Source organism: Lepidochelys olivacea, assembly GCF_965140295.1.
Source record: "Lepidochelys olivacea isolate rLepOli2 genome assembly, chromosome: 3".
NCBI lineage: Eukaryota > Metazoa > Chordata > Testudines > Cheloniidae > Lepidochelys > Lepidochelys olivacea.
Window position 1 is genome coordinate 30,577,272 of NC_140413.1, and position 144,179 is coordinate 30,721,450.

The 144,179-nt window shown below is 42.2% G+C and overlaps 2 protein-coding genes across 4 annotated transcripts; one reads left to right on the plus strand and one right to left on the minus strand.

The window, feature by feature from the left end:
• Positions 1–11,192: 11,192 nt before the first annotated feature.
• On the minus strand, positions 11,193–116,852 carry HPCAL1 (hippocalcin like 1). 3 transcript variants are annotated; one of them, XM_084623153.1, is made up of 5 exons: positions 116,393–116,852; positions 93,068–93,113; positions 18,300–18,702; positions 16,797–16,902; positions 11,193–11,881 (listed from the first exon to the last, which is right to left on the minus strand). In XM_084623153.1, the coding sequence occupies exons 3-5, from the start codon at positions 18,675–18,677 to the stop codon at positions 11,784–11,786; spliced, it is 582 nt and encodes a 193-aa protein (XP_084479279.1). In that variant the 5' UTR covers positions 18,678–18,702; positions 93,068–93,113; positions 116,393–116,852; the 3' UTR covers positions 11,193–11,783. The 3 variants fall into 3 exon arrangements, with proteins under 3 accessions (XP_084479279.1, XP_084479280.1, XP_084479278.1); XM_084623154.1 differs by lacking the exons at positions 93,068–93,113; positions 116,393–116,852 and adding an exon at positions 115,832–115,945; XM_084623152.1 differs by lacking the exon at positions 93,068–93,113 and having other exon boundaries at positions 11,194–11,881; positions 116,393–116,850.
• On the plus strand, positions 46,936–49,643 carry ZBED5 (zinc finger BED-type containing 5; the record flags this gene model as incomplete). Its single annotated transcript, XM_084624267.1, has 2 exons — positions 46,936–46,977; positions 48,285–49,643. The coding sequence occupies 2 exons, from the start codon at positions 46,936–46,938 to the stop codon at positions 49,641–49,643; spliced, it is 1,401 nt and encodes a 466-aa protein (XP_084480393.1).
• Positions 116,853–144,179: the final 27,327 nt, after the last annotated feature.

Here is a 144,179-nt window from a genome sequence, read left to right on the forward strand (position 1 = left end):
GTAGATGAACAATGGAAGCCTCCTGGTGAGATCTGCAAGTTTACTATTCATTGTCTCTTATTCATGGACAATTTAAGCTGCAAGTAATCATGCAGAAACAATATTGCCTGGCAGGATTGTGGATCTCCTAGAGCCAGCCTACATGAGGCTGGTGCATTGAAATTGCTGCCAGATGGTGAGATATCAAGAGTTGGAAAGAGTTAAAAGCAATAGCAAACTAAAAGTATCTAAATGATTTGGCACTATTGCAATAGTTTGCAAAGTTGTCTGACATTGAAGAAATTAAAGATCAGGAATGAAGCTGGAAATGCAAAGGAAAAGAACAAAACAGAGGCCTGGTGGAGCATTATTTTAATGCCAGGTTTAAGATTCAGATACCAGAATAAGTTAGCTAATCTAACATTAAAACAAACAAACAAAAAAAAACTAGGACCATATTGGACTGTGTCTTGCATCATCCATGTGTTACAGGATCCAAAATGGGAGACTCTAAAATGTATCACCCTCTGTCATAAATATAAAGGGAAGGGTAACCACTTTTCTGTATACTGTGCTATAAAATCCCTCCTGGCCAGAGGCAAGACCCTTTTTTACCTGTAAAGGATTAAGAAGCTCAGGTAACCTGGCTGGCACCTGACCCAAAATGACCAATGAGGAGACAAGATATTTTCAAATCTGAAGGGGGGAAAAAGATTTTGTCTGTCTGTGTGATACCTTTGCCGGGAACAGATCAAGGATGCAAGCCCTCCAACCTCTGTAAATTTAGTAAGTAATGTAGCTAGAAAATGTTTTGAATCTGTCTGCCTGTAAGATTATCTTCCATTCTGATCTTACAGAGTTGTTCTCTTATCTTTTTTTGTTCTTCTAATAAAGTTCTGTTTTTTAAGAATCTGACTGGTTTTTTTTGGTCTTAAAAATCCAAGGCTGGTTTGTGCTCATCTTGTTTATTCTCAAGCCTCCCCAGGAAAGGGGGTGTAAGGGCTTGGGGCGGGGGGGGGGATATTTTGCAGAAATAGGAACGCCAAGTGGTCTTTTCCCTGATTGTTTGTTAAATCACTTGGTGGTGGCAGCGTTTACCTAATCCAAGGGCAAAGACTTCGTGCCTTGGGGAAGTTTTAACCTAAGCTGGTAGAAATAAGCTTAGGGGGTCTTTCATGCAGGTCCCCACATCTGTACCCTAGAGTTCAGAGTGGGGAAGGAACCCTGACACCCCCCACCCCCCAGTAATGTGGGAGTGATTTTTGCAGCAACTTGATGCAGTGTAGCAAGGTGATGAAAGAGAAAACAAATCTGTATAAATGCTAACAAAACGAATGCTAACCCTTACATAGTGCTTTGCATCTTCAGAACACTGCACAGGTATGAGTGTTGAAGCTGGTTTCCTGCATACGTTTTGCTGCGGGGACACTGGTTTGTGTGGTGCTCCTTAATTGTGCTATGGCAATGCTATTTTTTGTCTTATTGCCCTTGTAGTCCTAAAGCAAAGAACGAATTAGTTATAAGGGAGATGAGAGTAATATTGCAGCCTGGGAACCAACTGAACAGGAGAAACTGAGAAAGTATCAAATAGAGAGAGATTCCAATTGTTGGAGCTGCTTGAGCGGCACTAATTCGGGTGGGCTAATCGGGTGTTTATTAAACTAGGAGCTGCCTTTTGAGTTCCTAAGTGCCATAGGAAAGAAACTCCCAAGATCTTCAGGAGCTTAAATATAACCATTAGGTGTTCCACAGAGTGAAACCTGTGAACTCCCTCATAGCTCATTTAAAGCTTGTGTGCTGGGGAGATAGGAGTATGTCAGACAGTAAGATTTCAGGATTCTGTGGTACTCCCTAGTCCTATAGGCTGTAAATCCAAAACCACTTCACCTCATCCCATCACATGGTGCATATTACTATTTATTAAGACTGTGTAGCATCAAGAGGCCCCAGGATAAACAGGGAGTACAAGATTAACTATATTAGTTATAGTTACTATTTATATAGCTAGGCACTTTACCAGACAAATATAAAGACACAGGGCCAGATTCTCAGCTGGTGCAATGAAGCTAGGCTGGTTTATACCAGCTGAGAGCCTGGCTCACAGCCTCTTCCCCGAAGAGCCTACAGTTGTATGTGCATGACAGAGGGTAATGATCCATACTCTGGGTGGGGGAGGGATGACAATGATCTGAGCAATACGATCAGGCAGTTACTCAGTGTACATCTCTTGGCAGCTGAACAGCCACTCTGGCTGCTCCTTTATGTAGAAAAATCTTGCGGGAGATGGGAGCAGCCATATTTTCCCTCTCTGTCCCCCTTGCTATATTATTACCTATTATGCGTTTTTTCTCCGTCACAGAAACCTGCTTAAACCTCAGTGGCAGCCCCATGTGGGGAAGCCTTGCTTATTTGCTGGTCTTCAGTCCTGTGGCTGACTGTGTGCAATACAGAGATTTAACCTTCAGCACATATAAAAAACACTGGGATGGGCCAGGGCCAGAGGTCTGTCTGCAGACCACGCTGCGGGAGTGTGCAGCTGTTAACATCTGTACCGGCAGCTCCCGAGAGCCCCATGGAGTTCAATAGAACTGTGCCCAGGAACTGCCTCCATCCAATGCTGGTGCAGGATCAAGGCCAAAGGCCCTTTTCTTGACTAACCTTCTCCTATAGTCTGTGCATTTCACACAAGTACTGCAAGCCTCTGTAGCTCCTCCAAGGCAAAGTACTCAAAAGCAGTTGACATACTATCACCTTGTCCTAGCTATTAGCCAGGATGGGCAGGAATGGTGTCCCTAGCCTCTGTTTGCCAGAAGCTGGGAATGGGCAACGGGGTGGATCACTTGACAATTACCTGTTCTATTCATTCCCTATGAAGCACCTGGCATTGGTCACTGTTGGAAGACAGGATACAGGGCTAGATGGACCTTTGGTCTGACCCAGTATGGCTGTTCTCTAAGGGAAACTCTTTGCCTTCCCCAGCTCCTCCATTAAAAAAGCTACGTGTGTTTGTACATACGAGCTTTTCTCCCTCTCATCTGCTCTTCGTCACAAGGGGAAATACCACTAGCTCACGTTCAGTCCTGTTCACATTTCATCGAGCATGATATTTTGAAGCCAAGTGGTCACATGGACCAATGTGTGTCCCAAAATTTCATAGAAAAGCAAAACATTGGGGGTGTGAAATTATCTGAAATGGAATGGGGATATTTTTCAAGCAAGTTTTTATTGGGGGGGGAGGCAGGGAGGGAAAGAGGAGAATCCTTATTTTTACACAGCTCCTGTCGAGAGACTTCCATACCAGCATACCCCTTCCCCCTCTTCTCCTGTCTGTACAATAGGGCCTAGATTCTTGGGTGATAAGCGCATCAGGAGTGTGTAGTGTAGATAAGACCCACTGCTACTAATGTCTCTTTTCATGAGCATCCACACACTGATCACGAGAACACAGTTTGTCTTGATTTCAGCTCACTTACCCTCAGCAGTATTAACAACGATCCAGGGGATGGGCTAGCAAGTGCATTGATTAATTACTACACTACATGTTTCTTTGACATGCTCTACTTCAAATGTATACTGAAGGAAGAATGCAGCTGCTTTAAAAATAGCAATCTTCACCATCTTGTTCTGGTGCAGCAAACACCCTCTTAGGTTTTATCTTCAATGCCAAAAATGGTGTGTTTTTACAGCGGTGTAACTAAGGTAATTTAGCGAAAACCCTGCTGTAAAACCCTCGTGGAGATAAGGCACTGTAGTTTTACTTGGAGTAGCTAGGCCAGGTCAGCACTTTACTCCCACCCAGGGGTTGACTTCGCTTAGCTACCTCATAGTAAAACTACAGTGCCTTATCTCCACTAGGATTTTATAGCAAGCGAACAACTCCCCTCTGTGCCACCACCGTCCCCTCCCCCCTCTTTTTAGCAGTTAAGCCAAAGGCACAGACACAACTAGAGAAAGCAGGAGCTGACCTTTTAGCCTGATTTTTTGCACCAGCCTTTGGCGAATCACGCAAACTCAGGCTCTGATTCGGATACAATTAAAGAGCAACTCAACTGAAGCTAACAGAATTTAAATGTAGTGGGAGTGAGATGAGAATCTGGCCCTTGGTCTTTAGGATTCCAGTCTACCCATGGTGCATTTAAATAGATTCCTAAAACATTTGCAAATGAATCACACTGTTTAACAACAGGCTGTCTGGGGACTGGTTTGCTCATCTGTAAAACCATGATCTTGTGGCAAAGAAAAATCCATTTTTGCAGGAAACTGCCTAATGTAATAGCCCTACAACTGTTCCATATACTGTACTATGTGGCTGTAAATGTGAAGTCTGTTTACTGTAGGCTTTTCAAATATTAAAAATTCAGAAGCTATGTATTCCTCACAGAAATAACCTTGGGGGACACACTATTTTAAAGCAGTCTACACGAAATGAGGATTAAATCAGTCAGAATCTTTTGTTTCCAACAAAGGAGAATGCATTTAATATTTGTACTGAATTCATGCTTATTAATTACTAATATTAAATACATTAATTATGTTTAGATTTTCAGGACCCGAAGAAGAGCTCTGTGTAACTCAAAAGCGTGTCTCTTTCCCCAAAAGAAGTTGGTCCAATAAAAGATATTATCTCACCCACCTTGTCTCACTGATTTTTTTAGACAGTATGTTTTGTCTTCCTATTAGAAATTTACTGTGATTTGCTAATAATCTTATATAATTATTTTCTTTTTGATTACAAACTTGCATTTAGCAATATGGAAGCCCTTTTTTTCTCAGAGAAAGCTGAAAGCCCTTTATAAAATTATGCTCTGCACACAGCTCTCGTCATTCAGCGCTGAAATGAAGCCACCTTTGCAGTGAACAGCATTCGTTGGTGAATTGTGAGCCGCAACACCACACAACAGTTTGGCACAGCCGGAGAATACCTTCGGATACGTATTTCTCAGGCACATGTAGCTAAACATTCTACTCCGGTTGAAATTTAGTTGGGCAGAATGCGATTATCCAAACTAGAATCTGGTGATACCAGAATTAAACACACATCCTCTTACAAAACGAGCCTTTGAATCGTGTGACAATAAATGGTCAGGCCTTCAATTTTACACCGTATTTGAAAAACAGCACCTGCAACAGTGTAATACCACAATATAACCTCTGAGGAAGTGTCACTTACTGAATTGCTAACACCACTTTCTGCAGAAGCCAGGTTCTCAACTGTCCTAGCTTCCCCTCAGTAGCTTCACCAAATTCACATACCCAACCACCCTGGTTAAAAATATACCCCTCTAAAGAATGAAAGGGTGGGGGGGGGGGAGGGAGGAAAGGAGGAGGTAGAGATCTTCATGTATTAATACACAATACATTTGTGAGGCACTGATGCATGAACAGGTGTAGTGATCTATAGATCTGCATCTGATTTCTCAGTCCTCCATAGTGGCTTCATAGGAACAGTTAGCAGTTATTCCGGTCCAATCTCTCCTCTCTCCCAGTTCCACGCCTTCTGGGAAATGATTTTACACCAGGCGCAAAAAAAGGGGATTTGGTATTTTGTATCATATTTTCCCCATGCCCAAGAAGAGATTCCTGAGGGAGCCTTCCCTTTGTGAACAACTTGAGGTGTTTTGACATAACACATGGCCATACTCAAGGTGATCTCCAGCCCTGTTACCTCACACAGTACATTCTGCAGCCCTTTTTCCAATTAAACTTCTTTTCTCCAGAGGAGAGAATGACAGAGTTATCCGCAATCTCAGACTTCACCAAGGCTTGTAGTCCTCAAAATGTCAGTCTTGTATTGGAAGAAGGTCTCTACAAACCTAAATGGAGTTTATTCTGCCCATCGGATCATTCAACTAGCTGACTATTCTTAACCTTTTAGATATGAATAAAGGGCACCTTGCATGATGGAATGAGGCCATACAGACTATTACACTGTCAGGGAAAAGCCGAGAGACAGAGTGTAATATATACATACAGACTCCCCCAACTTACGCAATCATTCGGTTCCGGAAAGCCTTGCGTAACTCAAAAATTTTGCATACGTCGGAAACGTATACCTGTACATTACGCAAAAATTTCTGCAACTCAATCCTATTTCTGGCTTATGGAACTTTTCCCATAAGTGCGAATTTGCATAAGTTGGGTGTTGCATAACCCGGGGAGCATCTCTGTAAGCATTTCTTTTCCTCTTCAGCTTTATAAGAAAAGTTGCCCCCACTCAAAGGCTAGTTCCATACGTACATTGCAAGAGGCATTATCTAAAACAAACTTTGCTTAGGCATAATCAAACAAGAGAGAAAAATGGACTGGTTCAAAGAATCTCCATTCTTCTGGCTTCCGCTAGAGCAGAGGTGGGCAAACTATGGCCCACAGGACCCTCCTGCCCCGGGAAGCTAGACCCCAGCCCCTCCCCTGCTGTTCCCACTCCAGGCAGTGCGGTAAGGTGGTGGGGGGGTGGGGTTGGCTAGAGGGCAGGGGAGTTCAGAGGGGTGGTCGGGGCAGTCAGAAAGCAGGGAACAGGGGGGCTGAATGGGGGCAGTCGTCCCAGGGGGGCAGTCAGGAAAGGGAGGAGGGGTTAGATAGGGTGGCAGGGGGGCAGTCGGTGGTCTGGGGGCGGTCGGATGGGGTAGGAGTCCCGGGAGGGCCATCAGGGGCGAGAAGCGGGGGGCTTGGATAGAGGTCAGGGGCCGGACCACGCCTGGCTGTTTGGGGAGGCACAGCCTCCCCCAAATGGCCCTCCATACAATTTTGGAAACCCAATGTGGCCCTCAGGCCAAAAAGTTTGCCTGCCCCTCGGCTAGAGCCTTGAATAGGCTACTTCACTTGCAGACTGAACCACAGAGACACTAACAATTTGAGATTTAATGGCTTAACTTTATATTTGTGTAATAGGCATTGCATTGTATAGAAAAAAGTCTGATCATCTATACTAATTAGCCACAGCTTTTAGAGTTGCACTGATACCCTGGTGGTGGGACTTTACATCATCAGCTGCCGAGAGAACAATTAGACAGGCTGTTACGGTTAGGTGAGACTAGACCGGTCAGTTAACCTTTTCACTAAAATGCCAGCCTAATGATAATAATATAGCTAAAGGATAAAATTCCAAAAGCACTTTAGACTCAGGTCCTCAAAGGTACTTAGGACCCAGATTTTTAAAGGTATTTAGGTGCTGCTGTGCTCAGTGATGCAGTGCTTAATTGATTTAGGGGCCTAAATCTCATTTCAAAAGGGATTTAGGTACTTAGGCGTCTGAATCCCATTGACTGTTGATGGAATTTACATGCCTAAGTGGCTGAATCCCTTTTGAAAATAAAATTTAGGTTTCTAAATCAGCTAGGCATTGCAATGCTGTGTGCAACACCTAAACACTTTTAAAAGGCTGGGTCCGAAATACTATTGAGGATCTGGACTTAAGCAATTTAGGAGCCTAAGTCCCACTGGCTTTCAATAGGACTCAGGTGCTTTTGGAAATTTTACCCCAAAGTGATAGGTATCTGTAGTGAACTTCTGGCTCTTATGAGAGCTTTTCATTGACCTCAGTAGGGCCAAGATTTCATCCCTGGTTTAGAATGTCATCTGGAAAAATGACAATGAAGCACATTTTGGGGGACCAGTCTAGTATAGGCACTGCTTTCCCTCATCCCCCACTGTGTGTCAGGATAGCAGCTCATCCCTTTGAAAGCCTCCTTAGAGACCATGGCCAAGATTTTCAAAAGTGACTAACGGCCAATTTTTTAGTGCCGAACTTGAGACCTGAAGGGTACTTGATTTTCAGAGGGCTGGGGCGTAGAACTTTCAGAATTTCAGGCGTCTCCATGTAGTGTTTTAAAGAACTAATGTCTGCACTTCCCCATCGCAAGATATTTTTCTCATTTGTTTTTTTACAGCACAAAAATATGGAGAACCCTAGCAAGATCACGTAATTCCAATTTGCTCAGAAAACAGTATTGACCTATTTTGTCCTGAATGTAATAAAAATAATGATAAAAGACATGCAAAACCTACTCCTTTCTTTAATTTAATGTTTCATCAACAACCGTCAGCACTGCAGAGTTAAGGTTGAATGAGAGAATGGTCTCATATTGCATGTTGTATCATTTGCCAAATAATTTAGTAGCTCTCAGGGTTTTCTACGGGTCACAGTATCCAAAACCCTGGAATTTCTTACACAACCATACCTAGGTACAGTGCAGTAATACCGTATAATAGAGTCTGCATCTGAGCTGATGAATTGTCACACTAATTATTAATAACGGGATGAGTGGACTAGGTAGCACAAGACTGGGAAGCTCTGGGATTTTGAACTCCTCATAATACATTGTACTATAGTAGCTAGTGCATACAAATCAGGAAACTAGTGAAAGGGGACACACAGGACCTACAGAGGTGATGGGTGGAGGGGACTAAAAAAAGCATCAGGATGATGCAAGAAGGGGAGAAAATGATGTCGGGAAGGAGAGGGAAGGTACTTCAGGGAGAGCTAGAAGGGAACAGAGAGCATGCTCAGGCAGCCAGTAAAATCTGGGAATGGGACAAAATCCCAGTTTGAATGTAGCTGGGCAGAATCCCAGCAAGCTGCAGCAATCTTGCAGAACTTGCAGAGGGAAATAGAATTTTCATCCCGTGGGCTAGGCTGACATTTTGGAATGAGTTCTGAACCAAGACGGAAAGTTGAAAGATTGAAAAATTTCACTGAATGAAAAATTCTGAAAAGTATTGAAATGAAAAATGTTTTATTTCAAAAAGTCCCCCCAAATTTTCATTTTTCCAACTGAAAAATTTTTTGTGGAGATGAACATTTTCCATGGGAAAGATTACTAGGCAGAAATTTTTTGACTCTCTCTATGAAGGTTTATCTTTGATGATCTCTAAGGTCTGATTGTCCTTACAGAGAACGAGAAATCTGGGAACAGAAAGGGAAGGAAATGCGCAATGGCAGAACAAAGAAAACGACAACAAGAGGAAAGAATGGATGGGACACACATCAGTCTGACATTTATCAGATCCTAATAATTTTGCTTACCTGATCCTTACAAAATTTTGTGATTTTTGACTAAACACATAACCAAAATATTTTAAAAATCATACAAAGCAGACAGGGAATTCAAAAATAGTCCTCTTCACTGGCATAATTCTGCTTAGTTACGCACTATAGATTTTAAATGTGTGCAATTTGCCTGAGCTATGGCTGCTGTGAGAACTTTAACTTTGTGTCTCTCAATGTTAAGCTACAATTACATGCAAAAATGTCATTAATGCAACAGTGTTTTACAATTCAAATGCTGCAGCATTCTAGGCATGAGAACTTGACCATGAAATAGACTAGAAACAGACTATAAAAGTAGTATGAAACTGTTTAGTTATTTGTTTTTTCACTTGACTTGGACACTTATCGCAGAGTGAAAATTACCGATAATAAACCCAATCTAAGGTGCCATTTGTAACATCGGTGAGGATGTTTTTTGTTTGTTAAATGATTTTAAAAAGAGAAAAATGTTAATTAAAAAACCCTAGTTCTTTCCTCTCTTACAATCTTCACTTATTAAAACTGGAAGAATCGAAAACATCATTTTGTTTGTTACTGTTCATGTGGTTTACTTTAAGCATTTCTTCCAGGGTGACCAAGGAAAAGGCAGGCAGATCGGTTTTAGTTAGTTTTTTCTTTCAGGGTGACAGGGGAATGTTTGTTTTTCTAAGAGGTTCAAACTGAAATTCTTAAAAAAAAATAAGATCATGGAAACATTTCTCAGGCTAAGGTTTGGTAAAAGGTCACGTTACGCCAAATTTCATCCAGCAGTATCTCTGATCGGGCATTGTAAGTGGCCCTCTTTCCCAATTCATTTTTTACAGTGAAGGTGCATACAAACACCCAATTGCTGCTATCTTGTATCCTGATTCCACAGACTTTGTCTATTCAACTAAACACTTAAGCACGTGTTTAACTTTAGGCACACGCTGAAGTCCCATTGACTTTAATTGACTTAAACAGATGCTTAAGCACTTTGCTGTACTTCAGCATGTGCTTTATAAACATGGGTCTAGGAAAGCTTTGCATATTATGTCATTGATGCCAGATATTGTTTCAGTGGCACATACCTCACTGAAATGTACTTCTGGCTGCACAGATCCTCTGTATACTGGAAAGGAACTTTGGTCCATTTTTCTTTTAATAAAAAAGGCTGCATTTGTTAGCCGCAGGTTTGTTGGGGGACTGCGCACACGTAATAGGACATAGAGCCTCACACCATTATGTTAATGAGCAATATTAGTAATACTGAGCACTGATACAGTGCTTCTTAGGTACAGAGAGAAGAAGCAGGAACTCACACAGCGAGTCAATGGCAGAAGCCAGGGACAGAACCTATGTTTCCTGACTTCCAGTACCTGATGCTTTATCTACCAGCCAACTCTAAATCCAGCCTAGGCCAGTGGTGACTTGGAGCTATCAGATCTTCAGTGGACTGTGTGAAATCAGTGTCATAGTCTTAGTCCGGTTTCCTTTGGGGAAGGGTTTCCAAGGACCATCAACATAGTGGGCACTAAAATACTCGTTTGTTGGCTAACCTCAGCAGAGACGCCAACCATGGAAGGACAGCGGGGAATAGGTCGCCTCCCCTCCCCTAGATGAGGGGATGTAAGGGAGGGAAGGGCAGGAAAGCTTTCAGTATTCTTGTCCTGACTATATTCATCACATGCACAACTATGGAACAGTAACTTGTACACTGGTTAAAATAAGACAGTTATTGACCAGAAAAGTAGTCTTTTATTTCAATTAATATTTCTTGGCATTAGGCAGTTATTAAATAACACTGGATTGCACAAGACTATTAACATATTGACAGCAAAAGAATGGAGAGCATAGCAAGGTTTAGAATAGCAATGTGAGTCACATCACCTCATGTCACTCAAAAGCCAGTTAATGCTGCAACAACCACTAAGTGGGACTCCACTGAGAAATACAAAATGAGGATTTATTCCTTTTATTCTTTTGTTAATACAGTAAACGCTGGAACGATAAACAATAAAAATGAACAAATATTTGCATTCAGTAATGAAACAGAATGAAATAGCTATAAATTGCTAGTCATGCATTTTCTTTAACAGCAATTTGCTAATGCATAAATATCTCAAAAACAATCTTCGAGATTTGAATAAATCACAAACAAGAAGAAATTAAGCTTGAATTCTACTTTATGCATTAAATACCTGACCTACATATTAAATTTTACTTCACCATATATATATATAATTTATATATATATTAAAAGAAAGTAGACAATTAGATAAGTGCAAGCAATTTTCCTCAAAAGCACAGACAATTTGGAACCATGCCCAGAAAAGCTTTTTTCTTCTTCTTTCTACTCCATTCAGTTCACATTTTGCTTCAAAAGTGATGACCTACCATCTGCTATGTTGGATAAAAATTCTATCTAGTATCTTCTTGCGGCTACTAGAATGTCATCATTCTTACTGACTAAAAGATGGGATATCTCACCAGAAATTTGAACTCTTCGTATCTGCATGTAAACATACCTTTCAATTACATTAACCGTGTAGAGTGAGTGGTAACATTGGAGGGGATGAAGGGGGAGAAAAACAGAACTGCAAAAGGAATGTTGCACTTGTGTTAGTGAGAGGAGTGAAGCAGTCCTCACTCTGATACACGCACGCGTGAGCGCACACACAAAATCTGGCAATGGAATCTTATCCACTAGCAAGTTGAGGAATGATTGAGAAGGCATCCATTTGCGAGCAAAGCTTGAACGACAAGCCAGCAGTTTCTTTGCAAACTGTCCAGAGTTTAATTAGAACTGACTTGCACTGCTTGGATCACATTGTAACAATCGCACAATAGAGGGATCACTCTTGGCACCTTTAATAAACTCTTCGAGGGACAGTTTACCTTGAAGGGAGAAAACAGAAACGTCACTTGCATTGCAAGATCAAACAGAGCTTAAAAATAAAACTTTCACAGAAAGCTTAAACACATATCCTACAACAAGTGGATTTAGGGTGAAATTGGCTACAGTGCAGGGGAACCACGCACTCCCTTCCTCCTCAAACCTGGATGCAGTATTTTTTCAAGTAAACAAATCTAATATTTTACTTTACATTTGACATTAAACAGGGACATTATCAAGTTAAAACAACTGTACTAATAATGCCACCTTAGGGCAACAATTTAAGCAGAGAACTGGCTTAATACAAAACTGGAGTACAAACATTCATTAAAGATACACAGAAACTAGTCTATAAATGGTGCTTCAATCAAGGGCGACATTTTAAACCACACTGGACCCAGGATATTTGCACCATATGCACTGATAGGTGATCATGTAACAGTGTCCCAACACTGGGCAACGTGATGTAGTTTCTTCTACATGTGTGAATTATTGCGATGGTCAGTTGTGCTGTGGTGAAAGAAACAGGCCTTGAGGGATGCTGAAGTGATGCCCTGTTTGCTGAGCTGGCAAAACCTTTGCAATCAGACCCCTATGAATTAGTTTTTGTTTGTTACAAACCTGAAACTTGGGCCAACTTCACCAATTTGGGCTGATTTATGGGGTTAGGGTTGAAAACCATAGACAAATTTGTGGCTATAAATGGCTTCTAAAACCTGAAACTCACAAAGGTGTGAATGTCCATTAATCAAAACGACCAAAGTTTGCACCGCTTGTAATTATTTGTTAGCCACCATTGCTGAAAAGTCTAGCACTGTTCTCTTACGACAGTTTCACTCTGGGACCACACCTACAAGCCCTGGGATGGCGGAACTCCACTGAGCTCAGTGAAAGTGCTGCCAACAGAGGCTTTCAGGATCGCCTTCATTAACTGTAATTTGAACAACAGTATTGAAATATTATATTTTTCTGATCAATACCTTGCGTCTGATGCATGTGCAATGGTATTCTCTTGTATAGTATGTTACACATCCACTGATGGAGACAAATAAGCAACAAAACAACATTTATGAGAAATGAAATGGATCTTTCTAGGATGATTTCACTGGGCTTGATGATTCCCCCCTTGAGTCAATGTAACCTCCCCAGCAGACTGAAGTGTGCTGAATTCCTGAAATGCCCTCTGGCTTTTATAATCTCAAGGCTTGTTACAAGCTGGCAAAGTTTAGAACAGTCCTGAATTCAATGAACCTACTTACACGTCTAAAGTTGTAGATCTGGAATAGTTATTAGTAGATGCTAATGACCCAAATACTCTATAAAAGAAGTTTCTTATATGTGTAATTTGTTTAATCAGCAGGTTTTTATACTTTTTAATAAAAATATTTGCTACTGGGATTGTCTATTACACAAAATATTCTCGCAGTCATGTCCATTTACATTACATCTGATTGAAATACAATATTTCATATAATAATTATATACCACAACATTCCAAGACAATTCTTACCCAATTTAAATTGCCCCCATTACAGAAATAACCACCACATAATTTCCTCTTAGCAAAATAGAAATAACTCTTTGCAGAACAGCGTGGCACATTTTGCATAATCTTATGTGATCACTTATACCGAAGCCCCAATCACACTGCACATGTATTAGGAAGTAGAATTTTAGCTTAGATCCTCAGCTGAGACTTCAAACACACGTACAATGAACATACTCAAACAGAAACATTCCACTGTGAGAACCACTTCATTACATTTCAGTTCCACCCCTTAGGTTATACTCTCTAACATTTAGCACTACTTTTGGCTCATACTGCTTTTTTTTGTTTTTAATTGCTCCCTGCATGTGTTTAGTTACGTACTCCAGAGTACGGTATTAATTTACACATTTTCTTCCTACAACACTCATTCCCAGAGTATCAGAGTGTCTCAATGAATTATAGATGTATCTGTTCTTACACACTATTTTTACTGTGGGATTGTTGTTTTTTTAGATTAACATACCTTTTATTGTTCCAAATGGAAGCTTCCTACCACAGATTCAGATTTGCACTTGACTTTTGCTTGTTATCCCTTTTGGCTACAAGTGTAAGGCCCTGGGAGGGAGCAGATGTGTAACATTTGTTTTTATTAAAAATATTAGAGAAAATGCATATAGAGATGGCCTCAGCCTATTGTGGGGACAAGGGCTGGATTCAGTGGTCAAGTACCAGTATTAGCTCACCTGACCAAGGTATGTCATGTGCCAGGAAAGCAGAGATATGCAAGGGCCCAAAGCAAGACAAGGCACTTATATTCTGGGTGAACTGTTTTTTTGTTAAAACACTGGCATGTCTGAGAAGAATTTTTGCTAGTCTGAAAGTTTTCACAAAACTCTGCACAAGTTGATTTTGTTTGTTTGTTTGTGTGCAACACTCCAGAACAAAGCACAGTACAAAGCAAAATCTGGCAGCATTGCCCCACTGCACAACAGACAATGAGAAGCCATTCAAGTCCTAACAATGAAGCACACACACAAGGTGCTATTCTCCTCTCTCTTGTTTGGAAATGCAGGAGGGACAGTTAGAGGGGTTGAAATGTAAGCACTGCTCCATTACACCTCTCAGCATGTACACTGTATTACTTAGCAATACATTACGTACAGGAGTAACATTTTGCTAGTTATGCAATTGCCAGGTTTTGCCACATTGCCTTATGTATCTCTGCATGCCACACATGTCACAGAAGGACTACTTTACATGTTTTAGTTTTGTATCCCTCCACACGTAGAGCCAAAGAGTGAAATCCTGGCCCCATTGAAGTCAATGGCAAAACTCTGTGGACCTCAGCAAAGCCAGGATTTTACCCCAGGGCTCTAGCTACTGTCAGTTCAACAGAACATGACTCAGAGGGAGCCATACAAATCTATAAGACAGAACAGCTTTTCTGCACCCAAGGGTCATAACTTTAAAAGTCAGATCTCTCAGGCCTTTTCAGGGCTAGAAGCAACTGCTGGGTGGGCCCCACAGAGAAACTGAACACCTCTCCTTTTCCAATAGGCAAAAGCTCCTGTTTCTACCCCTGTTGCACCCTGAAATATCAGATTTTAAACTCTTGAAGGGCATGTCTGCACAGCAAAAGCCACAAGTGAGTGAGCCTACACGAGCAAACGTGAGTCCAGCTCACACAAGTAACAAGAGCAATGAAAACAGTGCAGTGTGGGCTTCAGCCTGGGTAGCACAAGCCTGGTGGCACAGGCCCTGTATGTACTTTGCTTGCCAGCTTGCTCCAAAGACAGCACTGTGCTGTCTTCACTGCTATTGTTAGCCATCCTAGCTGGATTCAAGCTAGCTTGGGCAGGCTAGCCTGTGTACTACCTTTGCTATGCAGACATACCCTAAGAGCTGTCGCAGACCCAAGACTGAAGACTGCCCATCTTGGGCCTCTAACCAAGGTAGTTTACAGGGAAAATTTCACAACTGATGGGACAAGGTGGAACCATTTCTTTGGCAGTGTGATGCGGGGAAAACGATTGATTCTATTCCCACATTTTAGTCTGGGGAGTTAGTGGGTAGAAGGAGTGGCTAAAGGTGCCTGGTAAATTAATTCATCACATCGTTACACAAACTGCAATATTGGTATTGCCTCCACTGATATTGGTATACGTTGTAATAAAGCGATCTCTTGATGTAACGAAAACAAACCTGCAGCCTGAAGCAGCTTTTGGGGAGCATGTCAGGACCACAGAGGCAAAGGTTTCAAGTTTGATAACTCTCTGCGTTAGACACATCATCCCAACAGCATCCCCCACAGCTCCCTACTCTCATGGCCCACTGTTGTATTCCTGGGCCATCAAAGCTTTTCTATGCAAACCATAGATCTAAGTGCTGGGTTTGGACAATGCGGCATTAGAGAGTGCAGTTCAGGGCCAGATTTTCAGAGGCACAATTTTGCAAGCACAAACCCCTGCCTTTCAAAAAAATCTGGCCCTACATAATCACTTCTACAGCTGAATGGAGCTAGAAAAATCTAAAGCTGCATAAAGCAGGAATATAAAACTGCAGGGCTGAGAGAAGAATGGAGGTACAAATTTGAGGCCAAATCTTGCTGTCCTCATGCGTGCGAGTAGCCTCACAGGAGGGAATTGTAAGGAGAGCCAGACTTTGTCCTTGTTCTATTTTCCTCTGCTCACTTTCTCCCTTGCTCATTCTACAATCTAGCTCCTCCCTGCCTCTGTTACCATTTTGCCATCACTCGGCCCCACTCACAGTCTGTCTTTTCTTTTGCGCTCCAGAGCAAGGCTCCCCTTTGCCTTTCCTGTGCCATACCACAATTTGTTACCCACCGACGGTGCAAAGGCAATGTAGAGAAGCAAGACTGCCCTCACAGTGTTCTACAGACCGGTGGCCATGCAGCTGAGCTGCCTGGAGTCCAACAGGGTGCCTAATTCCATGGGTGGAGGGCAGATACGGTTTGAGAAAAGATTTCCCACGCAGGTGTGTATGGAGAAAGAGATCAGAGGGCAGGGCAGTATAGTAACAAACAGCAGACCAAGCCTGGGGACGGGCCTTACTTCAGATGCACACGCACTTAGCCTACTGCTAATTTCACTAGCTTGGTTTGTCAGCAGATTGTGGGTCTGAAAGGGTGAGTGTCGCAAATAAAGGGCACACTTTTTTGCAAAAAAGATCAGTACAAGTCAGGAAAATAGGGACCTTGTTGGTTTCTACAAACACAAAGGCTCATGCGCCTTTATTTTATTCAGACAGATGTTACTGTGACTGACACCACTATAAGATGACAGACAGAACTGAAGCCTCCCTGGAAGCAACTTTTTCTTTTAATTAAAAGCTAAGTGTTATCAGTATGGTATCAGAAAATGCATGTTTATTTTTAAGAACTAAGTAAGGTCTTCTGGTGGAAATCATACCATCATTGTTTGTGTCCATCTGTCTGAAGATTTTGTCTGTTCGTTTCTCCGGAGTGGACTCGTCTTCTGGCATTTTCATTACAGATGACACCATTTTGTAGATTGCCTAAATACATATAAAAAAAAATAATGAAAAGCTATAAAGCATCAGGACTGAGGAAAGGAACTTAAGCCTTCAGCAATAAACAAAGGCAGACGACCTTGGCAGACAACTGAAAACCCCTATAAACCAAAACAAATAAAAGGAATTACAAACTTGATCTGTTTTTTCCAGCATTTATTTCTGATTTAGAAAAGCAACACAACTACGTTAGTCAATCTAGTAGCCAAGTCAGTCCTTAAGTTAACACACTAAAATGCAAGAGCTAAAATATATATGAAAAAAGTTCCCACGTGTAATTTTCCTTCCTTCCATTTGAGTCTGGGGAATGGTTTCATTGCTTCAGGATGGCTTTTAACGCACCCGCACAGGCGCTTACGACTTTTCAGTAATTATTTGTGTGCAATGGGCTGGGAGGTAGCGACATTTCCATGCTTTGGAAAGGTGATGGACTTACTAGAGTGAAGACCTGTTATCCACTGAACTCATGAGGTACAGCATGGGCAAGGCAAATTCCCCTGCCAATTTAATTTCTCCCCAGCCTGTTCTAGAGGAAGCATTTCTTGGGGGAGAAAAGAGTTGTTCACTCTCCAGCTAAATTCTGTTCCTGGCAACACTGGCTGAAGCACTCAGAGAGGTCAGCTATGATGGCGGCTTTTGTGGTTTGAATACCTGTCCAGTAGGAACCGGCCTGAGAGCACCAAATAACGTCAGAGGCTGATCATCAGCTGGTCTGTGTTTTCTGTCACTACCAATCACAACTGGGATTTGAATTGGTGATCTAGGGGGGAAAGGCTCTTTCTGACATTACCAATCCTCGGAAGCTTCTTACACAGCTGGGGGGTGAAAGGAGCTATACAGCACCTTCCCCTGTACTGCAGTGAGGTGAAAGGAGTTTAAGGCCTTTCACTTTAAAAGCAGAGTAGGGCTCAAACCACAGAATTTGAACTTCAGAATATATGGCATTCATATCTGGAATTATGGTTCAATTCATTATAATCCCTGGGGCTGTTTCCAAAATTTGGATCCAGATCTGGTACCAATTTTGAACACCTCAAACGGGGGGGAGGGGACAGAGGTTTGGAGGTGATAGGAGGCAGACAAGGTGACTGGGGTTTTGGTTCAGGCCCATTTCTCCTCAGAGCCTCTGCACATTTGTAGTTTGTGGGTAGAATTATTTTCTGCAGTGCCATTTGGAATGACAGTGGGAAGAACTGCTCCAGGACCTATGCACTGGCTGCAACTCCTTTGAAGTACCAGCAGCGAGAAAAATTGCTGTTAGGGTGCGCCTCTACCTAGACCTGAAGTCTCTTGCTCAGCGGGCAAGTGGTTCCAGCAATATTAATTGAAATGGTAATTTTTTCAAAAGGTAAGTTTTACAAAAGAATGAGACCACTCCTCACCTGCACGATTTCAAGCATTTCGCCACGACTGATATATCCATTGCCATCAAGATCATACATGCTAAATGCCCATTTCAGCTTCTGTTCGAGCTTTCCCCGAGAAGTGACGCTCAGCGCAATGATAAATTCCCTAAAGTCAATCGTCCCATCGCCGTTGGTATCAAAAGTGCGGAACACGTGCTCTGCAAACTTCGACGCATCACCATAGGGGAAAAAATTTGCATATATCTTTTTGAATTCCTCAACGGTCAAATGACCCGTGGGGCAATCTTTTAGGAAGCCTTTGTACCACTCCTGAAGCTCATGGTCTGTGAATTCGGTGTTCTCCCGGAGATCCTGGAGTACCTCAGGTCGCAGCTTACTGTTCTGCTTCCCCATTCTGTTCTCGGTTAGGATCTAACAACTGTAAAACAAAAGAGCAAGCTCGTCACCTTCTGTGCCACGACTGAACTCCAAGTGATACACTTCGCTCATGGACTGTAAACAAGTAATGCAGTGGAAAGACTGGTATCGATATGTGGGTGTCCAAGAAGTACAAACATGTCAACTGATGAAGCCACCCCAGAGAGAATACTGCTCCACTGCAGAGAGCACGGGGCTGTTAAATATAAGCATCTACATACAGCTTTAAACAAGAAAGTGCTTATCTATTTTATTAAACTTCTCTGTCAAAGAAATATCTGATTTCACTCTCTCCTCCCCTTTTTCCAAGCTCTCCCAGTTGCTGATGCTGCCCTGGGGGAAGGGGGTGAGGTGCGATGGAGAAGAGAAGAAATGGGTGGTTTTGGGTGACCCTGTGCATACCTCCTTGCTCAGTCATGTTCCTCCCCTACAGCTCTACCCCAGTTTACCCTGCGACACAGCTTGGGATGCTTCAGTCCAGCTTGCAATGTGCTTTTCCAGCCTTTGACCACAAGGCCCTGCACAGCCTGACATGCTGCTATTACTGGGTTGGGCCAGGGTCCAGCACAGGAAGCAATGGGGAGAAAACGCTTGAAAAATGTCCATATTTAAAGACTGAAAATCTTCCTCTTAGAAATCAAAGGCACAAAGGGCAGTTAGGCACTGAACGCTCACTGTAAGTCAATAGGAGTTGAGTGCCTGTCTCCCCCTAGTGCCTTTGAAAATCCCTTCCTAAAGCAGTACTTTCCCCCTCTACTGCTACCATCAATCAATATCAAAGGCTCCAGTCCTGGATCTGCAGCAGATACATGCAGCAGAGCTGGAGCCAAGTCAAGGTCCTTCGGAATGCTTTGCATTGCTTGAGCCCAGCGTTCAAACAGCATAAGCAGGATGGAATAACAGAGGGGGGTGGGAAGGGACAAAGGACAGAAGTTCTGCAGGGAGGTCTGGGCTGAAAGCAGGCCCCACATTTAACAGGATCAACCCAGAAGACCTTTTCCTCCCTCCCCCCAAAAGAGTGGCAGCAGCATGAGCAGTTGGGTCACCTAAGGAGAAGGAAAGGCATAAGTGATTCAGCTCTTTTAAACACATTTTAATTCATAATGTTCCTAGGAATGTATACAATGAAATTTTAAAAACAAATAAGTTCTTGGTTTGCAATCTGGCTGAAGTGATTGCACAGGCCTGACATATGCATATGATGGGAGAATTACAAGGGTCTGGCTCCCTGTTGAGTCAATCAGATTGCAGCTATTATACAAGCTTATTCAACGATAGTGTGCAGTACTTCAGAATGTAACATTCTCAACCTGGGTGAAAAGGCATCTCAAAAATCTCATGGTTTAATCAGGTGTTCAAGAAGGGTCTGAGTGCAACAGACATCCTCGGCCCCTTAGACAGGAGGGAGCCTTAGTGCTATGATGGCTTTGGTCTCTTGTTTATTTCAGTGCTTTGTAGACATTTGGAGCAAGCTGAAGGTGTTCACCCATTCCAGACAAGAGCCCTTGATGACATTAATGATCTGGATGATGGGATGGATTGCACCCTCAGCAAGTTTGTGGATGCCACTAAGCTGGGGGGAGAGGTAGATACGCTGGAGGGTAGGGATTTGTGGAGGAAGGGATAGCTCAATGGTTTGAGCATTGGCCTGCTAAACCCAGGGTTGTGAGTTCAATCCTTGAGGGGGCCATTTAGGGATCTGGGGCAAAAATTGAGGATTGGTCCTGCTTTGAGCAGGGGGTTGGACAAGATGATCTCCTGAGGTCCCTTCCAACTCTGCTATTCTATGATAGGGTCCAGAGTGACCTAGACCAGAGGTTCTCAAACTGTGGTCTGCGGATTGTTCCCTCTAAGGTGTGCACCTGGGCGGCCACACACAAGAAAATGAAGGGCCACCCTGGAGAAGACGCACATGTAAGGTGAGGTGGTGGCCTCGGGGGGAATAAGGAGTAGGTGGGAGGGGGCAGTGGGGTGAGAAGGGTGGGGCGGGGGGGGATTTGGGACATGCAGGGCTGCAGTGGTCAGAGAAAGAGGCAATTTTCCCCAGCTCCAGTGCTGCAGCTGCTGGGGAGAGACCCCCCCCCCTTCCCAGCCCCAGCTCAGAGGCTGCAACGGCAGTGGAAAGAGGACAAATCTATCGCATTAGAAAGGTAAGACTACTGGTATTAAAATATGAGTTGTGTGCTTTTATTTGTAGAACAAAAAAAGCTCATTATTACGTTTTTTTAATATAGCGCTTCTATCGAAAGTGCTTTACAACAGTGAGCTAACAGTACAAACAACATTTGGAAAGATCATTAAGTGGCCCGCCGAGACCCTCAGCAATTTTCAAGTGGTCCGTGAAAAAAAAAAAGTTTGAAAACCACCGACCTAGTCAAATTGGAGGATTGGGCTAAAATAAATCTGATGAGGTTCACCGAGAAAAGTGCAGAGTCCTGCACTTAGGACAGAAGAATCCCATGCACCGCTACAGGCTGGGGACCGACTGGCTAAGCGGCAGTTCTGCAGAAAAGAACCTGGAAATTACAGTGGACAAGAAGCTGGATATGAGTCAACAGTGGGCCTTTGTAGCCAAGAAGGCTAACGGAATATTGGGCTGCATTAGTAGGAACTCTGCCAGCAGATCAAGGGAAGTGATTATTCCCCTCTATTTGGCACTGGTGAGGCCACACCTGGAGTACTGTGTCCAGTTTTGGTCCCCCCACTACAGAAGGGATGTGGACAAATTGGACAGAGTCCAGCAGAGGGCAGCGCTGTAGCGCATCTGGTGAAGACGCTCTGTGCCGACCGTCTATGCTGCAAGAGGCAGTAGCTATGTCGGCAGGAGAAGCTCTCCTGCCAACAGCGCTGTCCACACCGGCGCTTAGGCCGGTGTAACTTACATCGCTCAGGGGTGTGGCTTATTCACACCCCTGAGCGACATATGTTATACCGACGTAATCTGTACTTTAGACAAGCCTTAATACTGCCAGCTCTTTAGTATCACAAAGGAGGTTCTTCATTTGCAGCAACATCAGCTTTTGCAAATCGAAGTTCTGTGCAATGTTATGCCTCTCATTTGTATAGACATTAGTAAGCGTTCAAGAACATGCACTAACGTGCAAAAGTCTACGAGAATCTCTTACACTGCTATATTAAAAAGGTTTGTACACGCTTAAATCAATTTACTCATAGCTTAAATTAAGGACCTAATTCTACATGGCTTTGTATAGTCATTTACACCACTAAGTGAGTGCAATGTGCATGTGGTGACTACGAGCAGACCAGATAAGGCATTGTGTGTGCACAGTACTGTGCCCTACCTACATTGAGAAACAAGACGAGCAGAACACCAAGACGTGACATGACAAATGCAGTGAGATAAGACATCTGATAACGAGTAAGCACTTTGCAGAAAGCAAAAGCTCACTTCATGCACCAAAACCTAAAAAATGTGAAGGGTCACCAAAAATAACTGCAATACTTCAGAGGATCATCAATAACTGAATTCAACTGCATTTTATTTGTATTCCATTTACCCTCCACACAGCGTAAGCAATAAAAAAAATCCACATCCTGCTCTGCGGCTTACTGCTTCGAAACAAAAACCAACCAGCTGCTCATTAATAAAACACACCAGGTTCAACGGAAAACTCTGCTGATATCATTAGCTGCTTCTGTTTTGTCGGAAACCACAAACATTCCAGCAACTAGCTTTTTTTCTAGTCACTCAGTCACAAAGTTTGCTCTGTTCCTTTGACACATCCCCAACTTGCTTCCAAAATGCTGAAACGAAACTGGCGGACACTAAAGCAGCAGCCATTTAGACAGCATAGAGCAGCTCTCTAGCTAACTGCAAATTTGCAGCTATCAGTACTTCCTCTCGATCTGTATTTCAAACCCACTCTGCTCCACATATTCATACTCAAACGGAGTCTGTATACACAGGGCAGGGAACACAATCCATACTGCTGCATATTCTGCTGTATTTTAAGAGGTAGTCAAGCCTCTGCAGAGAACGGTGGGTTAGAGTGAACAAAATCAGTCCAGTTTAGGAAGCAAATTATTTTAATGCCATGCTTCTGGCCCGGTATGAACCTTCCCTCTCCTTTTTCCCTTCTAGAGACCTCATCACCTGCTAAGAGTTACTATCTCACAGCCAAAAGCTACTGAAGTCTGTGGGAGCCTTTCCATTGAGTTCAACAGACTCTGAATCAGATCACAGGGCGACAGCAGCAGCATCTGGGACAGCAGCAGAGGCTGTTTAAGGGCAGAAACCAGGAATAGCCTCAGATACATGGGGGAAACGTAGGCATGATCACCACTTCTTCACTCCCCACCTCAAAAACTGGTGGCTCAAGGAGGTGGTTGGATAGGCAGGCCTCAGCATTTTCCCCTTCCTCCTGCATCCCCATCAACTTCGAGAGTGACAGGCAGCTGGCCATGGGAGGGGAGGGAAAGAAAAGGAGATCTCATAGCCTGGGAGGCCGGGGACCATCCCCCGCAGTGAATGGAATGTTGGCCACAAGGGCTGGGGAAGGGGAGACAGGAGATCTGTGTGGGAGCTCAGATAGGCCATAGCATAGCACAATGAGAACCTTCATTTCTCTAGAGGCCCCCCAAACTTCTTGACAACTGTTAAAACGTGGCATTCCCACGGTCTTCCAAAGGCTGTCCAATCTTACTCTCTTCCCAGGGTTTCTTTCATTGTTAACTTAAACAGTGATTGTAAACCTCAGCCTCAGCTTGGCTCTTTTCCTAATGTTTTTCTCCCTGTAGATTCTCTGTGGCCTACCCCTCATTCTCATCCATGCTACAGAGATTCCAAACCTCTGTATACACTATGGTTGGAACTTACATGACACACCTGCTCCGGCTGCCCAAGTGAGTCAGCAGCACAACTCTCCACCTTTATGCAGGTGTCAAGCACCTGACACCCTGTGTTCAGAGGTAAGTGATGTTCACCAAATTAGGGTGGCTCTACACCATGGCATCTCCTGGGTAACATGGAAGGGACCGAAACGGTGAGAAACCTGTGGAGAGTGGTATTGGCAGGAAGAGGAAAGGGCAATGGTAGCATTCTCCCACCATTGACACTGTAGTTGTTTCTCACCCTTCTGTGGTGAACTCTGTGCAGTGTGGATATGGATGTGTGACTAGCTTTAGGAGAGAGTTGACTGGGATCAGCCGCTGCTATGTGAAGAATCCTCCACCTGAAATTGACTGATCTTTGGACACAAATTTCTTCACACATTCTGTGGAGATGAACAAAATCACTCACTGTGATTTTTATACCCCAAGGAGCAGTGAGGCAGGGAGGCTGTGGAATCAGGATCCAGGCATGCAAATAACCAGAGATTTATGACTGGCCTGTGGTAATTAGAAACTCCAAAGTTATCCTCACAAGGTGACCACAAACACACTATTAGTAGGGGGATCAATTTAAGAGCTCTTGGGGCAGGGACTGTAAATTTACTATATGTTTGTACTTTTACATGTTGCCTAGTGCAAGGGGTCTTGACCTGGTGGATGCATATAGGTGCTACTGCAATATAAATGTTAAACTAACAATAAAGGGTGTGTTGATTCCATTTCTTGGAATATCACTATTTCTTTATGAGAGGAGGAAATAGTTTTATTGCTATTAGAATGGAATTCATTTGATATTAACTTCAAAAGCTCTATCAACAAATTATAGGTTCGCTTAGGTGACTTCAACTCCATCTTTTGGTTCAGATTTTAGAAAAGTAACATGCAATGCATTAAAATGCAATTATTCTTTAGTGTCTGATCTTTTCAAATGGATTCTTAATGTGCCAAACCCAAATATAAACCTGCAGTTGTGTAACCAATTTGTTAACAGTAATTAAGTAAGTGACATTAACGTTAATTTATTAAAGCACATCCAAAGAAATAGCTCTTAAATAAGACTTGTGTTTCAGGTAGCTCAGGCAAAATGAAATGCCCAAATATCTCATTAATCATGACAAGAAACCCTGCTGCTGGCATCCAACTGACATTTCATTCGATTGCTCTAAAACTCTTTCATCAAATCAGTTTCCCGGGGCTCACTAGCTGTTTTAGCCAGAGAAACACTTGGGAGAATAGTCAGTAATGGAAATCACAGGCAGTGGGCTCTCAAACAGGGAAGTTTCTGTCAGTCTTATGATCAGTCTCACTTTCTTTTGCCACATGATTTATACATTTCAGATAATTTACTGGATAATATACACAAGCATTGGCTAAAACACATTGCTGGTGGAAATTCTTCCAGGTTCGAGAAAGGTGACAGCGATATGAGGAAGAAGATTAAAGACTCCTGGAACCCTTCACCCACCTATGAGCACTGGTTTTATCTTGCTATGCTTCACAGGACATTGTACTGCTGTTCCAGTTGATTCACCCACAATTTGGGGAATCTTACTTAAAAGGCATTTAGCTCTTAGCATTTGCATGTACAATGTGTTAAAAGAGGTAGATTTAGACTGCCCACAGATCCTTTGCTGGCAGATCAGTTCAGAAACCACCAGTCTGTCCCTCAAAATAGATTTCTTTGCCACCTCCAAACTAACCAACCACTGAGAAGGTGGCCAACCTTCCTTCCTGGCATGGTGTAGGAGAAAAGCTACTGGTTTAGTAACAAATGTACTATTGAAAAGAGATAGCAAGCCAAAGCAATACTCTAAAGAAATTAAAGGAGGCTTTAAAAATTTCATCAAGGGATTTGTAATGTAGAGCAAATGAAAAATGAAACTCAGCTTTCGATAGAGATTTAAATCAGAGGTACAGGAAAGTAAACAGGCAGCTCCATAATGGATTTTGCATTTTCCTGGGGGAGTGAACAGGCTTGGAGATTCAACGACCTTCCCCTAATTTCTCACTCTATATCAGGGATGAGACATAAAGGTGCTGTAATGGAAGACAGCAGGCATCATAACCAGTCCTATGCCTATTTTGCTTGAAAAACAGAGAACTTAGTTTTCAGGATGATCACCTGCAATTTTCATGAACATGGAATTCCTGACAGTAACAAAAGAAGAGAAAAGTAAAAAGGAATGTTTTAAGGATGCTTAGACAAGAACTTGAAGATGTAACAGACCCTTAGGCTTTGGAATGTATAGTTCACCAGAAAAACAAAATGTTATAGCAGATGATTCACTGTGTAGGGCCCAGGAAGGGAAAAAACAATGAAAAAGGATTTTTGTTCAAGTCTCGTGCCTGGAGTTTTGGTAAATGTTAGCTGTATATTTAATCATCCTCCTTCTACCCCCTAAAACAACACCCCTGCTGTAATGAGGTCTAAAAGTTTAGCCAAATTAGAAGTTAAGATGCAGAGAATAAATGGATTAAGTTGTTCTAAGTTTCCTTCTCATTTTGAATCACCAGAATGTAGTCAATGATCATACAACAAAATCCTAAGAATGAGTGAATCTGGATTTTTAACCACCTAAGATGAAGACTCACAAGAAAGTAAGTGCAGGATACAATAGCGAATAACCATATTCACACATTTCAAATGGCTTGAAGTATCTAGCCAGTAATACCAGTTATTGCTAAATTAGCAGACTGGGTGTTGGCATCACTAGAAAAATTTCAGGTACTAATGACAAAGTTCCATTCACTTTTAGGTTTTCAACTCTAAATTGAGCATTGACTATTGCATGTAAAATCTCTCTGCACATGCAGAACCCAGAAGCCAGGAGACTGACTACTTTCACTTCAGCCCTTTGGAAAATAAACTCTTTGAACTGAATTCCTGGTAAGATGAGTTAGTGAATCAGTTAAAAAAGCCTGGGGAAGACAAACTCCTTAGAGGGATATACCTCCTTGTGGTATTTCCTTGCCTCCTTGAGTGTTGATTTAGTGTTCATAAAAAGAGGAAAATGTATGAAGTACCTCTGTGTATGTGTGTGTCTACAGTATTCTTCAACAGGGAAGGACTGCACACAGAGAGATGTAACAAATAATCTTTGTATCTGAGAGCATTAGTTTTGCAGGGGGAAAAAAATCTAGCATCATTCCAATCTCACTGAGCTACAAAGAGAGTAAAATCATGTATAGAGACCATTGAAATAGGTTGCATTGTCTTGAAATAGGTTGCATTGTGCCTTTGGGATCTCTGCAATGCTCAGCAAATGGACAACACGAGCCAGGCATATTGTTATATGAGATTTTGGAAGGCAAGAGCTGCTCCTACGTCAATACTTACCTTCTTAGAAGCAGTTAAAATATCAGTCCAAGCATCTGATGCACTTCTCTTGAAACTGCAATGGTATTTTAGGTGGGCACAGGCCCACCATCAGCAATCCCAGACCCCAGGGCAGAACCGTCAATGGACCCCCTAGAAAGGGATGGCTGAGGTTTATGACTCTACTTTTTATCCTATTGATAACACATTAGAACCCACTATGTGTAAGTTGTGGCATGGTTTGATCTAGTTAACGTTTTTTCCCCCAGTTACAGCACCAGTATTAAACAAATTGTGAGCCTACATAGAAGAGGTAGAATTGGTTATTTTGAATTATATATTTAAATTAAATAAATACATTATGGAATGAAATTAATATACAAAAAATTTAAAGAAGCACAAAGTAAGAGAACACCTCAAGTATCAAGTAGGCTAATTAAACACCTAATCGTGATTAACGAGTAATCGAAAGACAAGGAAAAAACGGATATACAAGATGTAACTGAATATTACCAACAAAGTTAAAATATACAATACTTGCGCTGCTGGTGCTGTGGGACACCAACCCCCAGAGCAATGAGGAGACAGCAGGCCTGGCGTGCAACATCTGCCGGGAAATCTCCGAGGCGGCAGCGACTAAGGGCGAAGGCAGAGGGAAAACCCGCGTCTCATTCCCTGGCTGAGCGGTGGAGGCGGACCCCTATCCTGCGCTCATGATAGCGGCTTACCAGCCAGTGCTAGCAGCAGCGAATGGAGGGGCTAGTCCCAGCTGCCTCTCAGCAAATTTAGGGCGGCTCAATTGGGCGGCTGAACTTGCTGGCAAGGAACTGCAGCCCTGGGGGAGGAAAGCGCAGAGGGAGCGCGTTCCTTTTTAAAGTCGCCCTGTCCTCAGCCCTGCAGCTGGAGAACCAACACGGCAGGCACCGTGGCTTCCGAGCAGACAGAGGAGGCAGCAAGTTCCACGGTTCCCAGGCTGCTGTTACTGATGCTCTGCCACACCAGCAGGGTCCAGCAGCGCTCCGGCAAACCGTTACAGTAACAATGAGGAACAGCGCTCTGGACAGAGCAACAGCAGCAGGAAACCGGATTTCTATCTATCCCATCCGCCCAGGCCCTTTTAAATCGCTGGGCCCCTGGGCAATTGACCCCTTTGCCCCCCCATCAGCGGGCCTGGTCGGGGAAGAGACAAGAGGATTTGACCTGCTGTGGCCTTGTGGACAGCACAGAAAGGCTGTGGTCGGGAGTAGTCTCAGGATTGCTGATCCTAAGGCTGGCAGAAGATGGGAGCAGCAGCAAGCTTATGATCTCTGCCTTCACAGCATGCTTTGTTGACCCCTGGGTGGGAAACCTTTGCAATACCCCTGTGCATTTGTGAAGAGAATGAATCTAGGTAATAAGAGAAAGAGAATCTCGGGCAAAATTTTACCGTCTGCATGAGAGGCTGCCACTGCATTACAATCCAGGCATGAGCAGGGACCAGCACAACTCCTTCCTACCATGTTCCTGCTGGGAAGTCTTGCTATGAGAGCACAAGACATGTCACCTCCAAGTGAAAAAAGCCTGGCTATTTATTTCAGGCCAACAAGAGGCACCAAATACATGAAAAGTTCTATTTTCTATAGTTTGTTCTTTTATTTAATCCCTTATGTAAGAACTGTCCTTCGGCGAGTAACTGCTAAGAAAAAAATGGCTTTCAGCTGATAAGTATCTGCACTGTCAGGTATTTGTAAGACGTCCACAGGAAAACACACATCTGTTTTGTACTTTTTATACCAGAATTAATAGAAAATTTCTTCCCCCTAAAACACAAACAAACAAAGTTTTGTGCAATAAATCAGTGGCCTACTACACACATATCACAGCTGCCAGCTGGAACAGAGCCTTGGTTCTTTAGCACTAACCATCATCACTTATCCTCAAGGACTACCTTATCCGTCAATAGATGACAGTCTCTATGAACCAGCAGCTAGAGAGAGACCGGATTACACTTACTTTATCCAGCATACTCCATTTGTAAACCATACAAATTAACAAATACACAAATATATACTAGTCTAAGGAGACCAAGCCGTGTCTCATTCTAGGCATCATTAGCAGCTTGCCAGGACCCATTGCTTGAAATGGAGTAGAATACCGTCAATACAAAAATGCAGCTCAGATCTTGGCCTCCTATGATTTAATCAGGGCAGCCTTGCACTCTTCAGAAGAGGAGCAATGCAGTCTGGGACCTATGGTCTCCGCAGGCCTGCACCTGTGTAAAGGGAAGGTTGACTGCAGGAAGCCTGGCAGAATTCAATAGGCTGCATTTTGATCTTTAGACCAATAGCATTGCTGCATGATTGTAACATGCTGAACAGCTTCAGTGAGCCAAAGCCATTAACATCAAGTAGCAAACACACCTGCAAACTGGGATTACAATGACAAGTATATGAACCACACCCCACTTTCTTTGCCCAAAGAGAGTCAGTGAGCGGGCCTACTTGTGAGAGTAAGGCAAATGAAATGTGAAAGTATATGGGTATCTGACAATAACTCTCAGGTAAAGAGCTCTTTTTGTTGTCTGTTTACTGCCAGTATCCTAAGCAACAGCCTGAAATAGGTAGGCTACAGGACATATACAAACATGTTGCAGTAGAAATCTGGTCCTTCTTGGTAAGATCATGTAAACCTCTTTGTAACTTTGCTGCAGAAGCAGCTATTTAACAGGACGTTGTCAATTTAACTTTGACCCCAAATTTAAATCTGGTAGCAACCAAGTTTCATAAAAGTTCAGCCCGGAGCCTCAGCCCTGTTGCTCATGGTCTGACAGCCCCGAGACTCAGCCCTGCCACCTGGGTCTGACATCCTTCTTGGTTTCTTGTTATAATTTTGCACAACTCTGTTAATGAACTTCTTGAATGCAATGCATTCATCTTTGGTGGCTTCTCGTGTGTCCGGTACTTCCATTCCTTCAGTTGATATGCTCATTAGTTCATTCACATGATCAGGCAGAAGGCGACTTCTTTCAGAACACAAAATTCTATTCAGTGATGAAAAGAACGCTCAACTGTAGCTGTTGTGACTGGGAGTAGCAAGAGATGAATTCCTACTTCTTTCATCCCAGGAAACATAGCACAAAGATTGGGTCGAGCCACTAGCGATGATAAAAAAAGTTGAAGTCAAATCTTCATTCATTCGTCGTATGATATTCCACTCTGTGTTCAAATTCTCTGTTCTGTCCTGAGCACATGGCAGCCCCATTGCTGGTAGTGCCTCACTCCACTCAACTGTTGGTGTTTTATAGGACAGGCATCTGTAAAAGCTACGTAGAGGTTGAGTAGAATCTAGAAGTTGCTGTTGTAGATTTTTAAGAATCAAGTCTGTGTACTTTTTCAGTTGTCTTAACACACACTTCTTGTCCTCTTCACTTAAGGATTCAATATAAAAGGCCTTCATTAGTCAACTTCTGGACTGAAGTCTTTGCTTCTTCCAGTACTTTTTCAGTGGATAGCTCTCTGATTGATCCAAATGTAGCTTCTATTGCTGGACAAAGATCTACTACTGTTGTAGCAGATGCCTTGTTTAATGACCCAAGTGGTTTCAACAGTAGACTTGCAAGAGAGAGAATGGCAATAATCTTCTCTGAACGTAGTAGCAAAAGTAATCCACCAGCCTCACTACTTAGATCCATCCCATCTTGGTAGATACTTTCCAAAGCCAGTAATAGTGGCTGGAGTAATTTTAAGACAACAGCCAAGGATCGCTCATGAGAAAGCCAGAGGGTTTTCCCAGGTTGACTAATTTGAACTTCAGTCCCAGTGTATCTTCTATATTTTCCAAGATATTCAGTCTTTTTGGCCTCTTACTGAAAAAAGAATATAATGAAGACATTAAATGTATAGCTTTTATAATGTCTTTTGAAGAGTCTGCAGCTCGTACTAGCACTAGTTGGAGTAGATGGCCTCTGCAGTGTGTATAGGAGAGATTACGGTTACACTTTTCTCTGAGCAAAGCTTGTACTCCACCATGTCTTCTAGAAAAGTTTGCAGCTCCATCAAATGCACAAGCAACCATCTGTTTGGGGTCCAACTGACAAGCATTTAACTCTTCTAAGATGTGGGCTGTCACAGATGCAGCCAATGTGTCTTCTATAACTTGAACATCTAGAAATGCACCTACTGGCCTACCACTGACATCAAGATAACGTACAACACAATGACTTAATACTTGATGCCCATTTGCATCAGTGCTTCATCAGCCATGTATGCAATTTTTTTGAATGTGGTGAGAGTTCTTCACTTTTTCAACTGTTCAGTCTTTCACTATTGCGCCGCATGCTTGTAGCCAGCCAGTTAAGTTTCTTGCAGAAAGATAGCGAGCATTTGCTGGTCTTGTTCGGAACCAGTGTTCAACTTCAGGATGAACAAGTGACAATGCACTTAACATTGGCCTCCAGTTTGTAGTGTGTGGTATCTCTTGCTTAAATAGAAAGTAGGATGCTACAGCCATGTTTGTTCGCATGAACTGTGTTGTGTCTCCAGCATTCTTAACAGTCTCATTAAGTACTTCTAAAATTGGCTTTGAAAGTGGGCTTATAAGGCTTTCTGCATGTTGATGCAGTCCAGAGGCCTGATGTTTTGCTGCCTTTTCACGTAGTTTGTCAGCATTGGCTTTGCTGATCGGTCTGACAAACCAAGCTCCTCCACTTTTACCGATTATAGCATTGGAAAGCTTTCCTTCTTCGTAAGCTTTTTTGCAAGAGGTGCACTAGTAGCCATCTTCTGTAACTTCAATAAATGGGAACACTGACTGACGAACATCGGGAACTGCCTTTAGGTTTTGGAGACACTGTTTCTTCAGTAGGTAGCTGTATTTGTGTTTCGGGCTGGTCGGATGTAGATACACCACTTTAACCTTCAGATGACATGTTGATATATTCTTGGTTCTCGATGGGTTCTTCACCTTGGTTAGTTTTTGAGGCCTTGCAGTGGAAAAATTGTTGTATTGTTTTTTGTCTTTTCATTTTCACTTTGACCTGCAACATATAGAAAGAGATATGAATAAATTAAATGTTTTGTTAAGATAATGCAAATTTAACATAAGGATAATGCAAAAAACACCAAAACACATAACAGGTCTAGATTTCTAAAAAAATATAAATTAAAAAAAAAGTATTTAATTTAAATTGACTTTTGAAAAGTATGCCATCATGGGATAAGAGGGAAGTCCTCTCATGGATCAGTAACTGGTTGAAAGATGGGAAACAAAGGGTAGGGATAAATCATCAGTTTTCAGAATGGAGATAAATAGTGGTATCCCTGAGGGGTCGGTACTGGGACCATTACTATTCAACATATTCATAAATGATCTGGAAAAATGGGTAAACACTAAGGTGGCAAAATTTGCAGATGATACAAAACTTTTCAAGATCGTTAAGTCCAAAGCAGACTGCGAAGAGTTACAAAGGGATCTCACAAAACTGGGTGACTGGGCAACAAAATGGCAGATGAAATTCAATGTTGATAAATGCAAAGTAATGCACGCTGGAAAACAATCTCAACTATACATACAAAACGATGGAGTCTAAATTAGCTGTAAACACTCAAGAAAGATGTTGGAGTCATTGTGGATGGTTCTCTGAAAATATCCACTCAATGTGCAGCGGCAGTCAACAAAGCAAACAGAATGTTGGGAATCATTAAGAAAGGGATAGATAATAAGACATAAAATATATTGTCTCTATATAAATCCATGGTACGTGCATACCTTGAATACTGTGTGCAGATCTGGTCACTCCACCCCAAAAAAGATGTATTGGAATTGGAAAAGGTATAGAGATGGGCAACTAAAATGATTAGGGGTATGAAACAGGAGGAGAGATTAAAATGAATGGGAATTTTCATTGTAGAAAAGAGACTACTAAAGGGGGATATAATAGAGGTCTATAAAATCTTGACTGGTGTGAAGAAAGTGAATAAGGAAATATTATTTAATCCTTCACATAACACAAGAACTAGCAGTCACCCAATGAATTTAATAGGCAGCAGGTTTTAAAAAAACAAAAGGAAGTACTTCTTCATACAACATAAAGTCAACCCGTGGAACTCTTTGCCAGGGGATGCTGTGAAGACCAAAACTGTAACAGGATTTAAAAAAGAACTAGATAAATTCCTGGAGAATAGGCTCATCAGTGGCTATTAGCCAGGACGGGGAGGGATGCAACACCATGCTCTGAGTGTCCCTAGCCCGTTTGCCAGAAGTTGGGAATGGACGACAGGGGATGGATCACTTGATGATTACCTATTCTGTTCATTCCCCCTGAAGCACCTGGCCTTGACCACTGTTGGAAGACAGGATACTGGGCTATATGGACCACTGGTCTGACCTAGTATGAGCAGTCTTATATAAAAATTAATTATAATAATAAAAATGTTTAGTACAGAAACTCCCCAACATAATGACCTCTCAAGATAGCAACGATGAGAGATAACAACCTTGGCAAATAATGCATTTTAAAAATCTTGGCCTACTAGGAAACATATGTATATAAGTTTCCATTCCCAGCCACAAATCTAGCATTCTGAGCAAAGTCACTAAAATATAGACCAACAAACAAATGTTTATTTAACGTGCCCCTCACTTTTCCCTCCACCTCACCCCACTCACCGGCGTTGTCCTTGCTCAGTGGAAATTCAGAGTTCAGAGGTGCTTTCACATGAGTTCACCTCCCAGGTGGGGGGCAATAAGGCACCTTGGTCCTTCCTCCAGCTGCTCACTGTTCGCTCTGGCCACTGTTGTTCGTTGTGCCACCGTTCACTCCATTGCTCTGTTGCCAATGGCCCTGCGCAGTCACCTTCTGCTGCCACCGTGACATCTGTGAGTTGGTCTCTTGAGGTTTCACCGGCTCTCAGTGATTTCAGCTGAGATCTCAGTGGGGGAACCTTGCTGCTAATGCAGGCTGGGCCCTCTCTTCCACAGAAACACTGTCTCCACAGCAGGACTGAACACTTAGACCTAATATCAGTGATTTCAGCTGTAGTGGTCACTTAACAAAACAAAAGACTATCTATGGAGCCTAATCAGCTCTGTCTTTAAACAGTGGAGAGGGGCAGGTCAAATTGTACTTGTGATTCAGACAGACAATCAAGAAAAACACCTGTCCCCACCCTCTCTCTTGATGCCCTAAATCAACACAGGCTAAGTACAGTTCTACTGCGCTTTACTCATACAATAAGAACAACAACATTTCATTCCCCCTCCCACTCATCACTAGCTGTCAGGGAGAGCTCATTTAGAATTTGCTTACAAATCATAATTTGAAATTATTAGGTTGGCCAACATCACCAAAATGAATGCACTGACATTGCCATAAAAAACAACAGCTGTATAAGTAAGCTAGTCTATGTTCATACTTTTCAAATCTATTAAACTTTTTCAGATACACATATTTTATATACATTGTATATGCTTTTCAAGTGTGTATTAATGTTTCAATTTCAACTCAAATTTCCAAACAGTCACTAAATTGGCATGTAACTAGTTCACAAAACTGGAGGGGGAGAGGTGTAGGGAAATCACTGCTGTAGTAAACAATACAACAGAATTAATGACAAATCAATTGTACTGTTAATTTTTTCCACTTTTAATAATCTATACTATCATTAATATAAAAGTGAAGAAATGCTGACCTATAACATAATTTTTAAGTTGGCAGTGTCCTTTTGAAAAGGTTATTTTTAAAAAAATGAAAGTGAAGTTAGTGAACCCCTCTCCCCCAACACACAGAATGTTTAGGGCAGAATTTTCAAAAGAGCTCAGTCTCCTTGTAGGCACTAAAATAAGTAGCAACATGTTTTGTAAACAAACCTTAGCATGTTGGGTGCAGGTCAGGTGCTGAACTGTTCTGAAAAACTGGCCATGAGCATCACAATGGGTGCTGAGCGCTTATAAGGGCAATCTGAGCACCTCCAAGCTCTCTTGAAAATCTGCATTTATGGACGAAGGCCTGGACCCTGCATATGACTGCATGCGGAGAGTACCCTTGCGTCTGCACAGAGCCCCTTTGATCTGATTGAGACAACTGCAGTTGGAACTTAAGAAATTCACGTATGAGCCTTCCCATTGCTGGGGTGGGGCATCCTGGTCCTATTGAAGGCAGTTGGAGCTTTGCCATTGATTTCAATAGGGGAAGGAGTTCACTTCTGATTTACTGAGCAAATTTAGCAGTGGATGGCACCCACCAGCACTGTATTCATCTGAGAACAACCTCACTTTCAAATAATCTTGCTACAGGACAGAGAGAAAGCATTGACAGAATATCATCATTACTATAATATTTTCATACACATTGTGGTAATACCCTGTACAACCACCACCTACTTCAGTGTGAAACCAAATTCCATCACCTAGACAGAAGTTCATGACTGAGCGTTCGGTGACAAATTAATCACTGTACCAAAAAACACTACTCCAAAAAAACAAAGACAAAATCCCACTCATCCTTGGCTTGCTGCTAAGTAAGTTCTCTCTCAGTTTTCTCCATGACCCCTCATCCCCTCTGTCATTTGGGTTACGGAACCAGAAGTTACACACACAAGTCTATATAATGCTTTGCAATTCAGAGAGAAGGTACTATAAGTGCAAGAGGCAAAACACTCCCAATGCAATGAAAAATAAAACCAATATTCCAAGGAAGGCAGGAAGATGTGTTCATTTGGGTGGGAACAGATTAGGCAGGGGTGTAGGTTATTACCCCCCCCAAAACCTAAGGGGTCTCCCCCCCTTTTTTTTAAATGGAGTTGAGAGAAAGACAGCTAACTTTTATTCTGTCCTCCTTTAGCAGATGTGTGAAACTAACAAGGCTTAAAAATGAAGTTAGTTTATATGTTATTTCATGACAAGGGAAACTTCTCAACATAATGTTTTTAAATGTAAGGTCATTTTACAAGGTGGTTGGGCTGAACAAGAAAAAATCATGTGGGATGAGGAGTTCTCTAAATGCCTTTCACATTATATAAATTTAAGATGTTAATATAATTAAAGCTTTAAAATAAATTTTCATGGCAAGTGAGCATACAGGATGGCAAATGATACCCAATATAGACTGGAAAATAAACGGGAGAGAGCATTTAATCCTCATTTCCCTTTGGAAATTATCAAACAGCCAAAAATCAGAGCAGAACAGAAATAACCGTACAATAAAAAAAAAAAGAAAAAGAAAAAGAATGAATGTATTTTAATTTGACTTTTTAAAATATGTAACATGAGTTATTAAATTTAGATCATAACCATCTTTATATCCTGTCCATGCCAGATGTCCTTTAGCTGTCAGCCCAAAGCCTCTTTAGGGCTTAGCATTTTGTGTACAGGGTCAATGAAAGAATTCTGCTCACAGTGTAAACAGCATCTAGGAGATGCCAGCAAAACAACAAATACATTGTGTATCAATAAGAGTTTTTTTATGCTGTATTACTGAGTACTCTAAAGCACTGAGAGAGAGAAAACAGTCTTTTTTCCCTTTTGGTTTATCAGACTTGTAATATGTTTATAACTTTCAATTGTGTGTTCTACTCTGACAAATGATTATGTAAGAATGATAATTTCTTACTTATCAGATCTACTCCCAATGCACTGTGGAGTCATATCTGCTGACTTCAGTGACAAATATGGTTTGGGGTTTTCTTTTTGTTTTGTGTTTTTGCCTTTTATACTTCGGTCAGCCCTACAGATGATCACAGCTAAAGGAGAAAAAAAGAGGGGCATTCAACTCTTCAACTCCTTCATGTACATCAACAGTATAGGTTACTAAATCTCAGGAACAGGACCAATCAACTGCACCTGTGCAAACCAACGGATGGCAGTAAAATTGGCATAAGAGTAAGGGAGAGACAATGGGATTACAAAGTTAATGACCAGATTATATCAAGCCCTAAAATTTGGTCTGTAGAATCTTTATGGCTGGTGATGCTGCACAGGAGGAAAGAAATGCAGTCTGACTGCCAAATCGAGGCTGAGTTGGGTGGGCTGAGACATTTTTGTTACTAAAACTGGTTGATATTTTTTAATTTCACAAAATGTTTTGAAGTTACTTCTGTATCATATGGTTTGAAATGGACCCAAGCTTTTGTTTAAAAAAAAAAAATCAGATTGTGATATTTGAATACAGAAACATATAGTGAAAAGACCATCAAAAACATTAAGATTTTTGATTACCGACACAGCCAAGTTTTCAAATTTCAATAACAATGTAGCTTTTATTTAAAAATGCAGTAAACATTGATAAGAAATGCTGAAAAAGCTTCAACAACAAAAAAAAGAGAAAATCAAGTTTTTCTACTAAAGTTTTCATTCTCCCCAAGGTTTTGTTTGTTTTAAATAAAAACAAAACAAAAAATCTTTTCATTTGAAAAATTCTCAGTTTTATTTTAAACTTTTTGACTGGGCACATCCAATACAAAAACAGTAAACTGGAAGCCCCATAAATGCAGTGCTACTTTTCACATACCAACTCAGTTTCAATAGCACAAAACCACTAAACATTTGACATTTCTACCTGCCCCCCAAAATATCCTTTAAATTAGAGCCTCAAAATTTTCTGGCTAACCCTAAAATAACTAAACAAGTAGTTTCAAACCTTTCCCTCCTATTTGGGCAAAATCCCCAAAACAAAATGAAAACCATAACCTACCACAATTGCTCTAGTATTGAAATCTACATGTCTAGAGCTTGCCACAAGCTTTTACAGCACAAATCGTAGTTTCAGCAAGCATAGCAGCTCACTAGAAAAAAGCCAGGGTGAAATCCTGGCCCCACTGAAGCCATTGGGAATTTTGTTATTCATTTCAATGTGGCCAAAATTTTACTCCTGGCATTCCTAGCTGTGCCGATCTGAGCCACTGAGACTAAAGGTTAGTCGGCACCATTATAGAGGGAGACAGGCAGTAGGGAGAGGTAGCAAATCATGAGGCCAGATCCTCTGCTATTGTAAATTTAGATAACTCCACACCAGCTGAGGTTCTGGGCCGAAGGTCTTGATACAGATGAGTGTGCCAGCCACAAATGAATGTTTCAACCTGTATATAATTGATATAAGCTCCCTTTATCCTGGAGATGATACCATCAAAAATTTAGTGGTTATTATCTACCACCTGCTGGCACAGAAGATCTTTTTCTAGCACAGGGCTCAAAAGATTTACCAAAGACCTCAGACAAGCATCAATGTAAGAAACTATAGTACCATGTTGCAGTCACAACATACTTACCATACAATGCAAGTGTAGAGCTCCCACTCAGATGGCATTAGAGCCACCATGAACCTCTCTGCCTTCAAAGCAAAACATGAAACCCATCTGACTGATCCACAACAAAACAAAAAGTGGTGGCGGGAGGTGGGGATTCAGATACACATGCTGTGCCTGAGCCCTGATCAGAGAGCTCCAGTTTTCCTATCACCACCACCAAGCTGCTAAAAGGTTATAAAAGGCAGGCTATATTTGGTTTCTTTGTTTTTTTAACAGTGCATTCTAACAGGCCATGCGTAAGCTTGGTGATCTGAATAATAAGCCCATTTCATAGCAAAATCTATATTAAACAATGGAAAAATTCCTTCAGGAAGCAAACAAAACAGGGTTGTTTTAAAATGCAGTTCAGCAGAGTGGGACAAAGGAGGGCACTATGCCATACTGAACTGTCAGTTCTTGCACTTGCTGAAATGCTTTGTATTCAATTCCTAAAGAAATCAGAGTATAGCATTTAGGCCCTTATCCTGCAAAGACTTGTGCCCACACTTAGCTTTATATGCAATGAATAGGTCCCATTAACTTCCTGGCACTGAGCCCTTGACCACAGTGCGTGAGAGCCACAGGACCCAAAAATCTGAATAGACCAACAACTTGATGCGTTCGTATGGTTCACCATAAATATATGCACAAGGACAATAAGGCACCAACTGTACCTGTAGAGGAGAAAGGGAGCAATTCCTACAAGAGGTCTATTGCAAGGTCACAGTGACATTTTCCAGTGGAGGAACAGCTAAAAAAACCCTTTTCTTTGCTGGCATTTGTATACGATACTCTGAGCCCTTAATCTGAAAGGAAAGTCATCTCTGAAAGAAACACAAAAGAGCAGTCAAGACAACACTAATTTCATTGAAGTATACTGATGAACTCAGCTCCATGATCCAGGCTGTATAAACAGAAATATAATACAGAATATATTTTCCCAAAACTCCATGGCCTGGTATGTCTGGAATGAACTCTCTAGGTGTGGTGATGGGTGGGAAGGTTGAGTCAAATTCAACTACTTTAGTTTTGCATTAAAAAAATCTGAGTTATCAGTGAAGCCCAGGTTCTGGTGTATTTTCCTTTTTGAAGGAGGAAATAAAAAAAAGTTTGATCTTTCTTTTAGAAAGAGGTTTGATTTGGAACAAGTACTCAGACTTTCATCAAATATGAAGTGCTAACCTATACCTGCTACCACACCAACAAAGAGCAAACATAGCATACTTTCTATATCCTGTGTCAGTCCTTTTCTAAATGCAAAACAAATGCAGAGTTCAAATGGAAAAATAAAATCTGAGCTCTGAAGCACCACCCATAACAATTTTTAAGCAAAAACTATGCTTCAGCCATTCATGATGCCAAAATGCAATGTCACTTGCAGTAGACTGTTAATCCCTATGGCTTTGTTTTCATTAGAAAAAAAGGTGTACTTTTAAACATGTTAAAATCCTAGTGTAGACAAGGCAAACTAGTTTTAACATGTGTTATTTGATCAGTGTGTTAAAACTACAACTTGTCTACACCATGATGTTAACATAGGTTAGCTAACACATGCTAAAAATACACCTTTTTCCCCAGGAGGGACATGACTTTTAATGCAAGTCCTTTCCTGAATGTTTTGTTAATGAGTGCATTCCTCATCTGTGCTGACATTTAAATGATCACTATAAATCAGAATCATCAATCCAAGGTGGATAAAAAACAATTTTTAAATAAATAAATAAAAGATTTGATTTAAATTAGATTTTTCTATGATGTTATTTACATTATAGAGTTTTCTTTTTAAAAGTAACCTCTTTAAAATGAAAGCTGAATTTAATACAAAATAGGCTAAGGCCTAAACTAATAATCTCTTAAAACATTTTAATATAATAATTATTCACGAGCCTCTATCTAAAAACTGAGTTAAAGACTGCTTTTCTATATAAAGAAAGAATCATGGGGGTGGGGGGGGAATCTACCTTTTGAGGTCAAGCTTTATAAATATGGTACAATAGGTCATATACTGTATTAAGGGCTTGTTTTGTTTAATAACAATCAATTTTATATGCTGTTTTGTGTGTTTAATTAAATTCCAGTTACATCCTAATGCAGCTTGACACAAGTCATAAGCAAAAAATTAATTACCAATAAATAAGCAGTAAGCTACAACACTGCAAATAATATATCATTCGCCACTTTCTAACATACTAAAATGTAAATTAATCACTAAGAATCTGAAAATATTAACTATATAATTGTTTAAATATATATGTATATAGTTACTGTGTACCCTTCTAGGTAGCAAAAAGATGGATCCAATCTAATGTAAAGGCTCTATTTAGTTGTAAATCAACATGTTTTAATGGTTACATCAGCCAATGAGAATGCACCTTTCTTTAGAAAATAACTGAAGTCTAAATGGAAAAATTGATTAAAACCAATTATTTAAATTGAGGCTTTCCGCTTGGTAATTTAAATCATGATTTAAATTGCCTTGATGTAAAATCAATCCACTCTGCAACCCACTGAAATGGGTGGGGGCAGTTCACACTTCCTTCAGATCGGTTGTTTCTGGTGGTGTTGCCAGACATTACCACACTGCTTTATATTTAACAAATTCCCTTTACAACCATAAAGTCTATAGATATTTAAAAAAATATCACTTAACTTCTGGAATAAGAAATAGTACTTTTCTGTGGTGGCTGCCTTACATAAGTATGTCTTCAGCATGGGCTAGCTGTCCTAGTATAAGCCTGCTGAGGACCCTGGGTACGTACCCAGCTTGCTAGCCTGTGCCAGGATCCTCCCACACCACACACACAGTAATTACGTGTGGACTTTGAGTAAATACCCCTAAAGAAACCCAACCAGAAATGATTGAGAGTGAAACTATTAGCGTCCATTAAAGATGTGTAGCACCTCCCCACATACATTACACTGTGGTGTCCACAGATTCTAGGCCTTGTCCTCTGGACAGTCAAGTTTGGTGGAGAACGAAGTTTCTTCACACTGCATCACGAACAAAGTGGCCATATTTTGGGAGGGTGCTAGGAAGTCTGGGATATGGGTGGTTGGACTTGGGCCCATATAATACAATGTAGAAGCTGGAGCCCCGGGGCTCAACAATTCCTAACATGGGGTTACAAATAAGTGTAGACACTCAAGCCCTAGGTTAACAAACCCAGAATCTCCTAACTCGAATTCTACTCACCCTGGGTTTACAGAGCAGTGTAGACATGCCCTGATTTATGCCCACTTCCCCATACCTTGGCATTTTCAAAGGTCCTGTCTATGCTGGGAGAATGCATCACATTAACACTGTTTGTAACATGTTTCAATAAGTACAATCTTAAACGTGATTTTCTCCTTAGTGCGGACCTGGACAGTTGTGCTTTTAAAATGCATTTGCATGTTGTGATTAACCCGTAGGGGCAAAGCCATGTTTAATACCATACCATTAACACATTTTCTAAGGTGACACATTCTCTCTGCACAGACAGGGCAGTGTTTTTCTTTGGGCACGCAATCGGGTAGGTGCCTCTCTTACCTTGAGCCTTGTTTATTACATTTTGTTTGTAGTAAATTAAGAATCAAGAGATAGGGAATATATTACTGTGACCCAGTGGGTTATAAGACCTGGAATTAGCATCAATATTTGGAACTTTACGGGCTTCAAGGTTGAGTGCCAACACTGAGGGCTCCTACAGATTGGTGGAAAGGAACCTTCATGTCCTCAATTCCAAGGAGTCAGAAGCAGTATAGATCTTGGGAGGGGCATTGCTCAGGGCTGGAATTTTCCATATTCATCTTCTCTTTCTTCCTCTCGCTAACTCTGTAAATGCTGGCCAACTTACTCTCGCCTCCTTTCTGACAAACAGTCTAGATAGGAATATTACCATCACTTTCACTCCACCTTCTGAACAGAACAGACAGCACCTTAAAGGATCTGAGGTATTTTTATTCTCCTGATCTGTTCAGCTGTTTAAATTTTGCATTTAAACTTTAAATGTTATCATTGCAGCACAAGAGTTTAACAAAATCACTCCTTGGTCTTACAGATGGATTCACGGCTTCTGGACTATTCCCTCCAGTGAAAATAGGTTACCATTAGCACAGACTATTTCACGATTAAAAGATTAAAAATTGAACAAAGTATCAGAAAATGTGATTCATGTTCTCAATGGAAACAACTCCTGCATTTCCTTTCCTCACTGGCAAGGCTCCAAAACATAAGAAATGGGAGAAGGGACAGAGAATCAGACACTTATTCAAATAGGTCATTCCAAGACCTTACACACCATCTGACTTTTCATTTAGGAAACATTCTATTTTAGAAAGGAATGGATACATGTCTAAGGATGAACCATTTAAACAATTCCAAAGCAGACTCTAGATATGATTTTGGAGCAGCTCCAAATTGGGGTGGGGTTGCAGAGAAACACACAAAAGCGCCACTCGAATTTGGACAGAGATCTACTGGGAGGAAGCACTTCCTACTTCCTCATCTCTTCTATGGAACACAGAGCTTTAAATAAACCTCCTCGAGTGCTGGTGAAAACCAAGTTGTATTGATTGAAAATGAGAGGTAGTTTTTTTGCCATGCTACATCGGATTTCTCTGCTCTGGTAGAGGCTTACCCAATAAATATATATATATTTAAAGTGTAATTACCTCACCAATGGAAACAGAAAAGTTTCATACGATTCCAATACAGCTAGTGTTTTACAGATCACAACTCACCAGATATATGAAGAGTCACAGTCAGCTCTCTGGATTCCCCTTAAGGAGACGTGCACTACTGCATTAATCAGTCCCTATGTTAACCAACAATCAAAGGAAGATATATAAATAAGAGATCTACGATGTACACTTACCTGAATACACCATGACCCAACAAAAGAACCAACATGTTCACATCACATGTGAGGAGTGTTCCTTTTCCCACCACATCCACTTTTAAGCCCACTGTGCTTTGATGTAGCCATCCACGTGGCTTCCTTCCCCCGCCCCCCTGTGCTCTATGGATAGAATGCTGATCTGCCAAGCCACTAACCTTACTCCATTCAAATCACCTCTAGAAGACTCACTTTTCCCGTGGCCTCCACAAGAAGTGAGTCAATTATTAGAATACAAACTTTTATATTTAAATGTGTGCATTTCATATTGCTACACACATGCATATTTTCTAGTGATTCCCTCCCCACTGGGGCTCCCAATACATCCTGTCTGCTTTGTATTGTGACCAAGTGCCTCCTCTGCCTTGGTGGGTCCTGCGCTTATTGGCGGATTTGCTCACCTCAGAGATTCACTGCAGCCCTCAGTTTGGCCACTTTCGTGGCTCAAATCTGCTGTTCACTCAGTTACCCTTATCACTGGCTAGCATGGGGAAAAGGAAGAACAACAATCCTCACAGTCTCTGCTGATCCACCTAGTGGATCTGGGAACAGGCCCCTCTGGTGGAACCCACAGTCCAGGTCAACTCCTCTGGTATCAAGCAGGGAGGTGGGGGGGATGGAGGGAACCCAGGCCCACCCTCTATTCCGGGTTCCAGCCCAGGGCCCTGTGGATTGCAAATGACTACAGTGGCTCCTGTAACAGCTGCGTGACAGCTACAACTCCCCCGGCTACTTACCAATGGCCTCCTCCCAACACCTTCTTTATTCTCACCACAGGACCTTCCTCCTGATGTCTGATAATATTTGAACTTCTCAGACTTCCAGTAGTACACCTTCTCACTCTAAGCTTCTTGCGCCTCTTGATCCCAGCTCCTCGCATGCATGCCACAAACTGAAGTGAGCTCCTTTTTAGACCCAGGTTCCCTGATTAGCCTGCCTGTCTTAATTGATTCTAGCAGCTTCTTGGTTGGCTGCAGGTGTTCTAATCAGCCTGTCTGCCTTAATTGTTTCCAGAAAGTTCCTGATTGTTCTGGAACCTTCCCTGTTACCTTACCCAGGAAAAAGGGACCTACTTAACCTGGGGCTAATATATCTGCTTTCTATCACTCTCCTGTAGCCATCTAGCCTGACCTTGTCACAGTATCTACATCATTTAGATGATAAAACTCTGTGGAGTAGGGGCTGTTTGTGTTTTGTGTCTTGGAACAGCACTGAGCACAATGTCAATGCTTAGTAACAGAGGCTGATCACAGCAAGATCCCTGTGGAAGTCAATAAAAGTGTTTAGTCTGCGAAGGGACAACAGGAACAGGCTCTCCAACTTTAGGGCTAGGCATTATAACAAATGAAGATTTATATTAATGGGAAAACAACACAAGACCATTCAGTTCTACTTGCTACACAGAATCACTGCCATTTTTTTAGTCAACTTACATTTGACGAAGCTTCTCTTGTCCAACAATTTATTCTGCAATTTCATTATACCTCTTTTACCGAACCTATTCACATTCCCAGAGCAGGCGCAGGGAAATGAAGGCATTTGTAGTCTCTTTGCCAATCCATTCTCCGTGTGTGTGTGGAGGGCACAAACTGCCACATAAAACACGAAAATAATGCATGCTCAAGGTGTCTAAATTTGCATCCCTGAGAACTTCAGTAGGATGGAAGATGTAATAAGGGAAAATGATGGAGGGTAGGAAAGAAATCACAGGTTTGGAAAAATCATGCCAGACAGAGTAAGTAGCCATGTGAAAAAAGAGTAACAATAATAATAATAGACGACGACACTGGGGGAAAAGCACTGACCACTGAATATACACGCACACACACATTTACCAGGGTCACTGCTTTGAAATTCAAAACATACAAAGCCTTAAAAAAAAAAAAAAAAGGCAGCTTCCTGGAGGAAAAAATTAGTTCATGAACAGCTCAGCACAAAGCAATTATCTACTAGTTTGGAGCAGACATCTGTTGCGTTGACCTATTGAGATAATCATACAACTGTGCAAGCTCCAAAAATGGAAAAGACAATTTGCACCCCCCCAGGCCCCAGTCTTACTGGTCCCAGAGTAACAAATTGCCATCACAACAGCCTGCCTGGTTCTAGTAACATTCAGTGAATGACTAAATGCTAAAAATAAAGGCAATACTGCTATTTTCATAAGATTTCTAAATTACTACTATTTGTCATTTATATTACTGTAGTATTTAGAGGTTTTAACTGAGATCAAGGTTCCATTGCACATTGGTGATATACAAAGACAGTGAGAGACATTCCCTGCCATGAAGAGTTTATAACCTAAATAGACCTCAGAGGAAGGGAGAAACAGGCAGAGAGAGACAGAGTGATTTTCCCAAGGTCACACAGGTGTACAGTGGCAGAGCAATGACTAGACCACAGGTCTCCTGATTCCTAGTCAAGGGTCTCAGGCACTAGACCATGTAGTCTCCCAGCTAATGTTTGTACAGGCATTGAAAAGGTTAATCATTTACTATGTGAGATAGAACAGAACAGGACAAAACAAGGGAGCACCCATAAAACATCACTGAGATTTTACGGGGTGGCGCCTCTCAGCACTACCCTACCTACCATTAGCCTTTTAAGCAGCAATTAGTTTAAATGACTAAAAGACAGTGTTGTAGCTGTGCTGGTCCAAGATATCAGAGAGACAGGGTGGGTGAGATAATATCTTTTGTTAGAGAGAGACAAGCTTTTGAGCTTAGACAGAGCTCTAGACCCGTGTAGCTTGGAAGCTTGTCTCTCACATCAACAGAGTTGGTCCAACAAAAGATATTAATTACCTCACCCACCTTGTTTCTCTAACAGACTGAAAACATGGCAACTCCTAGCTCTATGGCAACTACAGCTAATACTGGGGGGAAAAACCCTAGTTCTCATCATACAATGGCTTTGAATGTCATGTGTGAGTAACCACACTTTCCTTGGTGTGCACCTGTCAGCCAATGTATGGGCATCCTGAGTGGCCCTCATGCCCTACTGGCTTATGGATAGCCTAGATTAGAGGTGTCAAACTCATTCTATGGATGATACTTAGGGTGACCGTATGTCCCGTTTTGGCCTGGACAATCACTTTTTAAGCCCTGTCCCAGCTGTCCCGACTTTACTGGCGAAAGTCGGCATTTGTCAAATTGATCAGCTGGCAAGAGAATGGAACAAATCAAATGCCCACTTTTGTCAAAAAAATGGGGGTGCAGAGGAATCTGCGGGGGGGACCACTGATGCCAGCCCCACACGGGGGAGGGGGGAGGTGGCAGGGGCAGAGATAGGGGGGCAGGGAGGCAGTGCTCAGGTGAGCAGCGACGCCAGCCTTGGAGAGAGAGAGAGAGAGAGAGGGGGGAGCTCGGGCAAGTGGCTCAGGCCACCCCTCGGGGCGGGGGAGGGGAGAAGAGAGGGAAGATGGCGCTCTGGCTAGCCTCACACGGTGTCCTGTTTTCCCTTTGGGTCACCCTAATGATACTGCAGGGGCTACAAAGTGAGGTCCAAACATTATCCTTGATCTACAGTGGCTTTCCACTGGATAACATTGAGGGATTTGCAGAAAAACAGTGGCCAGAATACAGTCCTTAGATAGCTACTAAAATTATGGTTAGTTCTGCTGCATCCAGCACTATTCTGAGTGAAAGGGATTCAGGGAACTTTTAAGCACCACTGCTATTTCTGCCCTTTGTCCACGTGCACATGCAGTTCCCTGACTTGTGCATACAGTTGCTATACTCAACCCGCCCTGTTTCAGAATGTGGTCCTAACTAATAGGGTAACGTCTCTACAGCTGTATAAACTAGAATGGTCACACAGAAAAAAAACAAAAAAACAAAGGCTCTGCTATGTGAACTTTTTATACCACTAACATGAGAAAAGTATGGCAGCCTCTGAAAGACTTAACTACAAAAGGGTGAGGCACAGAGGTCAATATGCAGGATATTTTAAAAATAAAAAGTGACGCTAATAAACTAGTAAGTGGGGTCAATTCTGAGAAATTACAGATCAGATAACTATTTTAGGTCATTTTTATCTCACACCTTGCGGGCTCAGGATTGTTTTAATTTCCTAGAAGACTTGTCCAACTTAGTCATGTGTGATTACATTGATGACTTCAGGGATGAATTTGTCAAAATTAGGTTGACCAGATGTCCCAATATTTGGGACTTTATCTTATATAGGTGCCTATTATCCCCCGCCCCCATCCCGATTTTTCACACTTGTTGTCTGGTCACTCTAGTCTCAATACATTTATATTCTCAAATATTAATATCGATTCAATCCAGACAAAAATATTTTGCTTCCTCCCAGAATCATCACATTTAGAACTTTAGGGGGACACAAATTTGGTGCCAAAATTTAGATTTTGAAAAAGCAAGCATTTGAGATTTCAGACTAGTCAAGTGTTTCCATAATTGCCTATTAAAGTCAAATAAAAAGAGGGTTTAAAGCACATAGATATTTCCCTGCCGTGCTTGGAATCCAAACACTGCACACTCAGAACCTGAAAGTGAAACAGACCGTAGACAAGAATGAAACTGACTTCACAGATTTTCATTGTTCAAGCTCAGACACATGCCAGAAATACAGTCTAGGTCAGCGTTTCCCAAACTGTGTTCCACAGAACACTGGTGTTCCGCACGACGTGAATAGGTGTTCCGTGAATATCATGGCATAAAGAGAATGCAGCACGCAAGCTTGTTGACTATCTACCCAGGGGCGAAAGAAAGTAGAGTGACTGGGAACGCCAGGCCCTTTAAATTGCCCCCTGGGGAAGCCAGGCTGCCCCAGTACAGTGCACGGGTGTACCGGCTTACTTTCACCTCTGTGTCTACCCCTTTTGGGCACATTTCAGTTAGTGACGTCGTACCCCTTCCGCTCGAGGTTGTGCAAACTGCAGTGGTATGCACATACCATTCTCTTTACGCCATGTTGAATAAAACATTCACTCAGCACGTTCAAATCGGTGGGTCGTTACCGTGTGTGTGATAAGCACAACTAAACTAGCTTCACTCGAAACAATATAAATATCTGTGACGAACAAAATTTGACAAAAATCAGTATTTCTAAATATTGTTACTAAACCTAATCACCATGGATTTGTGGCTAAAAGAAGGAATTTTGAAATGAAAAGCAAGTTTTTCTGGTACTCCAACTGTGGCCAATATAAACAAGCAAAATATTGTGACACTTCGAAGTGAGGATGAACAATCGCAGTCTTTTGTTGCTGAAAAATCTGTTCATACTAGTGAGTTATCCACGGTGAAAATTTCCACTGAAGTATATCAAAAAACAAGAAGAAGCAGGTGTTAAAAGACCGAAACAAAAGTATGATGAAAGTTATTTGTCTTTTGGTTTTACGTGTGTTGGAAATAAAGAAGTTCCTGATGCGCAGTACGTCGTGTGCAACAAAATACTAGCAAACAGTTCATTGGCTCCTGCTAAACTTCGTAGGCATTTGGAAACCAAGCATGCTGAGTACAAAGACAAAGATATAAGTTTTTTCAAGAGGCAGCGTGACTCACTTGGAAACTGTAAACTTTTGATGATTAAAATGGCTAAAACAGACAACGAAAGTGCAACAGAGGCACCTTATCGAGTAAGTTACCATATAGCGCTTGCCGGAGAAGCTCACAGTATTGGAGAAAAGTTTATCAAGCCTTGCGCAAAAGATATTGTAACGTGCATGTTGAGCGAGCAGTCTGGTAAAAAAATTGATGCTGTACAGTTGTCAAATCATACTGCTGCACGCTGTATTAAACATCTTGCCAATGACATAGAAAAAGAGCTAGTTTGCCGACTGAAAATTTGCCACGAGTATTCATTGCAGCTAGATGAGCCCACTGACTTTTCAGGACTTGCTGTGCTACTAGTATTTGTCCGATATAGATTTAATAATATTACTGAAGAGGACCTGCTCTTATGTGAATCTCTGCAAAGCTACACGACTGGAGAAGAAATATTCAACTGCATCAACAATTTTATCAGAAAGCATGAAATTAGTTGGGGAAAATGTATTGATGTATGTTCTGACAATGCTCGGGCAATGATCGGGAAGATTAAGGGAGTTGTAATGCACATCATAAGTGTGGCACCAGAAAGCACTAAGAGCCATTGTGTTCTACACAGACAAGCACTTGCAGTTAAAGAAATACCAGCAGATCTAAAAATTGTGCTCGATGAAGCAGTACAAATGATCAGTTTTGTCAAATCTAGACCACTTCAACCCAGATTATTTAAAATTTTGTGTGAGGAAATGGGTAGTCAGCACAAAACGCTTCTTTTACATACGGAAGTGAGGTGGCTATCCAGAGGAAAAGTGCTTGTGAAGCTTTTTCAACTTCATAGTGAACTACTGGTATTCTTCACTTCAGAAAATTCAGGACGAAAATTTAATGACTGTCTGAAAAATTCCTTGTGGCTAATGAGACTTGCGTATCTTGCAGATATTTTTGCAAAATTAAACAAAATTAATCTGTCGCTTCAAGGAAAGAATGTGACCATTTTTACTACAATGGATAAAATTTTGTTGTTAAAAAAGAAACTGGAATTCTGGGCATCTTCTGTAGAACAGAATAACTTTGACTGCTTCCCTACAGTACATGAACTTCTGATTGAAATAAATTCTACAGTCCACTAAGAAGTTTCCACCACCATTTTACAGCACTTACGTGACTCTATTAGAATATTTTCCTATAACTACTGATGATGATGCTTGGGTTCGAAATCAGTTTGTAATTACAGCCAAACCAGTCAGCTTTACTGCGCACGATTACAAAAGCCTAACTGACTTAATTTCTGATGGGAAACAAAAGGATCTTCTGCTGAATAATTTTTGGAGCAGCCTAATAGAAGAGTACCCTAATGTGGCTAAACATGTAGTTCGAGTGCTCCTTCCTTTTGCTACAACTTATTTGTGTGAGATGGGATTTTCGTATTATATTGCAACAAAAACCAAATATAGGAATAGACTTGATGCTGCACCTGACATGAGGCTTCAACTTTCCAGCATTATTCCTAATATTAAGTGAATATGTGATAGAAAAACGCAGAAACACCAATCCCATTAAATCCAAATTTATATTTCTGTTTATAAAAATAGACTTTCCTAGTAAAAATCTAATTTGTTTGGTGTTTGTGTATATATAAAAACAGTTTTTTTAAAGTAGAACACTATTTTAAATTTTGACTCTTGCACCTGATTTTTGTACTACTTTATACGTGCTTTCCAGTTAGAAATTGTTAGTTCAAGTTATTTTAAAATTTGTATTTTTGCTTTGTTTTATAAAATAAAATATATTTGAGCATAAATAACACAATTTTCTATTTGAAAACCAAATGACTACAAAATAATAATATAAGTGTTCCGTAATAGGCTGAAAAGCGTTTCATGGCCAAAAAAGTTTGGGAAACACTGGTCTAGGTGATAGGGCGCTGGACTGGGAGTCAAGAACCTGCGTTCTATTTCCAGCACTATCCTCAGCCTGCTGTGTGACCTTGGGCAAGTCATTTCACCTTTCTGTGCCTGTTTCCTCAGCATCTTGTCTATTCAGACTGTAAGCTCTTTGGAATAGGGATTGTCTCACTATGTGTGTGTACAGTGCCCAGCACAATGGGACCCTGATTCCAACTGGGGCATCTCGGAACTGCTGTAATATAATAAATAAAAACAATAATGAAGAGCAGTGAAAACAACATTGGATTTTTAAAATTCTTCTGGTTGTAATAAGCTAAGTTATTATTTTTTGTAATATACAGACACATGCTTGCTTATAAGATATGGTCTCTGTATTTTGAAAGCAGTAATGTGAAAGCCACCAGAGGACCGTCTGTAGGAATTCTAAGTTTGGCAGGAGCCCCTGCACAATACCCATCTTGGGGTCTGATCCAACCAGATCCCCCCTCTCCATTCTCGTGGTCAGAACCCTTCCCACTGCACATCCACTTTAGCATGCTTGTAAATGTCTTCATCAGGCTGCACGCACAGTTTTTGCAAAGTACACACGAGACACTGCAATCTTTCTGGAGGTTCTAAACTTTGGAACACCTAATGTTTTTTAAAAAAGTAACTACCTAGTCTTTCCAAAAATACTCGGAGGCATTAGTTCTTACTGGGAAAGGCAGAACCAACCAAGGCTCTAATCATACGTTGAGAACTGGGTGAAGGTATGTTTTGGAGCAGTTCTCTAGGGCAGTGGTTTTTAATCAGAGTTCCGGGGTCCCCTGGGGTAGTGAGCAGGTTTCAGGGGGTCCACCAAGCAGGGTTGGCATTAGACTTGCTGGGGCCCAGGGCAGAAAGCCGAAGCCTCATCTAACGGGGCTGAAGCCTAGGGCCCCGAGCCCTGCCACCCCAGGCTGAAGCTGAAGCCTGAGCAACTTAGCTTCATGGGGGGGGCCCTGTGGTGTGGGGCCCCGGGCAGTTGTCCGGCTTGCTTCCCCCAACACTGGTCCTGGCTTTTATATGCAGAAAAACAGTTGCTGTGGCACAAGTGGGCCATGGAGTTTTATAGCACATTGGGGTGGGGGGCCTCAGAAAGAAAAAGGTTGAGAACTCCTATTCTATCCGAGCAGAGGGCCTACATACAAAGCTTCTAAGCTGAGCTATTGGAGAGAACACCTTCTAAAAATGTGCTAGAACAATTGTGCTAATGTAATCCACACAACTCCTGGGTGTAGTGTTCTGTCCCATCTAGCAGCACCAAGACCACTTAGGCCATGTCTATACTACCCGCCGGATCAGCGGGTAGTGATTGATCTATCGGGGATCAGTTTATCGTGTCTAGTGTAAACGTGATAAATCGATTCCCGATCGCTCTGCCGTCGACTCCGGAACTCCACAACAGCGAGAGGCGGAAGCGGAGTTGACGGGGGAGCAGCGGCCGTCGATCCCGCGCTGCGAAATAAGTGATTCTAAGTCGATCTAAGATACGTCAACTTCAGCTACGCTATTCTCGCAGCTGAAGTTGTGTATCTTAGATCGATCCCACCCCATACTAGTGTAGACCAGGCCTTAGAGAGAAAGATAAAATGAGTCCGCTTTACAGCCTTAGCTAACAGCCAGTTGGCTTTTAGCTCATGCGGTAGAGGCTCATGCATTAAGCTCCAGAGGTCCCAGATTCAATCCCGCCCGTCAATGACTGGGGTCTGTCAGTGTTACACTAACAAAAAACCTTTTGTATTTCAAACTCCGATCTCACAAATGCATTTGCCCAATAATCCTCAAACTTCCTTTTCTCCAACCCAAACAGTCCTCTGACAGAGGACCACACGTCTCCACTTCACTGCTGTTGGACAAATTGGGGGTAATGTAGTGTGGGTTATATAATCAAAACGCTCAGGCTTAAAGCAGAAAACTAACCACAACCTGACCTATGGAGAGACCAGAGTCACTCTAATATGCAAGTCCTACTGAAGGGCCAGTTATAACAGAGTTACAGCAAGAGTAGATCCTTGTGTGTGTACATTTACATTATACATATTTTAAAGCCTCTGTTCTGCTGTTTTTCTAAAGAGGAGAAGATCAGAGACTTGGCAGTACTGAAGGAACAGCTGCAACAAAAAGGAAGGGCCATCTGGAGTCAACTAAGAAAATGGCAACCTCCAAAGCAATCAAGAAAAGGATTATGAACAATGTCATTAAAAAAAAAAAAAAAAAGGTAATACATGGCTCTCTAAGAATGCAACAGTGCCACAGATCACCTTTCCTGGATGTAGAATTCAGCGAGTAGCATACACACATTATACCTCTTCGGAATGGGTGAGCTGGGGTTGAGAAAAGAGCACACGCATAGTTGGGTTTTTCTTGAGGGAGAGCGGGGGGGGGGGGCTTACTGACATTCCCCTCTCCGAGCATCAACCTGCCCTATCCCCTATAGCGTGACTGAAACAGCTCTGCTGGACCTCACAACTGCATCTCTGCACTCACCTGGCTGCTCTGTCCAAAACCGAGGGTGTTCTACAGCTTCTCTGGGTCAGAGGGGCCCTCACCACAATTGACTGAAGCTGCTCAGAAGAGACACAAACCTGCCTGGACCTTATGATGAGTATATCACTATGAGATAGAGCTATATGTGAGTGTGGAGATGTGCAGGGGGGAAAGAGAGAAGAAAAGAGATAAAAGATCCAGATGGAGAAAGTTGCAAAGCACTGGAAAGACTCGGATCATTTTAATTCACTCAGATTTCACTGTAAAAATTCTACAAGGAGTTAACACAACAGGGCTCAGCACAGATGCAGCTCAGCCCAAAAAGAGCTAGAAGCAAACAAACCTGCTGATCTACACACACGCACTGCTATCCAATTGATTTTATGAAGATGAGTATTTAAAGAAGCAGTTACTGATCTATACTATAAAAAAACTCCCAAACAGGTATTTGCTCCACGAGTGTTTCCTGTAAGTTTTGTGTACATGTATGCACACAACTTTATTTATCTAATTTTCCCCACAGAAAATTTATTTATTGCTTGATAGAATCCGTTCTCCTTAGCTACTGGAAAGGATTAAGATTGCAAATTTCCTACAGGCTTGTATTACTAAGCCACAGGGGCTTCCATAAGTAGCAGACTTTTTTTCATTGTAGGCAAAGATTGCAGCACTTAACAACAGAATTATGCAGCAGAAGTCATTATTTATAAAAAAAATACTACTTTATGTCCAGTTTCTTGGTATTACCCTCTAGTAATTTATTATCCTCTCTCATTTCTTTGCTTAAGAGGCCATGTCAAGGTTCCCTCCCCACTCTGAACTCTAGGGTACAGATGTGGGGACCTGCATGAAAGATCCCCTAAGCTTATTCTTATCAGCTTAGGTTAAAAACTTCCCCAAGGTACAAACTTTGCCTTGTCCTTGAACAGTATGCTGCCACCACCAAGCGATTTAAACAAAGAATAGGGAAAGAGACCACTTGGACACATCTTCTCCCAAAATATCCCCCCAAGCCCTATACCTACTTTCCTGGGGAAGGCGTGATAATAATACCCTCACCAATTGGTACAGGTGAACACAGACCCAAATCCTTGGATCTTAAGAACAATGAAAAATCAATCAGGTTCTTAAAAAAAAAAAAAGAAAAGGTACAAGAATCACCTCTGTAAAACCAGGATGGTATATACTTTACAAGGTAATCAGATTCAAAACATAGAGAATCCTTCTAGGCAAAACCTTAAGTTACAAAAAAGACTGAAAAACAGGAATACACATTCCTCCAGCACAGCAAATTTCACAAGCCATTAAACAAAAGAAAATCTGATGCATTTTCTAGCTAGATTACTTACTAACTTTACAGGAGTTGGAAGGCTTGCATCCTTGATCTGTTCCTGGCAAAGGTATCACACAGACAGACAAAACCCTTTGTCCCCCCCCCTCTAGATTTGAAAGAATCTTGTCCCCTCATTGGCCATTTTGGGCAGGTGCAAGCGGGGTTACCTTAGCCTCTTAACCCTTTACAGGTGAAAGGATTTTGCCTCTGGCCAGGAGGGATTTTATAGCACTACATACAGAAAGGTGGTTACCCTTCCCTTTATATTTATGACAGGCCATATCTACCTGGAAAAAAAACCAAACAAACAAAAAAAAACCAAACAAAAAACACCTTACCAAGTTGTAATTTCTTTCCTAGAATTTGAATGGAAAATTGATCAGCGGGTTAGAATAGGGGTCTGGGAGCAGTGCTCCTGATTCAAGTGTGCGCCGTGGAACAACTCATTCAGACTTTCAGTTTCTCGGTCCATATTATGGTTATTTGTATTACAGTTGTACAGAGAAGCCAAAACAGAGATCAGGGACCCATTGTGCTAAGCGCCGTACAGATAGTAAGAGCCCCTGCCCGATGGAAAGTATAATCTAAACCAGACAAGACAGTCAAAAAGGTGTGAGAGAAAAGTATTATCCCCGCTTTACAGATGGGAACTGACACACGGAGAGATTAAGTGACTTTCCCAAGGTCACCTAGGAAGTCTATGGCAGAGCCAGGAATTGAACACAGGTCTCCTGATCTGAGTCCTAATCCAGTGCTTTAAGCACAAAACCATCCATCCTTTCTCTCTGTCAAATGGTTGTATCATCTACTTCACCGTGGTCACGAGGCTTAATGAATGTTTGTAAATCACTAAGACCCACTGATGAAAAATTCTACATAAATATATATTACTATTCTAACAGCACAGAATGTGACCTTCAACCCTGCAGAATGGTCAGGCAGATGATTCCTCCGCAGGTCAATGCTCTGTAAGTGAGTTGGCAGCGATGCGTCATGCGTGTATGTGAGAAGAAAGGAGAGGGTAGGTACATAGTGTAGCCTAGCAAACACAAAGGAAACACAGGTTTCCTCTGAATTCTAATTTAGCTGAAAGGTTATATAAAAAAGGGGAAATGTCAACAGTTTATCCCCACAAGAAATTACAGATGCTTTGTGTTTTTAAGGGCCAAATCCTGCCATCAGATATGCAGACAGTTAATGGGAATTTTTCCTGCTAGTAGCGTTTAGCATTTATTTGGTGAATGTTTTTCAAAGAGTTATGCAAACACAAATTGATCCTCTCCACAGCCTTGTAAGGTAAACAAAGGCACAGAGACACAACTGATTTAATTATCTGTGTGATGTAAAAACATACAAGAAAAATCTGTATAGTGCTTGCTTTTACAGAAATCTTCGTCAATTGGAAGGCCATACACACAGCTAAACCAGGCTCCAATATTTGAAAAGGCATTTCCCCAAAAACTCTTTTTAAAATCAAATACTATATTTAAAGGTGACACTATTAAGATCCATGTTATAAACAAATGTGTTACTAGCACCCTCTTAAAGCATTAAAAGTAAAAACTTTCATTCTCAGATTTTCATTAGTTATGCTCTGCTTACTCTGCATTTCTCTCAACTTCATAAATAAATAGATAAATAAATACAAAAATAAAAAAAAAACTTTCACTTTCAGGGTGACAAGGAATTTCTGGGATTTCAAGTGCTACTACAGTATTTTTAACAATTTATTAGTGATGATTTTCAATGTAATTTAATAAGTTGTGGAAACATTTTCTTTGTGTTTATATTTTATAAAACTTTCACAAAAATATAAATGTTGGGCCAAATGTAAATTGACTGTATCCCTTAGAATCACAAACACATGCACACAGCATGAAGCTTTCCAACAGTAATTTGATGAAACAAAAAATGCCTAAGACCTGTTAAGAAGAGCAAGGCCTCTGATGCAATGTTATGCTTAAGTCAGTTACGTAACTAAGAAACTGTAGGGTACAAGGGCAGGAAAAGCTCTACAGTCAGTTTCTGAGCAGCAGCTAATGTGTGAGCTTTGGAAAGCTCATAAAGAGCTTTTGCTGGAATCGGTCATCTTGCAAGAATAAGCTTGAAATTGAAGCCCTATTCACAGGGTCTTGCTACTGGTACCTTGTGTGTAATTATCATGCACAGTGATGAAATCAGGTTGCTGCTAAATGCTGAGTTAATACCTAGGTCTCTGGAATTTTCTCCCCCTCACACAACAGAGCTCATCTGTGCTATCTGTCAGGGCAAAGCTCAAAATGGTTTACTTTCAAATTTTATGCTTGCTGAGTGTGTGTGTGTTAATTGGACTGAGGGTTACAAAAATGGGTTTTTCTTGTTTTCTCCGATTTATTTTGCCCACTGATTTTTTAGGTTTGTTCTGAAAGTGCCCAGTGACTTTTGGACACTGATAATACTAACATTACAACATATTAATAGTTTGTATTTCAAATGTAATTTGACATTTCTGCTAACTTGTTTCCTGCATACAAATTTCCTTCTATGTTCTTACTGTGATAATTGCTGAAATGCACACTGGCAATCTCATTCATGGAAGTAATACTGAAAAAGATTCATCATGCAGCAGCTAAAATTAATCTCTCCAACAATTTTTAACAGAGCTGTTCAATAACTGTTTAACATATTTTAATTAGACCAATAACCAACAGAGCTAGGAGCTATTACTTTAGTAAATCTAAAAACGCTTGCCAGAAAAGCTAAAGGTAACTGCTAGACTAACTAAAATCTGAACAAGAACCTTAATGAATAAGGTTTCAGAGTAGCAGCCGTGTTAGTCTCTATTCGCAAAAAGAAAAGGAGTACTTGTGGCACCTTAGAGACTAATCAATTTATTTGAGCATAAGCTTTCGTGAGCTACAGCTCACTTCATCGGATGCATTCAGTGGAAAATACAGTGAGGAGATCTATATACACACAGAACATGAAAAAATGGGTGTTATCGTACACACTGTAAGGAGAGTGATCACTTAAGATGAGCTATTACCAGCAGGACAGCGGGGGGGGGGGGGGAGGGAGAAGGGCAGAGGAGAACCTTTTGTAGTGATAATCAAGGGGGGGGACCATTTCCAGCAGTTAACAGGAACGTCTGAGGAACAGTGGGGGGTGGGGAAATAAACATGGGGAAATAGTTTTACTTTGTTTAATGACCCATCCACTCCCAGTCTCTATTCAAGCCTAAGTTAATTGTATCCAGTTTGCAAATTAATTCCAATTCAGCAGTCTCTTGTTGGAGTCTGTTTCTGAAGTCTTTTTGTTGTAATACTGCGACTTTTAGGTCTGTAATCGAGTGACAAGAGAGACTGAAGTGTTCTCCGACTGGTTTATGAATGTTATAATTCTTGACATCTGATTTGTGTCCATTTATTCTTTTACGTAGAGACTGTCCAGTTTGACCAATGTACATGGCAGAGGGGCATTGCTGGCACATGATGGCATATATCACATTGGTAGATGGGCAGGTGAATGAGCCTCTGATAGTGTGGCTGATGTGATTAGGCCCTAGGATGGTGTCCCCTGAACAGATATGTGGACACAGTTGGCAACGGGCTTTGTTGCAAGGATAGGTTCCTGGGTTAGTGGTTCTGTTGCGTGGTGTGTGGCTGCTGGTGAGTATTTGCTTCAGGTTGGGGGGCTGTCTGTAGGCAAGGACTGGCCTGTCTCCCAAGATCTGTGAGTGTCGGGTCGTCCTTTAGGATAGGTTGTAGATCCTGGATGATGCGTTGGAGAGGTTTTAGTTGGGGGCTGAAGGTGATGGCTAGTGGCATTCTGTTATTTTCTTTGTTGGGCCTGTTCTGTAGTAGGTGACTTCTGGGTGCTCTTCTGGCTCTGTCAATTTGTTTCTTCATTTCAGCAGGTGGGTACTGTAGTTGTAAGAATGCTTGATAGAGATCTTGTAGGTGTTTGTCTCTGTCTGAAGGGTTGGAGCAAATGCGGTTGTATCGTAGAGCTTGGCTGTAGATGATGGATCGTGTGGTGTAGTCTGGATGAAAGCTGGAGGCATGTAAGTAGGAATAGCGGTCAGTAGGTTTCCGGTATAGGGTGGTGTTTATGGGACCATCGCTTATTAGCACCGTAGTGTCCAGGAAGTGGATCTCTTGTGTGGACTGGTCCAGGCTGAGGTTGATGGTGGGATGGAAATTGTTGAAATCATGGTGGAATTCCTCAAGGGCTTCTTTTCCATGGGTCCAGATGATGAAGATGTCATCAATATAGTGCGAGTAGGGGCATTAGGGGACGAGAGGTGGGGAAGCGTTATTCTAAGTCAGCCATAAAAATGTTGGCATATTGTGGGGCCATGCGGGTACCCATAGCAGTGCCGCTGATTTGAAGGTATACATTGTCCCCAAATGTGAAATAGTTGTGGGTGAGGACAAAGTCACAAAGTTCAGCCACCAGGTTTGCCGTGACATTATCGGGGATACTGCTCCTGACAGCTTGTAGTCCATCTTTGTGTGGAATGTTGGTGTAGAGGGCTTCTACATCCATAGTGGCCAGGATGGTGTTTTCAGGAAGATCACCGATGGATTGTAGTTTCCTTAGGAAGGCAGTGGTGTCTCAAAGATAGCTGGGAGTGCTGGTAGCATAGGGCCTGAGGAGGGAGTCTACATAGCCAGACAATCCTGCTGTCAGGGTGCCAATGCCTGAGATGATGGGGCGCCCAGGATTTCCAGGTTTATGGATCTTGGGTAGTAGATAGAATATCCCAGGTCGGGGTCCCATTTTATTTGTACATATGCACAATTATGAACCAAATACATCTGGGAGAATTTTTTATCTCTGTGTGTGTATCTTTATGTGTGTGTCGCATACACGTGCGCACAGGTAAAAAAAAAAACTTGCATTTCATCTGGGTTTAGTAAGGCACAATACACTCAGGAGAGTCCAGGAAAGGCTATTAACAAGCGAAACACTTTCCTGTAAACAGAGTATACTTTAACTAAAAATATCTACTGTGTGCACTGCAGCTTTGTTATAGACCTCACAGAATTTAAGGCCAGAAGGGACCATTGTGATCATCTAGTCTGACCTCCTGCTCATTGCATGCCACAGAACCTCACCTGCCCTCTCCTGTAATAGACCCCTAACCTCTGTCTAATCTCTGTCTGCAGTCCTGAAAACACAATTTAAAGATTTCTAGTTACAGAGAATCCACTGTTTAGTCTAGTTTAAACCAGCAAGTGACCCATGCCTCATACTGCAGAGGAAGGTGATCCCCTTTCCCTGCACTCAGGGTCTCTGCTAATCTGACCTGGGGAAAATTCCTTCCTAATCTCAAATATGGTGATCAGATGAACCCTGAGTATGTCGGCAAGACCCATCAGTCAGACTCCTGGGAAAGATTTCTCTGTAGTAACTCAGAGTCCTCCCCATCTAGCATCCCATCTTTGGCTGTTGTGAATATTTGCTACTAGCAGTCACAGATGGGCCACATGCCATTTTAGGCAATCATATCAGTTTTCAGTTTAAGCTGTTCTACATTCAGTGCTGTATCTAAGAAATGCCTCACTAAATAAGACTGTACCATTATTGTACAAAAGGAGAGAAAGGTGCTCTTTTAGTCATACATTTTACAAGATATGGGGCATTAATATTTGTGCCCCATCCAAATTGGGTAATTACTTTCTGCCTGACTTCAGTTTCCCCTGTAGTTTCAATCAGATACAGTATACTTCACTTCCTGTTTGACACAGTTACAGTAAAACCTCAGAGTTACGAACAGCAGAGTTAAGAACTGACCAGTCAACCACACCCCTCATTTGAAAACAGAAGTACACAATCAGGCAGCAGGAGAGACCCCCCACAAAAAAGAAGCAAACGCGGTACAGAACTGTGTTAAACGTAAACTACTAAAAAAAAATAAAGGGAAAGATTTGACAAGGTAAGGAAACTCTCTGTGCTTGTTTCATTTAAATTAAGATGGTTAAAAATAGCATTTTTTTCTGCACAGTAAAGTTTCAAAGCTATATTAAGTCAATGTTTACTTGTAAGCTTTTGAAAGAACAGCCATAACGTTTCATTCAGAGTTACGAACACTTCAGAGTTACAAACAACCTCCATTCCTGAGGTGTTCACAACTCTGAGGTTCTACTGTACGTTGTGTGTCTGAATATTGGTAGGGCCTGACCAGCAAACACACACAAGTAACTACTTAAGTCCCATTGCCCACAAGATTAAAAGTTACTAATGTGAATAAATATCTGCAGGACTAGGCCATTTAACACTAGCTCTGTTTTTCCATAGGAGCAGCTGAATTATAGTGCTGGATGAAGTAATTATATACATGTATATCACAGTGACATCCATGTGATATACATCAGTTACGTAGCTTTAATCTATCTACTAATCCATAATTTCTTATAAACCCAAACCCCCTGAATACCTTCCAGAGGACTGTGGCTTGCTTGGTTTTTAGGCAGTAAAACCACCAACCACACAAATGATTCCTCCTTTCCTCCACAAATTTACACATCCGAGTTCCAGGAGGGGCAATATTTTCTGCCTGGACTAATAAGTGGTATAAAATTCGCTGACTCGTGAATCATCAGGTCCAAAAAGCCCTGTGAGCTTGTGGTGTTTTTCCGGGTGTTTTATATATATATATTCACTCATTCTAGTACATACACACTACATATGTGATATCTACATACATATTAATACAGTATATATGCAATGCAAATATATACGATCAATGGTGCCACAGAATTGCAGGGTAAAAACCCAAACAAACTCCTGCACCCTTTATTTCTAGATCTTCCTTGTTAATCTACAGTCCCTGTCTCTACCTCCTGTTAGAGGTGGGAGCTGAAGTTACTATGCTAGTGACACTGGGAAGTAGAGCAGTGTCTTTGCTGAGACCTGTCACAGGGAAGGAGCTATCCCCCATTCCTCCAGCTTTGGGAGGCCAGATCACAGCTGCTGATTTGCTGCGAAGGCTGGGGGGGGGGGGAGGGGTTGGGGGGGCGCTGGGAAGATACCTCCCAATCCACCCCCAGGAAAAGCAATGTGCCCTTACCATTTCCCACCTGGCACCCCCATCCAGAAGTGAGGGAGAGGGGGAATGGCCAGAGGAGTCTGCTTCTTCACTGGACACCCACATTTCAAGACTCAGAGAGCAGTGGGGGGAAAGGCAGCCTAGCCCCTCATCTCTCATGGTGGTGCTTACAGAGGAGCAAGCAGAACCAGGACATCTAGACATCACTATCACATTCTAGGGACCAGCCTGCTTTGGAGGGGAGAATGGCAGTGGTTTAGAGGCAGATACAACCAACCATTCCCCATATTCCTGCTGGGGCTCCCCAAGCCAGGTGGGCAGAGAGAAAATGTCACTTCTCTCCCCCCGGGCATGCAAGTAAAGTTAGAGAGATGGGCACACAAGGGGAGCAGCTGGAAGCATGCTGCAGCCAGCTCCACTCAAACCCTACCATCAGCTGGAGGTGGATGGGAGGCAGGAGGAAAGTTCCCCCAGTTATGACAGTCTCACCACCGCTCTAGCTGAGAGGCTGTCTGCTGTGTGTCTGCTCCAGGAAGCGGAGGCAAGGGCTGGAGAGTAGCAAAGAATTTATTTTTAGAACTTTGAAAAGTAAAAACAAAACTACACACAAACCCACTTATTCACTCACACATACCCCCTCCCCCAACTTATACTGGTTTTTATACTTAAAGCTCTTCCAACATCTTAAGAATTGGGGCGGGGGGGAGAAGACCCTACACCAAGCACTGGTAAAAAAGCCTCTCAAGATCCCTGCATTGATGAAAAATGAGCCTATCAAGCAAAGGCATGAGATGCACAGATCATTACTTTACGCAGTGTTGTGAAAACATGTCACCTGGCTTCCCTCCAGAAAAAGTAGGCTACACTGAAAATAATAATAAAAGCAGCTGCAAATGGCTCAGCTGTAAGAAGAAGCAATCTGCTGTAGTATGAACTGCACAAAAAACACGGCTAGTCTTAAAGAGAAGGCATGAAAAGAAAACGTACTAGTGTACATATTTAGCAAAAATAGTGGATGCTTTAAGGCCTTAGCTCAGGTTTCCCCTGTCTCCCCCACTGAAAAGAAGATTCAGAACATATGCTAAATATAATTAGGTTTTACATTCAGTTAGAGCACTACAGATTGTTTTATTACACTGAGCCTGAATGGTGGCACCGGGTTGGACTGATGATGTATCCTCTCCCCCACAGAGGTTAGATTATACCACACTGAAACGTAGTAGTGTAGGGGAACGAGAAGAGGGAGTCTTGTTTGTATGGCGGCAGTGCTTGGAGGCCCCAGTCAGGATCTGATTGTCTGTTGTGCAAGGTGTTGTACATACAGAGTAACAGAAAGTCCTGGGCCCAAACAGTTTACAGTCTAACTAGAGACAAGAAGAGAAGGGAAGAGATTAATAATAATTAGGATTGTATGACTATCTACAGAACAACCTGAACGTTCCTGAAGGTACTTTTTTTTGTTTATGTTTTTTAAACACAAAGATCAGCTGTCCCCCACTGATGCATGACCAAACATCTGCAGAGTTGTTGCAGGTGTCAGGTGTGGGTCTTGCAAAGGGATTTGGAGGAGAAAGGGTAGGTGCCTTAAGGGTTAATTCAAGGAGGATGTTCCATGTATAAGGGGCAGCATGAAACAAAGCACAGATGACTGTGCGACAAGCTCACAAAAAGGTAGATCAAACAGGCTGGCATCAATTGCAGGATAGAAGGCAGGGAGCATGGAACATAGGAATTGCCACACTAGATCAGACCTCAGGTCCAACTAGTTCAGTATCCTGTCTCTGACACTGGCCAGAACCAGATGCTTTGGAAGATGGCAAAAAAACCCCATGGTAGGCAGATGTGGGATAATCTGCCCTTCACATTTTTAGGTCTCATTCTGATCTCTAACAGAGATAGGTTTAATATGCCTTCAAAAATTTCAACCATCATTAATTATAACTCTGCATATGCTTGTTATCCATATAAATGACCAATCTTTTTCTGACCTTTGCTAAATTTTTGGTGGCAATGACTGCACATGGCAATGAGTTCCAGAGTCTATGTGGGTGTCAAGTAAGAGACAAGACAGGATGAGTAGGAAGGAGCAGAGCCGTCTGAGGCGCTGAAGAGGATGGCAAGAAGCTTGAACTTGATATGGTGAAACAATGAAGACTTCCAAAGATAGGAGGCTGTGGGGTCAGAGCAACAGGAAAAAGAAAATGATCCTAGCAGCCACATTTTCAAAGGAACAGGACAAGAAGCATCACAGAGGAGGTGGCTGCAGTAGTTAAGATGGAAGTGGAGTGCTCAAGATACATTTTTAGATGCGTAGGCAGAAAGAAACGGTCAGATTTTGGAAACTGTACCAGTCTGTTGCTCCTAGACAAACTCAGGAGTCAGCTGCATGACTTGCCGGATGCGAGTGTGTGTGTTGCCTTCATGGGAACTTCTGGTATGACATTTCAAAGCTAAAACAAAGGGAAATCCCAAGACAGCTCAGTGCCAAGTGCCCAAGACTTCCTAAAAGTTTGCTGGTTTAGAATTTGGGTGTTTCTTTACTCCTAATGCAGCAAGATTTTTGCACTAAATATTTCAAGTGCCAAAGAAGTTTATCTGATGTGTCAATTGGTTGACAGAATTTGCATAACTACTACATGTTCAGAACATATATGGTACAGACTTAAATATTCCCTTTTCAGCCACTTGTTGCAGTGAGCACAAGTAAAATAAATCCTTTCTGCAGTAATCCAAACTGTACTAAATTCGGTTTAAACTGAAAACAAGTGTCAGAAGAGGTCATTATTAGAACAGGCATGAACATTTTGGACAACCTAGGAACTGTGAGTCTAATTAATCATGACACCGTCTTTATGGCAGATTGTTGCAAATGCTGTAAAGTTCTGTAACAGCCAGCCTTATAGTATCCTTGTCCCATCTCCTTTAATGGCTATGCTCTTTCAAGTTAGTTGAAGGTGTGCATTAATACCTAAGATAATAAATATACTACTTTGGCAGTGTGGGCAAGTTAGCATTGCTATGAGAATCATAATATAAATGTCACACCAAGACAATCCTGACATTAAAAATCACAACCCTAAAATGGCATCCACATTGATTTTTTGGCATCTAGCTACTGGTTTTTGCTTTTAAAAGAAGCTGTGTCATTATAGCTGTGACATTATAGACTTGTGCAAGGACATTATATAATAATGACATTATAGCTGTGTCATTATAGACTTGTGCAAGGTAAGACTGCTGATGTATATCTTTTAGACACACAGAAACCCTGTCTCCAGCACTATGGACATGGACGGCAATATGAGAACCTTTGCCTACTACTGTAGTTTGGGAGATCTGCTGCCTGTAACAGAGTAATCTGCTTTTCTCCTTACGAAACAAGAATCTTCAGCAGTGATCCAGTTTTCAGTTCTGCTTGCTATTTGGTCTGAGTAGGATTCCTCATCACCACCTGGAATTCATATCTCCATTAGAAGCGAGATGCCAACATACAATGCGCTACCCACTCAAACCACCTTGCTTCCCTCGGGGAAGGCTTCACAGGCACCTGCAGACCCAGTGAACACAGGAGAGCTCTCAAAAGCACCACATGTAATGACAATGGATCCCTCTTTCCAGTGCTCCCAGAAGGTTATGTAGGACTTGAAGCTAACCAGGAGTCTTACCAGATGCATCTCTCCTTCCACTAACTTAGCACACCTGAAGCAGATCTGCAGAAATATGAAGGCAATTTGTAACAAGCTGGGAGCTAAAATGGAAGTGATCAGTTCCCACAATGGTTTACGTCATGTGAGAGGGAGAGGAGGGAAAACATCTTCCAGCTTCATTTATTTCAGAGGTCAAAATATAACAAAATGGTACTTGTCAGCTAATCAAGACTCTAAATTAACACGTGGTTCCTGATGAAAATCAGAAGGAACCAAATTATAAAATAAATTATTCTTATAAATGAAGTAGCTGAATGTAACTCAGTAACAGTACAGAATATTAGTACTTTTTATTGACACATTTGTTTCCAATTTGCAACAGCATTCCACAGGGGACTGGCCCTGCTGCAAAGGCATCAGCTTGGATTTCCTCCTGGGGCAGAGGGGCTCTGGGCAAACTAGTTTTAGAATCTTTAAAATCTTGGCTTTCAATCATATTTTAGAAGTATCAAGAGAATGAGAATTTCTGCTCCAATACGGTTTTGCTGCTTTAAAACAAACATTGAAACAATTCTTCAACATTCCATTAGTCTGCTAACAAAATGCCAAAGTATGATCTAAAAATAGGAGTATGCATTTGCACTCACAAGGAGATCTGTTCAAATCCCAGACTACCAGAGGCTTGACGTGGTTATGAACAATCCATTTCTATGCATCCAGCATGTGCCCAAAATGGACTCCCGAGGAAGACTGCCAGCTTACCTTCTGACTAGATAAGAGCCACTTCCTGTGGAACACTCCGGTTAATCTCATGTGCATGGGGTTGGTGTTTATGAGAAAGCATGGAACTCACATGGAGATTTACTGCCCAGCTACAATAGACAGACACAGTTTGTGTTTACCCAAGCGATTTACTTCCTCAGACTAAGTCTTCATCAGCCAGGGTGCACCAGAAGGGATGCACAAGTACACTCTCCCAAAGGGACGATAAGTACATCACTTTTTCTTTGGAATCTTCTACTTCCACTTCAGGCTCAACTTAAGGTACCCTCCCTGCAATATTCTAAAATAAACCACAGCACGTTTGGTCACTTCACACTGCATTCCCCACTCACTCATGTTCCAACACATTTCTTCAGATTAACTAATGAACTATTTGGTGGTTCTGAATATATATAGTTAATGTTTCCATTTGTGAGCTACAAATGTAACTAATTTGCATCCAGGAAAAACACAATAAAACGTGATCACAGAACAAACTGCAAGGGTCAAGGAAATGCCAGACTGAGATGCACATCATTGAATATAATGTCTCTTCAAGCTCTTAAACCCTACGACCAAACAACACATTTTTCCACCAACTTCCAGAGCAGACCAAAGACAAGAGATGTATCTTGGCTCTAACCAAAGCACCTACTGAAAGGGGGGTAAAACTAATTCTATTAAAAAGAAGGCAATTGGGGCATCTTATTCCACATTTATAAAACAAGGATACTCTTATTCTTTCCCCATCTTCAGGGTGCAACAGTCAGACATACATAATATCTAAGACTATGATTTAGTCATGGGTATTTTTAGTGGTCCCTGGGGCCAGCTGCATTGGCCGCTGTTTGGGCAGTTCCTAGGGTCAGCTGCTTGAGCAGCCGTTGGGTCAGCCACACGGGCCGCTGCAGAAGTCACGGAGGTAGCAGAAAGTCACGGAATCTGTGACTTCCGCAAATTTCGTGACAGACACAGAGCCCTAGTAATATCATATGGAATGCTGCCCTTATATTTGTAACAAGTTTACACAATCCATTTTTCTAGATCCCCCGCCTCATTCAAATAACTCCTAACCACTCAGTTTTTTAGCATTGTTTACGAAGTAAGGATGTTTACACTTAAAAGCAAACATTTGAAGCATCACATATAGGAGACATTTCCCAGCTTAATCATAATGAATACACTCTGATACCCAAAGTTTCCACGAGGGAGGGCTAGAAAGAGGAAGAAGACTAGTATTGCATCTACTCCCATTAAAGGAAATTTGGATGTTCTGAATTATGGTTACAAAACAACCTACCTACCTTAGGTAGTAAGACAGCCCCGTATTGACACAGTATCAGAGCACTTCATGATCTTTAATTTATTTCTCCTCACAATGTCCCTGTGAATTAAAGAAGTGCTATTATCTCCATTTTAGAGATGAGGAATTGAGGCACAGAGAGACCAAGTGATTTGCCCAAAGTCAGAGGAAGCCTGTGGCTAGCAGGGAATTGAAATTAGGTTGCCAAGTTGTAGGCTAGCGCTCTAACCATTGTGACATCTTCCTTTCTTCTAGGCCTACCACATACAGACCTCCCACTGAGGCTAGTGGAATTCCACATCTGCAGGGGGCTTAAAGGATCAATCCCATAGTTCAGGATACTGAATGTGCTCCCCCCACCGACAGCACGCACAGTCTCCACCTGATTGGCCGCTTCCCCCAGATTCCTCCTGGGTTTTCTCTCCTTCCACACCCCATACTGCTGTCACATTGCGAGGAGGAGCCAAGATTCACTGCTACTGCTGGGCAGGAAATGAAAAACATTGAGCAGTTTCAGTTTTCCTGCCCAAATGAGGAACCTGGAAGAGCCCAGCAAGACAGCGGTGAACTGCTCCATCTCTCCTCCTTTCTAGCAGAGTACGCTTAGTGGCTGAAGGGCATGCTGTGTACCCAGCTATTTATTAATTCTGTATGACTGTGGTGTCCAGCAACCCAAACAAGGTTCAGAGACCCAGGTACAAACAAGCCAATCCCTGCCCTAGAGAGAACTTATGAGAGAGGACAAGGTAACAATAAAACAGAGTCAAGCAGGAACTCACCAGACTCAGCCCAACACTTTCCTATCACAGCGTCCTGGTGTCTGAATTGTTGAACAGGTAAAGCGAGTGCAAATCTTCCACGATATATATGTGTGTGTGTGTGTGTGTGTGTGTGAGAGTGTGAGAGAGAGAGAGAGAGAGAGAGAATAAAGCCATGTGTGCACAATACTCTTAATGTAGCCATAAAGAGAATCCTTTGAAGTAAAGTTTTATACATTGTATTAAAGACATTTCTGACCTAACAGAATTTGCTGGTAGCCCAAACCAGCTACAGTTATTAGCAGATCGACTTCTGTTTATGGAAGAGGGGAATTGTTGCAACAACTGCACATCATTTTATGCATTTTTAACGTAATACTTCTGAATGGTTCAGTGTATAATATTTTTTAATTTTCTGTAAGAGGAGGGCTGAGCAACAAGGGGACCACATTTGCAAAAGACACAAAATCATTTGGTTAATTAAGACTAGCAGAGACTGATGAACTCCAGAGGGAACTAGCAGCTAAATTATTTATATTGCAGTTATATTATTAAGGCCTGACTCTGGTCTGTTCAGAAACAATATTGACTTGAATGCTGTTGCCAAAATAATCTCCTGCCCATTGCTTCCTAGTATGTCCACTCGGTCTTTGCATCACTTTACTGGCCCCTCATTCTGCTGCATGTGAAGTTCAAACTTCTAGTCCTAGCTTTCAAGACCCTACATCATGCATCCCTCGCTTCTCTCTCTGGTCTCTTCTCCTCTTTATTCTCCTTCCCTTAGCCCTATCCACTGCACCAACTCAACTCGCCTCAATACCTCATTGCTTTCCCTCATGAATGTCACCACGCCTTCTTTCATGCTGCACCTTATGCTTGGAACACCTTTCAAAAGCTAATTGCACAGCCCTGACCTGACAAAAAACATTCCTAAAAACTCACTCACTGGTGACATCACCTGCAAAACATGTGTTTATACTTATTAAAAAACCCTGAACAATGGGACCATCAATTATTATTATTACCTTTATAATCAAACTTCTGTAACAACCTGATGCACCCCTTTCTGCCTGATGTAGTTTATAACTCATCTATCAAGTGAAACACATAGGCCACAATCCCGTAAATGCTTATGGATGCACAGAACTTTACATGCCTGAGTCATCACGGTGAATTAGTAACGTGACAATTCATGATGAATGGGGACCGTTTAGAAACAGGAACTTTGCTGTATGTGCCCATGTTTGTAGGATCAGGGCCTCAGACTGAAAGGTTGTCAGGGCAGAGATACATCTTATATGTATTTCCTGTGAAGTGCTTGGGATCCTGTGGGCACTTTAAAATAATAACGATGATGATAAAATAGCGAAGCTGGCCTCATGAGTGTCTAGTCACTCCGACAGTAGAGCAGCTATAGCATAACATCTTATGGAAAAAACACCAGTGAAGAAAAGGATCCTGCTTACTGCCTAACACATTGGTGTGTTGCCTCCCCTGATTTAGTGTTTACTACATCCCAAGAAGAGTGAATATATAGTGTTTCGACTAGTATCCAGGAACACCAGGCAGCAGCTGATTACAAAGGGGCAAGTAGTTTAAAATGTCATTAAATAAATTATTAGAACACATCTGTGAAGTCAGTCAATTCACTGCAGGCCAAAATGTTGCTAAGGAAAATGACGATGCTCCCCTTGTAAATACCCTTATCTACCTGCAGCAGAGATGAACCAATAGCTTAACGTTTTTGTTCAGCACACGTACTGAGCCAGATTAAAATGCTCATCATTAAAAGTTAAGAGTAAACAGCAAAATTTAATAAGCTTCGACAAACCAAGTGAGCTAGTGGTAGGTTGCTCTGCCAACAATTTTGTGTGCTCAGCCCTTTCCTAGATAGACTTCTTTAGATGGCATAAAAGAAGTCTGCCCTTTAAGAACTGTCCAATCAACATGAATAATAGGTGGATGGTTTGCTTCTGTAAACACATCTCCACCCCCTCCCCCATACTTGTTCTGCACAAGAGGATAATATAGGTCAGAAAAGATTAACTGCAGAAGGAAAGGTAAAGTGAATGCTTGGGTATTAGAGTGAGCAGCCACCAGCCAGAAACAGTCTACAGGAAATTAAGCATTTCAGTGAAAATATAATAGGGAAAAGAATGACTTCCATCTCAGAGCCCTGCAAATTAACTTGGATGTGGGCTGGGAAGACAGTGCTATTCTGCTTTCAGAAATGTAAATATCCAGCATACATTTACAATCCAGTCACAGGCTATAACTATAAGAAAACACACTGGAAATCTGACTTACTACCTATCCTCTTAATGGAAAATAAAATACTTTGGTGTAGAAGCAGCAAACCCAACTTCTTCTCCCAGCCCTAGGAGATGCTATAAGATGTTTTCATGCCATTAAAGCCCCTTTATGGACACATTTTGTTGCAAGTCCACAGCTTACACTCCAGTGGGTGCTTACTTTGTATCCTTTCCCCACCTCACACACTCCTTCCGCACCCCACTTCCCTTCCTTTCTGTGAGTCTGTGTCTCTATATTACTTCCAACTTATCTATCGATCTTATGTACTCATCCCCATTTTACAGATGGGAAACTCAAGCAGAGAGAGACACTAAGACCCAGATCCTCAAAGACTTCAGTGGAAGTTAAGAGCCTAAATACCTTTCAGGTTCTGGGCCTAAGTGACTTACCTACTGTCAAGGTTCCTTCCCCACTCTGAACTCTAGGGTACAGATGTGGGGTCCTGCATGAAAGACCCCCTAAGCTTATTCTTACCAGCTTAGGTTAAAACTTCCCCAAGGCACAGATTTCTTTCTTGCCTTGGGAACCAGCGTGATAATAGGGAAGGCGTGATAATAATATCCTCACCAACTGGTACAGGTGAACACAGACCCAAACCCTTGGATCTTAAGAACAATGAAAAATCAATCAGGTTCTTAAAAGAAGAATTTTATTTAAAGAAAAGGTACAAGAATCACCTCTGTAAAACCAGGATGGTAAATACTTGACAGGGTAATCAGATTCAAAACAGAGAATCCCTCTAGGTAAAACTTTAAGTTACAAAAAAAGACTGAAAAACAGGAACACACATTCCCTCCAGCACAGCAAATTTCACAAGCCAAAAAAAACCAAAAGAAAATCTAACGCATTTTCTAGCTAGATTACTTACTAACTTAACAGGAGTTGGAAGTCTTGCATCCTTGATCTGTTCCTGGCAAAGGTATCACACAGACAGACAAAACCCTTTGTCCCCCCTCCAGATTTGAAAGTATCTTGTCTCCTCATTGGTCATTTTGGGTCAGGTGCCAGCGAAGTTACCTTAGCTTCTTAACCCTTTACAGGTGAAAGGATTTTGCCTCTGGCCAGGAGGGATTTTATAGCACTGTATACAGAATGGTGGTTACCCTTCCCTTTATATTTATGACACCTACAATCACACAGGAAGCCTATGGCAGAACAAGGTATTTAATCTGGGTCTTGAGTCTCAGGCTAATGCACTAACCACTGGATCATTTTTCTGAGCCTCCTTCCCCTTCCTTCATACAGGGGGTACACAAATACCGATTAATCTTTACATGAATCAGCTTCTCAGACCACGAATACTTTCTTCCACGTCTCTGTTGACTAATCCACAAGGTCAATACTCTGTTGGAATTCCTTCCAAAGACCCATCTCTGCCATAACGCCTGTTTCGAAACTAGCTGATGTACAGAGGAAAGTGTGCAGAGTAATTATAATTAATATGTTCTCTGTGGAGAGTGCGTGTGTGTGTGTGTGGGGGGGAGGACAACTCCTTTTGTGTCAACATATTACCACCAAGATGCAGCCAATGACCATCTCAACCACTTTATATGTAGGCTGCACCTCTTCCGCGTCTCCTGCCTGTTTTAGACCATGAGCTCCTTGCAGCAGGGACTATGCCTCATTTTCTGTTTGGAAAACACTTAGCACGGTTTAGTACAGAAAGGAATACCACCGTCAATATAGTGGTACTGTCACTTTTTTTTTTTTAAAAACAGTAACATTTTATTCTTCTCTTAATAGGAAATGCTTTAAGCCAAATTGAAACCTTAAGTGTCTTTCTTTTAAAGTTTTCCACCCATTGTTCTTTTGCTCCAAGTGAATGAAGCTTCTTTGTATAGGATATTCTGTTTTGCTCCTCCTCACCATTGCATCAGAGCACCTCACATACATTCATGGATGTGTCCTTAACACCTGCCCTTCTTCTCCTTGGAAGGTAAGGAAGGATTACCACCACTATTTTACAGATGGGAAAAACCAGGTGCACCAATACATGAAGTGATTTGCCCCAGGTGAGATGGCAAGCATCTTGCAGAGACAGAAACTGAACCGAGATCTCCCAATTCACAGTCCAGTGCCTTAACCACAAGACCATCCTTCCTCTGTTCTTTCCTTAAATTTTATAGGTTGTTAGATATCTATAATAAACATCTTAAAGATGAGAATAGCACAGTGCCCCCATCTGATCCAAAGGTGAGAGGGCAGCATGGATAGCAGTCTCAGCGTGGCAACAACTCCAATAAAGGGGAAGGTGCCAATACACTGTGCTGGTGGAGGTCTGTTCACTTTTAGCCTTTTAAAATAAAATGAAATAAAAGAAGCTAACCAGCATCTCACCAATCTTGGCCACCGCATGCACCCAAGGGAGATTTAAGATTCAAATCTTTATTGCAGTTGCAAAAAAACTATTCGAGCAACATCCACAGCCAAAATTTCAGAATACAGTTAGCTGTATATGACCAGTAAACAAAGCAAAGTAAATAAGACCGTATGCTTACACTCAGCTTTGCAAAGCTTCAGTTAACTGGTAAGGATGCAACCCTAGTCAAATATAATAAACTTACATATTACATTACAAGAAAGTAAATGCCACATCTATTATTTTATAGTTATCTATCATTTCTATATAGCACTTTACACATGGTAGCATTTTATATTTGCAATCCAGGTGTCCTGGACACAGACAAAATTGCAGGATGACATTTAGTTTATCACTTATGCTGATTCCTATAAAAAGTCATCAGCTTTGATATCAGAGGAAAAGTGATGACTGACAACCATCACATCTTCAGAAAGACAAACTACAACAACAAGATAATGGAGGAGTTTCAGAGGCCCCAAAGAAAACTACCATCTGTAATATTTCAAGAGAGTTTTATTGTTCAACCTTCAATAAGAAGCTGAGACTAGCCGTAATTCCAAGCAGGACTGCCACTGGTTCCATTCCTCCTTTAATGTATTGATTGTCAACACCTAAACCAGTGACACAAAAACTTTCCATGGGTTCAGCTAAATTTTAAGCAAGTGGGAACTGCAGTGCAGATGAGGCTCTTGTAGCCTGACCTGCTCTTTACCATTTCAATTAAAAGCATTTCAGAACGTGCAGCTACAGTGGTTGTAAAAATGAGGTTCGCCACTTATGCCTTGCCTGCATGACAACAGCTTTTTGACTGAAAATGTATTGGGATCAGGAGAAAGTTTTACTGTAATGACGCCCGGTGTAGCACAGACACAGAGCTAGAGTTTACTTCTGAACTTAGGCCTCCTGCATGGCAGCAGCTTACAATATTTATTCAACCAACCCAATGCAATTTAAAATAAATCTTCTTTTAGCCAAGTTAGCAGCGAGGTTTAAGATTTCTTAGGATTTTAAATAAATTTATATATAATAGGAAAAGTCTGACCTTTAAGCTGTCTCTTCCTCCACAAGTTACTAAGAGAATGATGTTGCCTTGGGGGGGAAACAAAATATCATACGCAAGGTGTTGGAGTTAGACTTAGACCAATTTCTTTTTAATGAGCTTTACCAGTTGGGATAGCGTGGGCATGATTGGATTTGTGGATATGTCAAGCTTCTATTCAGCTATGTATGTAGTAATTGGCTCCATGTCTGCAGTTTATTGTTAGCTGAAGTCAGTATCTGCATTGCAGAAGAATTCTCAACACACAAGGCAGCAAAAACAAAAGGATCACTGTGCGACTATAAAAAAGAAATGCGATATTGCTGGAATAACTGTAACCAAAAGTAAACTGATTTTTTAAAACACCTATTAAGCCCCAATCCTGCAAACATGAATAACCGTACACATGTGAGTAGTCCCATTGATGTGAATGGTCCTACTCATGTGCTAAGCATTTACAGGTTCATAGTCTAATGTAGCATTGCTACTCAAAGCAGTGAACAGCATAGACTTAACCTCTAACTTGCAAAGCAATGTTTTGAAGGCATCTATGCAGAGAGACAGGTAGACAACTACTAGGAACTATGATGCATCATCCTATAAAAGTTTCCATTCCATCAATACAGACAAGAGTGTTTTTCTGAGTCAACCGCATAGATATAATTTTGTACATGATACTGCACCCATTTCTGTAAAATGCTGAATGTACAAGCTTACTCCTGTGGAGCCCTATTCCAGATCTTAACTATCCTTACAGTTAGAATGTTTTCCCAATCTCTATCTCACTTGCAGCAGATTGAGCCCGTTACTTCTTGTTCCACCAAAAGTGGACATCGACAATGGAGAACAAATCATCATCTGCTTTATAACAGCACTTAACATATTTGAAGACTTTTCGGGTCCTCCTCAGTCTTCTTTTTTCAAGACTAACCATGCCCAGTTTTTAAACTTTTCCTCATTGATCAGGTTTTCTAACTTTTTAAACCATTTTTGTTGTTCTCTGGACTTTCTCTAATTTGTTCACATCTTTCCTAAAGTGTGTCTCACAGAATTGGACACAGTACTCCAGCTGAGGCCCCCACCAATGCTGAGTAGAATGGAACAATTATCTCTTGTGCTTATATATGACACTCCTCTTAATACACCCCAGAATACTAGCCTTTTTTGTAACCACATCACATTGTTGACTCATTCAATTTACGATGCACTATAAACCTCCAGACACTTTTCAGCAGTGCTACCACCTTGCTATTTCCCCACTGTGTAGCTGTGCATTTGATTTTTCCTTCTTAAGTGAAGTACTTTGCATTTGTCTTTATTGAATTTTATCTTGTTGAATTAAGACCAATTCTCCATTTTGAGTTCTATTTCTATCATCCAAAGTGCTTACAACCCTCCTAGCTTGGTGTCATCTGCAAATTTTATAAGCACTCTCCACTCCATTATCCAAGTCATTAATGAAAATATTGACTAGTACCAGACCCAAGACTGACCTCTGAAAATCATACTAGATATGCCCTTCTAATTTGAAAACAAACCTTGATAACTAGTATGGTCTTTCAACCAGGTGTGCCCCTCTCTTATAATAAATTCATCGAGACAGCATTTCCCTCATTTACTAATGAGAATGTTATGTGGGACTGTGTCAAAAGCCTTACTAAAATAAAGATGCATCATTTCTACTGCTTTCCTCCTATCCATTAGGCCAGTAACCCCATCAAAAAAGATTAGACTGCTGTGATATGATTTGTTCTTGACAAATCCATCCTGGCTATTTCTTATAACCCTTATAATCTATCCTGGCTATTCCTTATAACCTTATGCTCTAGGTGCTTACAAATTGATTGCTTAATAATTTATTCCCATCTCTTTCCAGGTATCAACATTAGTCTGACTGGTCTATAATTCCCCAAGTCCTCTTTGTTCCCCTGTTTAAAGATGGGTATTATGTTTTTCCTTCTCCATTCCTCTGGGACCTCATCCATTCTTCATGAGTTCTCAGAGATAATTGCTAATGGTTTTGAGATTCCTTCAGCTAATTCCTTAAATACCCTTGGATTAATTTCATCAGGCCCTACCAACTGGAATACATCTATTTTCTTTAACCCTGTTTTTCCCTATTTTGGCTTGTGTTCCTTTCCCCTTGTTGTTAATATTAATTGTGTTGAGTATCTGGTCACCATTAACCATTTTTTTAAGTAAAGACTGAAGCAAAACAGACATTAAACATCTTAGCCTTCTCGATGTCAGTTATTAGCTCTCTTTCCCTGCTAAGTAGAGGACCTATGCTTTCTTTTGTCTTAGTTTTGCTCCTAATGTATTTATACAACCTCTTCTTATTCCCTTTCATGTCCCTTGCTAGGTATAACTTATTATGTGTCTTAGCCAGTCTCATTTTATCCCTACAGGCTTGTGCTTTCATATTCCTTCTTAGCATTTGGTCTGTTTTCCAGTTTCTGCAGGATTCTCTTGATTTTGAGGTCATTAAAGAGCACCTGATAAGAGGCCAATATGGCTCTACTATTCTTCCTTCACATCAGGTAGTTTGCAATTGTGCTTTTGAATATTATCTCCTTGAGAAAGTGCCAGCTCTCCTGAACTCTTTTTTCCCCCTTAGATTTTCTTCCCAGGAACCTTACCTACCATTTCTCAGAGTCTCAAAATCTGCTTTTTTGAAGTCCATGGTCCTTATTCTTCTGTTCTCACTCTTTCCCGTTGCTGAAGGATGGGTCACTTTTCCTCAGGGGAAGCTAACAGTCTGCTGCAGAAACAAGAAGCCCTGCAAAGCCTCCAATATGCCAAGAATGTAGAAAACTTGGACTCTTCGGATAAACGGGGAAACTTGAACATGCGTTTCAAGCACCTCCAGCTCTAAGTACTGAATTGCCTTCTTCAGAGGGAAAATATTGATGTGTTAGCACTAATATTGACAACTGCTACACCTACCTACGGGGTGGGAACAAGAGGCTTTTAAAATAGTATCTTAGGGGGCTGGCTGGTCTCCCTAGAGCAGTAGTTCTCAACCTATTTACCACTGTGGGCTGCATAAGTAGCTCTCAATGTGTTATGTGGGCGGCATCCACACAATATATACGCTACGATGTCACATGGGCCAGAACTGTGTGCTGATTGGGCTGCAAGCGGCCCCGGGGGTTGAGAACCACTGCCCTAGAACATGTGAGTGAGAATCTTTACCATCTACCAGGATCCCATGCATTTCCTTGTCTCCAGATTTTTACATCAAGTAATCTAGACCTTCTACCTGGCACCGTGACAACAGATCCTGGGGGCCTACCAGAAGACTTGGCAGGTGGAAAAGTGGTGCTGGAGAAACTGAGTGGGGAGGGAGGAGCGATAATTGGGACAAGGCAGAAAGCAGTGGTATTCTGAATGGTTCTCCAAACTGATCTTGCACTGATACTCCTGTGTAAACAAATTAGTGTAGCGCAGTGAGTGATAATGTTGAGGGAGGAGCTTAACTGAATAAATTACCAAATATATTTTCAAAAAAGTTTGTTCAAGAAGGGCAATGCTGTTTGAGTGAGGTGGTAAGAATGGTAAAAAGAAATCACTAGCATTGAGAAGGGAAACAGATATTCTCAAAGCACCGAGTTTTTATTTACAGAAGATAAACAGGAAAAAAAAAAAGTTAAGTCCTGCAGATGGCCTGTCTTGGTGTGGCTTTGATAAAAGCCTCTTAATTTTGACTCTGGGCCAGTTCTATTTCATTTCAGCAGCTCTACAGACCAAAAAAGCACTACAAATATTTAATAAAAATTGACTTTAGGGTTAAGCCTAGCCACTTGAAGGAATCAATAAAGGCTGAGTGTGTGTATTTATTTTTTTCTTTATTCTAATTTTTGGTTTATCATTATGATCATCCTAGTCGGACCTCCTGTATAATATAGGTCAAAGAACTTCAGCCAAAATGTTCTGCATCAAGCCCATAACTTTTTTTTGAGCTACTGAACATCTTTGAAAAAGGTATTCAACCTTGATTTAAAGACTCCAAGTGACAGAGACTCCACCTCAGCCATAAGTAAGTTGTTCCAATGGTTAACTCCCCTCACTGTTAAAAATGTACATCTTATTATGTCATCTTTCTGTATCATGCAATATGTAACCTGGGGTCTGATCCTGCAACCCTTACTCACAAGGTAGTCAACTTCAATAGGCCTATTTGGGCTGGTAAGGTTTAAAAAACCAGATCCTTAGAAGGCAAGTTTTTTGGGGGCAAGGACCACATCTCTATCCTCTCTGTACAGTATTACGAACACTTATAGCAGTCAACAACAATGAATAAATTAAGGCCCATCCTGTTACTCCTTGTGTCTGGGCAGACTGTTGTGTTTGCATGGAGGCGCAAGGACTTCAGTAAGGCTCCACAGGGGTGCAGCAGGCTGGACAAATGCAAGAAAATGCAGGATCAAGGCCTAATTAAAAACAGCAGAGGTGCTCTACTTCTAGCAGTGAGTCAGAAACAAATTCTCTTTTCCATATGTGACCAAAAAAAAAATCCCCCACTTGCCTCCTTTTTACTCAGCTTTCAGGTATTTAGCACCTAGAAGTACAGACCCTCCAGAAACCAGAGGTGGTCCTTCAAGATCTCAAACACATGCTCTTTGAAATACTGCATTTTAGGCAGAATGTGCAAAGCACCAGTGAAGCTAACTAATGATTTCATGAAGTGATGGGGTAAAATAGTAAATTCTACAACATATTCACAGTCAGATTGCAAAGTACAAGAAACCAAAAGTTTAAAACCTCCTGCAAAATTCTAAAATTAAACTATTCTCAGTGTAACAAAGGTCAACCATCTGTTCAAACATTCAGGTTATATTTAAATTTGACCTTCTTCCTATTCTCATCTCCAGGCCCAAATACACTCCACAATAATGTGAAAATATTGCTTAAACCACATCATTGTTAGTGATCACTCTCTGGAGGCTTTTTTCAATAGAGGACTATCTGTAAGAGGCCTGTTCTTGGTAGAAACAGGGTAAGGAAGTGAATGGTGAGCCAAAGGTATCTGAAAGAACTATAGTGTAATACATGACTACCCTCATTATCCAGAGATCTCCAGGAACAATCAAAACCTTCAGATAACCAGGGCTTCAGATGAATTCGGGGCACTTAATCCATCAGGCTTTGACATTCACATGAGTGCTTCCTGGTAAAACCTTCTTGTGCTTTTAGTGGTGATTATATACATTTCCTAGAGATTTGTTTTTTGTTTTTTAAAGAAATCTGGAGCTATCTGGCTAGAGAAATGATGGTCTGTGGTCAAGGCATCGTAGCAGGATATAGGAGACATGGGTTCAATTCCCAGCTCAGTCAGACTTGCGGTGTGATCTTTGGTTAGTCACACTTTCTCTCTCCCCCCGTCTGTTCCCCATCAGTTAAATCGGGTTAAAAATAGTCTCTCTCCTAGCCATCGTCTATTTATATTGTAAGTTCTCACTATGTGTATGGTCAGTGCCTAACTCAACAGGCTCCCGCTCCCCCCATCTCATGCTACAATAATAATGGATTAAGACACCACCAGAATGCCATATCCACCTCAGGAAGTCCATATGAGAGCATCTTCTCCAGGGAAGCTTAGAAGTGGAGTAACAAATGAGGCAATGCTTCGAACCACCTTGGAAGTTTTCAATAACCAGTTAAGATTAGGTAGGTACACATCATGCAGCCTGCCTGTGGAATGTTGCCAATAATTATACCAACTTCCCTGCATATGTGCAAAGTGTATTTTTGTAAGGCTCACAACTAGGTCAAGCCAAAGGCAGGTTTTCCTGGAGCACTCACATGCCCTTCTCCTTGAAGAAAGACAGTCCAATGGTTAGGGTGCTTCAGGACTTGGGACACTCTGATTCAATTCCCTAGTCCGTCACACACTTCCTATGTGACCTCGTGTAAATCACCTAGGATAGGTCTACAGGCGCTTGGAGGCGCAATTCTCAGCATAGGAAGATATCCATGCACTAGCTGTGTTTGAGCTAGGGTGCTAGCAATGGCAGTGTGGCTGCAGGGGCATGGGCAGCGGCTTGGGCTAGCTATCCTACTACAACCCCATTCAAGATCCTACAAGTGTATGTAGGGAGCTAGCCTGAGCTGCCAGCGCCACTATTTTTAGAGCACTAGCTCAAGCACAGCTAGCATGTGAACACCTGCCCAGGCTGGGAGTGACGTCTCCCAACTGCAGCAGGGAGGTACCTTTAGCTTTTCACCGTCTCGGTTACCCCTCTGTGAAACGGGGATACTTGCACTCCCTATCTCACAGGGATGTTGTGACAATAACTGCATTAACAATTGTGAGGCGCTCAGGTACTGTGGTGATAGATACGTAAGAACCCAAGATAGACATGACTATTTCCATGATGAATTTCAACACTCTACATGCAAAAGTATTTCACAGTGTAGAGTTCTTAAGTAGAATTTTTCCTCCCCCACCAAAAAAAAAAAAAAGCGTATTTTGTCCCTTCCCCCCCATTCTCCTCGTAATCAAAAATGCTTGAAGCAAACAAATACCTTAAGCAAGCACACACCCAAAACACCCCTTTCAAGAAGAGCCTGAAAAAGTCAGCAAGAGGTGAAAGCTGACAAAGGGTTGTTAGAATGAAAAGACTTCTGCAACCTTAAATACAATGGTCACCGCAATTCCCACTAGAGAACCTGACACAAGGCAACTCTCAGTGCATTGTCAATTCTGATGGGACATGTTACAAATCATTTCACAGAGCATCACTCAGCACAGGTGATGCCACCTCTTGGTGGGAATATGTAAATAGAGTAGGTACCCTGCAGCTTGATACCAAGAAATCCCCTGGATTGCCTGAAAGGATTATCTATTTGGCTGACTGTCTTGAGATGCCCACTTAACTAATTGGCTGAGGCATTTCCCAAGGATTGGCTGTGCCCCTGGGGAATGTCTTGGGCACTAGGGAAGAAGAGACATACATATTTGACCACCTGGGAAGATGGCTTCAGGTGGGATAAGAGGCAGGTCAGATGCTGCATTGTGGACTCTGTGTTCCCAGGCTGCAGGATGGAAGTGAAATTATGACATTCAAGGGGAAAGACAAAACATTTTTTGACAAACTTCAGGATCATCTTCTGTGGGGTAGAGTGGTAGAAAACCCTTAGCCCACTGCACTGAAGCACCCTATTAATATATTGGATAGTAGGGATGGAAAAAGAAAAGAAGCTATTATGTTCCGGGTTAGAAATCCACTTTGGTACAGGCATGAATATTTGGTATTGGTATCACTTCAAGAAAGTGGGATTATGATCAGTGAACTAATTTGGCAACGTTGCTGTTTATTCTTTTCTCACTAAAAACTCTGGCTTAAAATATACAGAGAGATTGGTAGTTTGACCTTTAGAAGGAACGTAAAAAGCACTGCAACAGAATCACAGAGTACTTTCCAATTTGTAAAAAGCTAATAGACCCCTGTAAAATTTGAAAAATAATAGCCTATGGAAATTATTTTATTGCAAAACTGTTTAGGTAGCTGTCATTAGTTTAAAGGCCCGTTTTTGTTCAATGACTGCAGTTTCTCATTCTCCCAATACCATGCACCATAACTGTCATCACTAAGCCCTGATTTTATGGAAGCCTCCAGCAGTACCATTATACTCAAGGGCCTGCTAGCATTTTCAACATTAACCCACTTCTCTCAGATTTTAGCTCGTCTTTAGGGTAAATCTTAGGCTTTATTCAGACATTTAATTGTTGTACCTGCCTATCTTCTGCATAAGCAAATCATGCATAATATTCCCTGTATGTCACCTGGTCATTCAAGGACCCATCTATATCAAGCCAGGCCTTTAACAGGGGCTGGGAACATGTATGCTACAGTTCATATTTTAATCATGGTGGGGACAAGTGTTGTGTCTTGTTCCAACCAAGTGGGAACTCTGCATAGGGTTCTTATTCTAACCCTCTTCCAACTCTCCATCCTACTGCTTCATCCTATATAACGCGAGGCATAAGAAAGGGGATGGGGATATACATAATTAGAGGATTTTGTTTTTCCTTTTTAAGGTTTCCCTGTTTTACCCATAAGTAGGAGGGGGCAGACTGGTTTTAAATATTCCACAAAACAAAACAACTTCCAAGAACCAATTAAGGCCTTGTTTATACTAGAAAATTGTACCACTTTAACAGAGGTGAAAGTAAGCCGGTCCGGTTCGATGTACCGGTAAGAAAGCTGGTACACATCTGTCAGTATGGGTAGGGCCGCTGATGGTGGGGGCAAAAGGGGCAGCTGCCCCAGGACCCAGTGATTTAAAAGGGCCCAGGGCTCCTGGCAGCAGCTGGAGCCCCTGACCCTTTAAATCGCCTCCTTTAAATTGCAGCTGGAGCCCTGGGTGGCACAGGCCCTGCAGCGCTGAAGAGCTAGCTGGGGGAGTCTGGTCCCAGCCCCGCCCCTTCCACAGGCCTAGAGCTGCCCCCCTCCCCCAAACTTTGCCCAGGACCCTGGCCACCCTGCGCACTGGTAAGTCCGTTAAGTTACTTTCACCCCTGCACTTCATTACACGGGTATAGCTAAAGAACTACAACTCTGCCCTAGCGTGAGTGCAGTTATACAGGTATAAAGGTACTTATACCAGTATAGCTATTCCTTCACAGAAAGGGAAACAACTGTACTGGTGTAAAGCACCTTTATAGATCAGTATAACTGATCAACACTAGGGCTTGTACTGATTATTTTATTTACTTATTTTATTGAAATAGTTGTATCAATCATACCCATAAGCCCAGTAGTTCTAGTGGTACAACTTTCAAATACAGACCAGGCCTTAAGCTGCTAAGCGACAAGAACATATTTACCTATCACATCATTTACAAAACCCAAGTACTTATGAGCAAGGAAATGACTAGAAAGGACTAAGTTTTCCACTGGAACATACACTGCACACTTTCTTATTCAGTATAAAGAAATGTGTGTTTTGTCAAAGCACAGCAACCCTGAATGACCACTGACTAGCTGGAGTGAGTCTTCAGCTCACATGAGCTTCTTGTTAAAAAGAGAGCGGACCTTTGGACACAGCTATGAATGTAAATGAGAATCTTAGTTTTCAGGGGAGGGGAAAGGTAGTACAGAAAATTCAAGCCAATGGCTAGAGCTGAAGGGGGGGAGTGATAGCTCAGTGGTTTGAGCATTGGCCTGCTAAACCCAGGGTTGTGAGTTCAATCCCAAAGCAGGCCATTTAGGGATCTGAGGCAAAAATTGGGGATTGGTCCTGCTTTGAGCAGGGGGTTGGACTAGATGACCTCCTGAGGTCCCTTCCAACCCTGATATTCTATGAAGTGATGAAGCAACTGGAGTCCAGTTCTTCAGTAGGATGCTGGAAAAACCTATATCTCATCAACAAAAATGATTAACTTTGTAATTAAGCCTCCATTTTCTTCAAATACAATCAATCAGTGCATGAGTTTTCAAGGAGATTTAACATTATTGAAAGTACAGTAGAACCTCAGTTATAAACACCTGGGGAATGGAAGCCGTTCATAACTCTGAAGTGTTCGTAACATTGAACGAAACGTTATGGTTGTTCTTTCAAAAGTTTATAACTGAACATTGACTTAATACAGCTTTGAAACGTCAATATGCAGAAAAAATGCTTTTTCTTTATTTTAAAAAAAGCACAGAAACAGTTTTATTACCTTGTCAAATTTTTTTTTAAACATTCCCTTTATTTTTTTTAGTAGTTTACATTTACCATAGTACTGTACTGGCTTTTTTTTTGGGTCTCTGCTGCTGCCTGATTGCATACTTCCAGTTCCAAATGAGGTTGTGATTGACCAGTCAGTCTGTAACTCTGATGTTAGTAACTCTGAAGTTCTACACATGAAAGGGGTTGAAACGAGACTTAGGCCTGGTCTACACTGGGGAGGAGATGGCGGGGTATATCTCGATCTAAGTTACGCAACTTCAGCTATGTGAATAACAAAGCTGAAGTCGACGTACTTAGATCTACTTATTGCAGTGTCTGACGCTCCCCCGTTGACTCCACCTGGGCCTCCCACTTCAGCGGAGTGCTGGAGTCGACGGTAGAGTGCTCGGCCATTGATTTATCATGTCTAGACTAGATGCGATAAGTCATCCCCCGCTGGATTGATTGCTGCTCGTCTATCCAGAGAGTAATGTAGACAAGCCCATACTTTTCTATAGGATGACACAGAATTATTAGATAAGGGTCAAAGTTTCAGATTGGAGTAAATTATATTTTTCAATCTACTTCAAAAACACTGATCATTTTTCTTCAAAACCTTGCAAAAATATTTCCTTTTGCCTTCAGTCCAAGTCTGGCAACTTTCAGATCCAACAAGCTTTCCAAGTCACAGTAATTCATAGATTTTAAAACCAAAGGGGCAATTTATGGATCTTCTATTTTGGCCTCCTGCATAACAAAAGCCATAGATTTCATCCAGTGATTCCTGCATCTAGCTCAACAAACTTGTGGTTATTAGAGAGTGGGATTAAAATAGGGATTTATAAAGGAACACTATTTTTTCAACACTATTATGGAAAGTAATATCACTGCATCTTCATAATCTACCGATTTTATCATCAAGAAATGCTGAAAATTGAACCATTCTATTTCACAGACTGACCTCTGGCTCTGGAGTGCTTCAACCTCTACGACTATAATAATTTATACTGTCTAAAGTGGAATTCGTGCTATGAAACCAAACTAAATGCAAAGCTTATCCAAATGGACATCATCATTTAGAGTTCCTGGCTATTAAAGAGAGAGTTGAAAAGATTCCATTCTGAGGTTTCTACTCCCACTTTAGATTAAGAACAGAAGACAAAAAGGAGTAATAAGAGGTAAACATTTTGAATAGCATGAGGCTTTGTAAATTCTTGCATTTACAAACACACACACACCCAACTGTGGGCCAAATTTGACCCAATCATGTTCATTTAAAGACATTAAACCTAGTGAACAAAATTTTCCAATTCGTATATTGAAAGTTAGGTGCCTAAATATAAATTTTAGGTGCCTAAATTCAGGCAACCAAGGTTAGAAATTTTGGCCAGCAGTTCAGATGAGAGTTGAGTGGAGAAAGGGAATTCTATTTCTTGGAGGATGTTAATATTTCAAAATTTGGTTTCATTCCTATTTCAAAACACCCCCACTTCAAATTTAGGAATTCTCCAAAAAGGGAAAGCTCTGGGGTCCAGGACTCCAGGGCAGTCCACCTGGCAGGCTGCCCTGAAGCCACAAACCCAGAAAGCCCTCGGGTCCTCAATTCAGGGGCCGCCTGCATGGCGGGCTGCACCCAGAGCTGCAGACCCTGGAAGCCTTAGGAGACCAGGCTGCTGAAGAGGCGCAAGTGCAAGAGCTCGGAAGCCCTGCTCTACAGCACCCCATCAAGTGAGCTGTAGAGGAACCTAGGAAACTGGGAGCCTGGCCTTCCAGGCTTTTGGCTCCCCAACATGCCACCAAATGGCAAGGTGGCAGGAAACTACAGAGCATTTCAATTTAGATGAATCTGCATTCACAGATGGAAAATTTTCTACCAGCTCTAGTACTAATGGCTTTCAAGGAAATTGTTCAGTCAAATCTTTCAAACAAATGTGGCCTGATTTTCCAAAGTGTGGTCCCTCTGAAGCATTCGGCACTGGCTAATCTCAGAAGACAGGATATGGGACCAAACAGACCACTGGTCTGAGCCACTATGGCCAATCTTATGTTAAGGTAATATCCCAACAGCCCCTGTTGACTTTACTGAGCCCATTTTCAAAATAAGCAACTTTCCTTTTTTTATTTTAAAAATATTTATTTATTTTTGGTAACTAGCTTTAAATTGCCTAAATCTAAAAATTTCAGCCACAGTTCATACCTGTCCAGGTTTCTTTAAAAGCGGCAAAGAGTCCTGTGGCACCTTATAGACTAACAGACGTATTGGAGCATAAGCTTTCGTGGGTGAATACCCACTTAGTCATGCAGTTGAAATTTCCAGAGGCAGGTATAAATATGCAAGCAAGAATCAGGCTAGGGATAACAAGGTTAGTTCAATCAGGGAGGATGAGGCCCTCTTCTAGCAGTTGAGCTGTGAACATCAAGGGAGGAGAAACTGCTTTTGTAGTTGGCTAGCCATTCAGAGTCTTTGTTTAATCCTGAGCTGATGGTGTCCAATTTGCAAATGAACTGAAGCTCAGCAGTTTCTCTTTGAGGTCTGGCCCTGAAGTTTTTTTGCTGCAGGATGGCTACCTTTAAATCTGCTATTGTGTGTCCAGGGAGACTGAAGTGTTCTCCTACAGGTTTTTGTACACTGCCAGTCATAATATCTGATTTGTGTCCATTTATCCTTTTACATAGGGACTGGTTTCTTTAGTTGCCTTTCCTTTGCATTAATGACTACAATTCTTTTCTTTTGAAATCTTTTGAAAGTTCTGTATTGTTTAATGTGACAGTTCAACCACATCAAGAAATTATGGAAGCCAGTGGTCAGTTCTGGCAATAGGAACAGGACATCAAAGTCAATCTGACATACTATTTGTAGACAGCTCTTACTGTACTTCCCAAGCAGGTCTGACCTCAGCTACCGGGCATGGGCATGCATTTATTTTTCCTCAGGATACAAGCTATTATACGGTGATAACAGTGAAGAACATTATGGAGGTGATCATCAAGAAATTTAGAACCTGGTCCAAACCCACTTAAGTCAAAGGAAAGACTCCAAGTACTTCACTGTGATTTGATCTGCTCCTTAAACATGCACCTCATTTTATATTTTGACTAATCAGAGTCAAGACTTGTTTGTCTGAATTTGTCAGGCAACTCCATAAACATACAGATACATAAAACCTCTACTAGATACAGTTCTAGGAGTGGTTCCCCAAATAACTGGATAATACGACCATGTATTAATATAGTCTGAATGTGTCTTATTCCATTATAGTCCTTCCTTCTCTACACATCCACATTTTTAAAAGGAAAAAACCCCAAACAAACAGAAACCATTGCAGCCAGAGGTTTTAGCTAATCATCCTTGCAAGGGTAATATGATTGCAAGTATGGGACACGATGCTACCACCCTTACCTCACGTGAGCAATCTTTATGCACACGAGTAGCTCCATTAAAATCAATGAGGCTATATGTGAGCATTTAAGTGTTGCAAGACTGCATCCTGTGTTTCCATGCACCATCACACAGTGATGAGAAAATGCTGTACCACAAGCCAAATGTGACTATATTGTTACAAAACTGGTGAATGTGGTTGAGGTTGTTATGGAAAACAAAATTAACTTACTCACTACTGAAGGAAAAAGAGCGAGCTCATGACTAATCTTTTCAGTTCTTGGTATTGACAGGATTTACACAGCCATACTGATTTTTATAAAAATAGTAAATCGTATTACCTCTATGCTGCAAGACCAAAGATGCACAACGATACCTTAATACAGATTAAATAAAAATAGCACTACCTGAGTCAATCTGAGGATGATAATGCTTTGTAATCTCACACTATTAAAGGATGAACATTTGCATAGCAGTGAATCAACATGAGATACTTGCAGTAGGATACAATTCTCTTTTTGTTTCTTATACTATACCAATATTCATGCAAAATTTGGAAGGAGGAAGGTGTGTGCAGAAGGTTCAGTATGTGGAGAAGAAAAGCACTGCTGTTAGAGAATGCCAAGCTCAGTATCTCCTTTCAGTTCTGAAACATTAGCCCATAATTACATTTTCCAGCAATACTATTGCTATATTACATTTTCAAGCAAGGTGGTCTCTGAGTTAGTGCATTTATCCTTAAAACGCTCCCTGAATAAACTGCAAATTTGTAGAGCTTTTTCAGCATTGAAAAGATCAAGAAGTTTCCAGGAGTTGATATTGCAAGTCCCTTCATTAAAGTGAAAAATATGAAGCATGCATGGTGTGTTGCATATCCATCCTAATTAAAAAATTATTGAATTATTTAAGGAAACATGCAAAAATGTGATATATATTAAGTACAATACAGAAGAGCTTGAATAGTGAAAATATTAACAAAACTGAATTATACAATGAACATGAAGAAATGGGAAAGGAAAGGAAAGGAAAGGAAAGGAAAGGAAAGAAGCTGGATACAGGAAGAGCAGAAATATGAGTAAAAATACATTCTTCATTTAGTAAATAAGACAGGAATGATCCCAACAGAAGATTAAATTGGCCTAATTACTTTGTAATATAGCAGATGGCCAGGTCTGTTATGGTTAAGGTTTATCTATACACATTACTCTCCTACACAATATTCTTCACTTCAATGGTGGTGTGAGCCACTTGTTTATGCTAGGCTTTCAGTACTTAATTTATCCATGTTGGACATCCAGCTCTTGTAGTTCCTACCGAAAGGTGGCAAGAGATAAATACCAAAAACGTAAAGCCAATGGAATTTTCTTTTCAAAAAAATTTGTGGTATATTCTTTACCTTTTTATCAGCTGAAAGGCAAAATGTAGCATGAGCTGCATTGCCACATGGAGGAGGCAGTGGTGCCTTAGGACATGTCTACACATATAGCACTGCAGTGGCACAGGTGCAGTGGTGCATCTGGTGAAGACACACTATGCTGAAAAGAGAGAGCTCTCCCATAGGCATAATAAAACCATCTCTATGAGCAGCAGAAGCTATGTCAGCAAGAGAAGCTCCGCCACCAACAGCACTGTCCACATGGTGTTTATGTTGGTGTAATTTATGTCACTCAAGAGGGCGGTTTATTCTTACCCCTAAGTGACAAATTCTGTAGACAAAGCCTTATACACCTAAGCCAGTCCTCTGGCTGACTTGAGCTGGGGTCTGAGCTAAGAGAAATCAAAGGGAAAGCGATACACCCCAAATGCAAAGACTGAAGAATGGAGTTTGCCAACTGAGTTTCACAATGGGAACTCCAAAGTGGGGGGAAATCTGCAAGAAGAAGAAATACTTATCTTTGTTCTAGCCTTACCACAGAATAAAGTAAAGGTGAAGGAAACTGTTCATGATAGGGAATGAGTGGGTAGCATTAAAAGAGGTGCTCTGGGTCCACCAACTTTTAGGGCTTTAGGAGAAGCAGGCACAAATTAATCTAGTTCTCAGTGAACAAGGGATCATGTTAACTACTGGCAGACTCAGAGGTCATGGGCTGAATTGGCAAGGACCGATATTACCTTCTCATATCCAGAAGTTTCCCACAATCCCAAATCAAGGAGGAGGAAAAATAGGAAGAATCAGAGGTTGCATTGCCTAGGGTGACCAGGATTTAATCCTGAGCTAGGGAGTGATGTTTGTAGGGAATGAGAGTTCAGAGACTCTCCGGAGGGTTTGGACTGCTAGACAGGCATGTTAGGGTCTAGGAACACTCAGGGACATGCAACTACTGGGAAGATTAAATGGCACTCCCCTTCCTACAGGTCCCACCTCTTCCGCCAATTTATGCTTTATCAGAGTCCAAATTATTTGCTTTTCTGCTGCCTCCTCCTTTCGGATTCCATTACACTAGAGGAATATATAGCTACAGTGTGCCAGTGAGCAGAGGGAGAGAAAGAATAGAGCTGTGCGGAGAGGGGGAACAAGTTGTACTGTCGGCCAGGAGAAGATGGGTAAAAAGACTTAATCTAGGAGGGGCTATCCAGTAGGAGTAGTTGTATGGGCAATGGGCAGTTTTTAATTAAACTGGGTGCTGGGGTGCAAAAAACTTCCACACAACTTCCCCAAAAACCCAGACTCAGGAGCACTGATTGCAATTCGAGATAATTCCAGTACAACCAGGGTACCTGGTCACTGTAACCTACCTTCCTGGGCTGTAGATAAAGAGTTTTATTTCCATTACTATCACTGTCAGTCCTGTGATATTTCATGGGTAAGAAGTCAACCTAATACCTCATACACTCTTCCATTTGGTACAATTTTCCAGATATAGGGGCATCTTTACTATCCCTTTAAGATAAGGACAGCTCAGTTTTTGATTAAAGTGTTTAGGAAAGTCAGTTTATTGCCAGGATAAATCTCTCTTGCTCTGGATTCTGCAAGCGCTTTTTGACTTCTAGTTCTATCATTCTGAATTCAAGAACTTGCTAGTTCTGGTTGTAGGTTTCAGTGCTGAACCAGAGATCTTTCTCCATACACTCTGGAACTGGAAAAAGACTGGTTAAGCCAAGCAGCCCATTTACCTGCCAGAAGAAAAATTTGCTTTCGGTGATGTTTGCAGTGTTTTGTCCTTCAGATCTCACAGTACTAGATCTGGCCATTACCAGCTCCACAACGGTGTACACACACCACTGCCTCGCGCACCTACCCTCTCTCAGCCACTCATTCATGCAGATTATAGCAATTCCCTCCTCTATCACCTCTGAGAATCACTCTCACCAAGTCCCCAGTCTATTCAGACTAATGCTGCAAATATGCTCACCACCAAGAATACACAAGACTGCTTTCCCCAAACCTCATCCAAAGAAACCTCCCAAATTCTGTCTCCTGGATTTCAAAACCCTTCGTGGCTCCTATGCCCCTCAATCTATACTATATCTGATCTCATTCTCCCAATACCTTCACTTGCTGCCTCCTCTCAGACCCCAACCCAATCTACTCTGTTGGAGGTTGACCCTCTGCTGCTGCTTCTGACCAGCTATGCAGCTCACCAATCCTAAACAAAACAAAAAACACCAGCTTGATACTCCCCTCATCAACACTACCAACAGCAGCTGTTGGTTCCCCACACTGGTGGTTACCAGTACCCTATGCATCTCCTAGTCTATTAACCCCCGCCCCAGATCCCCATCATATCTAGCGACCATTGCAATGTCTGTGCATTGTGAGACATTTGCATGAATGACATGCAAACATTATTACACCAAAATAAGCCATCATATCTTACTTACTTACACACACACACACACACACACACACACACAGAGTAAATACAGACAAGGCACATCACGGAGTCTCATTGCATTCCTGTTTATACCTGATATCGTGCCTCTGTGAAACATCAAGTCACATGGAAAAATAGATTCTAAAAACAATAAATTAAACCAGAAGGGCCCAATTTTAAAACATTCAGTGTGTCATGTTTCGAGCATCACAAATACATTTCTGGAGGTGTATCATGTAATCATTAAGCTTCTTGCACAACACAATTAAATCTTGTGAAAACCCTATAAGAGCACGTGCAGCATAATGTAATGACAGATTGTTCACCCCATAAATGCCAATTAAATTACAATTCTAAAACTGCCAGTTTTATTCCGAAATCTATTCGCCAAAACAAAATTGAAATTGGAAAGAGTTTAAAGCAGGGATTAAAAAACTTCAATGTGCAAGATCACAAATGCATCATTTGGAATGCATTAATTCAGTACTTATTAACTGGAGATTTACTGGTATGTCAAACCAAACTGTAAGGTTACAGATAGCAGAATGCAGATGAATTTTATTCTATTCTGAAAAAAATACACAAAGGTAGAGCTCATCAGTAAAATTCTAATACAAAGCTGTATAAATGCAAGACTATTAACACTGCACAATAGAAGTCAAGAAATACAGAAGGAAAGGTTCCTATACCAATGTTAATTGAGCTGTTCTGCTCACGTAGGCCCCAATTCAGCACACATTTTAACCACATGACTAACTTTAAGTGCATAAAGAGTCCCAGTGGGACTACTCATTTGCTTAAAGTCAGGCATATGGTTAAGTAGATTGTTCAATCAGGGCCTATACCATAGCACCCAATCTGGAAAGCACATAAGCACATGACTAAGTACTTCCCTGAATTGGGACCATAATGTTTTTCCTATTCAAACATACATCTTAATATATTACTGTTTAGGCTATACAACATATACATTGAAGTGTGCAATGTGGAGAGTTACTATTCCTCTACGAAACCACCAACACAAAATTTGAACTTTTTTTCCAAATCGAATAAAGTAATTTCAGGTACTACATATGCCTCTGAGTGCCCCACAAACTTTCAGGGGGTTACAATATATTTCACCTGCCATGTTTTTCCAAAATCCTGTAGCTTGTGAAAATCCTATATAAAAGACAGGAAAAATTAACATTTTCTAAAGCACCTCAGTGACTTCGGAGCCCATGGGCTGGTCTACACTGAAAGCTGTACCAGTGTAATTATGTCAGTGAGAGGTGTGACTTTTTGCTGATATAGTTAGTGCAGTAAAAGCCCTAGGATGCACACAGTATAAAAAGTGCTTTATACTGGTACTACATTTCCTGAACCAGAATAAGCTATATTGGTATAAGCACTTCTATATTGACATAACTGTGCCCACATCGGGGAGTTGGGAGAAGAGGGGTTTGCTGCTTTAACTACACACATATCCGTAAAGGTGTTAGCCATCGGAGATGTCTACTTAGACTTAAGCCACAAGTTCAAATCCTAGCAGGCTTGACTCAATCTTTTGTCCTATGTAGAAAATTAGGGTGTCATGCATTATGTGTGGAGGTCTTTGTGAAAGAACTTAATTGATGTCCTGTCTGTTCTGCATGGACAAATGTAATGGCTCTTTAGTAAGAGTACAGGTTCTTGGCAGAAATTCATCCCATCCAACATGGACACACAGAATATTGTGCAGCATGCTGTGCAAAAGAGGTTGCTGCATTTCAGTTGTGCTGTGCGTGGACACTCGTGAAATACACTGGGATCTTCTGTAAAATAAAAATATATATTTATTTTACAGAAGGGGAGGTAGTCCAGTAATTAACTAAGGTTGAATTTCCCAAGTGTTTTAATCTATCTGAACACACGATCACTTTAATAGCTTGTATCCTGTGCACTGGGGAAATGAAACGCAAGGATAAACTTCCTGAGCAATTAATGTGTAATGATATAATTGTGTTAACCTTATTGGGAAAAACTTAGCATTGAAAGACGAAATGCAGTAGCAACAACTACACATTTATTCAGAAACAGTAACAGAGAATACTACTGACCAGATCCACAACTGGTAGCTAAACTGATTCACATCAGTTTAAGAGCTGGCTCTGCATGTGCATAATGTGGCCACATTAACATTTCTGTAGGAACCTTACCTTTTCACATTTGCTGACTATTTTAATGTTTCGTTTACCTAATTTTAACTACACAGAGATGTACGGCATACATGAGTATACTATGAAGACACAAGTCACATTAGTCAGAGGCAAGAGTGAGTTACTCCAAACTTTAAAATTCCATTCTATTCAATTTAAATAGGTTAGTTATGTTCTCAAGGAAGTCGTCCTTTGAAATGGAAAGGAGGACTTTGGCCTCATGGGGCAGCATAGACTATTAGATCTGAATAAAATCTAATTTGTACAAATTTCCCCCACTGGAGATATATTAGCTTAAAAAGATAAAACTTAATTACTGAATTCTCAGGAAATTCATTCTGGTGTGAAGATAAAAGTTTGTAACATTGATGTAAAAAGACCAGACTTGTTCTTCAGGTCAACAATTAATGGCATCCTGTCTAAGTGTCACCCCAAATTTTGCTCAATGCAGAGGATTAATACTTGCTGCAAGCCAAGTTTTGAGGCTTACATTTTCTGTTCTTTCAGATCACTAGGTGCTTTGAATGGGGCAGAAAAGGGGGAGAAAATCACCCTTACCTCTTATCTTGAATCTCTTCAGAGCAATTTAGATGCATTCACTTGCCTGAAAGAAAAAGCATAAGACATACATACTTGACCTAGAGTTTTCCCCTAAGTCTCAGTCTTTGGGACAAATCTTGTTTTTGGCCCCCCTGTGCAAATCTCTTGGGTCAACAGGGCTGCACACATGTAACAGAGATCAATATCTAGCCCTTAGTGTGAAAATTCTGTGAGTGTTATTCAGTAGTCATTCCAAATGCATACAGTGGGGGTGGGGGAACCTACAGCCCGCGGGCCGGATTTGTCCCGCTGCTTCATTTCAGCAGGCCTGCAACAAGTCTCAGCACCACGGGCCAGAAACCCTTAGCCTCGGCACACCCCCCGCGGGACTGGAGCCATGAGCGCCAGCTCACCCTGCTGCGGGGGAAAGCTGGGGTTGCCAGGCGGTTAAAGTTTGGTCAGCTCAGCGCAGCTCCCAGAAGCAATTAGCATGTGCCTGCGGTCCCTGGGCAGAGAGGCCATCAGGGAAGCTTTGCGTGCTACCCCCGCCCCCAGTGTCGGCTCTGCAGCTCCCACTGGCCAGGAACCGTGGCCAATGGGAACTGTAGGGGCGGTGCCTGCAGGCATAGGCAGTGCGCACCAAGCAGAGCCCCCAGTCTCTCCGCCTAGGGGTGGGACATGGAGGCTGCTTCTGGGAGCAGCGCAGAGCCCTGGCAGGCAGGTAGCCTGTCTTAGCCCCGCTGCGCCACCGACCAGGAGCCACCTGAGGTAAGCGCCGCCCAGCCGGAGCCTGAACCCCAAACCCCCTGCCTCAGGTCCAAACCCCTCCCACATCCTAACTCCCTTCCAGACCCCACAGAGGTCGGAACTCCCTTCCGCGCCCAACCTCCCTCCCAGAGCCCACACCCCGCACCTCCTCCCACAGCCCAAGCCCCTGCCCTAGCCCTGAGCCTGCTCCCTCACTCCAAACCCCTTGGCCCCAGCCTAGAGCCCCCTCACGCACTGACCCGCTCATTTATGGTCCCACCCTGTAGCCTAGGGGAAACCCTGAGCTGCCGCCCCTCTGCAGGGCTGTCTGGCCCACAACTGATGTTTTCTGTGGGTCAGTGGCCCCGACGGAAAAAAAGGTTCCTCACCCCGGCATACATCTATTAAATTTTACAACCTAAACGTACGTTCTATTTGTCCTGAAATACAGAAAACTGCTAGGGAATTGATCAGTATGTAAATTTCTCTTATTGTGCATGAAAAATCAATTCTACTGGCCTTCGAAGTCCACTTGTACCATCCTCCCTGCTTGATGCTGTTATACGTTCTTCAGAAAGAACGAGTCAATTTTAGCTCAAAGAAAAATCCCAACATGCAAGCATCGGTCTTGAACCTCCAAATATTATTTGTCCAGATCTAGGAGTAAAAGAAAGGCAACCAAACTACACAGACACCAGTTTCGTTTTCTGGAGCCATTAATGACATTATAAAAGAAGGTTAGAAATGGCTTCTCTTACAATCCGTTATCTTACTTCAACAGAACAGAGACTACTATTAGTTTGTATCTCTGCAGAGCCTGCCAGGCAAGGATCCTAAAGCTCTTTACAAACATTAATACAGAGTTTTTTTACCCAGAAAAAGTAGTATTAAAAGATTCCAGGAAGTCCACTAGGAACTTTGCTATTACTATAGATTTTACATAGAAGGTGCTCAGATACTACAATGAGGGGTGGCAGAATAAAACCCTCAGATAATTAATTTAGCCTCACCACCCCTGTGGCAGCAAGTATTTATTTCCATTTTTCAGTCAGAGGGCCAGGTGAGTTTATAAATCAAATAAAGCCCCCACTAAACTCAATAGAATGACTTCAAGTGGGAGTTAAATCAGGCCTTAAATTACCTTCCCAAAGACCCAAAGTCAGTGGTAGAGGAGGAAACCAAAACAGCTCATCTGACTCTTAGTCATGTGCTTTTGCCATAGAACTATCCTTCCTCCCCCACTTACTGTAATAGCGTAAGTTACAGAATACTGTATTTGACCACTTAATTAGCAACTTTGAATTAAAAGCTATGTCTACCTTCTGGATTAGAATACACACAATCATTTAAATATATGGGGTGCGTGTGTATTTCTTCTTCATTTTAAAAGGGTCTTCAGGAGAAGTACTGGATATTGTTTCCTAAAATCAGAAGTCCTGATTCCAATCCTAAAAAGCCTAGTTTAGCCCGACTCCCTCAGGGAACGGACGGCCAGGATCCCCTGGGGGACTAACTTGAAGGGGAAAGGAGTCCAGGAGAGCTGGCTGTATTTCAAGGAATCCCTGTAGAGGTTACAGGGACAAACCATCCCAATGAGTTGAAAGAATAGTAAATATGGCAGGCGACCAGCTTGGCTTAATGGTGAAATCCTAGCGGATCTTAAACATAAAAAAGAAGCTTACAAGAAGTGGAAGGTTGGACATATGACTAGGGAGAGTATAAAAATATTGCTCGGGCATGTAGGAATGATATCAGGAGGGCCAAATCGCACCTGGAGCTGCAGCTAGCCAGAGATGTTAAGAGTAACAAAGAAGGGTTTCTTCAGGTATGTTGGCAACAAGAAGAAAGCCAAGGAAAGTGTGGGCCCCTTACTGAATGAGGGAGGCAACCTAGTGACAGAGGATGTGGAAAAAGCTAATGTACTAAATGCTTTTTTTGCCTCTGTTTTCACTAACAAGGTCAGCTCCTAGACTGCTGCGCTGGGCATCACAAAATGGGGAAGAGATGGCCAGCCCTCTGTGGAGATAGAGGTGGTTAGGGACTATTTAGAAAAGCTGGACGTGCACAAGTCCATGGGGCCGGACGAGTTGCATCCGAGAGTGCTAAAGGAATTGGCGGCTGTGATTGCAGAGCCATTGGCCATTATCTTTGAAAACTCGTGGCGAACCGGGGAAGTCCCGGATGACTGGAAAAAGGCTAATGTAGTGCCAATCTTTAAAAAAGGGAAGAAGGAGGATCCTGGGAACTACAGGCCAGTCAGCCTCACCTCAGTCTCTGGAAAAATCATGGAGCAGGTCCTCAAAGAATCAATCCTGAAGCACTTGCATGAGAGGAAAGTGATCAGGAACAGCCGGCATGGATTCACCAAGGGAAGGTCATGCCTGACTAATCTAATCGCCTTTTATGATGAGATTACTGGTTCTGTGGATGAAGGGAAAGCAGTGGATGTATTGTTTCTTGACTTTAGCAAAGCTTTTGACACGGTCTCCCACAGTATTCTTGTCAGCAAGTTAAGGAAGTATGGGCTGGATGAATGCACTATAAGGTGGGTAGAAAGCTGGCTAGATTGTTGGGCTCAACGGGTAGTGATCAATGGCTCCATGTCTAGTTGGCAGCCAGTATCAAGTGGAGTGCCCCAAGGGTCGGTCCTGGGGCCGGTTTTGTTCAATATCTTCATAAATGATCTGGAGGATGGTGTGGATTGCACTCTCAGCAAATTTGCGGATGATACTAAACTGGGAGGAGTGGTAGATACGCTGGAGGGGAGGGATAGGATACAGAAGGACCTAGACAAATTGGAGGATTGGGCCAAAAGAAATCTGATGAGGTTCAATAAGGGTAAGTGCAGGGTCCTGCACTTAGGACGGAAGAACCTAATGCACAGCTACAGACTAGGGACCGAATGGCTAGGCAGCAGTTCTGCGGAAAAGGACCTAGGGGTGACAGTGGACGAGAAGCTGGATATGAGTCAGCAGTGTGCCCTTGTTGCCAAGAAGGCCAATGGCATTTTGGGATGTATAAGTAGGGGCATAGCGAGCAGATCGAGGGATGTGATCCTTCCCCTCTATTTGACATTGGTGAGGCCTCATCTGGAGTACTGTGTCCAGTTTTGGGCCCCACACTACAAGAAGGATGTGGATAAATTGGAGAGAGTCCAGTGAAGGGCAACAAAAACGATTAGGGGTCTGGAACACATGACTTATGAGGAGAGGCTGAGGGAGCTGGGATTGTTTAGCCTGCAGAAGAGAAGAATGAGGGGGGATTTGATAACTGCTTTCAACTACCTGAAAGGGGGTTCCAAAGAGGATGGCTCTAGACTGTTCTCAATGGTAGCAGATGACAGAACGAGGAGTAATGGTCTCAAGTTGTAGTGGGGGAGGTTTAGATTGGATATTAGGAAAAACTTTTTCATTAAGAGGGTGGTGAAACACTGGAATGCGTTACCTAGGGAGGTGGTAGAATCTCCTTCCTTAGAGGTTTTTAAGGTCAGGCTTGACAAAGCCCTGGCTGGGATGATTTAACTGGGAATTGGTCCTGCTTCGAGCAGGGGGTTGGACTAGATGACCTTCAGGGGTCCCTTCCAACCCTGAGATTCTATGAAGTTAGTCTGTATATTTAGCATGAACCATTAAATCTATTGTCAATGAAAAGGGAGGTATAACTGAATTAGCAGAACCAGCTTATGGCAGAAATTTAATTACAAGGCAGAATTAAAGGATGATAAATCAATTTTTGGAGGCTGGACAAGAAAGGGTTGTTGTTGGATTAGCTACTAGTATCAAGGCAAATGGTAGATTACAAGTTACCAATCTGATGGTTCTACAAAATCATTTTTAGTGTTATACCTATTAAGAGGCTGTTTTGACAGACCAAAGGAAAGAAGGCAGTACATTATGAATGACCCCTTGATGTAGCTCCTATCACACTTTGCTATATAGGGCTGGATGAATGCAACCACTGCATCTCAAGTCACACACATTACTCAACCTGAACATATCCAAATGATCCCTTTAAATTCTAAAATGCCTGTTAACTAGTAATTCTATCTAACACACAGAATCCAAGGTCTTCAGCATTAAAAGTCCAAGTCCCTACCACTTGAGCTGAAAGAGTAACTCCTTTAACCATAAAGAAATAGCAGGCTTTTATCCTCAGTGAGAGCCAACTATCAGAAGGAAACTGGAGCAGAAGTTGCTAGCCTACTGCTTGTAAGTTATACAGACAACCCTGACTTTGGGGAAGGAGTGTCCTGAATATGGACCTGATTTGAACTGAGTTTTCGTATGTACCACCCATAACCCTGAACACTCCATAACAGCCACATGGGGTTTTCAACACAGCCAGGGTTAAGCACAATGTATATTTGTGCTTCAATTCTGTTGTTTCTATATAGGGGGTTAAGCATCCCTTTTAAGGTACTAGGATTTGCGAGAGATTGTACTCACTCACTGCTGTTACCTGCAGCATTTTATTATGTACTCTGAAGCTGTTCCATCCATGTTTCTTCATTTCTATTCATGGCTATTATTCTTATAGAACACGCCTCTCAAAATGATGGAGCTTGAAATGTACTTAGCTCTTTTTTCCTCATTAACAGCTACTGCTTCACCCTGCACTGCTCCAATGTTTATTCATTTTCCCTTTGCTGAGAATATTCTCAAATCAATAGGAGTAGTAGGCATTAAGAAGACACTTACTCATGTCTTGAAAGTTCAGCTTTAACAGTCAAACAGCATTAGGGCAAATCAGTACGGTTATTAACGCTACCTTTACAGTCAAGTTTCTCACTAGCTCATCTTCTTTCAAAAGTGCTGTACATGCCAGCAAGCTTCCTTCAGACATTATAAAGCAGAGGCTGTGTCTATGTTCTCATCTAGCAAAGCTTGCTCACTTACAGTTCTTATTTTGATTGGGATCTGCTGGCATCCCACATGTTGCTCTTCTTGAATGCAAACAAGTACTCTAAGCCCTGAGAACGAGGTACTCCCTTCTCTATTTTTGTGGTCATGTCAGGAACACTCCAGATATCAAAGAGCTGCAACTCTCCTACCATGTGATCACCTTTTCTTTTTTAACATGGCACTTTCCTTGGCCAGTTCTACAGCTCCTCTAGCGCCTCTCTCTCCTTCCAGTACTCCACTCCTGTGCACACTGCTATCCAAGCATTTACACTATACTCACACTCGTCCCCTAGGCCAGACAACACACTGCATCTGTTCAATACATGCTAGCCAGTCACCTGCTCCTCTAGATCCCTCTGCTGGCCCAACTTCCCCTCACGACATTTCCCCCAACTCTCCTCTTTAAAAGAGTGCCCTTAAAATTGCTACATCCACAATCTATCATGGGCCTATTGGGCAATAGGGCCATGTGAGCCCATGTGAGGTGTAATTCACAAGGTCAGCATCAAGCAGCCGGTAAAGAGATTCATGCTCCCTGCAATAAATGCTGACATGCTAACCCTACATGTAAAGCTCCAGAGGAGCTGAGAAGCCACTCAGGGTTTTTCCCCCCACAAGTTCTACCAATTTAGGGGGGTGGGAGTGGGAAAGAGGGAGAAGCGATAAGTTGTGGCCAGTTTGCCCTACCCCGCTCAAGAGCTTTCACCCCAAGTCCATTTCCATTCAGAAATGTGCTCTACCCCAATGATAATGTCATAAAGAGCAGTTAATACTCCACAGCCTCCCCCACCCCCGCCATGCACGCATGCAGCGGAGTCAGTACTACATGGAGGGGTTGAGCAGCAGGAGCCATTAATCCTTCCTTCCTCCGGTCTGGACAGTAACATGCCACATTTTCTATTTATTGAGGCCCTGATTACCATAGTATCTGAGCATCTGAGTCTTCCTAGTGTATTTATCTGCTCAGCTCCCTTGGAAGGTACTATTACCCCACTTTACAGACCTGGAACTGAGGCACAGAGACACCAAGTGACTTGCCCAAGATCACACAGGAAGTCTGTGGTGAAGCAAGCAACTGAATCCTGGTCCCGTTGAGTCCCAGGCTAATAGCCTAACCACTGGGTCATGTAAGAGCTATCCGGAAGATAGACAAAGCATGAGGGAAAACACCAATTCAGTGAGTTGCAGAACACCAATGATATTAGGCATTAGCTATGGAGATGGATCCAAGACATTCCTTACAGATTTTGGTGGTTAATTTGGAAGACCACTTACACCCGCTGAATAAATGGACGGATTCCCATGCTACTTTGTTTTCTCATGCTTTAGAATAGTCTGTGTTTTCAGTCAGAACACAGATGTGTCCATCAATGGCCAATTCCTCATCTTCAGTTTTTCTCCTTCTGTCATCTGCATACAAAGCATTCCATCATTAACCTTTGCAACATGAAGTGTATTACAGGCACCCGCTGTGACGGGTGAGATCACAGAAACCCCTTTGGCCACCAAATATGCCAAGACTGCTACTTCCCCTGCTTTCCCTGACAGCTTGGGACTCCAGTACCCTGTCTTGCTGAGCCAGACATGCCAGTCTGCTCCAACACAGACCCAGGGTCTGAGCCACATGCCCCAAAGCTTCAGACTAACTGAAAGCAACTTAGGAAGTGTTCCTGTCTTTGACACTTAGATGCTCAACTTCCAATGGGGTCTAAACCTAAATAAATGCATTTTATCCTGTATAAAGCTTATACAGGATAAACTCATAAATTGTTCATCCTCTATAACACTGATAGAGAGATATGCACAGCTGTTTGCGCCCCCAGGTATTAATACATACTCTAGGTTAATAAGTAAAAAGTGATTTTATTAAATACAGAAAGTAGGATTCAAGTGGTTCCAAGTAGTTACAGACAGAAAATGAATTACCAAGCAAAATAAAATAAAACACACAAGTCTAAGTCTAGTACAGTAATAAAACTAAATACAGGTAAAAACCTCACCCTTAGAGGAGGAATTCCAGTAAGCTTTCTTTTACAGATTAGTCTCCTTCTAGTCTGGGACCAGCAATCACTCACACCCCCTGTAGTTACTGTCCTTTGTTCCTTTCAGATAGCCTCTCCACCTCCAAGGATATCTCCGTAGCCAGCTGAAGACAAAATGGAGGGGTCTCCCATGGGCTTAAATAGACTCTCTTCTGGGTGGAAACCCCCTCCTCTCTCCTATGTAAAGTCCAGCTCCAAGATGGAGTTTCGGAATCACATGGGCGAGTCACATGTCCATGCATGACTCAGTTTTTTACAGGTAGCAGCCATGGGTCACATGCTACCTTGAACATCCTCAGGTAGACTTCTTATGTGGATTGGAGCATTCCAAGATCCATTGTCCCTGAAGTACTTCTTGACTGGGTATTTAATTTGCACACTCTTTTCTCAAGAAGCTGAACAAATGCTTTACAAAGGCTACTTAAAATTCAAGCCAGTACATAGCCAATATTCATAACTCTGAATACAAAAATGACACATGCATACAACTAGGATTAACAGATTCAGTAGATCATAACCTTTACAGAGATACGTTACATGGCATATGTAGCATAAAACAAACAAACATTCTAGTTATGTCATATATACATTCATAAGCATATTTCCATAAAGTCTTATGGGGAGCATCGTCACACCCGCCACCTGCTTGCTAAGCAAAACTGATAGCATTTGAGAAGTTTAATCTGCAGCGGTGAAGCTGAACGCAGACAGGCTCATCTCCCTGCAAGTGGAAAGCTAGAGAAAGAAAGCATAATGCTAAATCACCAGCAAAAGCAATTTAAGAAAAAGAAAAAGATTTTGGCACTGTAAGGTGTCGCTCCAGTAAGCAAAACGTGAAACAAGCCAGGGGCAGCAAACTACAAACTAGAAGATCCTGAAAATATGCTACTATATGCTATTCACTGGGCGCTTACACAAGCTCTCAAAACACAGCTTCCCCTTTTAGATCCTTCTCTACGTAAGGAAGTTGGGATCTTACTCCTCTGCCTTTTTTTTTTTTTAAATTGACAATGCCTAATGATTTAATGTGTTGTTGCACTTTTATATATTACTGCATGGGCAGAAGCCTCTTCCTTCATCCATTCCACAGACAGATACAGGATCGTACTAGTCAGACAGTATCTATTAGGTCATCTAATATACCACCTGCTCTTAAACTGGAATTTTAAAGAACTATTCCAAGATACATTGACATGGTACATTGTACCCGTGTGTGTTTTATGTCTGTTTTGTTTAGGATACAGAAATATTTTTTATAGTTTATGTACATCTGACAAGCCTGAATCTAAATCGTGGATGACAACACTCAAGATGAATAGTTACTGTTCATCTCCAAACAGCCAGATTCACAGCATTATCAAAAGTCTGTTTATTTATTGGACATTTTTTCCTCAAGGGCTTAACAGACACACTATAAAAACTGTCAGAAGTCTGTCTAGTGCAATGGAGCCTTGACTGACACTACCTTAATGCACTACCACAATACAAACAAAACAAAAATCAATTATCCTTGCCAAATTCACAAGAAAATAAAAATATGCAAGACTTCTACAGAAGGGCCTAATCTGGGCCAGATTCATTTTGGTGCATGCAGATGCAACTATTGACTTTAATGGAGTTTTGGCCCTCTTACAGCAAGGCTGAATTGCACTTTTATGTTATATTAGGTACTTGACTACTTCTTCCTAAATGGATGCTTTTTATAAATTGGTCAATAATTTCTCACTGAGGACAAATGCACTACAATGTCCCATTTTGCAGAAGCTTGCTGTCTAGGCATCTTCGGTGACCAATTTAGTTCCTATTGTATATATGAAACTTCCAGCCCATTTTACACAAGCAAGGACCTTGTAAACATCCAGCATGATCTTGGGTTCTATAGAAAACAACAACAGATCACGTTAAGCTGCAGTACAAATTTAAGTAATTTAAACTATGGGTAAGACGACTTCCTCAGTACAACATCAGTAAAGAAGTGCTAAGCCAATATTCGTAGATAAGGCCAGGAGGGACCATTGTGACCATCTAGTGAGTCTGACCTGTATAACACACACCACAGGACTTTCCTTAATTTATTCCTGATTGAACTAGAGCACATCTTTTAGATAAACTTGCAATTGTGATTTTAAAATAATTGCCTGTGATGGAGAAACCACACAACCCTCAGTAAGTTGTTCCGATTGTTAATTACCCTGTTAAAAATTTGCTGAGCTAACTTTACTTATCTACTGCCAAAAAATGGTAATTTTAGGTTATGTGATTAATCCCAACATTTAAGCAATAAGATCACATACTGTATGAGACCCACAAGACCCTGTTTACAAGAGAAAGAAAGAAGCATGGAAAGTCTAATTCTCCACTATGACCAAGCATATTAAATCTAATTTTGCAGGCCTTCAAGTGTCATCATGAGATAATAGTCATATGAAATTAATTTTTTTCCTTCCTGAACTGAAGAGGCGATTGACAAATGCCACATATTGTTTGGCCTGACTGGGCACAAACTATTGGGTTAGAGTAAAAAGAGAGAGAGGCGGTATGGGATGGAACAGTGCCAGTTATATTTACTGCATTTCCTCTTTTAATGCTAAACTCTTTCCAATAAGATTAACACAATTATATCATTACACGTTCATTGTTCAGGAAGTTTATCCTTCTCTTCCTCTTTTCAGCCTCTTTCTGTTGCGCTTCCCTGCTGCACAGGATGCTAGCAATTAAAGCTATACACTATGTGTTTGGACGCACTATAAAGGCTTTTTCTGAGAGGGCAGGGGTTGCATTAACTGCAGTACAATTCATCAAATACATCCACAGGAAAAAACAAGTCCTTTGTTAGACTGGAGTTAAGGTTGTAAATATGCATCAATAAACAAACATAATAGAACACACAATAGTTTGAAGAGCTTGAACTTTTGACATATTACAAAAAAAGTGTAATATATGGGATTGCAGAGTTAAGTACATCAAAAAACCTTAACTTTGCCCTCATGCCCATGCTGCCCTATATATGGAGGGGCCATAAAAACAGCCCAGTGGATTTCCCAGCCATGGAATTTGCCACATAATTAGTCACTTGACACAGAATCGCATCTTAAAATAATAATAAAGAATTAGGATTCTAACGTTTATGGTTGCAGAGAAGATCTTGAAAATGGACAAGTACTTGATGTACTTGTGTCTGCCTGCTCTTAAACTGGAATTTTAAAGAAAAGTTTGCAATTGACTCTGCAATTTCATAACCATGGAAAATAAAGTTTTCCCCCCCAAGATGCCATGAATCTCAGCTTCTTAACTGTGGAATTTTGCTATTTCACAACAGCTCTCCCCTCTTGGGACCTGCCTGCAGCTGCCTCTTGCTTCCTGCACACCCCACAAGAAGTAATTCATTGGAGTACCATGCACACTCTTTGCATTGTTCCATGGAATCAGGCAGCAGGGATTTGGGGAACCACAGCTGGAGTCCAGTTTGCAGCCAGGGAACAGGGAGGAGCCAGATGTGCAAACTGGCAAGCTGAGCTGCCTGGAGAACAGCACTACTGGCCTGGGGAGCTAGGGAGATGAGACACTGAAGCTAGCTACAAGCTCCCAGTTCCTCAGCATAAATGGGGGTGAGGTGGAGAAAGAGGTTTGACTTGGGTGACTAGATAACAAAGCCTACAAACCAAGCTACCTAGGGAACAGCAAAAAATGGTTATATATTGCATGCATAGGTTTAAAAAAAAAAAGTTAAAAATAAAGAGACATGAATTTTACATCATTGAGCATTTTCGGTGGGAAGCCACTCCTTTGTTTGTGCGGAGGCTTGGGAGGAATGGGAATGTGGGATATTTTGTGAAGAACAAACATTGTGGAATTTAGGAGCTCATGCCACAGAATGCTGTTCCATGATCCTGCAGAGCACGCACACGGGGTCCTGTTTACATGCACATTTAAGATTAAAGCAACTTCCCTCTCAATCTCTGTCTCTGAGATCACAGCATAAGAGGTTGATAAAGGGCATCGGTGACTGATTTGGGGAGTCAAGACAGTCTGAACAGATGTTGGGGGCAAGAGGGTCCAACAGCCTGGGATGAGGAAAGAATATGAGTCTGAGGGAAGAAAGAGGATGTTGGGATTAGGCTGCTGCTCAGCCACCAGCCCTCTGACGAGCAGAAGTGGCATCGGCTGTACTTGCTCCTCTTCTGGCAGTTGCAACAGCTGTCCCTTCCCATCACCCCACTCCTCCCTGTGCAAGCTTCCTTCTCTGACTTATGGTCTGTGGGCAAGGCAAGGAACTAAGGGAGAGGAAACACCACTGGACCAGCTGGGGAAGGAGCAAGGATGCCTTCATCACTCTTATCTAGTAGAGCGCCAAGTGTGTGAAGTAGACTAATCTGACCCCTCTACAGAATTCCCACCCTTCTATTTAGGACCCTTAACCTGTTGCCTCTCATATAAAGGTTGCCATCTGTCCAGGCTTTACTTGGAGGGTCTGGTTTTTGGCTTTTATGTCCGGGAGCCATTTAGGGGTGCCAGATGCCCAGTTTTCAACTAGAAAGTCCAGTCAAAAAGGGGACCTGGCTACCCTAAATGGCACCAAAACCAAAAGTCCAGTTACCACAGGGCTGGGCCAGGCACCGGGTCACGAACCCACATCAGTCCCTGCTCAGCAGGGGATGCCTCCTACCTTCAAGCAGGTTCCTTGAGATGATCAAGCAAGCGACGGGGTGGAACCTTGGGGGATCCGGTTACCAGCAATTAGAAAGGTGGCAACCCTACTCTCATACTGCAACACCACCTCCCCTGAAGCTCAAACACAGAGCCTGCTGTCTTGAACCTTAAGGGTACGTCTACACCAGAGCCAGGTGTAAATTCCAGCTCGAGGAGACGCATCTGTGCTAGTCCAATGAGAGCTAAAAACAGAAGCACAGCCATGGCAGCACCGGCAGTGGGCAGGGCTAGTTGTCTTGAGTTAGATCCCAGCTGAGACCCCAGGTACATACTTTGAGCAGCTAGCCCCTCCTACCACTCATGCTGTCACAGCTATGCTTCTACTTTTAGCACGCTAGCTCGATCAGAGAAAGCACAGAGCTGGAATTTACACCTGCTGCTTGGTGTAGGCTTACTCTTAGATGCAGCAGTCATGGGGACAAAGAGTGGAAGGGGATAGAAGGAGGCTGCCTTAATCCTAGAAATTCTGTATCATGACATCCTATATGTTGCTGAAAGCATTGTTTTTCTTGTACCATGGTCAACACAGCCTCTTGTCGTCTTTAACCTGGACGCACCGGTGCTTGCTGTCAACTATTTATCATTTAATATGTATATTATAACACCCAGAGGCCCCAATCAATATAGGGTTGGGGGCATTTTGCAGGGTATAGTACTAGCATACAAGAAAGCATGGACCTTATAAGCTATGATGCCCTATCCTGCCAACACTTAAGCACATGCTTAATTTTAAGAACAAGAGTATTCCCACTATTTCAATTGGATTATCAAGTGTTTGCAAGATCAGGGTTTAAGTGGACAAACGGAATAGAGAAACCCATGAGTGAAATGCACAGCTATATGCCTTGTAATATTTTAAAAACCACCCTGGCTCACATTTTTGGGGCACTCACCTGGCTGGCTCCTAGTAGCTACCGCAATATTGATATTAAATAATCTGGGGCTTTCATACATGCACAGTAATATCTAGGAAGGAAGAAGAATTTTAAGTTTGCTCAGGAAATGCTATTCCTTTTATAGCCCTTATATGTATGGCAGGTAAGGACTTCCGTTATTAATAGCCTCTCCCCATCACAAGGCAGGAAGCTAGAACTGCAACTAGCTAATCTTAGAAGACCCAACAACAGACCAGGCACCAAGCAACTAAATACAAGCAAAAAACAAAAATGGAAACAACGCTAAATCTCAGCTAAATCACCCAAACACAGAACAAAATAAATGGACCCCATAACAGGCTTAGAAGCTCCCCAGACTCAGGCTCTGGCATGCTACTATGGGTGAGCAAATTCCCATGCTAAGAAATCCTCAACTGAAGGTGTTATGCTGCTAGCCAGAGTGTTCAATCCTATGAATGAAAGTGATCTCAGTGATCTATAACCAGTCAGGATGAGAGATGGTCTCTCTGAGGATCAGCACCTAGATCATTCAGACTTCTAAAGATAATCACTAGCACCATGAACTGTCCCCAGCTGTGCATCAGTGCAAAGGTCTGACTGAGTAGTGGGCACTTGTGTGATGAGCTCACAGCAGCCGGTCTCACTCAAAGTGAGAAAGTGCCTTCGGACCAACACAGGACCCACCTGGATGTTAAAAGGATAAACCTAAGCAATACATGCCATACTCGCCCAGCCTGGAGGGAACACAGGCACAGATGAAAGTCAAAGTCGACCAGTGAGGAACAGTTGCAGCCACTGCTGCTGGAGGGCAGGAAGAGCATGGATGCAATAAAACTCCCAGGAGACAAACCACTTTGACAAAAGGTGGATGTATATCCTCCATGACTGGTGTAGGTGCTCCTTCAGCCTGCTCTTTTAGAGCATTCCCTTGACCAACAAGCATCATTTCTACCTTGCCAGGCCTGAGTCCCAGTCAATCTGCTTCCATGCAAACCCCCTCTCGCGGCTGCTCAGGGAGAAAGAGAAACTTGGGAATCAGTTTTCAGTGACAAAGGCAGAGCTTTGCAATGAAGTTCACTCTGTGAATAGCAATGAGTTGATTCTGCAATCTGATCTATGAAGGCAGACCCTTACTCCTAATGAATAGTCCCACTGACGTCAACTGGGCTCCGCAGGAGCACAGGGGTTCTTCTGCCCGTACAGATCAGACTGCAGAATCAGGGCCTCATTTAAGGAGAATATGCAGCATTGGGAAAGTAAAGTAAAGATTATATCCTAATGGAAAGGAGTCTAAATTACATACTTTTCTTTAATATGCTAAGAACAGTTTGCTCTCATTTAGTGTATAGTCTGAGAGGAAAAACGTCCCTTAGTAATTAAGACTAATCTCTAAAAAAAGGCTGAAATTTACAACACTGTAACATAAACCAACATTCTCCAGAAGAAGCACTATTTTCTCTCACTCACAATGCATGTTTCAAAGATCAGATCTGAGTGCAGAAAACAAAGATCTGTGAATTAGAAATCTTCTTGCGTCATAGTAAAGTCAACAGGTAGCTCTAAAGACTTGCTCCTATTCTCTTTCGGGCCCATCAACTCCGAATGAAACAGGATTAGACCCTAAGGCCTGGGCTACACTGGGGGGGGGGGAGGGGGGGTTCACATAGCTGAAGTCGAAGTATCTTAGTTCGAGTTACCTGGCCGTCCTCATGGCAGCGTGACAACTGGTGGCGGCTCCTGCCGAGGTGGAGTACAGGCGTCGATCCCCAATAGATCGATCACTACCAGCCGAGCCGGTGGGTAGTGAAGATGTACCCTAAGTCAGCAAAGTTTTACACAGATTTGAAAAACACCAACCAGCCTAGGACTTGCCTTATCGAGAAGCTGTTTGACGCTGTGGTTAACAGGATTCTTCATGCTTGTGTTTCGAAGGGAGGTGGGGGAAAAGAGGTGAAACTCCTATAGTCTATTTAGTTTTTCATCCTAGGGAGAAAAAAAACAAAACACATCCCTAATCTCCTGCAAAAACAACAAAAATCCACCTACCAAGCACTTCAGTGGAAATCAATTTCCTAAAGGCAATCCAGACACTTTAAATTTAAAAAAAAAACAAAAAACACACCTTAGGCATAATACTCCTCTCAACTGCATAAGTGTACCTCAGGCCTTAGAATCATAGAATATCAGGGTTGGAAGGGACCTCAGGAGGCCATCTAGTCCAACCACCTGCTCAAAGCAGGACAATCTCCAACTAAAGCACCCCAGCCAGGACTTTGTCAAACCTGACCTTAAAAACTTCTAAGGAAGGAGTTTCTACCACCTCCCTAGGTAACCCATTCCAGTATTTCACCACCCTCCTAGTGAAAAAGTTTTTCCTAATATCCAATCGAAACTTCCCCCACTGCAACTTGAGACCATTACTCCTTGCTCTGCCATCTGCTACCACTGAGAACAGTCTAGAGTCATCCTTTTTGGAACCCCCTTTCAGGTAGTTGAATGCAGTTATCAAATCCCCCCTCATTCTTCTCTTCTGCAGACTAAACAATCCCAGTTCCCTCAGCCTCTCCTCATAAGTCATGTGCTCCAGCCCCCTAATCATTTTTGTTGCCCTTCGCTGGACTCTCTCCAATTTTTCCACATCCTTCTTGTAATGTGGGGCCCAAAACTGGACACAGTACGCCAGATGAGGCCTCACCAATGTCGAATAGAGAGGAACAATCACGTCCCTCGATCTGCTGGCAATGGCCCTACTTATACAGCCCAAAATGCCATTGGCCTTCTTGTCAACAGCGTGCCCTTGTTGCCTCATATCCAGCTTCTCGTCCGCTGTAACCCCTAGGTCCTTTTCTGCAGAACTGCTGCCTAGCCATTCAGTCCCTAGTCTGTAGCCTTGTCTACACTAAAGGGGAAAGTTGATTTAAGCTACATAATTTGAGTTATGAGAATAGCATAACTCAAATGGATGTAGCTTAGATCTACTTACTGCAGGGTCCACACTACGCTGTGTCAACGGGAGATGCTCTCCCGTCGACTCCCCTTCCTCTTCTCAATCTGGTGGATTATCGGAGTCATCAGCGGTCGATTTAGCGGGTCTTCACTAGGCCCATTAAACTGACTCCCTGTGGATCGATTGCTGCAGTGTCGATCCCAGCTGTAGTGTAGACAACCCCTTAATTGACTTCAGTGGAGTTACTCGCAATTTACATCTATGTAAGTCAAAGGAGAATTAGGCCTGGTCTACACTTAAAAGTTAGGTCAATATAGTTACACTGCTCAGGGGTGTAAGTGCCATAGCTATGCCCAGCTAATCCTGGGTCTAGACGCAAACAGATCAATGGAAGAATAGATATGCCACTATAATCCCTGCAGTGTGGATATCAGATCTCTTGGTGTCTGCAGAGAGATTTTAAGGTCCCATCAATGAAAAGCTGAATCATTTACTCATACTTACTGTGCTTTACTGCCAGTGGCACCAATAAAAGCATCCCACAAGGATGGGTAGGAAACATCAGCATCCTTAGCACTGGCATGTGTTAAAATGTTCACTTAAAAGGTTCTGACTGTATTACAGAGATTAATCACAAGGCAGCAATTTAGAAAATATCTGCATTTGAAACACTCATTTTATGTTACGTTGTTATGGTTATCCTGGGGGGGGGGGGGGAAGAGGAAGGAGAGAGAAAAACTGGGTTCAATCCGAGTACTTTCTGTGCCATCTATTGCACAAAGATCATTAGTTTCTAAGAAAGCCCTTAGGGACATACAATAAGTGCAATAAATCCCAACCCAAAAGAGAAAAAAAAACCACCAACCAATTGGTGTCTAATCACCAATTGCATTCTACTATCTATTAAACCTATTTCCATGCTTATCTCATTTCTCCTCCCCCTTCCTCTCCACCTTCTAGAATTCACACCAAAGTTCACTGCTGCTAAGGAATCCTCTCTCAGTGAAAAGACAAGTTTTTGCAATATAATCTAATACACATTACAGATATTGCTATTTCCCTTAATTAAAATATTAATAAATCACAATTGGACCCTTTTCTAAATTCTACAATAGTTTAATAATTAAGTAAGTGCTAGTGGTTATAAACCCACACATAAAAACCTACCAAACACTCAAGTTTCATAAGTCATGCTCTAACCTTTTAAAAACAGATCATTTTGCCACACCATCAGATGACTTTTGTTCTAAGAAATGCAATGCAGTAAGTTTTGGGAAAGATTATTTACTGCTGAACACCCAATCAAAACAGGAGAAAGCAAGTGACGCCCTCCGAGCCAGGATCAGACAATCGGCAGTACAACTACAAGCTTTCCTCCCCATACACAATGGGCACAGAGCCAAGAGTAGAGGAATTCCATTCACAATACACTTTATAGAACTGAAAAAAATCTTGAAACTACAGAGCAACAAAGGCGTCCATTCTGTACCGATGTGCTCGTCTGCTCAGTGTTGAGGCGAATTAAAAACACGGAAAGGAAGGCTCATAATACACCCACACAGACTTGGCTTTGTGCCCCCAGAAGGCATTCTTTTTTCTCCCTGCCACCCACACCACTGCCAGTTCTATAATGACTTAGCACAAGACACTTGTCAACTTCCAGCCAACAACAAGATACATTTCCTTAACTCAAGCCTGACCTACACCATCAATCTCTGTCAAGAGTAATGTTTGTGTTTTCAATAAATTACAACAGCCTACAACTTAATCACTAGAACTAAACACACAAAGACATTCACAATAAAGTGTTCCTTGCTTTCTTTTCGGGTAGTAGATTGCATACACCCACATGCTTGTGCCTGGGAAAGTAAAACAAACACCTTTACAAGATGATCAGTACACTAGTTAATTTGTTACAACAGAAACATGGTCCAAAACAACAAAAATCAGTCTGACTTCTCAACCAACTTCATGACCTTTAGCCCTTAAAAATGGCAAATTTGTCAGGTCATCTCACACTGTCAAGCTCACTTCATACTTCTAATATTCAACCTCCCTCAAAGTCTCCATATAAATGCACCATCTAAATGTTTTCTAACAACATTACGGGATACTTAAAAGGGACACCATCAATTTTAAAGTCTTCTTTCTGAAGATGTCCATATTACTATCACTGAAATATTAGAGAAAACTATTTTTTCCTGGTTTGTTTACTGCATGCCCATTCAGTTACGTGACTACACCAGGGCAGTCAGTCAATTTGCTCTGCTGTCTGTACGAATATGCTGCAACAGGGGCAAGAAAACCCCCTTTTTAAAAAATGCTTTTGTAAAACCTGCAGAGGGCCTTAAAGGCAAGTGTAGTAGCTCAGGCTACATTAAGGGCATGGCTACACTTGCAGATGTAGAGCGCTGTGAGTGAAACCAGCCTTCGCAGAGCGCAGTAGGGAAAGCACTGCAGTCTGTCCACATTGACAGCTGACAGCGCACTGGCGTGACCACATTTGCAGCAGCACTGGGAGCGCTGCATTATGGGCACCTATCCCAGCATGCAAGTGACTGCAACGTTCTTTTCAAATTGGGGTGGGGTGGAGTGTGACAGGGAGAGTGTTGTGTGTATGGGGGGGAAGAGTGGGTTTTTGGAGTGCTAAGACTGTGTCAGCATGCTGTCTTGTAAGTTCAGACCCCTCTCCCCCTACCTCTCTCTCACTCACTCAAAGCAAACAGTAAATGTTTGCTTTTTCTAGGAGCTGATCAACAGCCCGCTTCCCCAACATGGAGCTTTGAAAGGGCATTTCCGCATTCCTGCAGCCAATTTCACAGCAATGACAAGAGTGGCCACTTGACTTAAGCGGATTATGGGACATTTCTGGAGGCTGATCAGAGTGCAGTAAAGCAACACCTCGTTCACCCTGGCGCTCCAGGAGGAGCGCAGCAAACGTTATTCCACTCACTGAGGTGGAGTACCAGCAGCGCTGTAGCCATAGAGTCAGACCGCTTCTACATGACTTGCCAGTGTGGGCAGGTAGTGAGCTGGTGTGCCCGGGGCTCCTTTATTGCGCTGTAACTCACAAGTGTACCCAAGCCCTTACTTCATGTTTCTGTGTTGACTAGTTTTCAAGTAGACTGCCTCTCTCAGGAAGTTTGATCATCCAAAAATGTGTCTGATTCAGAGCGAAGCACACTTTGTCTAATGTGAACTAGTAGTAAGAATTAATTGAACTACTTGGTTCCTGCTTGATCATGAACGGATCAGACACAAAAAGGACAAGGAAGAGCTGTGTATATTGGGGGGGATGGGGGGAGAGAGAGAGTAGCATTTGTGGTTTCTTCCATGTTTGTAATTCAGATGCTTTAAAAAAAAAAAAAACAAACACATAGGTCTTACTAGTCACCTTATGAGTTATAAATAACACTTTAATAGCAATGGCATACCTCAGCCAGTGCACTCCAAGGGAATTACAGCACATTTCAGATTGTTAAAATCAATTCAGCCTCAAACTTGTACCTTATAGCATCACTGAAGTACTCAAGCACAAAGGAATGCACTTTTATTGTATATTTGAACCAACAAAATCTCCTGGTTAAAAAGTAATGGAATACTGAACTCCCAGAGACACACAAGATTTCCAGAAGAATCATTTCAGCATTTATTCTTTCAGCTGTAAATTCAGGAGGCAGGCAGATACTTGACTTCAATATTTTGTTTACGAATATACAGATACTTTGCTATTATACTGTGAAGCAGAAGACGACAACAGGCAGAAGACATATTGGCTGGGAGACAATGTGTTGGTTTATAGTGCTATCACACAACCACAAGCTTGTGAAAGCTTTTGTTCAGCAATAGACTGGCAAAGTGAAGATAAAATACGCTTATACATTTGTTCAACTTCAGAATGGCAGCACGTTATTGTAGCAATTGGAATTTCAGATATTTAAAACATTTTACGCTCATTAAGGTTAAAACTAACAGCTCTGCAAACTGAAATCCTACAGTGACAGAACCTATTGCATAGACACCCAATGCAGCATGTTACTTCATTAATACAGTCAACATGACTGGAGATAAGTTAAAATTACCTCTTGCCAACAGAAATTAACATGAGTTAAGCTCTGTTTCTTCTCTATGCAGCCCAACTTCAGTATATATTTTCTGATATAGACTACCGTCAAGAGAAACTGATCCTAAATCAAAACATTTTGTTTAATACTAGAAACCGAGGGCTGAATACAGATTTAAAAACATTGGCTACTCTTGCAATCAGTGGAAGACAGACTGTTTTAGTTGCTGAATCTGACCTAAAGTCAGGTTTTAAGAAATGATCAACAGATACTTAGAAAGGCAACATCCCCAACATCAGCACATTCTGCACGCATGCACACATACATTGACGCATTAGAAATACAGCCTCTCATCACTATAACATTAAGAAAAATCTACAACCCAGAAAGCTAAGCAGGATAACAATCTGCTTGAATTACTAGCATTTCTGCCCCACTCAAATCCAAACAATGGATGCATTGTCAGTTTTTTAGAACGTTACCATTTCTAGCCAGTGGCCCATGTGTCCCCCTGCAAAAACAAACAAAAAAAACAAAACAAAACTGTCATACCCCAACTTTAACATAATTTGGACCACAAAGTAATCTGTATTATTAATTCAGAACAATGGTACCCTGCAGTCTACCACAAGGAAAGAGCTGCTTGGATGATCAGAAGTTTCCACATGTTGCACTAGATTAGAGCAGGAGTCCTCAAACTTCATTGCACTGCAACCCCTTTCTAACAAAAAAAAGTTTACTATATGACCTGAGGAGGGGGGACCAAAGTTTGAGTCCACCCAAGCCCCACCAGCTTGGGGGGGGGGGGGGAGAAGAACCCAGGGCGCAGGAGCCAAAGTCAAAGTCCAAGGCCTTCATACCCAGGTGGGGGGCCTACAACCTGAGCCGGGCTACCCAGGCTGAAGCCCTCCGGCTTTGACTTTGGCCTCAGGTGGTGAGGCTTGGGCTTTCGCCCCAAGGTGATGAGGTTTGGGCTTTGCCTTCAGCCCCAGGCCCCAGCAAGTCTAACGCCACCTCTGGTAACCCCATTAGAAAGGGCTTACGACCCACTTCGGGATCCTGACCCAAAGTTTGAGAACTCCTGAATTAGAGGATATCTAACATTCAGTTGTTCACATGCACCAAGGAGCCTATTGTAAGAAAGAGAACATTCAGAAGTCACAGCAATGTGCTTGTGGTTCTACTCAGCATCAGATGGTCAAAGCTGTTCCCAAAGGAGAGTGGGCAGGGCATTTCAAAGTCATAGCAGATTAATTGTTCCCACAGCTTTACGTGCCAATGACAGCAGGAAGCACCAAAGCAGTGTTGGCATGAGTATGCAAGACAGTTTTATCATAACAGTTTACTGAAACTCTCCATGGTCTTGCTGGAGCTGCATTTTAGCGATAGGAGGTTTTGAGGCAGAATTACAAGGAATGGCTCAGAGCCACTGGAAAATACCCTTAATATTAAGAGGAGGAAAACGAGTGTGCACATTCTCAGTCTCCATCCCCTTCTCTCCCTATTATAAGAAATATAGTCATAGAGTTTCTTTTTGCAGCTAGGTACATTATACTTATGATCTCATGACAAAGTTTACTTGTAAACATTCCTGGATGTGATAAAGTCCCCATTTTTTAAAAAAAACCCAAACATCTAGTAGTGACTAAACAGCACAATGAGCATATACAGTATTTGAAGACAAAAAGGTTCCATTTCAGACAACACTGCATTACATAACTTTCACTCAGGAAAGGGTTATTTGTACGGAAATTCATTGGTAAAAATGTAAGTGTGCCATTTTACATATAATTTCTTGTAAATCTCAACATTTCATAATAACCTCAAATACTCACTCTCTTTCTACAGATCATTAAGCAAATGACAACTCTAATGCTAATTTAAAATCGACAAAACCCTTTTCAGCAAAGAACCCACTAAAGTGTAAATAGGTAACTGTTCAGATCTAGGGTCTCTCTCACCAGCCAGCCTGGCTTTTGTTTTTCTGAGCGATCTCTTGAAGACACCAGTAAAGAACACAAAGATTTTCTGGAAGGACATTCTCTAGAGTATGGCGAGTAGGAAGTTCCGTTTTTAAATAGTTTGTTTAATCACAGTGTAATGCTTATGCATTTATAAGTCTGACTGGTAAAAGATTAACCACCATTACTGTGAACCCTGGGGTCTCTGCTTAACTTTAATCATCATATTTTTCTGCTAAATTAGACAATCCACATGCACACCCACATACCCAGACACATACACACAAATATATATATATATATATATACACACATACACACACGCGCGCATACCTGTAGTCAGGCAGAGAAAAAAGCAGCACATCTCATTTCACACCCCCACAATCAGAGTAGTGGGTTAACTGTGAAATCCAAGGAATTAAATAGTAAATCTGCACCATACAAACACGGCTGGAGAGGAGGAGAAGACTGTCGTAGTTAATAAGGAAAGAATGATACATTTTGTTGAACTCACCACGAATCATGATCTACTAGACTTAACAAAATACCACAACGTTGTTAGGAAGCTACTGGAAAGGCGGGTCTCCCTAACTGCTAAGGTCACAGACCAAACGAGAAGGAGAGACTAAAAACTCTGCTGCCTGGAACCCTGGAGGAAATGAGAAAGGTCTGGGACGATCTCTAAAGACCCATCGTCCCCACCCACCCCACCTTGTATCGGCTTCCCCGGTGGGGGAACACGATCAGAAGATGCACGCACGCACCCCACTGACAGCTGGCACCGACTGCATCGAGCTGCGGGTTTTAAACCCGAACTTATTTGAAAATCGCCGGCCGTATGAAAGGGGAGCTCAATCGCTGCAGAACCCTGCCTGCCTGCCGCCTGGTTACATTTCCCCTATTCCCAAGGCTAGGAGAGGAGCCGATTACCTCACCCCCCCACCCGCCGGGGGAAGGGTAACGTGGGGGGGAGAGGGTGGCTCACAGGGGGAGAAGAGAAAACAACGCATCAAAGCGAAGGGGGGTCCCCCCAGCAGCGCGCCGAGGGGGCACAGGCGCCGCTCACCGCCCTTACCGGGTCCTGGGGCTGGGCTGGGCTCGCCGCGCTCCGGCTGCCGGGGTGGGACGCTCCCAGGCCGGACCCGCGCGAAGTGAAGCGCTCGCTGCGGCTCGGCGGCGGCCGCGGTCCCGGGAGCGGCGGCTCCGCTTCGGGCTGCGAAGAGAGAAAGGCGACGGGCAGCGGGGCGAGCGAGGAGCGAAAGAGGAAACGAGCCGCCGGCTCCGGGCAGCGGGACGGGCGGGGCGGGAGGGAGGCAGGCAGCGGCAGCCGCCCTGGGACCCGCGGGGAGACCGAACTTGGCAGCGGAGGGAGGCTGGGCTGGGCTGGGCTGGGCTGGCCGGAGCGGCGCTCTCCGCGCGGTCACTGACACTGCCGCATGCGGCGCCCCGCGCTGCCGCGGCGCAAGCTCCGCGCTGGTCTCTGCCCCCGAGCCCCCAGCCAAGGCGCGACGGCCTATTGGCTCCGGGAGCGGACCAACTGCGGGCCGGGGGGAGGGCGCCGGGCGCCGTCGGGCCCGCCCCTCTGTGCAAGGGAGCCGCGGGGGGCGCTGGCGGCCCGGGGTGTGGGCGGCGCCTCCTACAGCAGGAGCCGGTGGGTCTCTCCCTGCCGGCTGCTGTGCCTGGCAGGGCAGGAAGTAGCGAGAACTCCTGGAAAGTGGCGCGCGCGCGCGGCGGGGTGGCGCGCGCCCAGCTGCCCCCGGCCGCCACGCGCCCAGCCCTCTTCACACGCCCTTACCCCCAGCCCTTTTTTCCTAGGCGTTCTGGGCTACCGGGGAGGGGGGGGGCCGAAACAAAGCCACGTGACCTATGCAGTCACTCAAAGAGAACCGGAGTACTTGTGGCACCTTAGAGACTAACCAATTTATTTGAGCATAAGCTTTCCTGAGCTACAGCTCACTTCATGGGACGCATACTGTGGAAACTGCAGCAGACTTTATATACACACAGAGAATATGAACCAATACCTCCTCCCACCCCACTGGCCTGCTGGTAATAGCTTATCTAAAGTGATCATCAGGTTGGGCCATTTCCAGCACAAATCCAGGTTTTCTCACACACACACACACACACACACACACCCCAACCCCCATACACACACAAACTCACTCTCCTGCTGGTAATAGCTCATCCAAACTGACCACTCTCCAAGTTGGAGAGTGAGTTTGTGTGTATATGGGGGTTGGGGGGGGGGTGAGAAAACCTGGATTTGTGCTGGAAATGACCCACCTTGATTATCATGCAAGTTGTAGGGAGAGTGGTCACTTTGGATGAGCTATTACCAGCAGGAGAGTGAGTTTGTGTGTGTGGTTTTTGGGAGGGGGGTGAGAGAACCTGGATTTGTGCAGGAAATGGCCCAACTTGATTATTTAACTGGGAATTGGTCCTGCTTTGAGCAGGGGGTTGGACTAGATGACCTTCTGGGGTCCCTTCCAACCCTGATATTCTATGATTATCATGCAGATTGTGTAAAGAGTTCTCACTTTGGATGGGCTATCACCAGCAGGAGAGTGAATTTGTGTGGGGGGGCGGAGGGTGAGAAAACCTGGATTTGTGCTGGAAATAGCCCAACCTGATGATCACTTTAGATAAGCTATTACCAGCAGGACAGTGGAGGTATTGTTTCATATTTTCTGTGTGTATATAAAGTCTGCTGCAGTTTCCACGGTATGCATCCGATGAAGTGAGCTGTAGTTCACGAAAGCTCATGCTCAAATAAATTGGTTAGTCTCTAAGGTGCCACAAGTACTCCTTTTCTTTTTGCGAATACAGACTAACACGGCTGTTACTCTGAAACCTGTCAAAAAGAACCGCAAGTCTTACATTTCGGATCCTTCGGAGTAGTCACAAAGTGCTCACGCGCAGAAAATTATTTTGTCATTGTGACCGAGTTTGAATAAAGGACAAACGGGAGAAAGTCGTTAATGGCTCCCAGACAATGTGCAACAGAAAAGGACGCTAGGTTTCTGGAATAAGTCCTTGGTTATGAGTTATTTCCTCAGCTCTAGCCTCTGTCTTCTCTGTGACATATGAGCATGGGAGCTTTGTTTTCACTGTGCACATGTTACTAGGACACTTGAATCCTGCATCAGATCAATAGGTAAGCATAGCTATTCCCATTGTATGCACTTAAGTGCCAGTCTGAGCATCCTATTACAAGATCTTATTGTCCTATTAAAGTATCTGCATTTGGAAAATTGGACCTATTGGGTGTATTTTGCCTACTTCAACATTTTTTAAATGACATACCTGCATTAACTGCATCCTTAATACTCTCATATAATGGTGCAGTGCAATACACAAACCACAGTGCTTTAACTGCTTTTGTATCTCACCTTTATTTTGATTTTTCTCTTTTGCTTCATTTTATTTCTATAGTGGGAAGAGAGAAAAGTTGATACTAAATTAAACTCATCTGTCTCCTTCAAAGTATATATTGAATTTGATTAAGGATCAGACAACAGAAGTAGGTTCATAGTGTTAATGCAAAGTAAAATATTTGTATGTGAGAGATGCAGTGCACAGTTATTTCTACTCCAGAAACATCTCCTGTAATAATACTGTTACTGAAGTACAGTTAAAGACTCCTGTTAATGAATGTGATAGTACTACCTGCCCTCCTATCTTTAGGAATGACTAACTCAGGATATTAAAGGGATACGTACCTTTTAAATGACTCACTTCACATTAGAGCCATTTGCCTGCCACTGGTGAGCTTTTAGTAGCGCCAAGCTTGGCTGTAATTTAGCAGGGTGTTCATACAAACTCTGGTTTTGATTAATGGCCTTAAACATTATGATTAAGCAATTGCTTTTAACAAAACCAGAAAAGAAAGAATGAAACTGATGGCCAGGATTAGTGTGTTCAGCCGTTTCCCCTATTTGCCTAATAAGCCCCATCACAGTTCTCGCAACTAACAGAGCTGGCTATTCATGTACTGACTGAGGGGATCAGTCGGTAAGGGCCTCTTTGTAAACGGCTCATTGCCCTGCAGTTTTCAGTCCCAATGACTTCAGTGGAAGTACTTCGGAGAGCCAGGAAAGCAGGATTTGGCCCTTACTTGGTGCATTAGGAAAAAGCCCTATGAGTCTGATCCTGCTCCTCCCATAGTCAATGAGAATGGAAGCAACCCTTTGAACTTTAGAAAGAAGACTAAGGATTTACTATTTAATCTGATCTTGTAGTCTTTACTCAAACGGCACAATTGAGCACTATAGCAACAATACTGCAAATTATTCTGCAAAGGGAGGCTGCTAGTGGCAGGGAGTTTGTGATTCTGAGAGCATCCCTATACCAGAAGGCCAGGGGCTCCCTGGTATCTAGCAGAGAGTTTCTGTTGGCCTGACCAGCTCTGTGTACCCCAACTCCCTGTTGTTATATCTGTCTCTAAAAGGTGCCATGTAATAGGTCATTGGAAGACTATTAATTCAGTGATCATTATATTCTTGGGTGATGTATGTATGAATCAATCCACAAAGGTTTATACAGATATACTGGAATTATGGCTAATGTGTTTAAACCAGACATGTCAAGGAGAGCTGATAACCAGTTTTTTTCCAGACAAAGGAATGTCGTTCCGTTGACCAAAGGCAATGTAAACCACATTTGCATGCCAGGCTAACAAAGCCATCAGAAGAGCAAGTGGGAGAAAAGTGATCACTTAATCTCAGTGAGGAATGGAGACTGCACCCCCAGGAAGTCTTCCTGACTCTTGAAGCAGAGTTAATGAACTTTGTAGTCCAGTAAATCTTTGAAAAGTCTCTCTCTCAAAGAGAGAACCCCTAAGTGATCTTTCACCTAAGAAGAAAAGGAAAACCAGCACCTTGGCCTCTATGGGGATCCTGACTAAAAAGTCATCAGCCACAGCTGGAAAACAAAGATTGGTGAGGAAACTACCTTGAACAAAGAGTGTAACTTGCTGGAGTTAAGTGTTAGTTTTAGAAGTATAATTTTACTTTTGTGTGTAACCATTTCTGTCCTAGTCTTAGTCTAAGGTGCCACAAGTACTCCTGTTCTTTTTGCGGATACAGACTAACACGGCTGCTCCTCTGAAACCCATTTCTGTCCTATCTTTTTGACCACATAAATTTGTTTTACTTTTTAATCTAAACCAAGCCATACTGTGACTGAACTGAAGTGATTGTTCACTCCAGTCAAGATAACAAGCTGCTAATTCTGTCTCTTTAAAGGAGCAGCACACTTAATTAGGAGAAGGCTGGACACTTCAGGGAGACAGTTTTGTGGAAATTTGGGACTGGGGGATGTTGGTGCAAACAGAAACTGGGCGGTGGAAGCCAGTAGGTGACCCGCATGCGTGTCTGCTGGATGGTGGTGTCCAGGCTGTGAGCCACAGCAGCGTAGCATTTAAGGCACCCAGAGTTGCAGAACAGGCGGCGACAACCCATCACTGGTCTGGGTTGAACCCCAAAACCTATGTGGAGGGGGCACCTGCATGGAATAGCTTGTAGGATCAGAGCCTAAAGTCATTTCATGTGACGTGTGTAGGGCAGTTAGATGAAGTAGCACCTACCTAAATCAATATCTTAAAATGAATAACGTGGCAACTGAAGAAACCTTGTAATTATTTTTTTTCATCCTTTAATCTTGCTTTTGCAAATCCCTTGCCAAAAGTCACTTGAGGGGATTTCAAATGAATTACAGTAATAAAGTCAGAAGTATTTGTCTTTGATGGCGGTGTTTTGGGAAATCTAAGGCCAGTTTGTCTACACAGAACTGTTTTCTTCCAAAAGTTGGCCACATGTCTATAAGTTACCAAAAGGACAGATATCTGTTGCTGTCAGATGCTGATGTTGCCTGTGGCACTTCAGCACCTCGGTGCTCTCATGCTCTGCAGTGCCAGCCGGGTCGCAGAAAGCAAACACACCGGAGAAATGCTAGCTACACAAGTTGCTATCAGCTACAGTATGGACAATTCGTGTCCCTTCAACAGAAAACTAGTATCTTGTTTACCATTGAAACAAATGCGTATTTCTTTTTTCCAATTGTCTGCATTACAGGTCTGAAAAGTTATTTATGTCCTCCTGCCCAAGCAAGACTGCTCCCTGCAGTATTTTCTAGTGTTCTGTCCAGTTCAGTTTTAAATGACCTAGCAGAAAGGGGCTTCTGCTACTTCCCTTTAGAGTCTCTCTCTCGTTTTAAATACATAGAGAGCAAGCAAGTAAAATGTGCATGTGACAGAAAACAAACTGCACATTTTTTTTAAAATGCAGTTGAGTGTGCTCTTCTTTTCCTACCCTCCCATTACTCGCTCTGTGTGTGACTGTACTGATAACACAAGACTGATGTTTATTACAAAACTATAACAAGCAGTAGCAATACCCTGTCACTGCATGATTGCTCTTTTTTCTGTTAGCAGACAACTGTCTGGGTGGTGCCTCTCTCCCCCGGCAAGGAAGAGTGAATTCTAAGAGCCGTCACGGTATTGTGGTGATTGGAAACAAGCCTGAAAATGCCAGATGTGAGTCCGCACAGCTGGACAGATTAAAAAAAAATGTGCACTTCAGTTTCTATGATGGTTGCCCCTGGGGTACCACAGTGTCTATGTGTGACTAAGCATATGAACATCAAAAGCCATAATGCGTATTTACATATAGAAACATGTATTTTGTATCCTTTTTTTAGGCCAATGAAAGAAAGGACTAAAGCAGCATAAAGGAAACTTGGCTTCACAAAATGATTCTTAGAGTACAAAAAAACCTAGGTCTGAATAAAGCTGACAAAGGCAAGGAAATTCTAGATTAAAAACACGCTTTCATTTTTAATTCCTCTGCCTGCTTATTGCATGGATCTCCAAGCTGATTTTATAGAGCACATATGCTTCAATAAATACAGGAGGCACAAAAGTTAGTTCATGTTTTCAGATAAGATTTGGTATGAAGCTTTCTGGGATTGAATATAGGAAAATCCTGTAAAACTTTGATTACACCCTATTTCCCTCTGAAATTTTGTTCTGTATGGGATTAGATTTAGTAGTTTTACAAACACACTATGTCACTTTGTTTGCCAGAATTTGTCATAAAAAAACAAAACCATTAGATAGCATTTTAGCTATGCCCATAAAAAGTCCTATTAAAATGAACTGGATGTCATGCTAGTCAAAGTCTGTGTACACTACCCTTAGTTGCATACATCTCATTTCAGGTTTCGGAGTAGCAGCCATGTTAGTCTGTATTCGCAAAAAGAAAAGGAGGACTTGTGGCACCTTGGAGACTAACCAATTTATTTGAGCAGAAGCTTTCGTGAGCTACAAGTCCTCCTTTTCTTTTTGCAAAAACATCTCATTGTTGCAACTCCAGTCGAGTGCCACTCACCAGACTGCTGTGAGGGGATCTAACCACTGGATCCAGTGAGCTTTAAGCCTCTGGCATCTAAACAGAGTTCATGCGTTGCTCCTCACTGGGGATCTCTGGGCACACACTAGGGGAGCACCCCCTCCTGAGAGCTGAAACCTCACAGACCAACTGCCCAGTCCCTGGGCTAGTACTGACCCATTCCACGCCCCATAGCTTAGACACTCTCTCCCAGAACTCCAGCTACCTGGGTGTCCTGGGTCCAGAAGTTAGCTGTCAGGAGGCCGGGTCATAGGCCATCAGGCCTAGTGGTCAGAATGGGAGTCAGGCCTAGTGCTCAAAGTCCAAATGCCAGAGGTTGAGACAGGACCAGAACCAGGAAGTAGGGCCAAAGGTCAGAATCAGAGAGCCAAGGATCAAGACAGAGTTAGAGTTGGAGTCAGGAATCAGAGCGGAGGGTCAGAACCGGATTACCAGAAGCAAGGGAAGGCAGGAGCAGGGTTGGTTCTGAGGCAGAACCAAGGCTGGGTCAAAATGGGAACAAGGCTGGGAACAAACAGGAACTGGGTTGGAGCTGTGGAGGAGCAGAGCAGAGCAGGGCTTGGTGAGAGACAAGCACAGGGAGGCAGAGAGTCCAGGGGCATGTGTGTTAAGCAACCAGCAAGCTAGGGCTGCTGCTGAGTTTGAGAACTGGCCTGCTAGCTTCCTGAGACAATCTGGGAGGAAGAAAAGGAGTACTTATGGCACTTTAGTCTCTAAGGTGCCACAAGTACTCCTTTTCGTTTTGTGAATACAGACTAACACAGCTGCTACTCTGAAATCTGGGAGGGTGGTCTGTCAGGCAGCCCAGCTGGCTCATTAGGGTGTGAGGAGTACTGAGCAGAGGCAGCTGCAGGGCCTTACTCCTGACATTAACTCTTCAAGGGTGTGACAGACTGTACAGGATTCTAAGCCACCAGTGCTCTTTAATATTATAAGAAATACACCAATATATACAAAAATAATAAATCCTACATGCATTTCCCTACATCAGTTTACTCACCACTCCAAAGTATTCTTTGGGCTGGGCTCAGAGTTCTCCAGGCAATTCATGGTCTTTCTGCAACAGCACTTGTCTTTTCAATCCTGGAGCCCCCTGTTAGGGGGCTTATTCCTTCACCCACTTACTTCCCTGATCCTTCTCACATGAAGAGAGAGCAACAATACCTGAAGTCCAAAGGTGCAAACAATTTGATGTTTATTGGGGTGGACTTCCAGCAAGCATGACTCCAGTTGCCTTTCTTAGTGTTCCCCTTCCCAGCTCTGACACCACAGAGCCTTACACCTGTGTCCCTGTTCCCATTCCTGCCCTTAGCCAAACATGATTCCAATTTCCCTGTTCACATTTCCCCCTTTAGCAAAACATGATTCCAATTCCCCCCCCCCACTCACTTCCTGATTGACTGCAGACTAAATAGTGAAACTTGGGTTCTGCTTAGCTATACCTTAACCAATCATTTTTCTGAAATTTAACTAACCAATCCTAACGTATTGTAACATGATTATTTAACCAATTATATCCCACCACCTTAATGAGTTTGCACCCAGCAAAATTAATTATACAGCAGACAGAAACAATCATAGAACCAGACAAAGATTATACAGACAAACAATAGCAAAGTGGGAACTATAATGACAAAACAATACAGAAGTGAGGATTTCAAATCCCAGCTATTGATAAGTGAGTTCTTGCCAGACAGGATGCTATCAAACTAAGTTTCCTTTTACATATTCTAGGCACTTCCCTTTCTCTGGAGGTGATAGGCATTATCGGGACAAGATTGTATTCCTAACAGCCCACTAGTCTCTTATTTCAATGTGACTAGGTTGGAATGTGAGGATGTGACTGTTTGCTTCCCAGCTTATGGCTGCGTCTGCTGCTTAGCCAAAGGCCTTAGCCTAAGAACAGGGCCTCAGACTGTCTCAGTAAGAGAAGGCTCTTACACTGGCAGACAGTGATTTTGATTCTCTCTTTTATACCTCTATAACTAGCCAAGTGATAAGAATACACCTAAATTCTTACAGTATAGGCCTTTACAGACAGGCCTGAATATCTATATCCTAACACTCCCTTTGCTTTTTCTGAGCTTTGTTAGTCCTGCAGCTAAACCAGCCCCCCTCAAAAGCATACAACCTCTTTAGCATACCTTTTGACTAGTCAGAGTACTGTAAAGGTTAACTACAGTCCATTGTATCTAGTCTGGGAAAGATGTGCTAAACGTCTTGACAGTTACAATGGATAGAGAGAGAAGCATTCCGTGGAACAGCAATTTTCATAAGAACAACTTCATACTATCTTCCCAAATTCACAAGATTCCCTAGAATGTCACATTCCTCTTGCAGTTGGATCGGTACAGGTGGACCCTTTCCCCTATGCAGATTGACGTGAAGGGTCTGCCTGCATGGATCTAATTGCAGTGTGCAGGCCCTAGTATGTACCATCTTGGAAATTCTGCCCTGCTGTATCCGGATCAAGTAGCAGATTTTTCAAAATACACATGAAATGCATATCCATTTATACCCGAGAATAACTCTTGGGCTTGCAGGATGGAATGGGGAGAAAGCTAAATATCTACATGCAATAGTTACTTTTCATTTGTGCCGTGATCTCTTCTTAAATACAGATGACTTGACAATTTCAATGTATGTTCAACATACCAAGACAAATTTTGTAGGGAAGGGTTGAAAAAACTTGTGATGACCACTGATCAGGAAACAGAATTTTCATCCAGTGGGAAACCAACAATTTGAAATTTCTTTCCGTTTCAAATCATAACAGAAAATTGAAATATTTCATGGGATGAGAAGGTTCTAAATGACCAGCACTGTTTCAAATTGACATTATGAAACAAAACTTTTCATTCTGATCCTTTCAATCAGAAAATTGAAAAATTCTCCCCTGCAGAATTTTGACAAAAGCCACATTTGCACATAGGAAAAATTTTAGTGCAAAATATTTCAGCCAAAAATATTTTGCCATATATGGTCCATGCAATGAGCTCATGCAGAGGCACTGGGCAAAGGTTCACTTTTTTTTAGAGGAGAGATGTCCTTCAGAAATGACTTCCCCTTCCCCAAGGCCACATGTCACTGACTTTCTCTTTACCTAACAGAAGCTCTCAGTACAACTTTGAGTGTTATCCACAGCAATAACTCAAAATGTACCCTCTTCTTGTGGAATGAGCCTCTGCAAGGCTCCCGGAGATGCAGCTAGCCCAAAGAGCTAGGGAAACGGACTAGATCAGGGAGGCAGTGTGATCTAGTGGATAGGGCACTGAACTAGAAGGCAGCAAACTCCCGGTTGAGATTGAACATAAGGCATACATTTGTAATTATGAGAGTAATTACCCATAGGAACAATTTACCAAGGGTCGTCGTGGCTCCTCCATCAATGACAACTATTAAATCAACATTGGCTGTTTTTCTAAAAGATAGGCTCTAGGAATTATGTTGGGGAAGTTCGATGGCCTGTGTTATGCAGGAGGTCAGACTAGATGATCGCAATGGTCCCTTCTGGCATTGGAATCTATCAGACCTGGGTTTTATTCCCAGCTCAGCCACTGATCTGGTGATCAACCTGGGGCAAGTAATTCAGTTGCTCTCTCTGCACCTCTTTCTGCTCCCACCACTTTCTCCTCTCTTGTCTATTTTGACTGTAAGTGCTACTAAATCAAAATAATACATCCCCACATAGACTTTGCAAACTTTATTTTTAAAAAATCATTTCGAGCAATGCAAGATTTCCAAACAGGCCAAAGTACTTCCAAAACAGTAGTGGCAAAAAATACAAACTTGACTCCTATTGTGAGGGGTTTTGTTTGTTTGTTTGTTTTAAGTGTTACACTCAACCTGTATATCAGGTTTCTGCCCAGGAAAGACTGCCTCCACACAAAACAGAGGGCTTGCTGCTCTTGTGAAATCTTGCAGGGTTTTTGTTTTGTTTTTTTAAAAGGTCAATGAATTTTACAAGAACAGTGACAGGGAATTTGGAACCCTTTCCACTTGACGATCTGGGTCCCAATCCTGCAGGTTGCCTTTGCAGGTGGGGTCCTGTGCCTGTATGAAGCCCCACTGGAGCTCTGTGTAGGGGAAGGGGGCTGCTCATATGGAGTTTCTTGGAGGATCAGGGTCTACAGCTCAATTCTGCAACTGGATACTCATCTGGATCATTACTGACTACAATTGGGCTCTGCACGGGACCAGTTACTTATTGTAATGGATTGTGGGACTGGAGCCTAAAGTATGGACTGCTTTATTATACCTAAACCAACATATAATATTTTTAAGAAGTCAGATTAAATTCTGCCTAAGCATGGCAGCTATGGAGAGCTCTTGTCTTGCTCCTGTTGGTAATTAAGGAAATTAAAATCACAGATGAGGATATTAAAAATACTAAGTACAAATATTTTAAATAAAGACAAAAAAAGTTAGTAATTTTTAAAAGGATGTTTATTGCAGAAAAAAGAGTAAGTAAGATGTTAAAAATAACTCAGCATATTGTTGGCATTTAGCAAATACTACAGGATAATCATTAAATTAGGATTATGATTAAAATGTTTAAATATCATTTGACTTCATTGCAGTGGGAGCAGAGGGTTGGGAGCAATCCCCTTGTCACAGTAGCAAGGCCTCAGTTCTGCAAACTGCCAAGCTCTCTGGCTACAATCCAGCAAAGCACGAAGAACATGCTTAGCTTCAAGCACATGAATAGTCTCATTTAAGTCTTTACTAGGAAGAAAGGTAACACCAGGTGAGAATAAACCTAACACAAAATACCTAACATGAGGTACAATCCCAGTGAAGACAAGACAGTTGTAGTTTTAACTTGAGTTCGCAGGTTAATGTAAATGCTAGACTCCCCCATAATCTTTATTTTAAGCCACCTGCATGTGTAAAAACATTATCTTCACTAGGATTGTGCCACATATAAACTAGCATGAGGCAAGAACATGCCTTTTTCCTCTAGCCCAATGAGATTAGTGGTGTGTTTAAAATTAAGCTAATGCTTAAGTGCTTTGCTGGACTTGGACCCGCTTGTAGGACTGAACCCTAAATCAGACACAGAAGCTACTTCATAGGCTAAGGCCACCTAGTGCTTCCCAGTCTGTCTGCGTAGCTTGCCAGTTTTCCTAGCGCGACCTAGTAGTAGCAGGAGAGGAAGGCAGTACGGAGACTGTTTATTAGAGCTAGGCAGGGACCAGATTTTCTGATGTGTGAGAAATTCCAGGATTTCAAAATGGAACAAAACCAAAACATTTCAAGAGTTCCCAAGAAATGAAAGCCTGAAAAGAAACAAACAAACTGAAATCTTGATCCAGCTTAATCAAAACATTACATTTCAGTAAAAAGCAAAACATTTTGTTCCAAACTTCAAACTTAATGGTTTTAAGAATATACATAAAAATTATATAAAAACCCAATAATTTCATTTCAAAAGGTTGTTTTGAAACAAAACAAAATTAAAATGTTCTGAAAATCTTGAAACAGGATGTTCTGACATCAAAATACTTCATTTCAGTTTTTTTTCCCTAAATGAACTTTCATCAAAATGCAACACTTTCTGAATGTTCTGATTTTACATCTCAGAATCATTTTGATGAAGAATTTCTGACTTGCTCTACTGACCATGTCGGGGAACCTGAGGATGTGCGTGCACCAGAGACATTTGGCACCTGGGAAGGTAAGAAATAGAGAGCTCAATGGCTGGCCTTGCAGGGAATGGGGAAGACAGGGATAGCAACAAGTGGTAGGCTTCGCAGGTGTAGGTCTTTGGGGCACACACATGCTTCGCCAGGCTGTGATTAGCTTCACTGATTCAGCAGGCCAGCTGCAGCTTCTGTTCACCACACTGGACTTGGTGGGTGGGCAGGAAGGTTAGTGATGCAGTGGTGCCAGAATGTTGTTCTGGGACTATTAAGCAGAAGCAATGTTGTAACTGAGCCAAAAGGGGGCCTGGTCCCAGTACTCTGTCATCCTGGAGTGCTGGGGGGATGCACTCACCCACGAGGAGCAGCACATTGCGGGCTTGGCCTCACAACACTCCAGAGTGAGGAGTAGTACCCACTGCAGCCAGAAGAGGTACATGGTGACCTCACACCATCCATAGCACAGTGCCCTTCCAAGCAGGATAGGGAGCTTGGTGGATCCTTCGCACTGATGCAGTGTCACGGCAAGGTTGTAGGCAGCCACACCTAGCAGTCAGAGCCAGAGTCCACAGTCATGATCCGATGAAGTGAGCTGTAGCTCACGAAAGCTTATGCTCAAATAAATTGGTTAGTCTCTAAGGTGCCACTAGTACTCCTTTCAGTCATGAAACAGGAGTCAAGAGTCAGCTGGAGCAGGAAAGCAGGAGGATTTCAGAAGCAGGAGACAAACTGGTGATCAGAACTATGAGTCAGGAACCAGAATCAGGCCAGGTCAGGATACCAAGAAGCCGATTTCTTACTCTTGGGGGTTAGGAAGGAACTTTGCCTGGGGGCAGGTTAACCCATAACTAGCTATTGCAGGATTTCATGGACCTTTCTCAAGCATATGGTACTGGCCATCCTTACAGACAGGATACTGGACAAAAGGGCACTGGGGGCTCATTTCTCAGGCCAATTCTTATGTTTATGAAAGCAGTATAAAACATTAACTGACAGAGGCAAAGCCTTGCAAACAGGACCATTCCTAGTATTCAGGGGTGCAGTGTCACCCTCTTTCTTATCAGATGTAGTTCAAACCAGGCAGAAAGAATAGGATTTAAAAACACAAAACAACCAACAATAACATGAGAAAAAGTTAGACAAAACATGTCACTGCCTGCATTCCTGCATTCCCATCAGCATCCCACCAGTGTTCTGGCAAGACACCTAGATCAAGCAGGCACAAAACAGTGGGTGTAGTTTCTGCTGATATGCCCCACAGTGTTTGAGGCAAACATTATAGACTGCATATTTATTTTTGTCCCAACAGCACTACAAATGCTCACAGTCTTAAATGCAAATCCTGCTAGATTCTTAACATTATCAGTGATACCAGGTGTCCTATTTTATATCAAATAACATCCAAACAAGTTAGAGAAGTCCCTTATCCAGTTCTTTGTGTGTCTGTATTTTGTTATCTCTGTCTGATTTAGACCATAAGCTCCTTTGGGCAACGTCTAGGTTTCCCTTCTGTTTGTGCATGCTGGCAGAGAATAATAAATAATAATAAAGGGCACCAGATGAGTTTCTGGATATTTGAAAGTGCTCGTCTCCATTACTTTTGTTATATAAACTGTTGGACTTCAATCTTTGTATCTTCTTAATTAAATTTAGGTTTTAATATCAGCTGCAACAAGTGTCAAATACAAAGGAGAACTTGTTATCCCTGCATAGGAAAGTTCACAAGAACACGATCACTGAATGCAGTTTTGGTTTGGATTCATTTGAGGGATCGGCAGCGTGTTGCTATGGAAGATAAGATTTATTTGAAAATGAAAGAGGAGCCCTAGGTAAATGAAGTGCCATACCAGGTACTCAAACCCTAGGTACAAAGCAGGGATTCCACATTTTGTCTGATGTCTTTGGGTTTTATTCCACCCCCTTCTACTTTGTCTGTCATTTTGTCAACCTCCTATAATTGGGGTTGCCAGCTTTCCCCCCCTCTCCCCAACACCTAGCCCAATGCCTTTGTCACAGCAGGACAGCACTTTGTTTGAACAGTGGTTGCACAGTATCTCCACTCCGAGCTGCGTCTCCTTGCAGTAGAACTGAACTGTGGCTGGAGAGGCCTCCCCAATAATATTATTTCCCTGTATTACCATTAAAACAAAAATCAAGAGGACAGATCATTAATATTCCAAAGAGTAAAGAATTCAGGACGTGCCATTTGTTTTAGTAAATCACAAAGACTGCAGTGGAGTTGGATTCTGATCTCATAGCACTTTTATACTGGTGTAACTCCACTGAGTGACTCCTGATTCATAACTGTATATGTCAGATCTCTATCAGGGTCTTAGTGTGCCCCTTAGCAGGACTAAGCCAACTTGGGCTAACAACTCAGCCCCTGGAATTATTCTAAGGCCTGATCTACACTGTGTGTGTGTGGGGGGGGGGGGATGAATCGATTTAAGATACACAACTTCAGCTACAAGACAAGGAGTACTTGTGGCACCTTAGAGACTAACCAATTTATTTGAGCATAAAATTGACAGATAGTCCTACTGACTTCCACAGGGGTAGTCACAAACTTAAAGTTAAGTGCTTTGCTGAATCAGGGTTCTTGATGGTTTATATATATAAACACATCCAATCGATTGGATGTTTTTCTAAAAGATATGCTCTAGTTCAAACAGGAATTAATTCAGGGAAGACCTATGGCCTGTTTTATGCAGGAGGTCAGACTAGATTTCCATAGTAGTCCCTTCTGGTTTTATAATCCATTAATCTATGACTAATTATTTTGCATTCTACATTTTAAGTCTTTGCACATATTACTGCATCCCACATTTGTGCCTTGGCAGGTTGAGAGGTATGCTTAGCAGACAGGCATCTACATTTGAAAGTGAAGTACACAGAACAGAGTACTATATATGATGCTCAGTACTATATACAATTTCAATATTTATATAGAATATTGTTACATTGTGTGTTACAGCATTATTACAAGATGGAACTTTGCAGCATTTGTGAAAACAAGCTTACTTTTAATATCAGTTCACTGTATGATTTAAAATAAATTATTTTAAGTGTTGCTGTGGTCAGAATAGTGACTAAAATGACACTGGGATTCCATATTTACCCTCTTATAATTACATCACGATCAAAGTTGCTCAATTTATGTATCAAGACATGATTTTTGTTTTAACTGCCAGTCCTTCATACTTCTCTTGGGATTTGAATGTCACACGTTCTCCACCTCATACAGCCACACTGCTACTAAAAGTTTGGCAATCTGCACTTACCCACTAACTCCTTTGATGTGTGTGGCAGAATAGAATGTAGCTCATTTTCCTTTACCGTATTGACTCTGCAAGAATAACCAAAGTAAAAGATTTGTTCCTCCTCATCCTGAAAGCAGCTCCATGTGATTGGACCCTTAAGCTTTGATGGAGCCCCATTCACTTCAGTGGCATCATGTGGGCATAAAGGTCTACCCAGGTGGGATAACTTTCAGGACCTGAGTCTTTGTCAGTAAAATAAGCAGCTCTGACTCATGTGCACATCAGAGGGAGCAAATATATTGTGTGTGTGAGAGAGAGAGAGAGAGAGAGAGAGAGTTTTACACACATGCTTTCCTGACTACAACTGCACTTTAAAAGAAATACATTCCTTATTGAACAAGCAAAACTGCGCCCTGCTCACTGATGGACTGATTTCAGCCTCGTTCTATGTCTTGGTGCCAACATCCTTCAAAATTCCACATAAAACCTTAGGACAAAGAAGACAGATTGCACTGTCTGCAGTGAGGTAGAGTGAGTGTGTGAAGATGAATATCCCTCTGACTCCTTTCCCAACAAGAGCCCTGCAACCCCCTCCTCACTCCTGTTCCTCTTCTCTCTCTCCCCGCCACCAAAATGAGATCTCTAGTCTCTCCGTAGCTTTTCTGTCTTTTCTGGAAGCAGGTGTCCTCAAGCCACGTCACAGCCATGGTCCTTCTCTGATCCCCCCCGCCCCCCATCTCACCCCTGATCTGAATTACTGCTGTGTGTGTGAGACTGTTACTAGTTAGAGTCCTGAGGATTCAGGAACTGGCAGCAGGTGAGAGGTGCAGAACTTTGTGAGGACAGGCCAGGAATTACCTCATCCTGGAGCCTTCATCCAGTCTTCAGCATCTAGCGTCCTGAAATAATACCTCTCCTTTTAGAAATTGCCACCAAGGGGGCTGGGAGTGTTGCTGTGTGGAGAGCCACATGTTCTATTTTAAACAGCATCCTTTCATTTATTTTGGTGATGGGCATGGTCATGTATCGTTTCTTACCAATAGGGACATTACACATGTTGGGCAGGAGGGGAAACAACCTGTACCACAACAGGCTGTGACACAGTACAAAAATAATTTGTGCTTCAGGAAAACTAACAGAGACTTTAGTCAAAGGAACCTGCAGTACCAGCACTACATTTTGTGGGGGCCAAGTGATGTGTGAGAGCCAGTTCTGACTTGCAGTCTCTGTTGCTGGGTACCTACAACAATCCCACTGGCCACCTCTGGCCCACCTGTTACCATCACCACCACTTCTTGGAGAGGTTTCGTGGCTTCCAGTGACTAGAGCTGGTCTGAACACGCCACAAAGACATGGTGGTTTTGACAACTTTTTCACCTGCAAGGTTTTGTGAGTGCCTGGTTCTCTACAGTCTAAGCGGTTAGGGCAGTAGCCTGGGGTGTATAAAACCCAGGTTTGCATCCCTGCTCTGCCTGATTGATCTAAAATGAAAAGGTCTGCGCTAAATCAGACAGAATAGGGCCTAAAACCTGGGTTTCCCAATCCCAGGCTAGTGCACTAGCCAGTGGGATAGACAGACACCCCCCTCCCAACAATTTCATTCTTGTAGAACCAGTTAAAAGGCTCTGGTTTTGTCACAATGTGAAATGAAACTAACTTTCAAAATCTCAGAAGTTGCTGCAAAACAGAATTGGTATCCTCCGGTCAGATCTATGAGCAACCCCCTATTACCAGCAAGACCATGGGAAGAGAAGTGAAGAGATGAAGTCAAAGATAAAGTTTATGAGCCAGAAAGGGCAGTTAGAGAACTCTTCTTCTCTCACGGCCAGCGTGCTAAGGTCAGGTGGGACCTGCAGGATCAGGCTAATGTGTTGTGGGAGTCCTGGAAGAGGGTCTGCACCTTAGGCCTATACTATCTAGTTTCATAGATTGTACAAGCCTAAGGCTGCCATAGAATTAAGTAATGGTCTAGTCGATCTGCTTACATCAGTGGTAACAGCATCCAGTAAAGGATAAAGAGCAACTGTAAAGCATTCTGACAACAGAAGAGGAATATTTACTTCACTTAGGCACTGAGATTTCAAATGGCTCACAAGGGATTTTGAAAGGACATCAGAGCAGAAAATGCTGGACATGAAGTGTGTAATATTAAAGAAAAAAATCACTTCCTTTTCACTCAAATATTGGCATGTGCAGACATTCCACTTTACATTAGTTATATACATTAGAGTCCATAAAAGCCAGTGGGAAAAGCTGCCGAGAGCATCCATGGCTCTGAATAATTAATTGCCAACACTATAAAAAACTGTAAAATGATGAAACTTAGAAAAATCCAATTTTAGGATAATTATAGAACAAGTTGGGGGAACACTTGGACCCAGGACAAATCTATTACGAGGACAGTTCGGCACAATGGGGCAAGTTCATCCCTGGCATAACTCTGTTGGTTTCAACAGAGCTGCTCCAGGGATGGGTTAAGCCCAATCAGAGAAAGCAGACCCTTCAGTTAGATTGATGTAGTGAGTAGAGAGCTAAAATAGCATATCTTGTTATAGAAAATGTGAAAGAATTGAGTGAACTTATTCCATCATGGCATTTATGCCCCAGGTGTAAATACTGAGTGATATTTTCTTTAACACCATGTTCTAACAGCAATTTAATTCTCAACTCACCCTTTCTTATCCCGTGTCCTGTGTTACCAATTCCCAATTTCATTGCAAATCTCATAATATTTGGTAAAAAGAAAAGGAGTACTTGTGGCACCTTAGAGACTAACCAATTTATTAGAGCATTAAGCTTTCGCATAAGCTTATGCTGTAATAAATTGGTTAGTCTCTAAGGTGCCACAAGTACTCCTTTTCTTTTTGCGAATACAGACTAACACGGCTGTTACTCTGAAACCCATAATATTTGGTGTTTTTCTTAAAACTTCAGCTGCTAGAACAAGGTTACTGCCTGAGAATCTCAGCTTTAATTAAAAAATAAAATGTAAGTTTCTAGCCCACACTGTTGCAGTCAAAAGCTTGAAAAATATGAACCCTAAATGCTCCAACATCAGAAGGCAAACAAGAAATTAAAAATGATTTTTTAAAAATCTCATGATTTTTAAGCCAATATCAGTATTGGGGTTTTGGGGGTGCGGGGGTGCGGAGAGGCTGATATATTTGGCAATATACTGCATGCCTAATTTAAACCATAAGCTCACCAAAGGAGGGACCTGTAATTTTATTTGAATACAAAGTGCCATGCACATCTATGGTTCAGTATAGATCACAAATTAGTTACATATGTAACATTTTGTGTGTATGTATGTACCATATGATTCATAGATAATTACACCAGAAGGGAACATTGTCATCATCTAGTCTGACCTGGATAACACAAGCCATAGAACTTCCCCAAAATAATTCCTAGAGCAGATATTTTAGAAAAACACCCAATCATGATTTCAAAAGTGTCAGTGATGGAGAATCCACCATGACCCTGGGTAAATTGTTCCAATGGTTAATTATCCTCACTGTTAAAAATATATCCCTTATTTCCAGTTTGAATTTGTCTAACTTCAATTTCCAGCCATTCAATCATGTTATACCTTTCTCAGCAAGACTGTAGAGCCCATTATCAAATATTTGTTCTCCATGTAGATACTTAAAGACTGTAATCAAGTCACCTCTTAAGCTAAATAGACAGAGCTCTTTGGGTATGTCTACACTGCAATTAGACACACGCAGATGACCTGTTTGAGCTGACTCAGGCTCATGGGTCTTGGGCTAAGAGGCTATTTAATTGCAATGTAAACATTCAGGGTTGGGCTACACCCTGAGTTCTGGGACTCCCCCAACTTGCAGGGCCCTAGAGCCTGGGCTCCAGCACGAACCCAACCATCTACACTTCAATTAAACAGCCCTTTAGCCTGAGCGCTGCAAGCCTGAGTTAGCTGGCACAGGCCAGCCCCGAGTTTTTAATTGCAGTGTAGACATACCCTTTGAGTCTAGCACTATAGGACATGATTTCTAGTCCTTTAATCATTTCTTTGGCTCTTCTCTGAACCCTCTCCAGTTTATCAATATTCTTCGTGAATTGTGGACACTAGAACTGGACACAGTATTCCAGCAGCAGTTCCACCAGTGCCAAATACAGAAGTAAAATATCCCTCTATTTCTACTTGAGATTCCCATTTATGCATCCAAGGATCACATTGGGAGCTCACGTTCAGCCAGTTATCCACCCTGACCCCCAAATCTTTGCACAATGATTACTGGAGGTTTGGGATGTTGGAAGGAGAAAAGCACACTGTAATAAAATTGCCATAGAACCCAGAGGTGGCTAGAATTGGACTGGGATGTATGTGGTCTGGCCTACTAGTCAGAGCAGGAGTCGGATCTAGAGGGAGGAGCAGGCATCCAGGTTGGGAAACAAAGCCCAGGATCAGCACAGAGTCAACTGCCAGTTACCAGAGCCAAGGGTAAAGCCAGAGTCAAAACCAGGAATCAATGCTGAGGGTCAGAGTGCAGGTGAGACACCAAATTCCTGAGCCAAGGATCAAGCCAGACTCAGGGTCTGGTAACTGATGACTGGAACATAAGAACAGCCATACTGGGTCAGACCAAAAGGTCCATCAAGCCCTCTGTCCTCTGACAGTGGCCAATGGCAGGTATCCCAAAGGTAATGAACAGACAGGTTATCATCAAGTGATCCATGCCCTGTCACCCAATCCCAGCTTCTGGCAAACAGAGGCTAGGGACACCATTCCTGCCCATCCTGGCTAACAGCCATTTATGGACCTATCTTCCATGAATCTATCTAGCTCCCTTTTGAACTCCATTATAGTATTGGCCTTCACAACACCCTCTGGCAAGGAGTTCCAGAGGTTGACAGTGCATTGCGTGAAAAAAATATTTTCTTGTGTTTGTTTTAAACCTGCTACCTATTAATTTCATTTGGTGGCCCCTTGTTCTTGTATTATGAGAAGGAGTAAATAACACTTCCTTATTTACTTTCTCAAAACCACTCATGATTTTGTAGACCTCTATCATATCCCCCCTTAGTTGCCTCTTTTCCAAGCTGAAAAGTCCCAGTCTTATTAATCTCTCCTCATACCCCTATAGAAGCCTTTCTATACCCCAGTCATTTTTGTTGCCCTTTTCTGAACTTTTTCCAATTCCAATATATCTTTTTTGAGATGGGGCGACCACATCTGCATGCAGTATTCAAGATGTGGGTGTACCATGGATTTATATTGAGGCAATATGATATCTTCTGTCTTATTATTTATCCCTTTCTTGATTATGCCCAACATTCTGTTAGCTTTTTTGGCTGCTGCTGCACATTGAGTGGATGATTTCAGAGAACTATCCACAATGACTCCAAGTTCTTTTTCTTGAGTGGTAACAGCTAATTTAGACCCCATCATTGTATATGTATAGTTAAGATTATGTTTTCCAATGTGCATTACTTTGCATTTATCAACATTAAATTTCATCTGCCATTTTGTTGCCCAGTCATCCAGTTTTGTGAGATCCTTTTGTAGCTCTTCACAGTCTGCCTGGGACTTAACTATCTTGAGTAGTTTTGTATCATCTGCAAATTTTGCCACCTCACTGTTTACCCCTTTTTCCAGATCCTTTATGAATGTGTTAAATAGGACAGGGCCCAGTACAGATCCCTGGGGGACACCACTGTTTACCTCTCTCCATTCTGAAAACTGACCATTTATTCCTATCCTTTGTTTCCTATCTTTTAACCAGTTACCAATCCATGAGAGCACCTTCCCTCTTATCCCATAACTGCTTATTTTGCTTAAGAGCCTTTGGTGAGCGACCTTGTCAAAGGCTTTCTGAAAATCTAAATACACTATATCCACTGGATCCCCTTGGTCTGCATGCTTGTTGAACCCCTCAAAGAATTCTAGTAGATTGGTGAGGCAAGATTTCCCTTTACATAAACCATGCTGACTATTTCCCACCAAATAGGAGAGGCAAGGATCAGGAGCATGGTAGGAACAGGAGCGAAGGCAGTGGTGAAGCAGGAGTCAAGCAGGAATCAGGAACAGAGTTGGGTGCAGGAGGCAGGCACAATGCATCCACAACAGGAAATCACCATGTTGCTCAGACAAACTTCCTGTGCCTCCTTCTGGCTTAAACAGAGTAGTTGGACCCATCGGTGAAGTCAGGTGATCCTCCAGTCAGGGCTTCCATGAGTGGTGCCTTGGCTGAGGCAATAACCCTACTAGCTTCTCAGCCCACCACGTTTCAACAGACATTGGGGGGAGGTCAGGATGCGGCAGCTGTCTTGGGAGTAACTATCTGTCAGACCAATGGAATCTTCTACCTGGAGCATTTCACCTACGCCAGTAGTTGGCAGCGGCACATATTATATGAAAGGCTGTTCGTGTATTATATTAAAAGCAAGAGGGGCTTTGAGACATCCCCCAGGATACAACTGGGACGGGGGAATCATTTTTCCCCCTTAACTCTTGAGCCCAGGGTGTCTCTAATATTGCTATGCTAGTGAAAAGCAGCCTCTCCACACAGCTTTGCTCTCACACAGCCATCAGCATGTGAAGGGACACCCAAAGTTACGTGAAAGCTCTTCCAGCCACTCATGAACTGTTTACAGAGAGACACCCGCAAATCCCCCCAGCCTTGCACCCCAGAAATGTGCATCTTACACTGTTCAAGAACCCCTTGGAAAGTGTAAACTCAACTCCATCATTTTAACCAAAGAAAATGAATATGCACCAGTCCTTGTTAACCTGAGCAAAGATTCCCCAACCACTTCAGTCAAAGCTTATGGGTTTAGATAAAATATTAAAACAAGTTATTAAGTATAGAAAGATAGATTATAAATGATACAGGCATAAAATATCAGAATTGGTTACAATAAGAAATAGAATTATAAAATAGCAATCTAATTCCTAAACTTTACCAAACGAAGTAAAATTTGAAATAAGCAACTGTCTCACCTAACCAGACACTGTAGGCAGTTCACAGTTCGCAGGCTGGATCCCCAGCAGATATGGGGGTATGCAGAGGTCTTCCAAGGGTTACATCAACTCATCTAGCTATTTGCCTAGTTTTACAACAGGCTACAGAAAAAGCCCTAGCGAAGTCAGTACAAACTAACATTTCGTATAATGACTTGTTTATACTGCTCTATATACACTATACACTGCAAATGCAACTACAATATTTACATTCCAGTTGATTTATTTTATAATGAGATGGTAAAAATGAGAGATTAAGCCATTTTCAGTAGTAATGTGCTGTGACACTTGTATTTTTATATCTGATTTTGTAAGCAAGTAGTTTTTAGGTGAGGTGAAACCTGGGGATATACAAGACAAATAAGACTCCTGAAAGGGGTACAGTAGTCTGGAAAGGTTGAGAGCCACCACACTAGTTCAATGATCCTCCTTTGTCTTCCAAACGACCTTGCTCTATGAGTAGAGGAGGGGGAGGGGAGGTAAAATGATGATGTCACTGTCTCTTATTTTATACTCTCCTCCTCTCTTTGAGGAATACCCACCCGATGGGGTGGGGACAAAACAGTCTCCTGTATATGTGAGATTCAAAGCGTCTTTCAGGTGAATTGTGTATTTCTTGCTCACACCTTTTGTATACGTAAGGCTGGAGCCATCTCTGGGGATGACATGCAAGGCCTTTGTTTGCAGTTCCTTTGTTATCTCCAAGGAGCTAGTTCCTGGGCATTCCCCAAACTCACTTGTTTCAGTAACAAACACGTAGCAACATTTCATAACTTCATATACAATGACAATATACACGTTTTAAGTGGACAATGATGTTCAGTAAATTATGACTTTTCAAATGATATCTCACAAGGCATACTTTGTACAAAATATATCATAACCATATACAAGTGGTGAATATGGGGGCTACAGAGTGTTATTTTGAGGTACAGTGTGTCACAGGATTCCTCTGGCTTTTAACTTTAAACTACAAATAAAGACCCCAAGTACCCCAAGGCAAGCTGAACCTGAATTCTGCTGCAAGTTTCCCCGATTCTACAGCACTTAGTGGCTTCAGACTCCAGATTCTATAGCAGCTTCATTTAAGTTACTCCCCCCACAAAAAGTATTTACTTAAATATGAAAATCAATAGTACCATTAGTACAGGTATTCATTCTCAGTGAGGAACATGCCCATGCCAAGTTTTCAAACTTCAATTATTTTTTGCTGTAGCTCTGTATAAAAATGCATGGCTTTTTAAAACAAGGAGAGTATTATTCACATATTCCTACAACTCAAACAGCTGAAGGGATCATGCACAATCTTTCTTCGGAAAAAAGAAAATCAGCTACGGATAGATCCTGAACACAGAAGACCCCTAAACTAAACGATTCACAAAGTTATGAACCTAAGAAAAGGGAAGTGGGGGCTTCAAATCAAAGCAGGTGCCTGAGTTCCCCGATCACAATCATTTGACTCGACAGAGAATCCCAACGACTGTGTGACAGGGCGTATCAACCCGGTACCGCTGATTTTTTCCTAGAAGTTTCTCTGCTGAAAGTTTGTCCCAGGACTAGTATGTTTTTTATAAGAAGTCACTTCCAGGTGGACAAGGAGCAAAATAGCTGCTTTTACTCCTTGCACTGAAGTAGCAAAACCTTTTTAAATGGCCTACATGGCTGTCCCAATCCTCAGATAATAGGTTCACTTTAGCACTTGCAGCTTCTGAAATCCTCCTCTATCTGAAAAATAAGATACTGTAACATATCACATTATACAGAGACTGAGAAAGCCAAGGTCATCTAGGCCATCTCTCTGCAGTGAAGGACTAGCCCCCGAAGAATACTTTCTAGTACTTTGTTCAGTCTAGTTTTAATTATTCAAAGTGAGGGGCTTCCCACAGCTTGCTTGAGAGACTATTCAATAGGCTGTTCCATGATCTGCATGTTGAATTCTATGGGCGTTAACAGGATTGTGTGTGCATGTATCAAGGGCACAAATACTCACACTAGGCTTTTGGAAAGTTTTACAAATGAATGAGTTCTACTATTTGAGTTTATTCCTGCAAATTAATTATCTTCTAGCAAATCAACCATCGTTCATTTGACTACACTGAGATCATAAGTACTGTGTGACATCAGGTTATGGGTCAACTTCAAGACTTTATTGCAAATCCAGAGAAAATTACCTTTCCAGTTACATGTGACACGTCAACTCCAATTAGTTCATATATTCAGAATGTTCAAATTATGTAAGTAATATCTGTTTCTTCCTTCCCTCAAGTGTCTTCTAGTATTTCAGCTGTATCATTCTAACTATCACTAGATGATTCCAGAAGAAGCATCACTCAGCAGCAGTGATTCTTGATCAGAATAGAGCACCATACAATAATACGTACTATCCTCACATGGGTGGTGTTAGCTTTCATTCACCAGTGATTCAATTATCAGTCTATATGATATTACATTAAAAACTATGTTAAAGGACATTAAGGTTTCAAAGTCAGGCAGTCAGAACTTAAGAACAGCAGAATGAAGGTTCCCTCCTTGTGCACTATGATACAGTCTTTAATTCCATGATCACATACTATTGTTTGTACAGGACAACTCCCTCATTGAGTGCACAGAATGGACAGAGCTCACTGAACAGAAAAATATATATTGAATAACTACCTATCTTCAGTATTTTATGTGTGGCCCCATGCATTAGTTTACTGCACACCATCCAAACCCTGCGCTGTATATAGAATTATTAAATTTCCTCAGTTTTCTTCTGTGATGCTCATCATTGCAGTATCTGACTGCTTCACAAATGTTAAGGAATTTCTTTTCCCAGTACCCCATAAGATGAAATGGTACTATGATTCCCATTTTATAGATGAAAAATTGAGGCACAGAGATTAAGGACAAAGTTGTCAAAAAGAACGTCAACCTAGTTATGATTGCTCAGGAAGGTGGCTTTCCTACACTGATGGCGAAATCTATTGGTGTAGGCTGCATCTATGCTACAGGGATATGCCAGCATAGCTACAGCACTATAGCTATGTCAGTATAGTCCCTGTAGTGCAGACATACCTTTACCCGGCATCATGCAGGCACTCTATGGCAGAGGCAGGAATAGAATCAATGCTCCAAGGTGGCATTCCACTGCTTTAACCATGACACCGTCATGCTGCAGTCCGCTGCCTCATTCTACTTTCCAACCTGTGCAACAAATGAAGCTGTGGTCCTATAGCCTCACTCCCTATACAACCCTGATTCATTCCCAAAGTACCATCCCTTCTGTGTGTGATCAGATAAAGACCATATCAAAATGCATACACAGAAGGAGGCAAATTAAGATTGGACAGACAATACCCCTTCATTGGGTATTATACAACGTATGAGTGTTTGACTTTGCAACCTTTACTTTAACCCAGTTTTTTGAATGTATTTGGAGAGTTGCACACATGTCCTCATCACTTGGTCCAATAGGCTTTAATGGATCATCATCAGAGTTGGAACTTTTAGATCCACAGCGCAGACCTCTACCACTTGAGCTAAGGGAATAACAGATACCTGTAGTAGGCTCTTACCATCTATATATGCCAGCCACCGGAAGAGGAGGAGACATGCATTGTGCTAGTGGATTTGGGGGTTTTTTTTCCAGATATTTGCAGCACAGCACAGCAGGTGAATGTTGAGACTCAGTTCACTTCCAGGTTCTGGAAGAAAATGTGCTGCAATTGGCTACAGACCCTTCTGCCCCTCTCCTTCACAGCCCTCTCCTTAGCACGTCTCCCCAGCATACCCTCTTTTTGACCTGTTCCTATCCCCCTCCACTCAGCCTACCACAGCCTTCCTTTGCTCATGTCCCCACCCTCTAGTCCGCCTGTGTCTTCTTCTGCTCCACAAAGCTCTCCTTTTGAGTCCAGATGCTTCTACCTCTTCCATGTTACCTAGGCACCAACAGCAGGAGAATTAAGAGCCCTGGAAAGACAATCTTCCTGCTCTCAGTTCCAGTGCCTGGTGTCAGAGTGGCCCTAGCAACTAGGAGGAGCAATAGCTGGGAAAGTCCCTGTTCAGTGACTGCAGCCTTGGAGCATGCTCAGTACAGACAGAATTTGCAGAGAATTTAACTGCAAAACTGACAAACCTCTACTCAGCAGGTGGAAATGGAAATTTTCAGAGGCTTATAACTTGGCCAAATTTTATGGACTTTAACAGGAATAGTAAAGAGGTACCTCTGACTCCAGAGCAACCCCTGCTGCCAAATTTCACACCTCTGCTCCAAAGCAATGAGGTGCTAGAGCTTCTCAACTAAATAGTTATAAGAATGGTTTTCAACATTGGCAAGACAAGGTATATTCCCCTAGCCTCTTTCTCTGAAATGACTGGACTGACTTTGCTGAACCTTTCCAAAACAATTCAGACTGAGGCAGACACATGCCGTGGAAAATTTCAGCCCAAATGTTAAATTTTAGCAAAGTTATAAGCAACAGAAAACAGGGCCTTATAAAGGTGGAAAGTGTTAGGCAACCTTAACTGTAGGCATCACTGCCAGCTTTGCCTATAGCAACACTTTTCAGTTTTTAAGAGCACTTACCATTTAAGGATAAGAAGTACATACATTCAAGGATCTAGAAGCGCTTTAAAAAAGGGTAAAGTTTGATCAAATACAAGTTCTTTAAAACATTCTGTATAGTTCTATTTAATGACTGCTTCTTGGAGCAGCTAGTCCTGAATCCCACAAGAGGAGAGGCAATTCTTGATTTAGTCTTAAGTGGAGCACAGGATCTGGTCCAAGAGGTGAATATAGTTGAACCGCTTGGTAATAGCGACCATTAAATAATTAAATTGAATACCTGTGGGGTGGGTAGGAAATACCAAAGAAGCCCATCACAGTAGCATTTAATTCCAGAAAGGGGAACTACAAAAAATGAGGAAATTAGTTGTGATGGAATCCCCAGGGTGCAACCTGGGACTGTGGACCACTGTACCACCTTAACTCACTAATCTGGGTTGTCTCTCAATGCCTTACTGGTGACGAGAAGCAAACCCCTCCACGTGCTGTTACCACTCAGTACAAACACATGTGGAGCCCCACATCCAGAGACACTCACAGATCATACAGAGAAAGGTATCAGCCAAATCCCCTAGCTCCCAGCCTTGATTCACCGGAATATACTGTCTTGCACTGTTCAGGACCCTTTCTCGAACAATGCAAGTTTATGAATTGGTTCACCACTTCATCAATGGAAAGTGGACATATACCAGTCTTCATAACCGGAGCAGATTTACCAAGCACTTCAGTCAAACTCACTGGTAAGGATAAACACTAAAGTAAGTTTACTGATTACAAAAGATGGATTTTAAGTGATTATAAGTGACAGGCAAAAGTCAAAGTAGTTACCAAAGGAAAATAAAAGATAAGCACGGAGTCTAAATTCTCAACCTTATTAGACTAGGCAATATCTGGACTAAGCAGTTTTTCCTCATCCCACTGGATACTACACGTTGGTTATAGTCTTTCATATGCCTGGGGATCACTGTCCTTAGCTTCAGCATTCTCGTTGACTTCAATGTAGGTGGGAGAGGAGAAAGG

What these genes read in the sequence shown, in the direction of transcription:
- HPCAL1 (XM_084623153.1), bottom strand. Translation starts at nt 18,677, where the DNA reads ATGGGGAAGCAGAACAGTAAGCTGCGACCTGAGGTACTCCAGGATCTC. An exon ending in AAATGCTTGAAATCGTGCAG is followed by an intron (nt 16,903 to 18,299) that starts GTGAGGAGTGGT and finishes ATATGTATTTAG; the next exon opens with GCAATCTACAAAATGGTGTC. An exon ending in GATGGACACAAACAATGATG is followed by an intron (nt 11,882 to 16,796) that starts GTATGATTTCCA and finishes TCTCCCTTCAAG; the next exon opens with GTAAACTGTCCCTCGAAGAG.